This window comes from Protomyctophum parallelum, assembly GCF_964188405.1.
Source record: "Protomyctophum parallelum genome assembly, chromosome: 17".
Lineage (NCBI taxonomy): Eukaryota > Metazoa > Chordata > Actinopteri > Myctophiformes > Myctophidae > Protomyctophum > Protomyctophum parallelum.
The window spans coordinates 42863996-43008174 of NC_139719.1; the positions used below are offsets into that span (position 1 = coordinate 42863996).

General features: G+C 37.1%; 4 protein-coding genes across 5 annotated transcripts; 3 read left to right on the plus strand and 1 right to left on the minus strand.

The window, feature by feature from the left end:
- Positions 1 to 2109: 2109 nt before the first annotated feature.
- LOC310874781 (myosin heavy chain, fast skeletal muscle-like) lies at positions 2110 to 18153 on the plus strand (the record flags this gene model as incomplete). Its single annotated transcript, XM_083787645.1, has 41 exons — positions 2110 to 2153; positions 2534 to 2752; positions 2842 to 2985; positions 3211 to 3367; positions 3462 to 3489; positions 3582 to 3693; positions 3839 to 3931; positions 4023 to 4086; positions 4300 to 4398; positions 4873 to 4976; positions 5251 to 5389; positions 5736 to 5854; positions 7570 to 7719; positions 7839 to 8009; positions 8159 to 8346; positions 8450 to 8565; positions 9113 to 9177; positions 9746 to 9833; positions 10138 to 10255; positions 10341 to 10464; positions 11211 to 11347; positions 11487 to 11742; positions 11933 to 12175; positions 12302 to 12478; positions 12573 to 12718; positions 12823 to 12913; positions 13000 to 13389; positions 13704 to 13830; positions 13930 to 14048; positions 14173 to 14369; positions 14986 to 15169; positions 15268 to 15433; positions 15643 to 15767; positions 15959 to 16267; positions 16390 to 16593; positions 16688 to 16813; positions 16955 to 17125; positions 17215 to 17319; positions 17421 to 17516; positions 17835 to 17963; positions 18136 to 18153. Exons 2-41 carry the CDS (start codon positions 2546 to 2548, stop codon positions 18151 to 18153), a joined length of 5802 nt encoding a protein of 1933 aa, XP_083643771.1. The 5' UTR covers positions 2110 to 2153; positions 2534 to 2545.
- Positions 18154 to 23261: 5108 nt separating this feature from the next.
- On the minus strand, positions 23262 to 39999 carry LOC310875091 (myosin heavy chain, fast skeletal muscle-like; the record flags this gene model as incomplete). Of its 2 annotated transcripts, none has more annotated exons than XM_083788157.1 (40): positions 23262 to 23330; positions 23743 to 23871; positions 24327 to 24422; positions 24524 to 24628; positions 24718 to 24888; positions 25003 to 25128; positions 25299 to 25502; positions 25602 to 25910; positions 26170 to 26294; positions 26506 to 26671; positions 26776 to 26959; positions 27328 to 27524; positions 27604 to 27722; positions 27841 to 27967; positions 28289 to 28678; positions 28765 to 28855; positions 28960 to 29105; positions 29200 to 29376; positions 29794 to 30036; positions 30205 to 30460; positions 30597 to 30733; positions 31487 to 31610; positions 31696 to 31813; positions 31932 to 32019; positions 32355 to 32419; positions 34479 to 34594; positions 34698 to 34885; positions 35111 to 35281; positions 35369 to 35518; positions 36625 to 36743; positions 37216 to 37354; positions 37723 to 37826; positions 38138 to 38236; positions 38454 to 38517; positions 38609 to 38701; positions 38847 to 38958; positions 39051 to 39078; positions 39173 to 39329; positions 39553 to 39696; positions 39796 to 39999. In XM_083788157.1, 40 exons carry the CDS (start codon positions 39997 to 39999, stop codon positions 23310 to 23312), a joined length of 5802 nt encoding a protein of 1933 aa, XP_083644283.1. In that variant the 3' UTR covers positions 23262 to 23309. The 2 variants fall into 2 exon arrangements, with proteins under 2 accessions (XP_083644283.1, XP_083644282.1); XM_083788156.1 differs by having other exon boundaries at positions 39793 to 39999.
- A 7884-nt stretch (positions 40000 to 47883) lies between these two features.
- On the plus strand, positions 47884 to 48876 carry LOC310874782 (vesicle-associated membrane protein-associated protein A-like; the record flags this gene model as incomplete). Its single annotated transcript, XM_083787646.1, has 1 exon — positions 47884 to 48876. The coding sequence occupies one exon, from the start codon at positions 47884 to 47886 to the stop codon at positions 48874 to 48876; it is 993 nt and encodes a 330-aa protein (XP_083643772.1).
- Positions 48877 to 56652: 7776 nt separating this feature from the next.
- Positions 56653 to 71092, plus strand: LOC310874783 (kelch-like protein 24; the record flags this gene model as incomplete). Its single annotated transcript, XM_083787647.1, has 15 exons — positions 56653 to 56777; positions 60975 to 61057; positions 61466 to 61660; positions 63412 to 63546; positions 63635 to 63826; positions 64347 to 64490; positions 64803 to 64965; positions 65382 to 65522; positions 65852 to 65995; positions 67313 to 67534; positions 68061 to 68171; positions 70113 to 70115; positions 70239 to 70413; positions 70512 to 70630; positions 71001 to 71092. The coding sequence occupies exons 2-15, from the start codon at positions 60977 to 60979 to the stop codon at positions 71090 to 71092; spliced, it is 1917 nt and encodes a 638-aa protein (XP_083643773.1). The 5' UTR covers positions 56653 to 56777; positions 60975 to 60976.
- Positions 71093 to 144179: the final 73087 nt, after the last annotated feature.

Consider the following 144179-nt stretch of genomic DNA (forward strand, 5'->3'; position numbering starts at 1 on the left):
CGTGATACTGACCATGGTACTAGCATACTGACCATGATACTGACATGATACTGGCATACTGACATGCTACTGACCATGATACTAACATACTGACCATGATACTAACATACTGACCATGATACTGACATACTGACAATTATACTGACATAATGACCATGATACTAACATACTGACCATGATACTGACCATTATACTGACATACTGACCATGATACTGACATGATACTGGCATACTGACCATGACATGAAACTCTGCAACCTCATTGTGCACGCACGCACGCACACACACATAGAGACAGACAGACAGACAGACTGTGCATGTCGATGTTCTGCATACAGATTATGATCTCCATTTTCACATTTTATTCACGATAATACTTTCCAGTGTATGTCCCTTATGTAATCACCGGAGAGACACCTGTTGTTGAGCACTGACTGACGATGATGATGGTGTCATGATGATGTATGTGTGTAATGTTCATCTTTAAAAGGAGTTACAACTCTTGGTCAAATTTGACCGGGATGAAGTAAGGGGGGGGGGGGGGGGGGAGATCACTGCATGAAGGTTATATAGCCTACTATTTTTATACCGTAGTGAAGTCACCGGCATGGACATAAACCACGTAGCCAAGAAGCACTATCGAGTTCCATGGGGATATTTCCTCTATAAGGATGCTATTGGAATGGCATTTAAAGGGTCTTTAAAGTCCCTTTAAAGGCTTTTACTTTCTGCTTAGCTTGCAATTATCAGCCAATATATAAGCACCCCATCGCAGAGGACCTGGTACCCATCGCAGAGGAGTTCAGAGGTCCATTTGGCGGTGAGTCAGACTTCATCTGTCCTTCATAGTCATAATGTGAATTAATGAATTAATTACTTTATTTAAGTGTTATGCCACCTTGTGGCCCATCATCCCTCATGGGATTATGACACCTTTTCATACAGTTTTAAATTATTCTGACATATAAACAAATATTAGTAGATGTTAAGGTATTCATAGTCATACATGTTTTAGAAGAGATGTTAGCTATTCATAATCAGAATTTATAACTCATTCATACTTCATAATCATGAAGCTATTCATAGTCATAAATGTGTTATAGCGACGTTAGACATCCGTTAGTCAGAGTTCCATTTGGTGCTGAGTGAGACTTCACCTGTACGTCCTTCATATAGCGCCGAGTGGCTATATCAGTAACTTAAAAACTGTCTGGGATGTTCACATAAGAGTATATATGATTTTTGTTTAAAGGACAACTTTAGTTATTTTCAACCAAGGTTCATGTTTTAGGTTGTTATTAGAGAAAATAAAAGATGAGTGTTATTTCTTTTTCATTTGCTGCTTTTTTTGTTTTAGGGATTTTAGCTATTTTTGACAGGGGGGCGAGCATGGGGCTAAATATGTATTTTTTGACAAAATGTTATGGCGATTTATTATTTTATTATTTACTATAGTCCTACTAAACCCCAGGAAATTACATCTGACCACAGAAGATCACATGATCTACTGAATGTGAAGGTAGCCTACTGGAGGAAGGCTTATACTGTGTGTGTACAGGCTCAATATGTCAGTTTGTCACATTCAATAGATCCTGTGATCTTTTGTGGCCAGATGTAATTTCTTGGTGTCTAGTAGGACTATAGTAAATAATAAAAAAATTAATCGCCATACAAAATTGTAAAGAAATACATATTTAGCCCCATGCTCGAATGCCCCCGCCCCCCTGTCAAAAACGGCGAAAATCCCTAAAACAAAATAAAGCAGCAAATGAAAATAAAATAACACTCACCTTTTAGTTTCTCTAATAACAACCTAAAACATGAACCTTGGTTGAAAAAAACTAAAGTTGTCCTTTAAGTTTACTTTAATACAAAAAAAAACATCAAACATGATGATGACAAAAAAATAACTTGAAATTAATGTTGAATTAGTGAATGGGCAAATTTAATTGAATTGCATGTAATACTATTGAAATCTTTTCAGATGTGTAATGCGAATTTATGAAGTGAGAGCGAGAATGTTAATATAATCTCACTTAATTCATGATGATTATAAATCGTATTAATCATTCAACTCATGTTATTAATGTCCTGTTTCTTTCACACTTAGGGGGTTGCACACAAGATTTCACTTCTACTGGTAGAGGGGAAAAGTGAGTGTTCATAATTATTCTATTAAGGGCCTTTCAAACGTGAAGCGATATAATACGCGCCTATACTTCATTTTCAATGAGACCTGCGTTTTTGCGCGGAGCACTGTGGAGCAGTCGCGGGTCAACAACGCAAACATATTTACGTGAGTGTGGTCCCGTGAATTTGACCTGGATTCTGTTGTTGTCGCGCCCCTCTTGAGCAGACCCGGAGGAGACCTGTCGTGGGTCCATGCAGGCGACACCTTGTGTGTTCCTCACTTCCCATTTGAAAGGCCCTTTAAACCTACACAAAGCTATTTTAGAATAGTCTTATACTACTATTATCCGCTCAGATCTCAAGTCAGCAAAGGCATCAACACCATCTATGTGTCCGTCTACAGAAAGCCGCCACCATGAGTACGGACGCAGAGATGGAGCAGTACGGCAAGGCCGCCATTTACCTCCGTAAGCCAGAGAAGGAGAGAATGGAGTCTCAAAGTTCTCCCTTTGACGCCAAAACTGCAGCATATGTGGCGGATAAGGCCGAGCTGTACCTCAAGTGCAAAATCATCAGTAAGGAGGGTGACAAAGTCACCGTGACGACGCTCGACAAGGGAGATGTAGGTGGATCTAAAATAAAATAGTGACATTACAACTGTAATCACACAATTATATTCTGAAGTTGTGCATTTTTATGTTTATTTTTTAGACAAGAACTGTGCCCGAGGCTGACGTCACCCCAATGAACCCTCCCAAGTATGACAAGATTGAGGACATGGCCATGATGACCCACCTCACTGAAGCCACCGTCCTGTATAACCTCAAAGAGCGTTATGCAGCATGGATGATCTACGTAAGCTTTTCTACATGCTGAGAACAGCACAGCGTTGCACCTGTCGATATAGCAAAGAAAGAAACAGACTACAGAGTACAAGTTATATCATCGAGAGAAAATCAATCGAATAACAAATTCAAACTAACTCATGGTTCTGACGTTAACTTGCTCATTAGTTGATGTGACATGCTCAGTGCTCAGTGTTGTATGATATGTTAATGTTCTCTCTCTTCTCCCCTTCAGACCTACTCTGGCCTGTTCTGTGCAACTGTGAACCCCTACAAGTGGCTCCCAGTGTACGACCAGGAAGTTGTGAATGCCTACAGAGGCAAGAAGCGTATTGAGGCTCCACCCCACATCTTCTCTGTCTCTGACAACGCCTATCAGTTCATGCTGATGGGTACGTACTCACAGGACAATGTAAACAAATATAAACCTATAATGCTTTTGTACTGCATGTATCCATGACCAAAAGTTTGCTTTACATTTTACAGATAAAGAGAACCAGTCTGTCTTGATCACGTAAGTTTCCATCATCTACTAGGCATTACAAAAAGAATATTGTACACAAATTCACTAACTGCATTTCTCTGAATGTTTGCATTTATAACCAGTGGAGAATCCGGTGCTGGGAAGACTGTGAACACCAAGCGTGTCATCCAGTACTTTGCAACAGCAGCAAGTGCAGCGGGAGAAAAATCTGCCGCTGATAGTGGTAAAATCAAGGTATACGACATGTTTTTTACTTATATTATGAAAATATATAATGAATTTCAACTTAAAACATGTATATGCAATATAGCAATTCAATTTAAAATAATAGACCATAATAGACCAAATATTAAAGTGGGCGATGTCTGAAACATTCTAGGGGTCACTGGAGGATCAGATTATTGCAGCCAATCCCTTGCTGGAGTCCTATGGTAATGCCAAGACTGTGAGGAATGACAACTCCTCTCGCTTTGTAAGTGTAAATAATTTGACATTTTATGAGAAAACCTGCAATAATTCCACAATGTAGAGGTGATGCAACAAATTGTGCTGTTATCAAACAGGGTAAATTCATCAGAATCCATTTCGGCACAACGGGTAAACTGGCCAGTGCTGATATTGAGACATGTAAGTATGAAGTTCACAGATGATGAATTATTATATATGCCTTCTTTTGAGTATTATATTTTGAGTTATGTACAACCAATTATTAGCCTATAACAAGCAATCAATCAATCAGCATTCACTTTACTTTCTGCTCCTACTGTTGGTGTGAATATTAGTAGTAGTTAGTAGTAGCATCATTATTAATATTATGAGTTAAATGTACAACCCATATAGATCTGCTGGAGAAGTCCAGAGTGACCTACCAGCTTTCTGCAGAGAGAGGTTACCACATCTTTTTCCAGATGATGACCAACCACAAACCTGAGATTATTGGTAAGTGCTGCCAGGATGAATTGATCTATCGCATTGCCAAGGTTTCATCGCGTGCAACCCTCATTTTGAAGAGCCAAATATCTGTAACCGGGCGAGTATAACAGCGAGTATAACAGCGCCTGCTGTCGGCCGTTGAAAAACCTTGTTTTCACCAGAAACAACATCAATTGCGCCGATTTGGAGATACAGGCCATTGAAAGCAGCAGTATACAGTATAAGTGCAAGTGGATGCGCGCACATCTTCAAAATGGCTGTCCCACTTTGACTGTTATGCTAGCGGCAGCTAATGATTCGATCGGATCAAAACATGGATTGAAGAATATAAACGTAGCCTACGGTTCTGGGAGGCTAGACGATTAATTTAATCCTACGGTTACTACGGTTCTGGCGGGCTCCGTGTTAATGATGCTGCAGCCAGAATATAAATTAATGAATAAAAAAAACACAATGTCACTCTTTTTAATCCCTTTTCAGAAATGTGCCTGATCTCCGACAACCCCTACGACTTCCCGTTGATCAGCATGGGTGTGATCGTTGTGGCCAGCATTGACGACAAGGCAGAGCTGGACGCCACTGACGTCAGTGATTATTATTATTATTATTATTATCTTTCCAGTACTCACTGTGCACTGCAGGCAGTTGCTCTACAGAGTGGATTTTCTAATGCAGTGGCTCTCAAAGTTTCCAGACCCACCAAAATAATCCTATTTGAACTGGGGTATTAATAGGTCTCAACAGTCCTTAAATTGTCACTTTAGAAATGACAGTTGAGTTGTGCACAGTTTTACAGGACGTTTGTTAATGTAACGTTAATCTCAATCGTCTGAACACATCTCTGCTTATTGACATCAGGAAGCTATTGACATCCTGGGCTTCAACGGTGAGGAGAAACAATACATCTACAAGTTCACCGGTGCAGTGATGCATCATGGAGTCATGAAGTTCAAGCAGAAGCAGCGTGAGGAGCAGGCTGAACCTGACGGCACAGAGGGTGAGCTGATCTTTATTTATAATAATAGTAGTAGTAGTAGTAGTAGTAGTAGTAGTAGTAGTTTATTATTACTAGTAGTAGTAGTAGTATTTATCATTATCACAGAGGGCGAGCTGCATCTTCAACTAAAGGAATGAAAATGACGCATACATTGTCACAAGTATTGCATTATTTTACTTATAGCCTATTCTAAATGAACTAAGCTAAATATAGTTTAGACTGATGGTAATTGGTTCATCTCTATGCACCCGACATAACCTTGTGTTTACCTTGCTTTCTGCAAATTGCTCTGTTGAATTAGGTTAAATGCCCGCATAGTAAATTGCAAATTGTATGAACATTTCAGAGGCTGACAAGATTGGCTACCTGTTGGGTATCAACTCAGCGGAGATGCTTAAAGCATATTGCTACCCCAGAGTGAAAGTTGGAAATGAGTTTGTCACTAAGGGACAGACTGTGCCACAGGTGAGTAGTACATGATTTCCATGTTCTGATTGCATACACTGATGTACACGCCTTATATGCTCAACACAGCATACACAGTGGCGTGCACAGATAGACACTAGGGGCCCTTTTCCCTCTGGACAGCAATGTGCCCTTTTTTATGCAGCAATGTTCCCTTTTGGAAAATAAAATTGTACAGTGTACATTGTACAGTATGTGGACCATGATGACATTGATCAATTCTTGATAAAAAAGCTTCTAATATATTATTTAGGCCCCAACATCTATAAATATCACACTATTAAGGCAACCGGCCGGTTCCACCCGCTGCACAAGGTGCCCTTTTTCACTTGAGCACCTGCCCCTCTAAATGTCTGTGCACGCCACTGAGCATACACCATTAGAACCATGCCCGGACTGGCCACTTGACGTACAGGGCAGATTGCATTCATATATTTTAGCACATGGAGGGATGTTAAGCGATGGGATTAGGGCTTGTTTGTTTGTGTGTGTCTCGACAGAGTGGGGCGGTAGAGAATCTGCTATCTGCTTAACGGTTGTGGTGGGACGGTCTGGGCCAAATGTGGTATTTTTGACCCAGTCCAGCCCTGATTAGAACTCTAATATCTTTTTTAAGTTATGTCCAGACTGTCTTCTTTAAATAACATGACATTAGTCAAATTGATTAAAATGTATTTATTGAATATTTGATGATAACAAAACAGAATGCAGAGACATGTGAGGTTCCATGAACATCTGATCTGACACGCTATTTTAACAGTATTGTTAAAACCACTGTGTATCCAACCATACAACCCCTCCCGCTCACTCAGAACAACTGTCCTTCCCTAAAACACCCGGGGCAGACTCTTCTCCCTAAAACACCCGGGACAGACTCTTCTCCCTAAAACACCCGGGACAGACTCTTCTCCCTAAAACACCCGGGGCAGACTCTTCTCCCTAATACACCCGGGACAGACTCTTCTCCCTAAAACACCCGGGACAGACTCTTCTCCCTAAAACACCCGGGACAGACTCTTCTCCCTAAAACACCCGGGGCAGACTCTTCTCCCTAAAACACCCGGGACAGACTCTTCTCCCTAAAACACCCGGGACAGACTCTTCTCCCTAAAACACCCGGGACAGACTCTTCTCCCTAAAACACCCGGGGCAGACTCTTCTCCCTAAAACACCCGGGACAGACTCTTCTCCCTAAAACACCCGGGGCAGACTCTTCTCCCTAAAACACCCGGGACAGACTCTTCTCCGTAAAACACCCGGGGCAGACTCTTCTCCCTAAAACACCCAGGACAGACTCTTCTCCCTAAAACACCCGGGGCAGACTCTTCTCCCGCCTTGGCTTCCCACCAGTGGAATGAACTCCATTGCACTTATAATTGCAGAATCGCTCCCAATCGCCGCATTCTGAAGACTTAACTCTTCACACTTGCCCTAGCCTTGACGACCTTGTAGGCTTATGCAGATTTAGATGTTGTCACGTGGACAGATGCCAAGTTCATCTATAGACCTGGCTGGCATTCTATCATGTGTATAGTTGAATGTAGAGGTTTTGATGTTGTTTTAGATTATACTGTTAAGACTGAGGCTATAGGTTGGTGGTTTACCTCATGATTTCCTTGTTTACTGTCAATCCCTCAGTGTCTGCTAAATGCCTAAATTGTTAATAGTGAATTGTGTAATTCACACCATTACTAATAATGTTCCTATTTCATTAGGTCGCTAACTCAGTGGGTGCCTTGGCCAAGTCCATCTATGAGAAGCTGTTCTTGTGGATGGTCATTAGGATCAACGAGATGCTGGACACCAAGCAGCAGAGAAACTTCTACATTGGTGTGCTGGACATCGCTGGTTTTGAAATCTTTGATGTAAGCATATTATGGACTTTTATTTAATTTGTATTTATTTTTTAAGTGTGAGACTAATTCTCTTTGTCACAATTTGACCTATACATACACAATTGGGCTAATGATGTTTCCACTCACAGTTCAACACCCTGGAGCAGCTGTGCATCAACTTCACCAATGAGAAACTGCAACAGTTTTTCAACCACACCATGTTTGTTCTGGAACAAGAAGAGTACATGAAAGAAGGAATTCCCTGGGATCTCGTTGACTTCGGCATGGACTTGGCTGTCTGCATTGAGCTCATTGAGAAGGTATACACTTAATATTACCTTATTATATATGATCATATACTTGGCTGTCTGCATTGAGCTCACTGAGAAGGTATTACACATATTTTGTGCTTTAATTTAATGGACATGATGTTAATATTATTGTTTTTGTCATCGTCTCCTTTACAAAGCCCTTGGGCATCTTCTCCATCCTTGAAGAGGAGTGCATGTTCCCGAAGGCTTCAGACAAAACCTTCTGTGACAAGTTGCACGGCACGCATCTTGGAAAGTGTAAAGCCTTTGAGAAGCCAAAGCCCGCCAAAGGCAAGGGCGAGGCCCACTTCTCCCTGGTCCACTACGCTGGAACTGTGGACTACAGGTTAGCAGAACCTTATACATTATATGTTAGTATGGCATATGTCATGTTACTTTTACTGTAAGTTATAAACCTAACCTAACCTCCTAACCTCTGTGGACTACAGCATCACAGGATGGCTGGAGAAGAACAAGGACCCGCTGAACGACTCTGTGGTGCAGCTCTACCAGAAGTCTTCAATTAAAGTGCTGGCTGTGTTGTATCCTGCTCCTGAGCCTGAAGGTATGTATAGATTAATATGAATAGAATACTATGACATAATGTTTTATATGCTCCTCCTTTGCCTGACGGTGTTGTCATGGTGTGCTGAGCAGCAGCGAGCACACTATAGATTTATCCCCAAAACTTTGGCACCTTACCCCTTCTACATGCTTTTCAAACTGTAAACAATTCAGCTTAATGAGCGTTGCGCCTGTCAGACATGCACAGAGCTTAGAGTATACTGTATATGAATAGAGAGGGCACCCGAGTTCTCCTTCCAGGATTCGGAGTCCCTGTGGTCGGGACTGATGCGCTTCCTCAGTGTACATAGAAAGCAGATCCAATTCACCGCCAAACCATAATAAATATATTGCTCATTTTACATTCAATAAATGTTCTATGCATTCGTGAGTTGTCCCGACAGAACTGAATAAGCGAGCCCACATTAAATCAGAAACAATATTTTCAAGTTAATTTATTCTTGTTCAGACCTTTGGTTCAACCTTGGTTGTTGATGAAGTGCTATAGAAATAAACTTTGATTTGATGATTCTATGGAATATAAACAGATAACACAAAGAAGGGAGGCAAGAAGAAGGGTGGTTCCATGCAGACCGTGTCTAGTGCTTTCAGGGTAAGAACATTTATTCATTATTATCAACATTAGATTGATGTTAGAATGAAGAATTATTATTATTATTATTATTATTAACATGATCTATGTAAGAAATAGGCAATGTTGGAATTAAAAATGTTCTGTATCACCAGTTGTGAGCTTGTAGATCAGATATCTTTGAATGGCTGAAGTTTAAAATTGTGCTTAAGTGTTTAACGTACAGTATATGTTTTAGTACAATCTATATTGAATCTGTAGTGTAACTATTATATAAAGTGTTCAAATATTTATAGTGGAGGAAAAAGTACAACATTGTATCACTTTTTGAGTGGTAAAACCACTCCAAAGAACAGCAATGTCCGTGTTAACCTATGTATGTTACTATGAGTACCAGTAGGGGCAAAAGTGGTGCTGTTGTGCCAAAAACAGAGAGAGAGAGTGCTGCACTGTTGCCTGCTAATGAGAGAGAGAGAGAGAGACAGAGAGAGGGGTAGGGGGAGAGGGAGAGGGGAGAGGGGAGTTGCACCACTCAGTTCACACGGGTGTGGTTTTAAAAAGCCTACATGGTTCTTTTATTTCTCAATAGGCTAACTTGGGGTTGCTGATGACCAACTTGAGGAGCACTCATCCTCACTTTGTGCGTTGCCTGATTCCCAACGAGTCCAAGACTCCAGGTAAACACAGGGGAAAACGAATAAATAAACAAATGTTGACATAAACATTCTGTCTGGAGTCTCTGAACTGTATGGAGCTCACCTGTTATGACAGCCTGTGTTGACCTCATCAAACCCTGTACACTCAAGACATGCTCCTTATATGGGAATTACAGAGTTCATTCCATGTTTATCTGATCCCCCATGCCAAAGCGCCAGCGCTCGCCCATCAGTCTGCCGTCAACGAGGCGGATGTGTGAAAGGGCGAGGTCGCTTCTCGCCCGCAGGCGTCCTACTGGTAATAATAATAATAACATCTTTACAGGCCTGATGGAGAACTTCCTGGTCATCCACCAGCTGAGGTGTAACGGTGTGCTGGAGGGCATCAGGATCTGTAGAAAGGGCTTCCCCAGCAGGATCCCATACGCTGACTTCAAGCAGAGGTATTCATTCCTTCTCCCAGAATCTTTTAGCTCCAAACCTATTAACGGGAGGGACACAAAATGACCATGAACTTCTGCAAAACAGGTACAAAGTACTGAACGCCAGCGCATGTCCCGATGGCGCATTCATGGACAACAAGAAAGCTTCAGAGAAGCTGCTTGGGTCCATCGACGTTCCCGTTGATGAGTACAAGTTTGGGCACACCAAGGTAAATACACTCTGATTTAAGCAATATTACACGAGAGGCTGTGCTTTACTGTGATTATTGGCATGATCAGTGATGAGGCATGGTCGAGTTCAGCAAGCATCTGAAGTAAATTTGACTGAGACATTAAATAGTACCTGTTGATTCAAAGTTGCAGCACTCTTTCACAGAGGCCACACCACAACACAGCTGAGCTGTCAAAGCCGCCCGGGGGAGTGGGAGGAATTCCAATATGTGCTCCGTCGTACGACTGTGTAACTGATCTACAGGCTTCCGACGCGGTGCGGTGGCGACGCGTTGTGAACTTAGCTATTAGCTATTTTCGCTGCACGATAGCGCAATATATAAAATGCAACGGGCTGTTAAGTGTTAACCACTCCAATAGTATAACGAAATTCTCCTTCTTGTCCTCTTCCAACCATTTATCAAAAGTAAGTTGGTTCTCTGGTGGGCTTTTAACTTGCTTGAAGGGACAGTTTGGGACAGCGCAGCTGTGCCATATATGGTCTAATCATGTGCAGAGTGATATATTGATGTGACTATAGGCCTAGTGCCATCATGCTGGTTTGAACCACGGGTTGCTATTTCAACCAATCAGATTGCTTCGTCGGAACTAGCTGTGGTATAATCTGGTTTAACATCATGCACACACCGAGGTAAACACACTGTGAATCTGGTTTTAACATACGTATTTGGACAGAGGACTAAAAGTAGTTGTTTAGTTACAGTCTTTGTAACGTTGTGTTCAGGTGTTCTTTAAAGCTGGTCTGCTGGGGACGCTGGAGGAGATGCGAGATGAAAAGCTGTTTGCTCTGGTCACCATGACTCAGGCTCTCGCACGAGCTTTCCTCATGAGGCGGGAGTTTGTCAAGATGATGGTCAGAAGGTACTATGAAAGCATAATTTATTATATAATTTGTAAGTACACTTAGCCTACTATTCAATTCAATTATGTTATAGTGTCCATACCGTACTTCTTCCAACTCTGTCCACAATCATGACACAGTTCAACCGTTTTTCCACAGAGAGGCCGTTTTCACCATCCAGTTCAACCTCCGCTCGTTCGTCAATGTGAAGAACTGGCCATGGATGAAGGTCTACTACAAGATCAAGCCTCTCCTGCAGAGCGCCGAGACTGAGAAGGAGCTGGCCAACATGAAGGAGAACTTCGAGAAGATGACGGTTGACCTGGCTGCTGCCCTGGCCAAGAAGAAGGACCTAGAGGAGAAGCTCGTGGGTCTGACGCAGGAAAGGAATAACCTCCTGTCGGCATCGACATCAGTAAGTATACTGGATATTTTACAATTCCCTCCCTCAGATCACAAAGCTGTACTTTTTCCACACAAGTCTTTTACAGTAGTAGTCTGTACCCCCCCCCCCCCCCCCCCCCCAACAGTCAACTGCAAAAGAATGTCTTTCCCAGAACAAAATGCTGACATGTTTCCTCCCTTGTGTTTTCATTGACAACCAGGGAGACGAGGCTCTGAACGACGCTGAGGAGAGGTGTGAGGGTCTTATTAAAAGTAAGATCCAGTTGGAGGCAAAGCTCAAAGAGACGACTGAGAGACTGGAGGACGAGGAGGAGATCAATGCAGAGCTGACGGCCAAGAAGAGGAAACTGGAAGATGAATGCTCTGAGCTCAAGAAGGACATTGATGACCTGGAGCTCACCTTGGCCAAAGTGGAGAAAGAGAAGCACGCCACTGAGAACAAGGTTCAACATTATACACTCTAGTCATCTTATCAAGTTATACCACAATAATGATCCATTCACGGTTTTACACTCTGTCTATCTTATCAAGTTATAGACATAATGATCCATTCATTCTGCTTCTATCAGGTGAAGAACCTGACTGAGGAGATGGCCTCTCAAGATGAAGGTCTTGCTAAGCTGACCAAGGAGAAGAAGGCACTCCAAGAGGCCCATCAGCAGACCCTGGATGACCTGCAGGCAGAGGAAGACAAAGTCAACACTCTGACCAAGGCCAAGACCAAGCTGGAGCAGCAAGTTGATGATGTGAGTGTTACCAAAGTGAAGCACATGTTTTGAATACATTATATGTTTATTGTTTCACTGAATGATGACTTACACATAATGTATCATTGTGCAGCTGGAAGGTTCTCTGGAGCAAGAGAAGAAGCTCCGCATGGACCTGGAGAGAACCAAGAGGAAGCTGGAGGGTGATATGAAACTGGCCCAGGAAGCCGTCATGGATCTGGAGAATGACAAGCAACAGTCTGATGAGAAGCTTAAGAAGTAATGTGGACAAACTATATTAATATTTCATATTAATAATAATAACAATATGAAAAGACAAGGACAAAAACTATGGCTAAAATATGATGTACTGTATTCCACAGGAAGGACTTTGAAGTATCCCAGCTTCTGAGTAAGATTGAGGATGAGCAATCTTTGGGGGCCCAGCTGCAGAAGAAGATCAAGGAACTCCAGGTATTTATTTTTCTCCATCTTCTTTAAAATCATTGATAATAAGTAAGTGTGAATTAGGATTTTAACATGTCCATTCATTTGAAAAGGCTCGTATTGAAGAACTGGAGGAGGAGATCGAGGCAGAGCGTGCTGCTCGTGCTAAGGTTGAGAAGCAGAGAGCTGATCTCTCCAGGGAACTTGAGGAGATCAGTGAGAGGCTGGAGGAGGCCGGAGGAGCCACCGCCGCTCAGATCGAGATGAACAAGAAGCGCGAGGCTGAGTTCCAGAAGCTGCGTCGTGACCTCGAAGAGTCCACCCTGCAGCACGAGGCCACCGCTTCTGCTCTCCGTAAGAAACAGGCGGACAGCGTCGCAGAGCTGGGCGAGCAGATCGACAACCTCCAGCGCGTCAAGCAGAAACTGGAGAAGGAGAAGAGTGAATACAAGATGGAGATCGATGACCTGTCCAGCAACATGGAGGCTGTTGCTAAGGCAAAGGTATGATGAAATGCCTTTGTATAATATACATCTAATTACAGTAAACATAGCATAATGTTTGGATAGTTTCAACGAAGCTTTCCCCACATTAACAGAAAAGACACTAGCATGCATCAACCATAAGGGTTTAAGTGATTAATAAGGCTTGTTAGATGAAACAGTGCAGTGCTGTTCTCTCCTCATAGCTAATGATGGCCAACCCAGTGATGCATAAGAAAAAACATCTCCAACAGGACTGGCTTCACTGTTCAAACCGAAGCAATGAACCAATCAGAAAAAGAAGATGATTGAATTTGTCCAATGTTCATTTGCAGGGAAATCTTGAGAAGATGGCACGCACCCTTGAGGACCAACTTAGTGAAATCAAGGCCAAGGCTGATGAGAACTTCCGCCAGCTCAATGATGTTGGGGCTCAGAAAGCGAGACTGTTGACAGAGAACGGTAAGTTTACTTTGTCTACAAGGTTTGTTCATGGTAGCAAATTGACCATAGTTTGAATATTTGTTCATTTCAAACAAATCATCTCCAATTTCTACCTAGGTGAGTTTGGTCGTCTACTGGAGGAGAAGGAAGCTCTCGTCTCTCAGCTCACCAGAGGCAAGCAGGCCTCCACCCAGCAGATTGAGGAGTTGAAGAGACTCGTTGAAGAGGAGGTTAAGGTGAGGAATAGACACCGGAATAGACCTATTTAGGCCTAGTTTATTGTTTTGTATTTTTTTTTTTTTAATTTTCTATTTGTATCCAGCTGACATTATTTTGTCGTTGTCGTTTTTCGTCTGACAGGCAAAGAATGCCCTTGCCCACGCTGTGCAATCAGCTCGCCATGACTGTGACCTTCTGAGGGAACAGTTTGAAGAGGAGCAGGAAGCCAAGGCTGAGCTGCAGCGTGGAATGTCCAAGGCCAACGCTGAGGTGTGTCAGTGGAGGAGCAAGTATGAGACTGACGCTGTCCAACGCACTGAGGAGCTGGAGGAAGCTAAGTAAGTCATCAGGGTTTCTACACCAGGGTTTCTCAAACATCTTTTTTGTGTCGAGGACCCCCAAATTGATACTTGGCCGCGGACCACCCTCTGCAAAGGTTTTCTTCCAGGGATGCCCAGGAGAGAGTATTTACGTTAAATAAAACTAATTCCAATCAGTTTGAAAAACATCCATGTGTTCAGTAGTTAGACCGTTTTGAAGATGAAATGGTGGTCGTGCCAAAAGTGGAACAATACACGGAAGATAAACATGAGGAAGAGCAAAACGTCTCTAGCGTGGAAGAGGGTGGGAGGAGATCTTTGCAACCATGTGTATCCTTGCGTCTCCCTGCACAGGTTGTCATAGGTCATGGGTTAGCCAAAAGTGCCACCTAGTGTAAGAATAAAAAATAAACATCAAACATACAATATGTTCTTGGCAGGGAGGGACATTGAAAAAAAGATGTCCAAAGACTATTGGCAGCAAGTTAACTTCCTCAGCTGGGGACCCCCTGGATCCCACCAAGGACTCCTGGGGGACCCCGCGGACCCCACTTTGAGAACCAATGTTTTACACCGACAGGCATCACAAAGTATTGCCCACAATAATTTGATTCCATTCGACACTGATCAACAGGAAGAAGCTCGCCCAGCGTCTTCAGGAAGCTGAGGAAGCAATCGAGGCTGTGAATTCCAAGTGTGCCTCTCTGGAGAAAACCAAACAGAGACTCCAGGGTGAAGTGGAAGACCTCATGGTTGATGTGGAGAGGGCCAACGGTTTAGCCGCCAACCTCGACAAGAAACAGAGGAACTTCGATAAGGTGCTTTGACATTCATTATTTTAAAATAAGTGTGGTTAATGGTGGTGCAGGTCCTTAAAGTGGGGTAAAATGACACGTTTCATTACATTACTGTGCAGGTCTTGGCAGAATGGAAGCAGAAGTTTGAAGAGGGACAGGCAGAACTGGAAGGAGCTCAGAAAGAGGCTCGTTCTCTCAGCACTGATATGTTTAAGATGAAGAACTCCTACGAGGAATCTCTGGACCAACTGGAGACCATGAAGCGTGAAAACAAGAACCTGCAACGTGAGTCTTTCTTTTGATAGCAGTTCATATTTTAGCTTCAATATTGTTTTACATATTTCTTCTGAGCCAAAGGCTTATGTTGTTTTTTAATTGTTTAAAATGTTCAAGATAAGTGTGGATTAAAGGCTAGACCAACTTTATTCAAATGCAACTACACAGTACTCTGAATACGGAAAAGTTCCTAAGTCATTATTTTCAACCAACTGCAGAGGAGATCTCAGACCTGACTGAACAGATTGGTGAGACTGGAAAGAGCATCCATGAGCTGGAGAAGGGCAAGAAGCAGGTGGAGACAGAGAAGGCAGAGATCCAGACAGCCCTGGAGGAGGCTGAGGTAACGCTGCAGAACAATTCTATAGTGCAGCGACCCCACATAAGTGACTTTAAATGTGTTTGATCCCAGCTCAGGCCTGAAAATTAAGATCTTACCTCCTATGCCAAAGCACCAGCGCTCACCCAGCAGTCTGCTGTCACCCAGGCGGATGCGTGCATGCACTGATATTTTTATCCTGTATTACATTTCAGGGTACTTTGGAGCACGAGGAGTCCAAGATTCTTCGTGTGCAGCTGGAGCTCAACCAGATCAAGGGTGAGGTCGACAGGAAGCTGGCAGAGAAGGATGAAGAGACGGAGCAGATCAAGAGGAACAGCCAGAGGGTCATTGACTCCATGCAGGGCACTCTGGACGGTGAGGTCAGGAGCAGGAACGATGCCCTGAGGGTCAAGAAGAAGATGGAGGGAGACCTGAACGAGATGGAGGTTCAGCTGAGTCACGCCAACCGCCAGGCTGCTGAGGCCCAGAAGCAACTGAGGAACGTCCAGGGACAGCTTAAGGTGCAAACCATAGTAGTTTGTTAGACAGAGACAGAGACATCTTCAAACAGAGGAGCTGCTCTGAAAAAAAATGGTCACATTCTGATGTTTCTCCTCACCACTTAAAATGTGATTTCATTTAGGATGCCCAACTGCACCTTGACGATGCTCTCAGAGGCGGAGAAGACCTGAAGGAGCAAGCTTCCATGGTGGAGCGTAGGAACGGCCTCATGGTGGCAGAGATCGAGGAGCTGAGGGTGGCTCTGGAACAGACAGAGAGAGGCCGCAAAGTGGCTGAGCAAGAACTGGTAGATGCTAGTGAGCGCGCTGGACTGTTGCACTCTCAGGTACGCAAGTTAATTTAAAAAAATTCAATATTCAGAATTAAACAAATATTTACATCATGCTTACTTATATTGTTCAACTGAATCTTTATTTCAGAACACAAGCCTTTTGAACACCAAGAAGAAGCTTGAGGCTGACCTGGGCCAGGTCCAAGGTGAAGTGGACGACTCTGTTCAAGAAGCAAGGAATGCTGAGGACAAGGCCAAGAAGGCCATCACTGATGTAAGTTAGGATGCCCTACCATTATCTATTAGTGTACTGTTAACATACTTATCTATTAGTATACTATTAACATACTTAGATATTAGATATCCTCATGTCATGCTTCATAATAACACAATACAATGCAACATGACTTTCCAGGCTGCTATGATGGCCGAGGAGCTGAAGAAGGAACAGGACACCAGCTCTCACCTTGAGAGGATGAAGAAGAACCTGGAGGTCACAGTGAAGGACCTGCAGCACCGTCTAGATGAGGCTGAGAACCTGGCCATGAAGGGAGGCAAGAAGCAGCTCCAGAAACTGGAGGGCAGAGTAAGGTGTAGTTTACTTCAACACGGCTTATAGTCATAGACAATGACATATGAAGAGATAACCTCATAATGTATCATTCAACTGTGCAGGTGAAGGAGCTGGAGGCAGAGGTCGAAAATGCAGGGAAAGGTGGAGCAGATGCCATTAAAGGTGTCCGCAAGTACGAGAGGAGAGTGAAGGAGCTGACATACCAGGTACTGTATACCATGTTCACTTTAATGACCATCATTCCTCTGACAAAAATAATAGATTGCACGAGCATACAACTAATGTTATTAATTCACTCTGACTTCAGACTGAAGAGGACAAGAAGAATGTTGCCAGGCTTCAGGATCTGGTGGACAAACTGCAGCTGAAGGTGAAGGGCTACAAGAGATCGGCTGAGGAAGCGGTAAGACACATTTACATGGTGATGAATGTTCCCTTGAGGCTGCCATGGCCATAGTACTGTTGGCATAGTTAGTAAGGTTAGTAATGGTCGAGCTAACCGGAGGTCGTACCAATGCCACAGCCATGATCACACCATTCCAATGAGAACCTGTCCATCCTCATTCTCATTTATAATGGTCCCAATGCACTCACACCGGGTGGTCCACTGTTTAAGCCACGACCACACTTTACAATTTTCTGACATTGTTTTGTTTGGATTATAATTGCAAGCTCCTCTTTTCAAAAACTGAGGCTTTGAACCATCTCTATCATATTGTAGGAGGAGGCAGCCAACTCTCACCTGACCAAGTGTAGAAAGGTTCAGCATGAGCTGGAGGAGGCAGAGGAGCGTGCTGACATCGCTGAATCTCAGGTCAACAAGATGAGAGCTAAAGGTCGTGACGCCAAGGTAATACATGTTCAATCATTTTATTAAGATGATTATCCTTAACTAAGATTTAACTATCAGAATAATCTTCATCATCACATCACAAGTAAAAAAGTGGGTGTAATTTGTTTTTGTGCATAGTCCTAAGAACTACTAGTTTTGATGTTTAATAGTATATTCCTCTCTTTTACAGGGAAAAGATGCTGAATAAGTTATCCAATTCAAGTCACCGTGAAAAGTCATAAAATATGACCCATTGTATTCAATAAATGTTGCAACAAAATAATGTTGTTGTTTCTTTCATTCAGTCAGTCAGGTTTGTCAGAGTATTCCAACTCACATGTCTGTCCACTAGTATTTTGTAAACCCATTGCAGTGTATTTTGTTTTCCATTTCCAAAACTAGCAAGGCGTTTGTCAAGTAAGACCAAACTGACCGACTAATTGATATCATGTGAGCGGTCAAACTAGGGGTTTGATTCTGATTCTGACAGAACCTTTTTGGGGGGACATAGAACCTGGGGAACATAGAACCTGGGGGACATAGAACCTGGGGAACATAGAACCTGGGGGACATAGAACCTGGGGAACATAGAACCTGGGGAACATAGAACCTGGGGAACATAGGGAGGACCCCTGCCCGGATACTTCTCAGTTGGCCAATAGAGCGTCGCAGTCCCGGCCCCCTCGAGAGACGTGGAAAATAAATCCCGTTCATTTTCCTCATAGACTTTTCGGAAAGTATTTATTTAAAGACGTTTACGCCGCGGACAAAGCCAACACTTGTCGTGACATGAGAAATCGTAAATGAGAAATGAGAAATCGTAAATGATAAAATGAGAAATCGTAAATGAGAAATCGTAAATGAGAAATGAGAAATCGTAAATGAGAAATCGTAAATGAGAAATGAGAAATCGTAAATGAGAAATCGCATCCATAGACATTTAAATATGTCTATGGATGCAAAGCTGTTCATTTCCAATGGAAGCCAGCAGCATGACCATTGCAGGCACGGAGCCAGGAATCCTTTATGATTAAGGCCTAGCATATAGTACGCCGGGGTAGACAGCCGCCCACTCGGGCTGGTCAAAAGGGTCATATTTGGGGACTATCCAACATAATTATGCAATAATGTAGTTCTCAGTGGACACGATTGCTCTGATAAATTGTCCAATTAACTGCGACATCCAGCATTAATAGAAATATAGAGAGGGCTCGTAGTAGAAATCATGCCATATTGACACGCTGTCGCTGTTTTCAAAGTGCAGAGTGAGACTGAGATCATCAGCCTCTCCTTTTATGAATACATCTTGATTCCTTTTTTTTACGAGAAAAAAACTTCACCATATACTTCACAAGAGATCTGTTATTTTAATGGTATATTCGGTATCAGGGACATGCACAGGGACATGCACAGAGAGGGCACATTTGGACAATAGCGAAAATAGCAGATCTACAAGCTCACAACAAGTCACGCTGCGACACGTTGATAGCTTGTAAATCAGCTATTTTCAGGGCGCAACCCAGCACTCTTTAGCTAGTCGATATGCGATGTAACGACATGGATTTCAGGGGTAAAAGGGCAGGGGCTGAAGCCACCTTTGATGTCTATGTGTGCATGTCCCTGTTCGGTAGCATTCATCTGGACATAGTTAAGGGGAAGGTCATTGCTGCTACTGTCCTGCAGCCTTATCACTGAGGAGACTACAGCCTTTAGTTTAAACCTTCCCTCAGCCCTGCTTTCTTAGAATGGTGGTATAATAGCTCCCCCTGCAGGTTATACTGTACAAAATCCATACATACAGGAGTCCTGGACAGCTTGAGTACTCGACCGCATGCAGTAATTGTCTCCACCAGGCCGAAGGCATGGGGGGAGAGTATGTTTTGCACTCCGTCCGTCCGTCCGTGTGTGTGTGTGTGTGTGTGTGTGTGTCCGTGAGCACCGGCATCGGCCACCGTTAACCCGGTCGATGCCAAATTTTGCACACACATTCCCTGGATGCCAACGATGAACCTCTGCCCCAAACTTTCCAGAACGGCCTGTTATAGCGCCACCAGGAGGCCGCTTTGTGCAAAACAACCCGGTCGATGCCAAATTTTGCACACACACTCCCTGGATGCCAACGATGAACCTCTGCCCCAAAATTTCCAGAACGGCCTGTTATAGCGCCACCAGGAGGCCGCTTTGTGTAAAACAAGTTTTTGCACAGTACACCTACAGATTTTGTCCAAACATTGCGCAAATTGGTACACAGTCTCTCTACAGCCATTCAACGAAACCGGTCTTTCAGATTTCTCAGACTCCATCCTGATTGGTTAAGATTGGCTTCCAAAGTTCACAGGAGTGCTCAGTTTCAAACGAAATGCTGCAAATCATGAACACATCGCGTGATTTCCGTGAAATTGTGCACGCACATTCCCACTAGGCCGAGGAAGAAATGCCACATGAAAATTTTCAACTCAGCCTCAAGGTGGCGCTATAACTGGCCGAAAAGTGTTTTTACCTCTAATTTACTTTTGTTGGCCTTTTATCCAACCACCAGATGAAGGCAAGCTGCAATGTCCTACTTTCCTATCCTGGTGGAGACCTGTGCCCAGAAGGGAACTTTTTCTAGTTCTTTTTCATTTTATCGTCTACTCAGGCTTATGTGAACAGCCCAAAAGTACAAAACCATGGCACCATATCAGTTTTTAAGTTGCTTCATTCAGTAATTAGATATTTGATATTCATATTTGCCTCCACCAATCTGCAGACTTCAGAGGACCCACTGCAGGAGGGAGGATGGCACAGTCAGTAGTGCTGTCGCCTCACAGCTCACAGTCCCCCCCCCCCCCCCCCGCACACACCCGCCCTCGTAACCCTGAAATGTAGTGTACGGAGAATATAATATAATCATCATCATCATCATCACCTTTATTTATACTCGGAAATACAGTTTAGGGCAAGGCCTCATTTTCAATGTAGCCGAGGTTACAATACACAAAATACAGTAAAAAACAATACATCCAACACAATACATTATAAATCAGGATAAATTACAAAGGAACTGTATGCAGAACAACCAATCAATCAAATAAAACAAATCAATTGAAGCAGGAGCAATCACGGTGAAAAATGTTCTGGAGCATTCCTTTGAACTGACCGAAAGATGGCAGGGGGCTCATTCCACGAAGTTGGGCCACTGACAGAGAAAGCTGCGTAATAATATTGCGTTTTGTGTATTTGAACCATGGTCATACATTTTCTCTTAGCAAAATGACAAGGTTTGATCATAGGGGGAGCTGTGGGGCTAAGGTATGTGAGCAATAGTTCCAGATATAGTTCCAATTCCAGGAAGTGAACTGGAAGTGAACAAGGAACAGGAAGTGAGGCGCCGAGCTTGGGTTCCATTTTGAGGCAGTTAGAAGAGGGTTTGGTATGGTTGTTACTGTTTGTCAAACACACTCTTTGTAAGCCAATTACTAAGCAACATTCAGAATTGAACTCGAACCGATACGCAGGTTGACCGAAGAACTTTGGATGGGAAAGTTTGGTTGGACATTTCTGAAGCTCTCTAAGCGAACAATTCAGCGTCTGTGAACAAAGGAACCAGCAGAGGACTCCTGACTTAAAGGTTGGGCGAGAAGCAGATACTTTTCTTTTTTCCAGTGAGCAATGCATTGTCTTTTTTTTATATAACTTTGGGGACTACTTTAGGTAACAAAAGAGAGGATCTACAATGTACTTTTTGGGGATTACTTTTCTCAACACAATACAGTTAGTTTCCAATGTAACTGACTTACTGTCGCAGGTACAGGACCTTTTGTTTCTTTATTTTATTTAATATAAATCAGACATATAACTTTATGGTTCTGATTGTTATACAATGCCAGAGTGCAAAAATAGCCGACCGACTGGTAGATCTGCTATTGTCACTATATTTGTATAGTCTTATTTCCCCAGCTTTTGGTGTTTGTGTAAAGTTTGTAAACACAAACATTGAAGACAAAAGTGAGGACGGAAAAGTGACGACATACATTTTGATTGGCCGGAATAACATTAGTGATGATTTGCTTGGCTGAACACGGGATGTGATGTATGATGATGTAAGATTGCCCCTCACTTCACACAGGTGTGATTTTCTTTTAAAGTTTTATTATAGGTTTATAATCGCTCATTCATCGATTGATTTTGTGGCGGTCCGCCACCTACTTAATTGATTGATTGATTGAAGTATTTGAAGTACATTTCAACCACAACTCAATACAAAAAAACTGTTAACTGTGAGTGGACGACCCAATAAAGCACTTGTTTACAAGAGGGTCCACCTTTTTCAATTCATCATAATAATAATAATCATCATACAGAGAGGATGAGTTGGGGATTTGCGAATGTAAGACTGAACAGTTCCGAGAGAGAACAGTAGGGGATGCAAGACGAGAGGAAGTGAGGGATGAGAGAGAGCGGAAGAGAAGAGAGTTCATTCATGTTTTTGTTCTGTTGCCGTGCCTGTACCACGTTGTTTATGAGTAAAAGTTTGTTCTAAACTGACGTCTCGTTCTTATGATAGCACCCAAGTGTTATACTATGTATCTGGGACGGTCCAGAGTTACAGTCATTGCATATTGTTGGATCCTCCTCAACTCAGCTTCACACAGCCTCTCCATTACTTGACCGAATCTTACTGACTTCAGTGTCTTTTCCGTAGCTTTTCTCACAGTCCCCACATGTGGGGAGTGATCCATCGACATTAAATTAAAGTTTGTCCACCCTTGGTGGGTGGAGGAGGACTGATGATGGATGTCCATGTTTATCTCGAGGAGCAGGTGGACTTCAGTGTGTGAGAGCTGCTATATATCAGAGCTTTGCAATGGGTTTACAAAATGGTATATAATATGTCAAACTCAAGGCCCGGGGGCCAAATCAGGCCCGTGAATGAATTATCTTTGGCCCGCGGGATGATATTTAATTAGTATTAGAACTGGCCCTCTGGTATATTGCACGGACCACCATAATACTACAAGTCCTGCTTTGTGAGGATCATAGAACAGGAAACTGAGCTTAATAATAATGCATTTTCAGTTTTAAATGCATTTCCTTTTTTGCTATTTGCCTGGGACGTCCTCCCGTGTGTTGAAACACAGTCCGGCCCTTGACTTCTACCAATTTCTTTATTTTGGCCCACCGTGTATTTGAGTTTGACATCCTATATAATTATAGTCATAGTGGGCATGTGTGTTGGAACCAGAATAATCGGACAAACCTGACATTAAAAAGTGATTGACGAGACAATGAATACAAGAAACAACAACATAATTTAGTTGCCACCTTTATTGAATACAATGGGTCATATTTTATGACTTTGCACGGTGACTTGAATTGGAGAATTTATTCAGCAGCTTCTTTTCCCTGTAAAAGTAGGAATATACAATTAGATATTCAACATTCATCTTAAATTAAATCTTAGTTAAATATAAGGTGCCATATAGTTTTGTACTTTTCTGTTTTGTATGTGTCTATGGAGTTAACACAATACTCTAATAATATGCAAATAATGTTTTCCCTGTGTATTTTTGGTTTCTTTCTGAAAGCTGAAAGCCTTTGAGTCAAAAGGCCCAATCGAAATACACTTTTCTTTAGTGACCCACTAAAATCAACCCCTCCCCTTATTATCACACAACAGCTGTGAGTTCAGGTGAGTGGTGCTAAGGTGAAAACCAGGTATACATAACTAGTGGCCACTTTTCTGTTTCTGTACACTTTAAAAGAATATAATCCTAATACCCGATGATCATGTTTTAGTATGTTTTATTGAACATACCTTGGCGTCGCGACCTTTAGCTCTCATCTTGTTGACCTGGGATTCAGCGATGTCAGCACGCTCCTCTGCCTCCTCCAGCTCATGCTGAACCTTTCTACACTTGGTCAGGTGAGAGTTGGCTGCCTCCTCCTACAATATGATAGAGATGTTTCAAAGCCTCAGTATGTGAAAAGAGGAGCTTGCAATTATAGTCCAAACAATACAATGTCAGGAAATTGTATAATGTGTTTGTGGCTATAACACAGTGGCCCATCCAGCATGAGTGCCTTAGTTGGGACCACATGAATGAGCTGGGACAGGTTCTCATTGGAACGGCACGATCATGGCTGTGCTGCTTCTTGTTCTTGTTTGGCACCCAGAGATGGTTCAAAGCCTCAATATGCGAAAGAATAATCTTGCAATTATAGTCCAAACAAGACGATGTCGGGAAATTGTATAGTGTGGTCGTGGCCATATGAATGAGCATGGGCAGGTTCTCATTGGAACGGCACAATCTTTTTCTTGTTTGGCACCCCGAGCCAAAAGTCACAGCTTAGAGGAAACAAAGGGAAGGGAACATTCATCACCATGTAAATGTGTCTTACCGCTTCCTCAGCCGATCTCTTGTAGCCCTTCACCTTCATCTGCAGTTTGTCCACCAGATCCTGAAGCCTGGCAACATTCTTCTTGTCCTCTTCAGTCTGAAGTCAGAGTGAATTCATAACATTAGTTGTATGCTCGTGCAATCTATTCCTTTTGTCAGAGGAATGATGGTCATTAAAGTGAACATGGTATACAGTACCTGGTATGTCAGCTCCTTCACTCTCCTCTCGTACTTGCGGACACCTTTAATGGCGTCTGCTCCACCTTTCCCTGCGGATTCAACCTCTCCCTCCAGCTCACGCACCTTGACAGTTGAATGATACATTATGAGGTTATCTCTTCATATGTCATTGTCTATGACTATAAGCCGTGTTGAAGTAAACTACACCTTACCCTGCCCTCCAGTTTCTGGAGCTGCTTCTTGCCTCCCTTCATGGCCAGGTTCTCAGCCTCATCTAGACGGTGCTGCAGGTCCTTCACTGTGACCTCCAGGTTCTTCTTCATCCTCTCAAGGTGAGAGCTGGTGTCCTGTTCCTTCTTCAGTTCCTCGGCCATCATAGCAGCCTGGAAAGTCATGGTGCATTGTATTGTATGTTAATATAAAGCATGACATGAGGATCTCTATAATAGATGTATGTTCAGTACACTAATTGATAATGGTAGGGCATCCTAACTTACATCGGTGATGGCCTTCTTGGCCTTCTCCTCAGCATTCCTTGCTTCTTGAACGCTGTCGTCCACTTCACCTTGGACCTGCATCAGGTCAGCCTCAAGCTTCTTCTTGGTGTTCAAAAGGCTTGTGTTCTGAAATAAAGATTCAGTTGCACAATGTAAGTAAGCATTCAACTAACTCCATATATAGGCATAAAAGAGACACAGACATAACTGGGTGGGCCATGCATTTCCAACTTGCATCGTTCCAAGTAGTTTTTAAAATTCTGAATATTGTATGTTTTTTTAATTGACTTGCGTACCTGAGAGTGCAACAGTGCAGCGCGCTCACTAGCATCTACCAGTTCTTGCTCAGCCACTTTGCGGCCTCTCTCTGTCTGTTCCAGAGCCACTCTCAGCTCCTCGATCTCTGCCACCATGAGGCCGTTCCTACGCTCCACCATGGCAGCTTGCTCCTTCATGTCTTCTCCGCCTCTGAGAGCATCGTCAAGGTGCAGTTGGGCATCCTAAATGAAATCACATTTGAAGTGGTGAGGAGAAACATCAGATTATTTTTCAGAGCAGTTTGAAGATGTGTCTGTCTAACAAACTACTATGGTTTGCACCTTAAGCTGTCCCTGGACGTTCCTCAGTTGCTTCTGAGCCTCAGCAGCCTGGCGGTTGGCGTGACTCAGCTGAACCTCCATCTCGTTCAGGTCTCCCTCCATCTTCTTCTTGACCCTCAGGGCATCGTTCCTGCTCCTGACCTCAGAGTCCAGAGTGCCCTGCATGGAGTCAATGACCCTCTGGCTGTTCCTCTTGATCTGCTCCGTCTCTTCATCCTTCTCTGCCAGCTTCCTGTCGATCTCACCCTTGATCTGGTTGAGCTCCAGCTGCACACGAAGAATCTTGGACTCCTCGTGCTCCAAAGTACCCTGAAATGTAATACAGGATAAAAATATCATCGCGTGCACGCATCCGCCTGGGTGACAACAGACTGCTGGGCGAGCGCTGGTGCTTTGGCATAGGAGGTAAGATCTTAATTTTCAGGCCTGAGCTGGGATCAAACACGGATCGCCAGCTCACCAGTCCGGCACTCAACATCATGGGCAATGCTAAGAGAAGCTAGCTTGCTTAGAGTCACTTGTGTGGGGTCGCTGCACTATAGACAATTGCATTGTTCTGCAGTGTTACCTCGGCTTCCTCCAGGGCTGTCTGGATCTCTGCCTTCTCTGTCTCCACCTGCTTCTTGCCCTTCTCCAGCTCATGGATGCTCTTTCCAGTCTCACCGATCTGTTCAGTCAGGTCTGAGATCTCCTCTGCAGTTGGTTGAAAATAATGACGTAGGAACTTTTCAGTATTTTGTATTTGCTTTTGTATAAAGTTGGTCTAGCCTATAATTCACAACTGATTTAAAGGATTTCAAAAGGCAAAATGATGACATTTTGACCCGCTTTTGGCTCAGAAGAAATATCCAAAACAATATTGAAGCAAAAATTAAAAAAAACTTCTATCAAAAGAAAGACTCACGTTGCAGGTTCTTGTTTTCACGCTTCATGGTCTCCAGTTGGTCCAGAGTCTCCTCGTAGGAGTTCTTCATCTTAAACATCTCAGTGCTGAGAGAACGAGCCTCTTTCTGAGCTCCTTCCAGTTCTGCCTGTCCCTCTTCAAACTTCTGCTTCCATTCTGCCAAGACCTGCACAGTAATGTAATGAAACGTGTCATTTTACCCCAATTTAAGGACCTGCACAGCATGTGTCATTAACCACACTTATTTTAAAATAATGAATGTGAAAGCACCTTATCGAAGTTCCTCTGTTTCTTGTCGAGGTTGGCGGCTAAACCGTTGGCCCTCTCCACATCAACCATGAGGTCTTCCACTTCACCCTGGAGTCTCTGTTTGGTTTTCTCCAGAGAGGCACACTTGGAATTCACAGCCTCGATTGCTTCCTCAGCATCCTGAAGACGCTGGGCGAGCTTCTTCCTGTTGGTCAGTGTCGAATGGAATCAAATTATTGTGGGCAATATTTTGTGGCGCCTGTCAGTGTAAAACATTTAGACGCAAGGATACACGTGGTTGCAAAGATCTCCTCCCACCCTCTCCCACGCTAGAGACGTTTTGCTCTTCCTCATATTTATCTTCCATGTATCGTTCCACTTTCCACCTTTCAATCTTCAAAGGGGTCTAACTAATGAACAAATGGATGGTTTTCTTTTCAAACTGATTTTTGTTATCATTTGGAATTAGTTTTAAATTAAACAATCTCTCCTGGGCGTTCCTGGAAGATAACCTTTGCAGAGGGTGGTCTCCAAAGTTTGAGAAACCCTGGTGTAGAAACACTGATGACTTACTTAGCTTCCTCCAGCTCCTCAGTGCGTTGGACAGCGTCAGTCTCATACTTGCTCCTCCACTGACACACCTCAGCGTTGGCCTTGGACATTCCACGCTGCAGCTCAGCCTTGGCTTCCTGCTCCTCTTCAAACTGTTCCCTCAGAAGGTCACAGTCATGGCGAGCTGATTGCACAGCGTGGGCAAGGGCATTCTTTGCCTGTCAGACGAAAAATGACAAAATTATGTCAGCAAATAAACACTAAACTAGGCCTAAAGGGGGGGGGGGTGATCCTCACCTTAACCTCCTCTTCAATGAGTCTCTTCAACTCCTCAATCTGCTGGGTGGAGGCCTGCTTGCCTCTGGTGAGCTGAGAGACGAGAGCTTCCTTCTCCTCCAGTAGACGACCAAACTCACCTAGGTAGAAATTTGAATATTTGTTCATTTCAAACAAATCATCTCTAACTATGGTCAGATTCCTCAAGTACCATCGACATACCATGTAGACAAAGTAAACTTCAAGATGAACATTTACCGTTCTCTGTCAACAGTCTCGCTTTCTGAGCTCCAACATCATTGAGCTGGCGAATGTTCTCATCAGCCTTGGACTTGATTTCACTAAGTTGGTCCTCAAGGGTGCGTGCCATCTTCTCAAGATTTCCCTGCAAATGAACATTGGACATATTCGATCATCAAATTGACCTCATGCCTCCTTCTATGCATGAGGAGTCCAAGCTGCTTCTTTTAACCTTATGGGGTGAAAAATACTTTGATTCTTGAAATTAAAATAGGTGTTTCGATGCAGTTACTATATTGTTACACCCCTATTTAAAACCCTGGTTGAGCAGAGTCCCTCAGGGCTCTTTGGTATTGTGTTTTCTGTTTCTCTGTTAATGTGGTGAAAGCTTTCGTTGAAACTAGCCAAACATTATGCTATGTTTACTGTAATTAGATTTATATTACACAAAGGCATTCCATCATACCTTTGCCTTAGCAACAGCCTCCATGTTGCTGGACAGGTCATCGATCTCCATCTTGTATTCACTCTTCTCCTTCTCCAGTTTCTGCTTGACGCGCTGGAGGTTGTCGATCTGCTCGCCCAGCTCTGCGACGCTGTCCGCCTGTTTCTTACGGAGAGCAGAAGCGGTGGCCTCGTGCTGCAGGGTGGACTCTTCGAGGTCACGACGCAGCTTCTGGAACTCAGCCTCACGCTTCTTGTTCATCTCGATCTGAGCGGCGGTGGCTCCTCCGGCCTCCTCCAGCCTCTCACTGATCTCCTCAAGTTCCCTGGAGAGATCAGCTCTCTGCTTCTCAACCTTAGCACGAGCAGCACGCTCTGCCTCGATCTCCTCCTCCAGTTCTTCAATACGAGCCTTTTCAAATGAATGTGAATGAATGTGAATGAATTCACACTTACTTTTTATCAATGATTTTAAAGAAGATGGAGAAAAAGAAATACCTGGAGTTCCTTGATCTTCTTCTGCAGCTGGGCCCCCAAAGATTGCTCATCCTCAATCTTACTCAGAAGCTGGGATACTTCAAAGTCCTTCCTGTGGAATACAGTACATCATATTTTAGCCATAGTTTTTGCCCTTGTCATTGCATATTGTTATTATTATTAATATGAAGTATTCATATAGTTTGTCCACATTACTTCTTAAGCTTCTCATCAGACTGTTGCTTGTCGTTCTCCAGATCCATGACGGCTTCCTGGGCCAGTTTCATATCACCCTCCAGCTTCCTCTTGGTTCTCTCGAGGTCCATGCGGAGCTTCTTCTCTTGCTCCAAAGAACCTTCCAGCTGCACAATGATACATTATGTGTAAGTCATCATTCAGTGAAACAATAAACATATAATGTATTCAAAACCTGTGCTTCACTTTGGTAACACTCACATCATCAACTTGCTGCTCCAGCTTGGTCTTGGCCTTGGTCAGAGTGTTGACTTTGTCTTCCTCTGCCTGCAGGTCATCCAGGGTCTGCTGATGGGCCTCTTGGAGCGCCTTCTTCTCCTTGGTCAGCTTAGCAAGACCTTCATCTTGAGAGGCCATCTCCTCAGTCAGGTTCTTCACCTGATAGAAGCAGAACACAATTTGTTGTCATGGAGTAGTTCATTATTTCACTTGGTCACTGTCAGGCGTGGAAACAGTTCTCAATGTCTGACAAGGACTCAATTAACTGCTTTTTTATCAACTCCCACAGCGCCAACAACGTCTTTAACGCCTTTTTAACACGTGTATAACGTTAGGATTTTTATTTTATAGAAACTGGCGCTCAGGGCCTTTTTTGCGCCCCCTAGTTGCGATGGAAGAGTTAATTGTCAGGATTCACTTCCAAAAATAGCCAAAGTAGCAGATTCACAAGCTTGTAGATCTGCAATTTTTATTTTTTTGTGTGTGACGCTGTCGTATGATAAAGTAGGGCTTTAATTTACAAAAAACACAAAAGGTTTCAATATGGAGATAGGAGGTTTGTCTATGATCATGAACCTTGTTTTCAGTGGCGTGCTTCTCCTTCTCCACTTTGGCCAAGGTGAGCTCCAGGTCATCGATGTCCTTCTTGAGCTCAGAGCATTCATCTTCCAGCTTCCTCTTCTTGGCCGTCAGCTCTGCATTCATCTCCTCCTCGTCCTCCAGTCTCTCAGTCGTCTCTTTGAGCTTTGCCTCCAACTGGATTTTACTTTTAATAAGACCCTCACACCTCTCCTCAGCATCATTCAGAGCCTCGTCTCCCTGGTTGTCAATGAAAACACAAGGGAGGAAACATGTCAGCATTTGTTCTGGTAGATATATACTTTTGCAGTTGCCTGTTGGGGGGTACAGACTCTTAGGGAGCATAGTGTGAAAAAGAACAGCTTTGTGATCTGAGGGAGGGACTTGTAAAATGTCCAGTGTACTTACTGATGACGCGGCCATCACGAGGTTATTCCTTTCCTGCGTCAGAGTCACCAGCTTCTCCTCTAGTTCCTTCTTCTTGGCCAGGGCAGTAGCCAGGTCACCCGTCATCTTCTCGTAGTTCTCCTTCATGTTGGCCAGCTCCTTCTCAGTCTCGGCGCTCTGCAGGAGAGGCTTGATCTTGTAGTAGACCTTCATCCATGGCCAGTTCTTCACATTGACGAACGAGCGGAGGTTGAACTGGATGGTGAAAACGGCCTCTCTGTGGAAAAACGGTTGTAGTGTGTCATGATTGTGGACAGAGTTGGAAGAAGTATACACTTTTATTAGAGTGATTTAACCCTATCAAAATTGTATTTAACAGTAAGTAACATGAATATAACAAATGATGCTTGTACCTTCTGATCATCATCTTGACAAACTCCTTCCTCATGAGGAAAGCTCGTGCGAGAGCCTGAGTCATGGTGACCAAAGCAAACAGCTTTTCATCTCTCATCTCCTCCAGGACACCCAGCAGACCAGCTTTAAAGAACACCTGAACACAACGTTATAAAGACTGTAACTAAACAACTGTAAAATATACTTTTAGTCCTCTGTCCATATGTATGTTAGAACCTGTGTGTTTACCTCTGTGTGTCCATAATGTTAAACCAGATTATACAACAGATGGTTCCGACGAAGCAATCTGATTGGTTGAAATAGCTAACTACCCGTGCTTCAAACCTGATGGTACGGGGCCTAATCACATCAATATATCACGCTGCACATGATTAGACAATACATGGTAAGGCTGTGCTGTCCCAAACAAAAACACAACCACAGCCTGCAAGCAAGTTAAACCCACCAGAGAACAGCTAGTACCCTATATTCAAACTGGATTAAGTTGCTAATTTCAATTTATTTAGTGGACTTACTTTTGATAAATGGTTGGAAGAGGACAAGAAGGATATTTCGTTACACTATTGGAGTGGTTAACACTTACAGCCCGGTGCATTGTATACTTTGTCGTATGACGGTATCGTGCAGCGAAAATAGCCGATCTACAAGTTCAAGAAAGCTTGTAGATCAGTTATTTCATATATTGGAATTCCTGCACCGGGCAGCTTTGACAGCTCGGCTGTGTTGATTGGTGAGACTCTCTGTGACAGAGGGGACTATTTAATGTCTCAGTCAAATTTACTTCAGTGATGCTTGCTCGAGCTACGCCTCGACTGCATCACCATCGTGCCAATAATCATTGTAAAGCACACCCTCTCGTGTGATATTGCGTAAATCACAGTGTCTCTACCTTGGTGTGTCCAAACTTGTACTCCTCAACGGGAACGTCGATGGACCCAAGCAGCTTCTCTGAAGCTTTCTTGTTGTCCATGAATGCACCTTCGGGACATGCGCTGGCGTTCAGTACTTTGTACCTGTTTTGCAGAAGTTCATGGTCATTTTGCGTCCCTCCCGTCAATAGGTTTGGAGCTAAAAGCTTCTGGAAGAAGGAATGAATACCTCTGCTTGAAGTCAGCGTATGGGATCCTGCTGGGGAAGCCCTTTCTACAGATCCTGATGCCCTCCAGCACACCGTTACACCTCAGCTGGTGGATGACCAGGAAGTTCTCCATCAGGCCTGTAAAGATGTTTCTTCATTATTAGAATTAGGACAATAGTTAAACACTGGCCAAAGTTGCATTGAAGACCACCTCACATTACAATCATTGTATATAATGTGTATTGTCTGTGTTTACCTGGAGTCTTGGACTCGTTGGGAATCAGGCAACGCACAAAGTGAGGATGAGTGCTCCTCAAGTTGGTCATCAGCACCCCCAAGTTAGCCTATTGAGAAATAAAAGATCCAAGTAGGCTTTTTTTTTAAAGTGATACAATGTTGTACCTTTTCCTCCACTATACATATTTGAACACTTTATATACTAGTTACACTACAGATTTGATATAGATTGTACTAAAACATATACTGTATATTAACCACTCAAGCCCCATTTTAAACTTCAGCCATTCAAAGATAACTGATCTACAAGCTCACAACTGGTGATACAGAACATTTTTAATTCCAACATTGCCTATTTCTTACATAGATCATGCTAATAATAATAATAATGCCTCATTCTAACATCAATCTAATGTTGATAATAATGAATAAATGTTCTTACCCTGAAAGCACTAGACACGGTCTGCATGGAACCACCCTTCTTCTTGCCTCCCTTCTTTGTGTTATCTGTTTATATCCCATAGAATCATCAAATCAAAGTTAATTTTTTCAACGTCTAAGGTTGAACCATAGGTCTGAACAAGAATAAATTAACTTGAAAATATTGTTTCTGATTTAATGTGGGCTCGCTTATCCCCCGTACATAAACAGCAGATACAAAACAACAGGTGGTAGCTGGGGTGGTGGTGGAGGGTGAGCAGCAGTGGTGTGTACAGCAGCAGCAGTGGTGTGTACAGCAGCAGCAGTGGTGTGTACAGCAGCAGCAGTGGTGTGTACAGCAGCAGCAGTGGTGTGTACAGCAGCAGCAGTGGTGTGTACAGCAGCAGCAGTGGTGTGTGCAGCAGCAGCAGTGGTGTGTACAGTAGGGCATTAAACAAACGTGATTTTTGATAGTCGACTCGACTACCATCAAAATCGATTTATAGTCGATTAGTCGGCGGTAAAATATGATATTTATTCCATCCAATCAAGCATTAAAACATCGCGTTCTGAAACAGCCAGCGAGTGAAGCAAAACAGAGCCGGTGAATGCACTCAATGCAGGCCGTGTGGAATAGTACTAAGAGAGTGGCGACACCTATGGGCTATAGTTCCAAACATTGGAACTGTATCCCATTGAGATAGAATGAGCACTTCCACATTCCATTGTTACAGTGGGAGTCAACGCGAGTGTCGCCACTCTTACTAGATTACGCTGAATGCCGCTCTGGTTGGCCGAAATTAGCTCAGCTGTTTCAAGTCAAAGTTGCAAGTCCACAATGACTCACGGATGGACGCGTTGTGAGCTTGTAGATCTGCTATTTTTGATGCGCAAGACCGTTCTACGGCATGTTACGTTGTTCACAATGTTTTGGAGTGGAGACTGAAGCGGGGAGGAGGCGAAGGAATGAACCTTGCGATGTTTTTCATACAACCATAAATGTTCAACAACAAGTTACAACATCAGTTCCTTTGGTTTTTAGAAGGAGCTACAAGCTAGGGGGAGGTTTGCTAGCTAGCAGGCTGCCAGGCTATGAATCAGATGATCAACTACTTAACTCTATCGCAAGTCTTTTGCGACTATTATAACTATGCTCGTGCGGCATAGCTGTTTGTTTTTAATAATGCCACACGCGGCACGCCTGGACTTTTGTTGGATAAGCATGAAGAAACATGAAATCACGGCAAGAGCTACTGTAGTTTGACTGTCACCAAACTGGATAATATTGGGCAGAGCGAGGAGGAACTCCTGCTATACTTTACTGTACCGGATGACGACGACACGTCTCCAATCTAACTTGTTGAACAAACTACAGTAATAAACTCACCAATAGTAAAAGTATTTACACACTGCAGTTGTCCCCATTGATCTTATGAGCCTATGAGGCATATCGCATATGCTTTTCCCAAAGAAAATCTGTCTTGAATGCTGCTAGTGCCACCGCCGCCCACCGCACCTACACGAGTGAGGGTGACGGCAAAACCCACGTACAGTAGGCTTGTATATGATATGAAAACAATCAGCCAGGAATGGATTAGTACTGAAGTTGGCGAACTACCAACAAAACAACCGAGCTCACAGCTGCATGACTGCATGCCTGCTGTAGAAAAGCAAAAAAAAACAAAAAAAAAAAAACATAAAAAATATTAAAAATTAATATTAGCGAATAATCGGATGTCAATTAACAGTGTCGACTAGTGTTTTGCTAGTCGACTAGTCGACTATTCGATTATTATGTTAATGCCCTAGTGTACAGTAGCAGCAGTGGTGTGTACAGTAGCAGCAGTGGTACATGTGTGCAGCAACAAGAAGGATGAAATGAGTGTGTGATTGGATCTGTGGATGTGGACGGAGTTTCCCCGACAGTCGACAGAACTGGCTCTGTGCATGTCTGACAGGCGCAACGCTCATTAAGCTGAATTGTTTACAGTTTGAAAAGCATGTAGTAGGGGTAAGGTGCCAAAGTTTTGGGGATAAATCTATAGTGTGCTCGCTGCTGCTCAGCACACCATGACAACACCATCAGGCAAAGGAGGAGCATATAAAACATTATGTCATAGTATTCTATTCATATTAATCTACATACCTTCAGGCTCAGGAGCAGGATACAACACAGCCAGCACTTTAATTGAAGACTTCTGGTAGAGCTGCACCACAGAGTCGTTCAGCGGGTCCTTGTTCTTCTCCAGCCATCCTGTGATGCTGTAGTCCACAGAGGTTAGGAGGTTAGGTTAGGTTTATAACTTACAGTAAAAGTAACATGACATATGCCATACTAACATATAATGTATAAGGTTCTGCTAACCTGTAGTCCACAGTTCCAGCGTAGTGGACCAGGGAGAAGTGGGCCTCGCCCTTGCCTTTGGCGGGCTTTGGCTTCTCAAAGGCTTTACACTTTCCAAGATGCGTTCCGTGCAACTTGTCACAGAAGGTTTTGTCTGAAGCCTTCGGGAACATGCACTCCTCTTCAAGGATGGAGAAGATGCCCAAGGGCTTTGTAAAGGAGACAAAGGAGACGATGACAAAAACAATAATATTAACATCATGTCCATTAAATTAAAGCACAAAATATGTGTAATACCTTCTCAGTGAGCTCAATGCAGACAGCCAAGTATATGATCATATATAATAAGGTAATATTAAGTGTATACCTTCTCAATGAGCTCAATGCAGACAGCCAAGTATATAATATATAATAAGGTAATATTAAGTGTATACCTTCTCAATGAGCTCAATGCAGACAGCCAAGTCCATGCCGAAGTCAACGAGATCCCAGGGAATTCCTTCTTTCATGTACTCTTCTTGTTCCAGAACAAACATGGTGTGGTTGAAAAACTGTTGCAGTTTCTCATTGGTGAAGTTGATGCACAGCTGCTCCAGGGTGTTGAACTGTGAGTGGAAACATCATTAGCCCAATTGTGTAATCGTGACAAAAATAATAATTGTCTCCCACTTAAAAAAAAAGTCCACACTTACATCAAAGATTTCAAAACCAGCGATGTCCAGCACACCAATGTAGAAGTTTCTAGGCTGCTTGGTGTCCAGCATCTCGTTGATCCTAACGACCATCCACAAGAACAGCTTCTCATAGATGGACTTGGCCAAGGCACCCACTGAGTTACCGACCTAATGAAATAGGAACATTATTAGTAATGGTGTGAATTACACAATTCACTATTAACAATTTAGGCATTTAGCAGACACTGAGGGATTGACAGTAAACAAGGAAAACATGAGGTAATACATCAAATAGCAATAATAATCTAGGAACCGAGGTAAACCACGAACCTAGCATCAGTCTAAAGTAAACAGTATAATCTAAAACATCAAAATCTGTACATGAAACTAGTCTATATACACATGATAGGATGCCAGCCAGGTCTACAGATGAACTTGGCATCTGTCCACATGACAACATCTAAATTACATTTTAGTCTTTGCATAAGCCTTCAAGGTCGTCAAGGCTAGGGCAAAGTGCTATACAGGCTAAGGTGATCAAGTGTGAAGAGGTGAGTCTTCAGAATACTGCGATTGGGAGCGATTCTGCAATTATAACTGCAATGGAGTTCATTCCACTGGTGGGAAGCCAAGACGGGAGAAAGAGTCTGTCCTGGGTGTTTTAGGGAGAAGAGTCTGTCCCGGGTGTTTTAGGGAGAAGAGTCTGTCCCGGGTGTTTTAGGGAGAAGAGTCTGTCCCGGGTGTTTTAGGGAGAAGAGTCTGTCCCGGGTGTTTTAGGGAGAAGAGTCTGTCCCGGGTGTTTTAGGGAGAAGAGTCTGTCCCGGGTATTTTAGGGAGAAGAGTCTGCCCCGGGTCTTACCATAGCTTAACATCCCTCCATGTGCAAAGAAATATTAATGCAATTTGCCCTGTATGTCAAGTGGCCAGTCCGGGCATGGTTCTAATGGTGTATGCTCAGTGGCGTGCACAGACATTTAGAGGGGCAGGTGCTCAAGTGAAAAAGGGCACCTTGTGCAGCGCGTGGAACCGGCCTGTTGCCTTAATAGTGTGATATTTATAGATGTTGGGGCCTAAATAATATAATATTAGAAGCTTTTTTTATCAAGAATTGATCAATTTCACAACATTGCTGCATAAAAAAGGGCACATTGCTGTCCAGAGGGAAAAGGGCCCCTAGTGTCTATCTGTGCACGCCACTGTGTATGCTGTGTTGAGCATATAAGGCGTGTACATCAGTGTATGCAATCAGAACATGGAAATCATGTACTACTCACCTGTGGCACAGTCTGTCCCTTAGTGACAAACTCATTTCCAACTTTCACTCTGGGGTAGCAATATGCTTTAAGCATCTCCGCTGAGTTGATACCCAACAGGTAGCCAATCTTGTCAGCCTCTGAAATGTTCATACAATTTGCAATTTACAATGCGGGCATTTAAACTAATTCCACAGAGCAATTTGCAGAAAGCAAGGTAAACACAAGGTTAGGTCGGGTGCATAGAGATGAACCAATTACCATCAGTCTAAACTATATTTAGCTTAGTTCATTTAGAATAGGCTATAAGTAAAATAATGCAATACTTGTGACAATGTATGCGTCATTTCCATTCCTTTAGTTGAAGATGCAGCTCGCCCTCTGTGATAATGATAAATACTACTACTACTACTACTAATAATAAACTACTACTACTACTACTATTATTATAAATAAAGATCAGCTCGCCCTATGTGATAATGATAAATACTACTACTACTACTACTACTAGTAATACTAGTACTACTACTACCACTACTACTACTAATAATAATAATAATAATAATAATAATAACAAACTACTACTATTATTATAAGTAAAGATCAGCTCACCCTCTGTGCCGTCGGGTTCAGCCTGCTCCTCACGCTGCTTCTGCTTGAACTTCATGACTCCATGATGCATCACTGCACCGGTGAACTTGTAGATGTATTGTTTCTCCTCAGCGTTGAAGCCCAGGATGTCAATAGCTTCCTGATGTCAATAAGCAGAGATGTGTTCAGACGATTGAGATTAACGTTACATTAACAAACGTCCTGTAAAACTGTGCACAACTCCACTGTCAACAAACCAACATACAATACAGTATAAATACAGGGTATCTATCTGCACATTTCTAAAGTGACAATGTAAGGCGGCATGTGGTGTAGGCCTTCTTCAGAAGCAAGATAGAAGGACTGTTGAGACCTATTAATACCCCAGTTCAAATAGGATTATTTTAGGGGGGTCACCGTCTGAAGACTTTGAGAGCCACTGCATTAGAAAATCCATTCTGTAGAGCAACTGCCTGCAACTAGTGCACAGTGAGTATTGGAAATATTCAAATAATAATAATCACTGACGTCAGTGGCGTCCAGCTCTGCCTTGTCGTCAATGCTGGCCACAACGATCACACCCATGCTGATCAACGGGAAGTCGTAGGGGTTGCTGGTGATCAGGCACATGTCTGAAAAGGAATGTGGTGCATTTATATAGCACCTCTATCCAAGGCGCTTTACATATATTCTGCATTACATTCACCCATTCATACACTGATGACGGCGGAAACCATGCAAGGCACCAACCAGTACATCAGGAGCAATTAGGGGTTCAGAGTCTTGCTCAAGGACACTTCGACACTAACTCTGGGGGAGCCCGGGTTCGAACTGCGGTTACCATCCAGCCACTATACCCCTGAGCCACCACTGCAAAACGGTGACGGTGTATTTTGTATTAATTAATTTATATTCTGGCTGCAGCATCATTAATTACACTCACCAACAATCTCAGGTTTGTGGTTGGTCATCATCTGGAAAAAGATGTGGTAACCTCTCTCTGCAGAAAGCTGATAGGTCACCCTTGACTTCTCCAGCAGATCTATATGGGTTGTACATTTAACTCATAATATTAACAATGAAGATACTGCTGCTACTACTACTGCTAATAATAATATTCACACCAACAGTAGGAGTAGAAAGTAAAGTGAATGCTGATTGATTGCTTGTTATAGGCTAATAATTGGTTGTACATAACTCAAAATCTAATACTCAAAAGAAGGCATATATAATTTATAATCTGTGAACTTCATACTTACATGTCTCAATATCAGCACTGGCCAGTTTACCCGCATTGTTGAAATGGATTCTGATGAATTTACCCTGTTTGATAACAGCACAATTTGTTGCATCTCCTCTACATTGTGGAATTATTGCAGGTTTTCTCATAAAATGTCAAATTATTTACACTTACAAAGCGAGAGGAGTTGTCATTCCTCACAGTCTTGGCATTACCATAGGACTCCAGCAAGGGATTGGCTGCAATAATCTGATCCTCCAGTGACCCCTAGAATGTTTCAGACATCGCCCACTTTAATATTTGGTCTATTATGGTCTATTATTTTAAATTGAATTGCTATATTGCATATACATGTTTTAAGTTGAAATTCATTATATATTTTCACAATATAAGTAAAAAACATGTCGTATACCTTGATTTTACCACTATCAGCGGCAGATTTTTCTCCCGTTGCACTTGCTGCTGTTGCAAAGTACTGGATGACACGCTTGGTGTTCACAGTCTTCCCAGCACCGGATTCTCCACTGGTTATAAATGCAAACATTCAGAGAAATGCAGTTAGTGAATTTGTGTACAATATTATTTGTATAATGCCTAGTAGATGATGGAAACTTACGTGATCAAGACAGACTGGTTCTCTTTATCTGTAAAATGTAAAGCAAACTTTTGGTCATGGATACATGCAGTACAAAAGCATTATAGGTTTATATTTGTTTACATTGTCTTGTCAGTACGTACCCATCAGCATGAACTGATAGGCGTTGTCAGAGACAGAGAAGATGTGGGGTGGAGCCTCAATACGCTTCTTGCCTCTGTAGGCATTCACAACTTCCTGGTCGTACACTGGGAGCCACTTGTAGGGGTTCACAGTTGCACAGAACAGGCCAGAGTAGGTCTGAAGGGGAGAAGAGAGAGAACATTAACATATCATACAACACTGAGCACTGAGCATGCCACATCAACTAATGTGCAAGTTAACGTCAGAACCATGAGTTAGTTTGAATTTGTTATTCGATTGGTTTTCACTCGATGATATAACTTGTACTCTGTAGTCTGTTTCTTTCTTTGCTATATCGACAGGTGCAACACTACTGTTCTCAGCATGTAGAAAAGCTTACGTAGATCATCCATGCTGCATAACGCTCTTTGAGGTTATACAGGACGGTGGCTTCAGTGAGGTGGGTCATCATGGCCATGTCCTCAATCTTGTCATACTTGGGAGGGTTCATTGGGGTGACGTCAGCCTCGGGCACAGTTCTTGTCTAAAAGATAAACATAAAAATGCACAACTTCAGAATATAATTGTGTGATTACAGTTGTACTGTAACTATTTTAATTGTTGATCCACCTCTACCTACTTCTTTCTTTTCGAGCGTCTCCACGGTGATTTTGTTACCCTCCTTACTGATGATTTTACACTTGATGTACAGCTCGGCCTTATCCGCCACATATGCTGCAGATTTGGCATCAAAGGGAGCACTTTGAGACTCCATTCTCTCCCTCTCTGGCTTACGGAGGTAAATGGCGGCCTTGCCGTACTGCTCCATCTCTGCGTCCGTACTCATGGTGGCGGCTTTCTGTAGACGGACACATAGATGGTGTTGATGCCTTTGCCGACTTGAGATCTGAGCGGATTATTGTAGGACTTTTCTAATATAGCTTATTGTAGGTTTATGAGGGGGAATAAATACAAATACTCACTTTTCCCCTCTACCAGTAGCAGGAACCTTGTGTGCAACCCCTAAGTGGGAAAGAAACACATAATTGTGAGGACATTTGTTATTTACCCATTTAGCCCTATATGTTTGGCCTTGATCGCTAAACCTTTTTTTGCCATATTTCACTATCTTTAAACACTTTCAAATAGTTCAACTAGATGATCTACAAGGACACGTTGTGAGCTTGTAGATCGGCTATTTGAACTATTTTAAAATGTGTGCCATTAGGGATAAGGGCTAAGGGGTACCATGTGTTTAAGTTGTTATACCTTTCATGCCGGGAGTTATACCTCTGTGTCTCAAACACCGTTGTCCTATAGCAACATCTCTGTCTTATATTAACATTTCTGTCTTAGAGCAACATCTCTGTCTTAGAGCAACACCTCTGTCTTATAGCAACATCTCTGTCTTAGAGCAACACCTCTGTCTTATAGCAACACCTCTGTCTTATATTAACATCTCTGTCTTAGAGCAACATCTCTGTCTTATAGCAACACCTCTGTCTTATATTAACATCTCTGTCTTAGAGCAACATCTCTGTCTTATAGCAACACCTCTGTCTTATATTAACATCTCTGTCTTAGAGCAACATCTGTCTTATAGCAACACCTCTGTCTTATATTAACATCTCTGTCTTAGAGCAACATCTCTGTCTTATAGCAACACCTCTGTCTTATATTAACATCTCTGTCTTAGAGCAACATCTCTGTCTTATAGCAACACCTCTGTCTTATATTAACATCTCTGTCTTAGAGCAACATCTCTGTCTTATAGCAACACCTCTGTCTTATATTAACATCTCTGTCTTATAGCAACATCTCTGTCTTAGAGCAACACCTCTGTCCTATAGCAACATCTTAGGTTGCGTTTTAGAAGGCGTTCTTTGAATCGGCCTCAGGTCTCAATGGATTAAAGGAGAATATCGGACTAGAAGGCTTTCTTACCTTTATTTGTATAATGCAAAAGTGCATTATTGGCTATTTCCCCCTACCATAAGCCCTCAATGGGGGTTGGGTTTTTGTGCTAATTCGCTTATTTCCATCGAAATAAGTAGTAAAGTGTTGCCGCTTGGGATACTATTTGCATTATGAAGAGACAAAAATGATTTTTGAGCGATGGAAATAAGCGAATTCGCACAAAAACCCAATGCAATTAAATTCATTGAGGGCTTATGGTAGGGGAAATAGCCAATAATGCACTTTTGCACAAAATAACACCTGGACCTCTTTGGTGGGGACGTAACAACTACAAATAAAGGTAAAGCCTTCTGAAATTCTCCTTTAACATGAGTTGAATGATTCAATACAATTTATAAGCGTGAATTAAATTAGATTAGGCTATATAAATCTAATCTAAATGTTCATTCTTGCCACACTATATAATTACATGCAATGCAATTAAATGATGCTTGCCCATTCAGTTATTTCCGTGCGTGTGGTGTTGTTATTTGCTTATTCCTAATTGCACATTAATTTCAAGTTATTTTTCTTGTCATTATAACAGTGGCCTTGTGGTTAGAGTGTCCGCCCTGAACCTGGGAGGTCAGAGTTTGGATCCCCGACCGGATCATACCAAGACTGCAACCCGAAGGCAACAGAGTCAAGGTCAGGGCCAAATACAAAGGCTTTCTTCAAGTTTTCAATCAATCAATCAAAGCCAATGCCTCCCAGCTTGGCACTCAGTATCAATGGGTTGGATCGGGGGGGTCAAATCAACTAATCAAATGAAACCCGAGCGCGGCACGGCTGCAGCTCACCGCTCCAAGAGATGGGTCAAATGCCGAGAACAAACTTCACTGCGGTAACGTGTGTGACAAATCGTATGACTTTTGACATTTAATAACAACTCTAGTCGATGGAAAAGTAGATGCAATACAAAATTAGTATTTAAATAATCACAACATAATTGAGATGTCTAAAAAGAAATGAATGAACAAAAGGCAAATTCCAATCTGGTCCAAACCATAATCATCATGAGTAAATAACACAATCATTTCAATCTGTACATGACATTGTTATGACTATATGGGTTAACATCTATAAAACGTACAAATTGCTAACGTCTCTAATACATGTATGACTATGAATAGCTGACATATCTAACGCATGAAGGACAGATGAAGCCTCACTCACCTCACCGCCAAATGGAACTCTGAAGTCCTCTGCGATGGGTTCCGTGTCGAACCGCCTCAGCGCGCTTATATCGGTTTTTTTTTGTCCTTTAAAGGTGGCCATTCCAATAGCATCCTTATGGCCAAAATATTCCAATGAAACCCGATAGTGGTGTTGCTTCCTGGCTATGTGGTTTATGTCCATGCCATGACTATTGTTTAAAAATAGCGTTAATAGGCAGGGTGTTGTGTTGGGGTGCATTGTTACAATGTTCAAGGTTCAAGGTTCCTTTATTTTGTCTCCTGAGAAAGAAATTTGTCTTGGACCCCAAGGACCCGCTCTGCAGCATACAATACAATACAATACAATACAATACAATACAAGACAATACAATACAATACAATACAATACAATACAATACAATACAATACAATACAATACAATACAATACAATACAATACAAGACAGGCACACAGTGACCTGTACAACATTAAAAAACCACACACCAACATACCTAGTGCAAAACCTCATAACCTTCGACCCCTACCCTGTCTGCCCTCTGCAAGGACACTGTTAATTAGTACATGTATATATATATATATTTTTCTTTTATGAAGTTGTAATTTGACTTGAATAGTTCCCAGTGCAAGAAGTATTCATATATCATTTTACTTAAGGCGAGACATGGCAGGTGAAATCATGATTTTTCAAATTTTCGATTTTGTGCTATTTTGCTTCCTCCTAAAAATGTTTTCTTTCAAACTAAAGCAAAATAAATGTTGTAATCTACTGGACCCTCGTCTGGTTCTGACAGACCGGTCTAGGCTGAGGTGGCGTGTGGCGACCCGGTTGAAGCATTCCTTGGTCCGGCGGTCGGACGGACAGACAGACAGACAGACAGACGGGCCCGGGAGAACAATTAACATGACACCAGACAGTATCACGCTAAGACGTTCACAAGATTTATTACGTATACATACAGAACATATATAGCTTTTGGATCCTCGTGTCCTAATGACGTCACTAACTATAGACATAACAATCTAGCTCCCCCTCCCCCCATAGCTGACATATACACAGACCGTTGTGTCAGGAAGGCCATGAGTATATTATGACCGACCCCTCCTTGAACTCCTGCCATCTGGTAGGCGGTTCAAGAGCCTAGGAGGAGGAAGCACCAGCAGGCTGACCAACAGTTTCTTTCCCCCAAACCATCAGGACACTGAACACTCGCCACATATTGCCCCCAAGGAGAGATGAATAGCACTTTACAATAAATAAAAAAAAGCATGGGAATACATCACAAAAAGGATTTATCATAAAACATGCGTAAGCTAAGAAGGTAACAGTGGAATATCTATATTATGAGACTATACATATAAACTATATATATATATATATATATAAATATATATATATACTACTATGCTATACATGTACTATGGCGTGCTATGACTATATACAATGCAATTATAGTGCTGTCTACATAACATGCACTTTACACACTTTCTCCTGCCAATGTCGTCTGCTCAATTTACCCTTTTAATGTTTTTTAAAGCAATGTCTATTTTTAAATGCAAAGCACCATGAGCCGTGGAGAACGGCATTTTTCTCCCCTGTATGCCCAGTGTATATTGTGGAAGTGACAATAAATCTGATTGATTGATATGATTGATCTAGCTGCCTGCAGCACGCTGACCTTGCTGTCTACATGTCTCCACTCCAGGAGCTAACTATAAAGTATGTTACAGTTCAGGCAGTACACAATACATATCTAGTACATTTGTATTCACGTACAAGTACATTGTACAAGTACACAGCATACTGTAGGCACTCGGATCATATCATACTACAACAATAAACATTTAGATACATACAATACAGATTTAGATGTTTATTTGAGTAGTTTATTTTAGCCAATGACAGCTCGTTTTGCTGGGTGAAAATCCACCATCTCTATTGTTGGTACAAAGGAAGTGACCATATTTGGATCAAACCACAGCTCGAGGTCCAGACCTTTCCAATGATATATGGCATGCTACAGTATGTTGTTGCCAAGGTTTGGATGAGATATTTTGTCTCAAAATAGTGGCTTCAAATACAAGGTTTGGAATACAAATCTTTAAAGGCAGTATTCTCAAAATGAGTTTTCCTCATACCTGGGACAAAGAATCTCCACTTCAGTTGCACTCATAGACCAAACTTTCCAGTCTTATTCATAACTATATTCTGCAGGAATTTACAGAAGGGTTTGTTGATATCATTCATAGCCTGATTTACATCACATTTTATTCCTAAAAACATGGCGAAAATTAGGTTTTTATGTCTGTTGACACTATTTTTGTATTTGTGATAATTAGTGATATCTAAAATCCCCTTTGTCTCTAATATGTCAACAAAATGAAACAATAATTTTGAACCTGCAGGCTTTATCCGATCTTCAGATTTATCGTCCTGAAATGTATGCAAATTAGCGCATATAAGGCCTACTTTTCATATTTAAACATATCATTTCAGAAAACTTGTGATAGCTATTAGTTAACTTTTTTCCACTATTCACCTGTAGTGTCTCACCTTAAGTAAAAGTATCAATACCACAATGTAGGAATACTCTGTTACAAGTAAGAGTCCGGGAATCAAAATGTACTGGAGTAAAAGTACAAAAGCATTGGCTTCAAAATATACCTTAAGTACCAAATGTAAAAGTACTCATTACACAGAATGTGAATGAAAGCATTGGGAAAAACAGTGTATGCCCTGCAAGTGTATACAGGGTATCTGCAATTTAAGGTATTTTAAGACATTGTTAATGCCTCTAAAATGCAACAACGATAACAAAAAAGGCCAAAAAGGCAAACATTTTGTAGATTGGCCAATCAATCAATCTTTATTTGTCACATACATATTTAAAAAAGTAGTATCTTTTAAAATGCAGTGAAATGTACGTATATGTCAGTTATATTTCACAATATATCATGTGGAATTGAATCAAACTAAAGGTGTTTGTCAGTTCAAAATGATTAGTTTGGGATGTCCCTCTGGCTTTGCCAAAAGATGAAAAGTGAATCAAATCAAATCAAATACATTTTATTTCTATACACAGAGAAAAAATACAAAGATAGAAGAGCTCAAGTGCAATTAAAAGCAAAGGGAGATTAGATGGGTTTCAAGTAATGATTTAAAAACCCCAATCGGACTGGGCAGATCTAATGGGGAAGGGCAACGTGCAGTGGCGTGCACAGATATACACTAGGGGGTGCTAGAGCACCCGGCCCTGCCCTTTTCCCTCTGGACAAAGGTGCCCTTTTGGAAAAAATAAAAAGTTTTTTTTATTTTACAGTGTACACTGTACAGTATGTGGACCATGGTGACATTGTCCAATTATTGATAAAAAAGCTTCTAATATATTATATAGGCCCCAAAATCTATAAATCTCACACTATTAAGGCAACTGGCCGGTTCCACGCGCTGCACAAGGTGCCCTTTTTTCACTTGAGCACCTGCCCCTGTGTGTGTCACAGGTCTCCTCATATAAATACTTGGGGATCTGTATTGACAACTCAATAACTTGGAATACACATGTTGACAGTCTCTGTAGTAAACTACAGCAAAGACTGCACTTTCTCCGACGTCTCAGGGTTCATGGTGTTGACCAAAGATTTATGTTAGTGTTCTATCGAGCCGTCTTGGAAAGCCTGGTCAGGTTTGGCATCATAGTTTGGTTCGGTAATCTCTCAGTGCAACTGAGGTCCAAATTGTTCAGATTGGTGCAGACTGCAGAGAAGATCATAGGGGTAAGACAACTCCCCTCTCTGCTGTCTATTTATGAGCAGGCTACATTAAAACAGGCTCAAAATATTGTCAGTGATGTTACCCATGTTTTAAATGGCGAGTTTGTACTTCTGCCCTCTGGGAGAAGAGTATACAAAGAACCAAAGTGGAAGTACATTAGATTAAAAAATTCAACTAAGATGCTGAACGAGGCTCTGAAACAGCGGTAACTACGTGAGGCCAGATTATCCACATCATGTGTGCAATTGTGTAATGTTGTGTCTCCCTCTGTAATGTATTTTTGTTTGTCATTGATGTTTTATGTGTGGCTGTAGCTGGGGTGAAAGCCCAAGACAAATTTCCCTTGTGGACAATAAAGTTTACCTTGACCTTGCACGCCACTGGGGAAGGGCAACGTGTTACAGAGCCTGTGGCCGCCAACAAAGCACAGTCAGTCCCCATGCTCCTCTTGCTGGTAGTATAAGGTGAGAGTCCATGACCTGGTTTAAAAACAAACCCTAACCCTTAAAGAACCTTGCAATCCATTCTAAACTTAACTGGGAGCCAGTGGAGAAGGTTCAAGGTTCAAGTTTATTTAGTGTCCCCGAAGGGCAAATTGGGTTGCAGCATAGACAGTACAATAAACAATGAATGAAACAGTACAAACAGCCCTGTCAGGTGTAAAGGAGCAACTTGGACACTCAGGCATGAGTTCAAGTTCGTTGCTCTCCCCTTGTCCCCCATATATGGGGACTAGGTCGGTGGAGGGTGTGTAGAGCCCAGGATCACATTAGATGATTGACACAGGGGTGAAAAATGGGTTACAAAATCGTGGGATGAAAAATAAATTATATAAAATAAAAAAACAGTACAAACAAACAAACAGTTCACATAGCAGATACCAGAGTACAAAGGTGCACACAACCATTAAAGTGCAGGCGTTAAAGTGCTATGCCATAGGTCATAAAAGTGCATGTGCATAGACATTAGGCACGAGATAATACAGTAAAAGTGAAAAGTGCTCATCATAAGGTTATATCCTAGATCTATACCCACAGCAGCATTCAGTGTGCGAATAGAGACCGGGACAAAGGAATGTTTGTGCCGTTTGTGAGAGAGGCCCAGAACTATAATGTTGTCATGTTTTTAGTGCCGAAGAAGGCGGGCAGCTGCGTTCTGCACGAGTTGTAAACGGTGACCTGAGTGACAACTGCAGTCGATGCCAAATATACAAAGAGTCGCGGTATTCTATTCTTGAGGAAATAAAAGCATCTCCAACTGTTTTTTTGGGGGGGGGGGGGGGGGGGGGGGGTTTGACCTGGGCGATGATTTGTGATTGGAAGAAGCTATAGTTTTAACGACGGAGCTGATTTGTTTATTACGTTATCAAACATAAAACCAATATTTCTAGAAAAGGGGTGGATGGGCTGGAACTTAAGGTTAACGTGTGTGTGTGTGTGTGTGTGTGTGTGTGTGTGTGTGTGTGTGTGTGTGTGTGTGTGTGTGTGTGTGTGTGTGTGTGTGTGTGTGTGTGTGTGTGTGTGTGTGTGTGTGTGTGCATTTCAATGCTATATTTCTCTATATATAACGGTGTCAGTAGCTGTCAAACTGTATACTCAAAGTGCTCTAAGTAATAGTCAACAAGCATTGATGTGTGATGGTATCGTAGCTTATACATTACACAACAGATCAACGTGACCATGTAAACATTATGTCTATTAATGACCATGCTTCAAGCTAAGGCCAATGCACCATATTTGGGCATGGCTGGTGATGGCCATGGCATGCACATCATATTTGTTTATAATATACTGCTATCACATGGAAGCCCCCTTCCAACAGAGCTACAATGTCCAAGTTGGAACAGATCCTAATTATCGAGCCCGCCTCCGTCCTCAGATTCAAAGGTCCCTTTACAAGCATAGTCGCCACCGATGTTACCCTGAAGAACCCGTCTGAACGCAGAGTGTGTTTCAAAGTCCAGACGACGGCGCCGCGCCGGTACAGCGTGCGACCGAAGAGCGGCGTGGTGGAGGCCGGAGCCCTCGTCAGACTCTCTATAATGCTACAGCCCTTAGACCGCGTCGACCAGAGAAGCAGCAGAGATAAGTTTGTGGTGCAGAGCATCGTTGTCCCGCCAGACGTCTCCGAGGCGGATTCGTCGCTGTGGAGAGACGCAAACCCCGGCGATGTCATGGAGACCAAGCTGAGATGCGTCTTTGAGCCGCCTTCCGACAACGACGCGGTGAAGCAGGAGAAGGACGCGACCAAAGCGGTTGCCGCGATGAGCTCCGGTAACGTCGACGTGCCCTGCAGTGTCTTTGAGCTTCCTTCCGAAAGTTACAGAGTGAAGCGCGAGAATCACGTCGTGCATGTGACCCAACGAGGAGTGATGAACTGCACTACCGGTGAAAGGCCCTCTGCGGCCATGGCGCCAGCCAAACCTTACAGCACCTCCTTGTATGACACGGAGGAGAAGAAACTAGCCAAACCTGTCGGCGCCTCACTGGATGCAACAGACGTGAAGAAACCGGCCAAGCCCGCCAGTGCCTACCTGGATGACACGGAGCAGGTGAAGAAATTGCGGGAGGACTGCAAGAGGCTGCAGGCTGAGATTAGCAACCTGGCTGAGGAGAATCGGCGACTGAAGGACGAGGGTCTCGGAACGAGAGATGTGGCCCTCTCGGACCACGTGTCCTCGAACCCCACATGGGGGTTTGAGGTGAGATCATGCTGCCTCACCCGTCTCGACCGAGAAGCCTGCACGTTAGCGCTGGCCTCATGCCTCCTCGTCGTATCGGCACTCTACATCGGATTATTCCTAGGGAAGTTCATGTTGTGAACTTGGAAGACGGTTCACCGCCAACACCGGCGTCAGAATATGAAAACAACTAAAGAAGAATAAAAGCACCCGCCGGGCCTCGATTGACTTTGCCATGAATGTTAAAGGTGGCTTAAAGTAATAAACTGCCCAAAGACGCCTCATTTGTGCGACGGATACGGCATGAGACCAAGCTTCCAGTGAGGCTATCCACTACCTACTGGCGGAAAGTGGAACTGCAGCTCATTCATGGATGTGGACGGACGTTCAGTGACATCATGTGTGTAACGTGCGTCATCCATAGGACCTCAAATGTGAGGTCCGGACTTAACTTCCGCTCACCCGAGCCATTGAGTTATAATTGTACTTCCGGCAGTCTTCCGGGTGCTTCAAAACGCCACCTCCATACAAATGAATAGCAGGGTTGTGGGGCTAACTCTCCGGTTCGGTTTCTATCCTTTTATTACTTCCCGCTATACATGCGAGAAGAGATAATCTATCCGAGACAGCAATTACATTACACAAGATCAAAGTGTCCATGTAAACATTACGTCAACATCTAATAATGACCATGGCAACTCACTGCAAGCCAAGGCACCATATTTGGGCATGGTGATGTCATGCTACATCAATATATGTTTATTGCCACTGCAGATCGAATTTACTATGAAATTGTACGTTTTTTGTCTGTCAGTCAGTCAGTCAGTCAGTCACTCAAAATCCCCATACATGGGGAAAGCCCCCATATATGGTGCCCAGGTCTTGTGACATCACATGACATCATCGGTGATTTAGATCCCTGAACCTAGTAAATGCGACCCGCTGTCACAAATACGTTCCCGGATGTCATCAATATTGACCAGCAACTCTACATCTGACCTCCATATATGGATATATAGAACCTGTTCTGACATTCCATATTCCGTTGATCCATCCCCAACCATCCTTCCTCTTCGATGTCTCCCTTTTTGACTGATACCTGCCCATTCAAACTCTAGACGGGCCTGCCCCAAAGTTGTTAGTGCAGCCGGGCCCGGCAGTCGGTGAAAACTATAGAGTTCTCAACAAGCCCGAGACTTAAGGCCCGGCCGGCCCTACTCCTCATCGAACCCTGTAAGACACCGTCCCTGCTGCCACCCTTAGATCTCCATATATGGAACTGACCTGTTCTGACATTCCATAATGATTCATCAAACCCTGTACACTCAAGACACGCTCCATATAGGCCTATGGCCAGTACAGAATTCATTCCATATGTTGATCTGACCCCCCCCCCCATGCAAAAGCGCCAGTGCTCACCCAGCAGTCTGCTGTCACCCAGGCGGATATGTTGGTCTGACGCCACATCTCGCCCCCCAGGCGTCTTACCGGTAATATGGCTCACCGCGCCAGTATTTAACCCATTTTGGTGTTTTAAGCATTATGTTACACTTTAGCTATTAAAAAATAGCTAAAGCTAACCTATCTTTATTATAATAGGTCCTCACTAATAATCATGAATTATTAATTAAAGTCAAATTCCACATCATCGATGGGGAATACAAGCTAATAAAAACTGCAGGCTTCCTATTCCTGAAAATTTGCAATGCGAAAAATGGAAGCCATCGTTCTCACGATAATGAAAATGAAAACATTTTTGTAAAAAAATATTGTTTAAAACATAATCTGCCTAATGATGATGTCACTGGAAGACGGTTTCTAAACTGCCCACAGCCCTCCTATGAGACACAGACTGAGTAGAAAAACATCGTGCCATTTTCTACTAGCTCGTAGCGGTCGGTGTCGCGCTATGAGCTTGTAGATCTGCTATTTTCCAATTGCTAAAGTATAACATGATGCTTAAAACACCAAAAGGGCTTCCCGTCCATTCTAGATTATTGGAACATTCACTTTCACGGGTTCATTTGGGGTGAATTTTGGGGGGTTTCAAAAATAAAAGACGTTCAAACTAATGTCCCTCATTACGTCATATTGTCTCTTTATTGTTAATGGCATTTGGTTTGTTTTACATCACCATTACGTCACCTAATCAACATGAGTTAGACTTTAATATATTAGTGCCCCTCACTTCACACAGGGTGTGATTTTTGAAAAAAGGAAAAAGGACTATATATTGCTATTTATTTATTTGTATCGTGAAAATGTGCCTCAAATCTTTGAATATATATTATTACAGAGTGAACATTTTAACTCAAATCTCTTTGCTTCTGGGGGGGTCCCTGGAACAAAACGATTCAGATGGGGGGCGGAGGCATATTAAACGTGCTTGTAGATCAGCTATTCTTTATACTTTTGTCCAAAAGTGCCCTCTTATGGGATTTCAGCCCCCCCCTCCCTCCTCTCTCTCTCTCCCCTACTGGTACTAATAGTCCTATACTGGTGCTCATTAACCCATTCTGACCTGAGATCAGATTCATACGAGGTTTCCACTGGGACACACACTGGTCTGATTAAACCCATTCTGACCTGAGATCAGATTCATACGAGGTTTCCACTGGACACACACTGGTCTGATTAAACCCATTCTGACCTGAGATCAGATTCATACGAGGTTTCCACTGGGACACACACTGGTCTGATTAACCCATTCTGACCTGAGATCAGATTCTAAGAAATGTCAGTCGTTCTTCGATTTTTCAAAAAATAGCAGACCTACAAGCTCGTATCGCGCCACTCGGTGGCGCGATATGAGCTTGTAGATCTGCTATTTTTCAATAGCTAAAGCATGACATGATGCCAACACCAAAATGGGTGCCCGTTCAGAATGGGCTAACACATACATAGGGGGACACATATGGTGAACCAACACATTGCTGTTCCTTGGAGTGGAGTTGCACCACTCAATAAATAATGTCTGAATGCTGAAATGAAATAAGTACAAGTTATGATTTTGGTGAGACACTTTGTTGTTGGATGACATTAGGCGTGCCGTGGGGCCAAACCTTGATCCCAGCCAGACATGTCAGACATGCATAATAACAATGTAGGGGTCAAGTGTCACACAAAGAATTCCTCAGCTGTTTCAGGAGTTGGAGCAGAGAGGACTATTTATATTATAGTACAGGTAGTACAGTCAGAGGCTATATTATATGCCCGACTATAGTCTATTTATTAAAGCCTCTATATTTGAGTTTAGGCAATTTTTAGTGTCCACTTGATTTGATAGGCAAGCTGTGACAATCTTGGGCTGTATCCGTTGTGTGAGAGAGCAGTGGCGTGCACATGTAGACATTTAGAGGGGCAGGTGCTCAAGTGAAAAAAGGGCACCTTGTGCAGCGCGTGGAACCGGCCGCTTGCCTTAATAGTGTGAGATTTATAGATTTTGGGGTAATTTGTACGGTGCACGCACATACATACACACACATTTACACACACACACACACACACACACACACACACACACACACACACACACACACACACACACACACACACACACACACACACACACACACACACACACACACACACACACACACACACACACACACACACACACACACAAACACACACACACACACACACAAACACACACACACACACACACACTTATATATATATATATTTACACACCCACACACACACACACACACACACACACACACACACAGATACTTACATTCACACACACACATCACACAAGTTCTTAGACTTACACATATTTTACAAAGTGTTGGTAATTGTTTGACTGCTTATAAATGTAAGATCTGAAGATGCAGTACTTCACTGGTGGAATGTTGAAGCTAAAACACTTTAAGAACGCGATGTACTGAAACATGAAACAGGACAGCTGGAATGAGTCAAAATCTTGCCCTTACAGACAGAACCAGCAATCCATAGTGTCTATAGAATGCGCACTTACACACATAGCTAAGCACATACACGGACTCGTGGAGGAATGTAATTGGCCAAGGAAACTTTTGGAGAGTTAGAAATGACATCATTGCATTAGGATCACCCTCATGATTTGGCTGGAGACCAGAAAAATGGCCTGAGTCCGTGCGTGCCAATATACTTCACTGTATTATGGTCATATATAAGGCTTTGAAACAAAGGGATAAAACCAGTACTTTTATTTCTTCTGTCTGGTACTCACTGTGTTACCCTTCCCCATTTTTTACCCTCCCCCTCCTCCTATTTTTGAAAAGCATGTGAATCTTTTTATACTCAAGCAATACATATATTCAATGTTAGACTTTACAACCCCTGCTCCGATCGACTCATTTGACTGACAGCCTGTGACCTCTCGCAACGACTTTACTACAGGGGCATAAATAATTTCAATCATCAATGACACCGTGGTCCACATACTGCGCACTGTAAAAAAGGGCACATTGCTGTCCAAGGCTAGCCTGGGTAAACCCACTCCCCCTGCTGGACAACATTTCATTCTGCCAGGAGGGGTGAGTCTGGCATAATCGCCTGTGTGGCTGTTTAGCCGTGGGGCCGGAGAGTAGCGTTGACGGACAACCCCTTCAGCCAATCAGCGTATATCAAAACAAGAGGCGTCATCTAAACGCGTTCCGTTCCTACTTCCTCATTCCCATGTTTGTTGTTGTGAATGAGTCGAGGAGTTCACACGTCATCAACTGCTCAAATCGTTCCTGATTGGCCAACGTGCGCTGTCAATCACAGAGCCCTGAGCTCGGTCGCGGATTGGCTCGTACCAAAGCTGATACAATCTTAAGGACTTTGTATTACCATTTAGCCAGACTCACCCCTCCTGGCAGAATGAAATGTTGTCCAGCAGGGGGAGTGGGTTTACCCAGGCTAGTCCAAGGCAGGCAAGGGCAGGGGGTGCTCTAGCACCCCCTAGTGTCTATCTGTGCACGCCACTGTGAGAGAGGCTGTGTGTGCGCAATACATCAGGGACGTGCACAGTGCACACACAGACATCAATTAAAGGGGGCCTGCCCTTTTACCCGTCTGTAAAACAACTGCCCTCTCCAGACCACGGATGCAGCATTTACTGTGAAAGAAATGCAAATGCCACTCCTTTCCTTTCCATGCCATGCTGGAAGGCAGCATTCAGGAGAAACTGAACTTTGTTTAGAAATCCATGTCGTTACGCCGCATCTCCACTAGCTAAAGGGTGCTGGGTTGCGCCCTGAAAATAGCTGATCTACAAAGCTCACAACGCGTCGCAGCGCGGCGCGTTGTGAGCTTGTAGATCAGCTATTTTTGATATTTTTGTCCAAAAGTGCCCTCTTATGGGATTTCAGCCCCTGCCCCCTCTAACACTCTCTGCACGTCCCTGCATTTCATGGTCTATTACTGAACGAGGACCACCTTGAAAACCAGTAGCTGCACTTAAGGGGCTCTAGTGATATTTCAAATAAAAAATAATGTCATGCTGAAATGAAATGTGACGAGTACAAGGAATGATGAACATTATGGTGAGCCACTTTGTTTTGTTGGATGACATTAGGAGTGCCATGGGGCCAAACCTTGATCCCAGCCAGACATGCATAACAATGTAAGTAGCCTTGCCGAGCCATGAGGCCCATAGGACAGGAGCCTATCTCCTGTTTCTTTACATAAAATAGTTGAATCAGTATTTGAATGTATTGGAATACACATATATTTATAGGCTTCATGGCTTGAGGTCCACTCTCAAACCAAACAATAGCTTGTAGATCAGCTATTTCTGCTGAATGTTTGCATATTCTCAATTGAATACTATAATAAATCATCCACCACTGGTGAACTGTGCAGGGGCGCAATAGGGTAGGGGACGGAGGGGTTTCGTCCCCTGCCAGCCTCACATTGGTCCCCCCCAGATGAGTTAGGGGGTCCCCCCTGGCTGGGGGGGTCCCCCCCTGGCTCCAAAGTTATCTTAGGAGTAATACTTTTGAAATCCTGCGTTCATAAACGCGATATATTTTGAAGCATATATTTGATCCACCCCTGTTTAAATCCCAAAATGGTTTGGGGGGACGGATTTTTGGCTGAGTAAACAGAAGAGAAAAAAGTGCCCTTCTGGGCACAGGTCTCCACCAGGATAGGAATGTAGGACATTGCAGCTTGCCCAGGGCCGTAGGAACCACGGGGGTCCCCGGGGACACGTCCCCGGTGGGCCGCGGAGCGGCCCACGGGGGGCCGCGAACCGTTTTGGGCCGCCGGCCACGGGGAATAAAAAAGCCTCAAATTGGGCAGGCACTTGGACCATGCGGCCGCCGCTGACTCGCTGTCAGTGTTGTGCGAGTGCGTGTGATTCTGCTATAGTGGAGATTTCAATGTATTTCTATGGGGGAACTTGGATAGGATTCAGGAAGTTGTTTATATGTTATACCCAGTGCTGGTTAAAGCCGTGTATGTCTCGGGCAGGCTCATCAAAAAGGTAAGATTTGCACTAGGCTATTTCTGCTGTGCAGACCCGTTTTTACCCGAAAATAACGACTTTATAACCGCAAATACCCGATTTTTTTCACATGCACAATCCCGTGCTTCGCGCCCGTGCATGTGGGCCGGTTCGGATTCGTCCCCCCCATCTGTGAAGTGCCGGATACGGCGCTGAGCTTGCCTTCATCTGGTGGTTGGATAAAAGGGCAACAAAAGTAAACTATTTAGGCCTGCTCCCTGGCGTGCGTGCGTGAGTGCGTGCGTGTGTGTGTGTGTGTGTGTGTGTGTGTGTGTGTGCGCGAGTGCATGACGCGACTTGGCTTGTTGTAGCGCCACCATCAGGCTGTTGAAAACTGTCAAGTGGCATTTCTTCCTCAGCCTAGTGGGAATATGCGTGCACAGTTTCATCGCAATCGGACGCTGCGTTGAGGAGTTGTGGCGATTTGTACAAAGCGGGCTACTCCTGAAAACTGTAGGAGCCAATCGTGGCCAATCAGGATGGAATATGAGAAATCAAACAAACCTGTCTTGATCACATGACTATGGAGATGATGTGTACCGATTTGCGTGAAATTTGGATAAAATCTGAAGGAGTAATAATAGAAAATGTGTTTTACATATGTCGGCCTCCTGGTGGCGCTATAAAGAGCAGATGTGAAAGATTCCAGGCAAAGGTTTTTCCTTGGCCTCTAGGGAGTTGGCATACAAAGTTATCCACAGATCCGTGCAGTTAGAGGTAAAAACCCTTTTCGGCCAGTTATAGCGCCACCTTGAGGCTGAGTTGAAATTGTTCATGTGGCATTTCGTCCTCGGCCTAGTGGGAATGTGGGTGCACAATTTCAGGGAAATCACGCGATGTGTTCATGATTTGCAGCATTTTGTTTGAAACTGAGCACTCCTGTGAAATTTGGAAGCCAATCTTAACCAATCAGGATGGAGTCTGAGAAATCTGAAAAACCGGTTTCGTTGAATGGCTCTAGAGAGACTGTGTACCAATTTGCGTGATGTTTGGACAAAATCTGTAGGTGTACTGTGCAAAAACTTGTTTTGCACAAAGCGGCCTCCTGGTAGCGCTATAACAGGCCGTTCTGGAAAGTTTGGGGCAGAGGTTCATCGTTGGCATCCAGAGAGTGTGTGTGCAAAATTTGGCATCGACCGGGTTAACGGTGGCCGAGATTAGCTGCTCACGGACACACACACACACGGACGGACGGACACACGGACGGACGGACGGACGGACGGAGTGCAAAACATACTCTCCCCCCATGCCTTCGGCCTGGTGGAGACAATGACGGTAAAGGGATAATGTGGGTGGGCACTGTAAATATTCCTCACTGAGAACACCAAAGGGGATCATATAATCCCAACCTGTGGAGGGCAGCAATGTGCCGGAAGGCATCCAGTCTGCCGGAAATCACAAGAAGAAGAAGAAGAAGAAGTTATCTTATTGTTAACGTTTAAAACGTCTAAAAGTGAAACTTACATTGTTTGACGGACTAATTCCATTGCTGTTTGTGTGCGGCTGTCCGTCTGTTGTGGAACACTTGGTTGGACTTTGGATTTGTAGGCAGAACAACGAGGTTTGTTTATTTTAGTTTTGTTTACGTTATGTTTGTGTCATATCATTACATGCGTGTTGTCGTGAGAGCTTGTTTATAGACGTTGGATTTAGGCAGATATTAGAATGGTGCACTTCTGCGTGTTGCCAGGTGTTTGCACATGGACTGTTGTCTCTATGAGGTTGGTGGATTGAAAGTGGGTAGTAGTAGATTGATTTAAATATTTATTAACAGTTTGCAGAATTACAGAAGTACATTTCAAGCACAAACTCAATACAACAGACTGTTAACTGTGAGCGGACGACCCAATTAAGCATTACACTTGTTTACAAGAGGGTCCACCATATGTTCAATTCATCAAAACATTTATAGACGTACAAATAGACACTTCTATATAGTTAAAGAATAGCTTATAGTATACCAAACGATAGCCCAAACATTTAGATTCTCGTAGAGGTTTTTTTCGATTCTGACGAATCTCTCTACGAGAGTCTAAAAGATAACCCCGCCCCTAACGTCGAAAAGGAACGTTTGTGCCTTACCTTGTACAAATGCAAAATCTAAGCTGCTTTAAATGTTGCCCCACTTGTTTGTGATCTGTGCGCACCATATTAACCACCGCACATGCTTATTTTTCAATAAAAAAGGTATTTTAATCCACTCTGTTTCGGAATCCTCCATTGTAAATGCGCAACAGAACATTGCCCGCGGCCAGGGTTCTCTTGCGCATCTACAATTGAGAGAAAACAAAGATGGCTGCCAGATTCCGAGACAGAGTGGATTAAATTAACTTTTTTATTGAAAAATAAGCATGTGCGGTGTTTAATATGGGTGCGCACAGATCACAAACAGGTGGGGCAACATTTAAAGCAGCTTAGATTTTGCATTTGTACAAGTTAAGAGTGATTTTGAGGCACAAACGTTCCTTTTCGACGTTAGGGGCGGGGATATCTTTTAGACTCTCGTAGAGAGATTCGTCAGAATCGAAAAAAAGTAAAACCTCTACGAGAATCTAAATGTTTGGGCTAGGTCCCTGACAGCTTATTCCGCCCTCCATGGGATGCAGATTTACATACCCTCTGTTCACGGAGTGTTGGTGAGATGTTTCAAAGATGCATAACACAGCTATAGGAGACAAGGTAAACGTGTACGTGTTTAATTTCAAGGTTCCCCGGTTCGACATGCATCCACGAACCCCATTTGAATGGCATTTCTATCTCTGGGACCCCCAATTTATATTGTAAAATCAAAGTTAATTTAACTCTGAGAGTGTACAATGTTTGGTTCCCAAACTATAATTCAGCTGGGGACCCCCTGGAACTCCCCCAAGGACCCCACTTTGGGAACCACTGCCTTATATCATCATTATGGGAGTGAGAAGAGTCTAGGATGTTTAGCTGACATGATGTTTAATGCCACAATGCATAGGAAGCATAATGATGCTTACTAGTTCTTCTCACTCTCTGAGAAACATGTACGTGTTCATTTGTCAAAGAAGTAATGCTGATACACTAATCAATTAACGGTTATTTGATAAATTGTTTCTTTAATCTTAATTTCCCTCAATGTCTAACATAAAAAAATAAAAATATACATTTTTCTGATATACATAAAGAATACAAAAGGCATATTATATTCCTTAATCAAAAATATATTTGACCATTTGAGATGCAGGGCCAGGTATCTTTAATAAAATGTAATGAAAAGTGCACTGTCTTGTCTGTCACATCATGACATGCAAAAGAAGAGATGTTTCTGTGACTACCAAGGTGGGGGTGGGGGGCCTTTTTTTTCAACCGGCGCACACATGCGTGCTCCTCTGCTGCGCTCAGACAGCATTACATTCAGTTTATTGAAGAATTTATTTACAGCGATTAATCAATTTTCCATCCCTAGCCAGGAGGACATTACAAAAGAGTACTTGATATGCTCAACAAATCTCCCCGATTTAAAGAAAGCTTCAGTATATCAAATGACAATAACAATAAGCTGTTTCTTTGCATTTTAAATGTGGCGTCAGAGTAACTCCAGTACTCATATTTCGTTCACATCGTTTTTTTACAACATAATTTGACTCACTGTGTTCAGCCTGAGTTGAATTAAATCACTGTAATCAACAAGCAATACAAAGATGAAGACAGGTGAATCGTGTTCATTCCATCAAGGTTTCATAACTTCCATTTGTCCACCTCAGAGTTAAATGGTCACTGAGGATTTCGGTGTAACGGCCAGGGGTGCCCAAAAGGTAGATCACATGACATGCCCCTAAAGAATATTTAATCTAAAAACTATTTTTGGCATCTGCCACTTGAATTAAGTTGACTTGATTGATTGACTGACATAAAAAAGGGCCTGTCAGCTCATTGCAATACTTTGTTTTCAAGCATGTTGCTGCGCACAAATGTCAGTAGATTACAAATGAACCTCTACCTATTTAATTTCTCCCCTTTCCCATTCCAAGTGCATTTGTCTTAAATATAAATATAATGCCAGCGCCGCTATTCCAAAGCCATTTTCAGCAATGGTATTATTACCCCACCCCCTTAGATAGCATTTCTGTAGACTTAGATAGCATTTGATACAGACTTATAGCATGTTATGTAGACAGCACTATAATTGCATTGTATGTATAGTCATAGCACGTCATAGTACATATGTACATATGTATAGCATAGTAGTATATATGTATAGTTTATATGTATAGTTTCATTATATAGATATTCCACTTTTACTTTCTTAGCTTACGCATGTTTCATGATAAATGTTTTTATGTGATGTATTCCCATGCTTTTTTGTTCTTGCTTAATGTAAATTGCTCTGGATTAAGAGCGTCTGCTAAATGCCTAAATTGTAAATTGTATTATGTTTTTGGTGGGTAGATCATGTTGAGCTGGTCATTTTGAAAGTAGCTCTCAAGTCAAAAAAGTGTGGGCACCGCTGTAACTCATAGTTATAAACTAGAGAGCAGACAACCCCGACCCCACTTTACTGTAACTCATAGTTATAAACTAGAGAGCAGACAACCCCGACCCCACTTTACTGTAACTCATAGTTATAAACTAGAGAGCAGACAACCCCGACCCCACTTTACTGTAACTCATAGTTATAAACTAGAGAGCAGACAACCCCGACCCCACTTTACTGTAACTCATAGTTATAAACTAGAGAGCAGACAACCCCGACCCCACTTTACTGTAACTCATAGTTATAAACTAGAGAGCAGACAACCCCGACCCCACTTTACTGTAACCCATAGTTATAAACTAGAGAGCAGACAACCCCGACCCCACTTTACTGTAACCCATAGTTATAAACTAGAGAGCAGACAACCCCGACCCCACTTTACTGTAACCCATAGTTATAAACTAGAGAGCAGACAACCCCGACCCCACTTTACTGTAACTCATAGTTATAAACTAGAGAGCAGACAACCCCGACCCCACTTTACTGTAACCCATAGTTATAAACTAGAGAGCAGACAACCCCGACCCCACTTTACTGTAACTCATAGTTATAAACTAGAGAGCAGACAACCCCGACCCCACTTTACTGTAACCCATAGTTATAAACTAGAGAGCAGACAACCCCGACCCCACTTTACTGTAACTCATAGTTATAAACTAGAGAGCAGACAACCCCGACCCCACTTTACTGTAACTCATAGTTATAAACTAGAGAGCAGACAACCCCGACCCCACTTTTCATTCAATGGAAGTTGCTCAGTGGCGTATGAAGGACCCGGAAGAACGCTCTACTTCCACATTTTCTGGTTAAATGCTGAAGTGCTCCACCTCACCTCAGCCATGAGTTAAACCACATGTAACAGTAATGTAGTGAGTTCTCTCCACCACCTCACCTCAGCCATGAGTTAAACCACATGTAACAGTAATGTAGTGAGTTCTCTCTCCACCTCACCTCAGCCATGAGTTAAACCACATGTAACAGTAATGTAGTGAGTTCTCTCTCCACCTCACCTCAGCCATGAGTTAAGCCACATGTAACAGTAATGTAGTGAGTTCTCTCTCCACCACCTCACCTCAGCCATGAGTTAAACCACATGTAACAGTAATGTAGTGAGTTCTCTCTCCACCTCACCTCAGCCATGAGTTAAACCACATGTAACAGTAATGTAGTGAGTTCTCTCTCCACCTCACCTCAGCCATGAGTTAAACCACATGTAACAGTAATGTAGTGTGTTCTCTCTCCACCTCACCTCAGCCATGGCTGACAACATCCTGGATGCTGCCAGCCAGAGAGAATCACAACAGGCTGCCAAGAGGATGAGACTGGACACTGACCATGTGAGTGACCGTTTTCAAGCATCATTACCAGATCAGCAACTCACAGATGACTCACAGATTGACAGTAGGTTATTTGTCTTTTTTTTTTTTAAACATCTGTTTATTATGATTTTTGGCATAAAAGCATTTCAGTAGTGATTTACCAGAAAATGACAGATCGGACAAAAAATAGCAAAAAACATACAAACAAGAGACTTACAATAAAAAGAGACAAAACATAACTCAAAGAAAAAGACAAAAACAATAAAATAATAACTGACAAGGCTGATGACTACACGGCACTCCGAGGACAGAAACAACATCACAATCAAGTCTAAAAAACATTTCTGATATGGAAAATAGACAGTAGGTTATTTGTCTGATTATGAATGTCCCTCTGGATGTTGTTGTTGTTGTCGTTGCATTCAGGAGGACGGCACCAGTGTACCTCCATCCTCCCTGAAGGCGTTGGTGTTTGTGGACCCCCACCATCCCAACAAGCTGTTAGAGGGTCTCAACAGGCTGCGTCTCAACAGGTTATTGTGTGATGTGATTCTGGTCTGTGAGGGACAGGAGGTCCCCTGCCATCGTCATGTCCTGGCCTCCTTCAGCCCTTACTTTGAGGTAAATGCACACGTGAGCGTCGCAGTCCCACCCCCGACGACAGGCCCGGATGTTGTCTGCTCCTTTTACCTTCTTAATGCTTTTTTAATAAGGCTTTGCCTCTTTTTAATGTGTCTATTGTTTTTAAATGTGAAGCAAAATGAGACATGGAGAACGGTATTTTGCTCCCCTGTATGCCCAGTGTATTTTTGTGGAAGTAACAATAAATCTGATTGATTGATTGAAGAGAATTCCCGTTCATTTTCCCCATAGAGTTTTCAATAAGTATTTATTTAAAGACGTTTTCGCCGTGGACAAAGCCAACTGTTGTTGTGACAAATCATGACAATAAACCATAGACTGTAAAAAATATGGACAAAGCGTTCTCCGGGTCTAACATGAACGTAAAATGAAGCCTGTCAGTCCTTGTATTGTAAGTCGCCATCTTTCTAGATCCGTTTTAGCCCAGCTGGCCATTGGCTGGCCCAGACAACGAGGCGGGACTTCCCCCCTTCTTCTCCGTTGGTTTTTATTTTGACTCGAGTGGGCGGGGAATCCCGATCATAGACTGTAACGGTAGCCACGCCCCTCAGAACATGCGTGACTTTATGGTAATTTTTTTAATAAATGGGACCATCATTTTCCAAAAAGAATATTATGACATTAGAAATGAGACTTTAAACTAGTGACTGGAAGCAGAAAGTATTCATGACCATGTTTATTAAGGTAATACTGTCTAGGTGGAGTTGGGCCCAAATACATGGACTTCTATGGGGCTATGGGTTTTTCTGGGTCCAATGACAGCGCTACAACAGGCCATTATATGAACTTTCAGGAAATCCCGATTTCCTCAGTGGCTTCACAAAATATCTGTCTGACTGCCCCCCTGCAATAAACACAATGTTTTGGTCCGATAAAATAATGAGAGAGAAGAAAAAAGGCAGGGTACAACACTTCTTCTTCTTACTAATTATTTGATCAGCCCAATACATTGTGTTTATTGTCATGATTTGTCACAACAAGAGTTAGCTTTGTCCGCGGCGTAAACGTCTTTAAATAAATATATTTTAAAAACTTTATGGGGACAATAAACAGGGAATCCTCTTCCGGGGCTCTCGTCGTCATGAAAGGGAGGCGGGACTGCAACGCTCTATTGAGCTGCTGCTGTTAAGGCAATGACATTTAAAGGACCACTTCACCACTTTTCAACCTATCTTCATATAATTGGTCCTCGCTAATAATCATGAAAAAATGGCGCGATTTGTTTCTACTCGGTCTGTGTCTCATATAGGAGGGCCGTGGGCAGTTCATGAACCGTCTTCCAGTGACATCATCGATGGGGAACACAAGCTAATAGAAACTGCAGGCTTTCTAGTCCTGAAAAGTTGCAATGCGAAAATGGAAGCCGTCGTTCTCACGATGATGAAAATCTAAACATTTTTGTAAAAAGAAAACTTGTTTAAAAAATAATCTGCCTAATGATGATGTCACTGGAAGACGGTTTCTAAACTGCCCACAGCCCTCCTATGAGACATGGACTGAGTAGGAAAAAAATCGTGCCATTTTATCATGATTATTAGTGAGGACCTAGTATATGAAGATAGGTTGAAAAGTGGTGAAGTGGTCCTTTAACGTTTGCCTTGGCTTTCACATGAACCGTTACCAAATATCACTCTACTTCTACACCAAATTAATTAATCAATTAACAATGTAAATAAGAAAGAAACTATGGACAGTCCCCAAGCCAACGTTCTCCTTTCCAACGTGCACAGGCCATGTTTACGTCTGGTATGAGGGAGTCCACACAGGACAGAGTGACCATCAGTGGAGTGGAACCTCAGATGATTGGTTTGCTGGTGAACTACGCCTACACGTCTAAGGTGTCCATCTCTACTGATAATGTGCAGGTAATGTATTTTATTATTATCATAAACATCAGACATTGTCTCCATATAGTCCTACATAACATCAAGCTAATGTGTTCATTTTTTCCAGGCTCTGCTAGCGGCATCAGACCTGTTGCAAGTCACGTCTGTGCGAGAGGCCTGCTGTGAATACATGAACCGTCACTTGGACACCACCAACTGTGTGGAGTTTTACTGCAGTGCTGACGACCACTCCTGTGAAATGTTGAAGAAACGCAGCCTGGATCACGTTCTGGAACACTTCGCTGTCCTCTACCAGCAGGTCAGTGGTTGAGGATCATACATTTACCTCAGTGTTTGTTTTTTTACCATTACTCAACTTCCCACCATCACAACTGACCCAGAACACCTGGGTAGAAACATTCAATCAGTCACGTCACATTGATTACATATACGCATTCACCACTTTTCAACCTTTTTCTTCCTTCTACTCGGTCTGTGTCTCATAGGAGGGCTGTGGGCAGTTCAGAAACCGTCCTCCAGTGACATCATCGAAGCCATCCTTCTCACGATAATGAAAATCTAAACATTTTTGTAAAAAAATATTGTTTAAATAAAAATCTGCCTACTGATGATGTCACTGGAAGACGGTTTCTAAACTGCCCACAGCCCTCGTGCCATAAATCGTGCCATTTTATCATGATTATTAGTGAAAAGTCAAACCATCTATCACCAGTGAACATTTGTTACATTTCAGACGAGAAAATGTGACTTCAGTGTGAAGTATGGGAACAGTCTTCATCTATCAGCTAATTGTGTTTTTTTCCCCCCTCTACCAATAGGAGGAGTTTCTCTCTCTCTCTGTGGAAAGGCTGACAGAGGTTCTCTCCAGTGACCATCTGAATGTTCCTGAGGAGGACATGGTGTTTGAGGCTGCCATGCTGTGGTTAGACAAGAGTCCTACCCACAAGCAGAGCTTTGGACAGGTCAGTCATTTAAACAAGAGTCCTACCCACAAGCAGAGCTTTGGACAGGTCAGTCATTTAAACAAGAGTCCTACCCACAAGCAGAGCTTTGGACAGGTCAGTCATTTATTTCTGCCTGTCGATACGTCAGGGGTCTTCTATAAATACAAGGTAGTTTCTAGAACAGAGCCCTCAGCCCACTGCTTGCTTGACATCTATAATGTGTTATAACTTGCTGGTATTATGCATGTTTTTTTATTATTTACTAGTCCAACTGGATATTGGGTGAAACACATTATACTGTATATAATATTGTTCTGTGTGTTCTTGAAGGTGTTGGAGCACATCCGTCTGCCTCTCATCAGTCCCTCCTACCTCCACACTGTGGTTGAGAGTCTGGAGGTGGTGAAAGAACAGCAGGGCTGTCAGAGGTTCATCTCTGAGGCCAAGGGGGAGCAGCCATACTCTGACACAGCACGCCCACGCAGGATCACAGGTACCCTGCTGGACACATGCATGCATGTTGCACCTGATGATGCTGGAAAAAGCTTATCTGCCAATAAAGAATATGACTGGTTTTCTATTCAGGCTTCATAATAGTTATTACATCATGATTCCATTATTTCTTCTCATTTTGTTTTGTGTTTTTGATGTCAAAATGCACACCAATTGTCTCCTGGATTCATCCAGTGACTACTAATGTAGTGCTGCCTCTCTGGGGAGAGAGTTCCAGAGGGTTGGGGCTGCCACACTGCAGCCTCTATCCCAGAAGGTTCTACTCTCCATGGGGAGAGAGTTCCAGAGGGTTGGGGCTGCCACACTGAAAGCTCAACCAAATATGTATATTTGGGCTCTCCTTCATCTCTTGAATCTTCTCTGTCTCACCTGCTCCTCCTTCTCTGCTTGTTGAAGTGATTGTGATGCTGGGAAAGACTAAAACAGACTGGGGCGTTGACAAAGTTGAGAGCTTTGATCCACTGACCAATCAACTGAGGACTCTTGGACGAATTCCCAGGAAATTAGATGAATATGCTGTGGTTGCAACATCATCAGGTGAGGATTACCATCAGAGTCAATCAACTTAGGACCTGTAATGGATCCTAGTTTTTCACCTCTGAATAGACAGACCGTTAACGCTAAGCCACACGCTTATCTAGTATCGCAAGTATCTATTGTTTATCTATTGAGGTTTTTTTGTTTGTGTATTTTATTTGTGATGGATTCACAAGTTCAACTATAGTACCTCACCATACATTAAGTTACAGTAAGATGCAGTGTTACATCATACAGTAAGATGTAGTGTTACACCATACAGTAAACACAGTAAGACTTTGTGTTGTACAGAAGGTATAACTTGTTTTAATTCTGCTCTTCTTCCATAGGTTCCAGTCTGTATTTGGCTGGAGGTGACAATCCTGAATTTGAGGATGAGGATCAAGATGTCTGTAGAAAGATGTGGCGCTATGATGTTCACCATAACTCATGGTTGACGATGGCTTCCATGAATGAGCAATGCACTTCTTTCAGTAAGATTGTCAAACTATAACATTCAAATTAACCCCTTTAATAATAATACTAATGGCTAAAATTTATATAGGGCTTTTCTAAATACCCAAAGCCCTTGACACAAGGGACTAAGGAACAAACTTTATTTATTTGTTACAGTGGTTCTGGGTGGGGCTGGTGAAGGAGTTATGAGTAGGAGTTCTGAGTTGTTGCAGTTTAATTTTAAATGACAACTTTAGTTCTTTTCAACCAAGGTTCATGTTTTAGTTTGTTATTAGATAAAGTAAAAGTTGAGTGTTAATCTTTTTTCATTTGCCGCTTTCTTTCGTTTTAGGGATTTTAGCTGTTTTTGACAGGGGGGCGGGGGCATTCGAGCACGTGGCTAAATATGTATTTCTTTTACACAATCTTATGGTGATTTCTTTTTTTATGGTTTACTATAGTCCTAATAAACGCCAGGAAATTACATCTGGCCACAGAAGATCTATAGTAAACCATAAAAAAAATTTATAGCCATAACATTTTGTAAAAAAATACATATTTAGCCCCATGCTCGAATGCCCCCACCCCCTGTCAAAAACTGCTAAAATCCCTAAAACGAAAGAAAGCAGCAAATGAAAGAAAATTAACACTCACCTTTTAGTTTCTCTAATAAGAACCTAAAACATGAACCTTGGTTGAAAAAAACTAAAGTTGTCCTTTAAGTTATTTAGCATCCATATTTTAATATCAGTGAGGCAGGTGGAGTGGGTGGAGAGGTACAGTTGTGTGTAGCAGTGGAACTGGAGGTTGTGGTGACAGAGGATCTATGTAAAGAATGAGGAGACCAAGTACAGAGCCCTGGGGGACACCGTGGTTAACTGGGGCAGTGGAGGAGTCAAGCGTTATTCATAGTCTGATTTATCGGTGGTGAGGTGACCACCGGACTACAACATGACGTCACGAGCCGCGGTGAAGAGCAAACCACCCCCACCGCCACTCTGTTTTTACTCGCCACCGCTCAACGTTATTTCAGCTCCGGTGGTCACCTCACCACCGAAAATCCAGACTATGAATGAGCCTTGACAGTTGTTGATGGAGATGAACTGGTGGTAGTCGGAGAGGTTGATTTCAGCCTGGAGAGGGCAGTGTTTGATATCCCTAGGGAGGACTGAAGGTGTGAGATGAGGGTGGAGTGATTGATGGTGTCAAAAGTGGCAGAGAGGTCAAGGAGGATGAGTATGGGGTGATGAGGGAACCAGAGTCAGCAGATAGTAGAATGTCATTGGTGACTTTGAGGAGTCCTGTTTAAAAAATAAAATGTATTTTTACCCTGTTCAACCCCACGTGTTCCACAGGCCTGGTGATGCTGGATGGATGTTTGTTTGCAGTGGGAGGCCAGGGCAGTGAGAGTCGACACTCAAATTACTCAATTGATCAATATGACCAGCACACAGACACGTGGCAACTCATGGAGTCTGTCGGTGTGCCAGCGGGTTACGATTCTGACTGCTCTAACGTGGTTGCACTGGATGGACATCTCTATCTTATTGGTATGGAACAGATTTATGGACCTGCAGGTTCAGCCTTCTGGGTTTCATGAGGTTGTGTTTTTCATGCAGTGTTAAAGATTAACGGAGTGCCGTTTTCCCTCCCCGTTCTTTCATGTGTTTATGAGTTGACAGCACTTCATTAGAGCCCTTGTGGTTGTTATGTGCAATGATGTCTTCCCTTTGTATTTAGGGTTTCTACCTGGAGGCTGAAACCTTGACAGTCAAACGTGCCAATGAAAAAAACTGTGATGTAGTGACATCACAATATCATCCCTCCCCTAACCCCTCCCCCTTATCATACATACAACAACAGCTGTGGGCGCGGCTTCAATTCAGGTGGATCACCAACCATCACCACCCACCAGGCAAACCAGCTATACTTATGAACTTATGAACCTTCATATTTAATAATAATACCTTTTTAGGGTGGAAAAAAGCATATGGTTCACTGAAAATGTACAAATACTTTGCTATTCTTATTATGTATCCAAGCTTCTCCTGTTGACGGTGAATTATGTTTTGACGTGTTTGTCCTACTCCTCCTGGACTCTAGGTGGTATTCAATGGACGGTGTCAACGGACGTTATCGAGCCAGTTGGCCCGGTGGCCAAGTACAACCCTAAAACATCTGTGTGGACACAACTCGCTCCTATACAGATTCCACGTACTAGATCAGCTGCTTGTGTTCTGAATGGAAAGATCTATGTTATAGGTATCGTACCTCTTCTTACTTAAAAGACCACTTCATTTCAAGATGTTCATTGCGAATGCAATGATTGCGAATGCAGTGAACGATGTAACCCAGGCAGAAATGTCTTGTCTGTGTGTCACGCTGTGACACCACCCGCCCGCCACCAGAGGGCGCAGCTGTATCTCACACACACACACACACACACACACACAGTAGAAAACTTTTAAAGAATATATATATACTAGAAAAAAAGACTTAATTCATTCTAATTGTTGTTATTGCAATTTACGAGCTGCGTTCGTGCATCTTACTTGTATAATTAGTCCTCACTAATGTTCATGATAAAATGCCATAATGTTTTTCCTACTCAGTCTCATAGGAGGGCTGTGGCCAGTTCAGAAAGTGACATCATCGATGGGGAATCCAAGCCGATAGAACCCACAGGCTTTCTATCCCTGACAAGTTGCAATGTGATAATGGAATGGTATTTTTTTAAAACATCTGCCTAACGATGATGCCACTGGTGGACGGTTTTCTGAACTGCCCAGAGCCCTCCTATGAGACACAGACTGAGTAGAAAACAAGAAATGATCACACAGTGATATTTGTCAGGTGAAAGAAGCGCTGGTTTCTTTATTTAGTAACGAACGCTCCTCTCAACCGGCCGGTCTTAATCATAACATTACGTTACATAACATTGGTTGTCTCTAAATATTTCTATTGCCTGCTTCCTGTTACCTGTTCACATGGTCATGTGACCCTGAGTAACCAATACATGACAGAAGCGTGTGTGGCAGCCAATCGGGGACTAGGTCCTCAGTATGACTCATGCACCATATGTAGGTCTTCTACATATCAGGAGTTGTTGAAAAGTGGTGAAGTGGTCCTTTAAAGGCTCTTAGTCAGTGGTGGAAGAAGTACTTAGAGAATATAGAAATACTTTTCTACTTGAGATAAATTAAATATGTTCTTGCAGTACCAAACATAAGGCCCCTTTCCCTGTTGTATCATTGAATCCCTGTTGAATTATAGAATTGTAATAAGTAATGGGTGGTTCTTTGTTGGTTGTAAAGTGTCTTGAGACAACTTGTTGTGATTTGACACTATAATAAAATTGAATTGAATTGAATGTATAATGTATTCATAAATGTAATGTTTGATCTGGAACCGTTTCACGAAACTTGGATTAGAGATTAAACCTGGATTTAACACATATCCTGGCTTAATATATCCTGGATCAGTGATTAACCGGTTTCATGAAAGCTGGTTTATCTTGCCAGATTCATTTTGCCAGTTAACCTGGATATGTTGAGGCTTGATTCGGTTTCATGAAAGCAATGCCACACTAGTTACCATGGAAACTAATGCCACACTAGTTACCATGGAAACTAATGCCACACTAGTTACCATGGAAACTAATGCCACACTAGTTACCATGGAAACTAATGCCACACTAGTTACCATGGAAACTAATGCCACACTAGTTACCATGGAAACTAATGCCACACTAGTTACCATGGAAGCTAATGCCACACTAGTTACCATGGAAACTAATGCCACACTAGTTACCATGGAAACTAATGCCACACTAGTTACCATGGAAACTAATGCCACACTAGTTACCATGGAAACTAATGCCACACTAGTTACCATGGAAACTAATGCTGTGGACTAAGCCTCCTCCGGACCAGGCTAACAGCCAGGTTTAACCTGATCCTGATGTCTTTACTGTTCATTAAGCAGTCAAGTTGATTACTGTGTAATAAAGTAAATTAAAAGTACAGTACTTAAGTAAATGTATTCAGTTACTTTCCACCACTGATCTTGGTTCCATAATAGTCTCACTTAAAGTTCTCTATAGTTTGGGCACATAATATCACTCACTATCCTGTTCATTGTTGTTTGTCTATATAGGTGGTGAGAGTTATGTTAATAATAATATCACTCACTATCCTGTTCATTGTTGTTTGTCTATATAGGTGGTGAGAGTTATGTTAATAATATTCATACCATCCTGTTCATTGTTGTTTGTCTATATAGGTGGTATGAGTAATGATATTAATCATATTCAGACATGTGAAAATACCATGGAGTGCTTCAACCCCCAGACGTTGCAGTGGTCCATGTGTGCCTCCATGCAATTCAAACGCGTCTCGCATGGCGTGGCTGTGGTGGATGGAAAGATCTACGTTCTAGGAGGGCGAGACTTTTCTGGGTATGACACTGTTACTCCATGAATGTCTGGGAAAATGTGTCTTCTTGTCCACACCAGACATTTCTCTCATGGCTGTTTGTTTGCGTCTTTTCATGTAGGCATGTCCGCAACATCGAGTGCTACTGTGAAGAGACGGACACGTGGACACATGTGGGAGAGATTGCTAATGCTCGCCCCGATCTCAAATGTGTGTCTCTCAAGCTGAGGAGGGATCACGGTCAACCCATAGATGATGATGATGATGAAGATGAAGATGATGAATCATCTTCATCATCATCATCATCATCATGAAGATGATGATGATGATGATGATGATGATGATGAAGAAGATGATTCTGATGGTGACTAGGGTTCGGGACTGGAACCAGAACCAGCATTGAGGAGCTGTTCCATCACACTTGGAACCAGTTTGCCACACTGTCAGAGCTGGTATGTGGACTTCATGTCTGCTAGACAATTACAATAGCAGTGGTTCTCAAACTTTTTTTATTTTTATATCAAGGACTGACATAACTCTGAGTTACAGACACTGTGCTTAAACAAATCTATATAACTTTGGCATTCATTAAAATCTTTGATAAATATAGGGTTCGTCAAAGGGGAACCGTTAAGGAATATGACCGTTAAGAGGGAATCGAAACAAACCAGAATCCTTAAGATCCTAAAGGTGACAGAATAGAGATGTGTATATAATATGATTAGATTAGATTGATATAATGTAAACAATGAAGAAGATGATCGAGAAGACTTCCTGCTGGGACATCACAGAGAAGAATAGACTCACTGTGTTGTGATGGTGGTGTGAGTTGAGGTGACTTCAGAAGCTCTGCTCAGACCAGCTCACTGTGTTGTGATGGTGGTGTGAGTTGAGGTGACTTCAGAAGCTCTGCTCAGACCAGCTCACTGTGTTGTGATGGTGGTGTGAGTTGAGTTGACTTCAGAAGCTCTGCTCAGACCAGCTCACTGTGTTGTGATGGTGGTGTGAGTCGAGTTGACTTCAGAAGCTCTGCTCAGATGAAAGAGATCGGGAGGAGAGAAGGTGCGAGCGCCAGGCGTCTCTTCCGGGTTTTTAGACAGCTGGTGATTGGAAATGAAGCAGCTCCACCAACGCTCCTTGTTGCCGCGCGGGTGGAGCTTCATTTCCGTCCACCAGCTGTCTAAAAACCCGGAAGAGACGCCTGCCGCTCGTGGCTTTGGTTTTGGCATCTTCGTGACTCCACTGTCTGGAAGCAGTGAGTGAGATGGACACAGCGTCCCATGCTGCTGCTGCTCCTGACCAGCCTATCAGAGCTGAGGGGCGGGGCCTTCCCATCCAGTCCCTAAAAAAAAAGAGAGAGAGAAAATACTTGTTCTTTTCATTGTGTTTATTAGAGTTGCCAGTTATTGTCACCTCTTTTTTTTCTTTGTCATTGTGCCAATGCCTTCCCCGCAAATGTTGCCACTGCTGTTGTACCGTATTTACCCAGCGAGGAGCCCCCACCAGGACGACATAGTATTAGTGCCTCCCCAGTCCATTGGAGTCGCTAGCACAGCTTCCCTCTCCCGGACACGGACAGTGTGTTGGTATACTGTATACTGTAGATGCCCCGTGGTGGACTGGAACCCCCTAGACTTTACCCTGTAATGCCACAACCAGGTGCCACTGAAGTTGACCTTGTTTTGGTGGTGGGACTCAGTGATGTAAGTGACAGATTAGGTTTATAAATAAAAAATATTGTTCAATGTTTTCTGTCATACATCGATCTAATTAATGTTACAGGCAGAATGGCGACCAGGCATAACTATAATATCCAAGTAACTCATTTAGTAACTATTAAGAACTGAAGTTGAATAAACTACCTCAATGTGTTGTTAAAGTATTGTAGTTGAGATACTTTGCACCACTGATAACAATTCAGGAATTCATAAATAGTCCAGATTAGATAAGATCTAATCTTCATCCTCCTTTTGTTTCAATTCATATATTCATTCAGTGTACAGTATATACATACAAGATTGTAGTCTAGATACAAATACTTTGTTAAATCTTTGTATTTATACTTGATTTAGTATTTATGTCTGTAAAGAAACACTAATGTGACTACACTACCAATCTGGTGGATATGTAACATGTAAATATATATACAGGTACACGGTAAAGAGTGTTAATGTAACCTTGAACCCGAGAGGAGGTTAAAACACTCCAGATTATACAGTGTCTGGTATTGAGATGGGAGGGGAGAGACATGACGAAAACATGAGTGTAGAAAGTTTCACATTTATAAAACAATTACATTTTATGTGATGGTATTTATTAAACCATCTGTGGTTCTAATACCATACTTTGTAGTATGATGGAGGTCAGAACCTGTTGTCTATAGCAGACCTATGCTGCCATCTAGTGGTGCTGTGGTGGTAAGGACTCATTGCTTACACATTCATACATCTAAAATAAAGGTTTATATTCTTATCTTGTGTCAATTAATGACCATTTATTTCTACATAATGGGAAAATGCCAACATATGTCGAATCAGCATTCCATGACAAATGCAGTTTGTTATGAAGGTAAATTATGGACTATAAGAATAAGTTCAGAGAAACGTAGTTTATGAAGACAAGAGGTCATATAAGTTTAAGATGACCCTGAAATCTGTCTGCTTTTGGATGAATGAATATATATATTTTCATACAATAGTTGAATGAATCAGTATTTGAATGTATTGGAAAGCCTACACAGATGTTTAGGCTTCATATGGCTTGAGGTCCACTCTCAAACCTTTGTGTTCATTAGGCCTATATCATTTTTTGACAACCATATATATAATTATATATAGCCTACTTCACAAGAGCTTGTACATCTGCTACTTCTGCCGAACGTTTGCATATTTTTAATTGAATAGTATAATAAATCATTCACCACTGAGATTGCTTAATTGTCCTGCAGCTTTATCAATGAGGGTTTAGCTTTTATTTATAAAACTGTTTTACAAAAGCCCCTGGGGGGATCAAATAAATAAATGAATAAATAAGTCCAATTTGTACCAAACTAAACATTTTAGGTGAACTGTGTTCTGACCGCATGATGACGTCAAATTATTTCCGCTCCGTCCGGAATCACCGGATCAGAAACCCGGAAATGGTATTTACTTTAGTGTCCGGAACCTTTCTACTGTAGTGTGTTGTCAGGCAGACACAGTTAGTGGTAACACGTCGTTCCCTGTGAAGAAGGAGTAAAGTTATCTTATTTGTTTGAGCCAAAATGCCTTTTGTTTATTTTGTTTTGTTTATTTCAACCTAATTAATGATGTCCTTCTTCACGATGACGTCATGGTAATCAGTCTGTCAGAATGGTGGGTGGTTGCCATAGAAACCCTCATTACCTGTCAGTGTGATGGCACTCAGGTGCGACAGGGGAAGACGACACAGTTTTCGACCGTGCGTGGTCGACAGGTTCAGTTGTTTGTTTGAAAGTTTACACAGTTTATTTAAGTTTTGAATTCTACTGATGAAAGAAAGTGGATCAATAAATGGATTGACATATCCGAAAGTAACACAACTCTCTGGACATTTGATTAATCACTGCACGCGTCAAACTCAGTACAACCCAGTTGCCCTGCTGTTTAGCCTAGTTGTACAGGCTTCACATTATTGTTAAAGTTTAAAACGTCTAAAAGTGAAACTTACATTGTTTGACGGACTAATTCCATTGCTGTTTGTGTGCGGCTGTCCGTCTGTTGTGGAACACTTGGTTGGACTTTGGATTTGTAGGCAGAACAACGAGGTTTGTTTATTTTAGTTTTGTTTACTTTATGTTTGTGTCATAATCATTATATGCGTGTTGTCGTGAGAGCTCACAATAATCGATCACATAATCACCACCTGTCTCCTTTTACTGTCGATCACATAATCACCACCTGTCTCCTTTTACTGTTAATCACATGATCACCACCTGTCTCCTTTTACTGTTACTGTCTATCACATAATCACCACCTGTCTCCTTTTACTGTTAATCACATAATCACCACCTGTCTCCTTTTACTGTTAATCACATAATCACCACCTGTCTCCTTTTACTGTTAATCACATAATCACCACCTGTCTCCTTTTACTGTTAATCACATAATCACCACCTGTCTCCTTTTACTGTTAATCACATAATCACCACCTGTCTCCTTTTACTGTTAATCACATAATCACCACCTGTCTCCTTTTACTGTTAATCACATAATCACCACCTGTCTCCTTTTACTGTCCACATAATCACCACCTGTCTCCTTTTACTGTATCACATAATCACCACCTGTCTCCTTTTACTGTCGATCACATAATCACCACCTGTCTCCTTTTACTGTTACTGTCAATCACATAATCACCACCTGTCTCCTTTTACTGTTCCTGTCGATCAGTGCTGTTCTGTGCTGTGTTCTGCTACCCCCCCAATCCCCCCCAACCCCTTCCCTCCCCCTGTTTGGGGGGGGGGGAAGGGCGTCCCCACTCTCGGCCTGCACCTTGTCGTGGTGAGTGGGCTTTAAACCAAGACAGGCCATTTTTACACATTAACTAATTTACTGAATGAATAAATATGGCCAAATTTTACTGAGGGATTGGATTTTTATGAATTTTGTGTGGCGCAAATCTTTGAATACCGTATATTTCCAAATAACAGCCCAGGTTCTGACACCATTTTGCATAATAACCGCCTCGTCCAAATAACTGCCCTTGTCCATATAACCGCCCATGGGCCCTTATTTGCAAACTCTTTGTCAGCCTCTCATATATATATATGTAAATGTAAATGTATGTGTATACAGCGTGCTGAGTTTGCAGATCTCCTCGTGGCCTCATACGTTTTTAACTCATATCTTTGCTTCTGGGCGGGTCCCATGGAACAACATATTTTCAGATGAGGGTCGGCGGCCAAATACATATAATTCTGGAGGTCCTTGACATAAAATAGTTTGAGAACCACTGACATAGAAACAGAGTTTTTTTTGTTTGTTAGAACCGGTCGGGTCTAATTAGGCTAGTTGGGGTCCGTTGAAAAGAGCATGCTGGCCAAAAATAGAGGAACATAACTGAAGACAAGCATTTATAGAAAAGCTTCTCTCTTCACCACTGGGAGTATTAAACATAAAATAGTTTTTTAACCCATTTAGACCTGAGGATGATTCTATAAATGTCTTCTAAATCCTGACAGTTTGTCTGAAAAACCCCATGTTTCTGTCAGTCATTCTCAAACATTTTCATGTCAAGGACCCCCAAAAATATATGTAATTGCCCGCCGACCCCCATCTAAAAACATGTTGTTTCAGGGAAGATTTGAGTTAAAAACGTTCATCCTGGAATATTAAATTCAAAGATTTGCGCCACATTTTCACGATTTTTCAAAAATAGCAGACCCACAAGCTACCCACCCACAATAGCAGATCTACAAGCTCATAGCGCGGCACCGAGTGCCGTGCTACGAGCTTGTAGATCTGCTATTTTTCATAACATACACACCAAAGGGGTTCCCGCCCAAAATGGGTTCATGGACAATAGAATATTTTGGCTCAAGTATTTTCAATCTGGAAATTGTAGGCAAGACACACTGTGATTTGGATAAATTATAAAACAAAAACTAAGGCACTGGTTGTGGTACTTCTGGTTTACCAGAACGGGGTTCAACTCCCTGCGGTGCCCTGCTCAATTATAGTGGCCCTCTGGAGTGAGTGTGGAAATATAATATAGTGGCCCTCTGGAGTGAGTGTGGAACTATAGTGGCCCTCTGGAGTGAGTGTGGAAATATAATATAGTGGCCCTCTGGAGTGAGTGTGGAAATATAATATAGTGGCCCTCTGGAGTGAGTGTGGAAATATAGTGGCCCTCTAGAGTGAGTGTGGAAATATAATATAGTGGCCCTCTGGAGTGAGTGTGGAAATATAGTGGCCCTCTGGAGTGAGTGTGTAACTATAGTGGCCCTCTGGAGTGAGTGTGGAACTATAGTGGCCCTCTGGAGTGAGTGTGGAACTATAGTGGCCCTCTGGAGTGAGTGTGGAATGATAGTGGCCCTCTGGACTCTGGAGTGAGTGTGGAACTATAGTGGCCCTCTGGAGTGAGTGTGGAACTATAGTGGCCCTCTGGAGTGAGTGTGGAAATATAATATAGTGGCCCTCTGGAGTGAGTGTGGAAATATAGTGGCCCTCTGGAGTGAGTGTGGAACTATAGTGGCCCTCTGGAGTGAGTGTGGAAATATAATATAGTGGCCCTCTGGAGTGAGTGTGGAAATATAATATAGTGGCCCTCTGGAGTGAGTGTGGAAATATAATATAGTGGCCCTCTGGAGTGAGTGTGGAAATATAGTGGCCCTCTGGAGTGAGTGTGTAACTATAGTGGCCCTCTGGAGTGAGTGTGGAACTATAGTGGCCCTCTGGAGTGAGTGTGGAACTATAGTGGCCCTCTGGAGTGAGTGTGGAATGATAGTGGCCCTCTGGACTCTGGAGTGAGTGTGGAACTATAGTGGCCCTCTGGAGTGAGTGTGGAACTATAGTGGCCCTCTGGAGTGAGTGTGGAAATATAATATAGTGGCCCTCTGGAGTGAGTGTGGAAATATAGTGGCCCTCTGGAGTGAGTGTGGAACTATAGTGGCCCTCTGGAGTGAGTGTGGAAATATAATATAGTGGCCCTCTGGAGTGAGTGTGGAAATATAATATAGTGGCCCTCTGGAGTGAGTGTGGAAATATAATATAGTGGCCCTCTGGAGTGAGTGTGGAAATATAGTGGCCCTCTGGAGTGAGTGTGTAACTATAGTGGCCCTCTGGAGTGAGTGTGGAACTATAGTGGCCCTCTGGAGTGAGTGTGGAACTATAGTGGCCCTCTGGAGTGAGTGTGGAATGATAGTGGCCCTCTGGACTCTGGAGTGAGTGTGGAACTATAGTGGCCCTCTGGAGTGAGTGTGGAATGATAGTGGCCCTCTGGACTCTGGAGTGAGTGTGGAACTATAGTGGCCCTCTGGAGTGAGTGTGGAAATATAGTGGCCCTCTGGAGTGACTGTGGAAATATAGTGGCCCTCTGGAGTGAGTGTGGAACTACAGTGGCCCTCTGGAGTGAGTGTGGAACTATAGTGGCCCTCTCCATCGTCAACGTTTCCCACCCCTGTCTCACAGCGTGGAACATCTCCCACCACTGTATCGCTCCCAGTTCATGTCTCACAGCATCGAACAGGAGGAGGAGGATAGCATTGAAGGAAGGACCTTTTCCGAGGTCCACACCAAATGTTCTCTTATAGTGAGAATCACACCGCATACCTCAAAAGAAGGCTTATCTTATCCTACTCCAATTTTAAAAAGGTATTTTGATTTTACCATCTTCCATTCTGGAGCTATTGACCTTTTTGTAACACCTGCTTTTGTCTGAAAGTGATGTTCTTGAACAGAAAGCTAGCTATGGACCGTTTAAGGTCACAGACATTGACAGGCAGATATAAAAATGAACACAAAAAATATCCTATACATACTATTATAGTATGTATAAGAAATTGTTTGTGTTAATTTTTTATACACCGAAAGAAAGGAACATCTCCCACAACTCTATCGCTTCCCAGTTCACTTTATGAGCATGAAAAAAATAAAAGCAAATTTCTTAGTTTATGTCTGAGGAGTTTTCCTTAAGGTATTTGTGGAGTGAATCTTCCGGTTTTCAATTGTATAAAGACATAATCATGGCTATCATTTATAGTCATGATTCAAATTGAGTGTGTAGGCTATTAAGGACGTTTCTTTTTTTTTAATTTATCATCAAATGATCTTGCCGTGGGACGTCGGCAAGACACACAGGCAACTGTGATTTGGACCTGTAAATTATAAAACAAACACTAAGGCACTGGTTGTGGTACTTCTGGTTTACCAGAACGGGGTTCAACTCTCTGCGGTGCCCTGCTCAATTTGTTGTTACTACATGGTTCATTTTCTGCTCATTGTGTTTTGCTTTTTCATAGATGATAACCCCCAGGTTCTTTACTGATTGTACCGTATTCCTTGCTTGCCTCTTGAAGAGGGCGGTCGCTCTGATGCAAGAAAGCTGAGGGCAGCGCCGAAATATGGCTGCAGCTGTGTAGCTCTGATTGTTCTGCAATGAGTGCCTGCACAACCAGAATTTCACCCATGTTACTTGTAATGTGTTGTGACAATAAAGTCTGATTGATTGATTGATTGGGTATAGTATATATTAATAGAGACGGCAACCGGAGGAAACCCTGAGGCGAAATGGACATGGTGGCCGAATTTGTTATTGCAGCTTTGGGGCCAAAGCTGGTCCGTTGACTATCATTGCTCACGCGCATGAAGACACGTGAACGCTGTTTCATACGTGAACGCAGTTTCATACGTGAACGCTGTTTCATACGTGAACGCTGTTTCATACGTGAACGCTGTTTCATACGTGAACACTGTTTCATACGTGAACGCTGTTTCATACGTGAACGCTGTTTCATACGTGAACGCTGTTTCATACGTGAACGCTGTTTCATACGTGAACACTGTTTCATAGTGAACACTGTTTCATAGTGAACACTGTTTCATACGTGAACACTGTTTCATAGTGAACACTGTTTCATAGTGAACACTGTTTCATAGTGAACACTGTTTCATAGTGAACACTGTTTCATAGTGAACACTGTTTCATACGTGAACGCTGTTTCATAGTGAACACTGTTTCATAGTGAACACTGTTTCATACGTGAACGCTGTTTCATACGTGAACGCTGTTTCATACGTGAACGCTGTTTCATACGTGAACGCTGTTTCATACGTGAACACTGTTTCATACGTGAACGCTGTTTCATACGTGAACGCTGTTTCAGTGCAACGATAGTCAGCGGCCCAATCCATCCCAGAATGCACTCTGTTCCAACCCGGAAGGAGTGAAATCGCCTCATGTGCTTTTGAGCAACTTAATGCAAGTGGATGGGAGGAGAAACCCGGTGCCATCTCTATTAATATATACTCTAAGGTTTGTACTCCCTACAGTTGGGTTACAAGTATATTTAGGGACGAAGCCCGAAGGGACCCTTGGTCGCTTTTTCGCTTCTCCTTCGCGAAAATTGGCTTTTTTTTTGGCTCCCGATTCCAATAATTTGAAGATGACTATTGGCCCTGATTTGACCCCATCTGATCGGACAACCTCTAGAGGGCAATGTCAAACGGTGAGGACACGGAGCCCACAACCATTGACCAATGGGTGGCGCTATAGCACTCAACTGAGCTTGTAGAAACTCAAAGGATCACTTCACCACTTTTCAACCTTCATATGAAAAGTGTACGGCATACTATAGCACGCCGTTTATAGCGGGTTATAGCCCATCGTTTTTAGATGTTTTTAGTTCTTTTTTTAAAGGTATATTCAGTGATTTCACTTAATTCAAATATCACTTATTTTTTTGTTTTGTTGTGATAATCCTCCCTACTATAGAGTGTGCTGACCATATAAGGAGTTCCTCCCTGTCCCCAGTTAACCCCAGGGGGTCAAAAAACCTTAGGTTTCGTTTTTGACTCTCTATCCTGATTGGACGAAAGGCTGGGTCCCAGGCCAAAAACGAAACCTAAGGTTTTTTGAGTGAAATCACTGAATATACCTTTAACCTAGTTTTTCATCATTTTTGATCATGGGCTATGGCCCATACCGTACGGCATACTATAGCACGCCGTTTTTCATCATTTTTGAGGATTTGAAAAAAATGATCAAATTAAAAAAACATGGGTTATAGCCCATCGTTTTTTGAATTTTTGAAAAAAGAATTTAACCTCGTATTTCATCATTTTTGAACATCCCACTGAGCAATAGCCGGCTATTAGATGTGCGTCTAAAAATGGGATAAAAAACGTCTAAAAATAGACGTCTAAAAAAGTCTAAAAATAGACGTCTAGAACACGTCTATTTTTAGACGTGTTTTAGACGTCTATTTTTAGACGTTTTTTATCACATTTTTAGACGCTCGTCTAATAGCCCATATCGTACGGCATACTATAACACGCCGTTTTTCATCATTTTTGAGGATTTGAAAAAATTTCAAAATTTCAAAAAACATTATAGCCCATCGTTTTTTTTTAATTTTGAAAAAAAATTAAACCTCGTTTTTCATCATTTTTAAACATGGGCTATAGCCCCTACCGTACGGCATACTATAACACGCCGTTTTTAATCATTTTTGAGGATTTGAAAAAAAAAATCAAAATTAAAAAAAACATGGGTTATAGCCCATCGTTTTCTTTGAAATTTTGAAAAAATTTTAAACCTTGTTTTTCATCATTTTTAAACATGGGCTATAGCCCTTACCGTACAGCATACTATAACACGCCGTTTTTCATCATTTTTGAGGATTTTTTAAAAATTCAAAATTTCTAAAAACATGGGTTATAGCCCATCATTTTTGAAATTTTGAATTTTTTTTAACCCTCGTTTTTCATCATTTTTAAACATGGGCTATAGCCCCTACCGTACGGCATACTATAACACGCCGTTTTTCATCATTTTTGAGGATTTAAAAAAAATTCAAAATTTCAAAAAACATGGGTTATAGCCCATCGTTTTTTTGAAAATTTTGAAAAAAAATTAAACCTCGTTTTTCATCATGTTTAAACATGGGCTATAGCCCCTACCGTACGGCATACTATAACACGCCGTTTTTCATCATTTTTGAGGATTTTTAAAAAATTCTAAATTTCAAAAAACATGGGTTATAGCCCATCGTTTTTTTGAAATTTTGATTTTTTTTAAAACCTCGTTTTTCATCATGTTTAAACATGGGCTATAGCCCCTACCGTAGGGCATACTATAACACGCCGTTTTTCATAATTTTTGAGGATTTGAAAAAATTTCAAAATTTCAAAAAACATGGGTTATAGCCCATCGTTTTTTTGAAATTTTGAAAAAAATTTAAACCTCGTTTTTCATCATTTTTAAACATGGGCTATAGCCCTTACCGTACGGCATACTATAACACCCCGTTTTTCATCATTTTTGAGGATTTAAAAAAAAATCTAAATTTCTAAAAACATGGGTTATAGCCCATCATTTTTGAAATTTTGAAAAGAATTTAAACCTCGTTTTTCATCATTTTTAAACATGGGCTATAGCCCCTACCGTACGGCATACTATAACACGCAGTTTTTCATCATTTTTGAGGATTTGAAAAAAATTCAAAAAACATGGGTTATAGCCCATCGTTTTTTTGAAAATTTGAAATGTTTTTAAACCTTGTTTTTCATCATTTTTAAACATGGGCTATAGCCCCTACCGTACGGCATACTATAACACGCCGTTTTTCATCATTTTTGAGGATTTGAAAAAAAATTCAACATTTCTAAAAACATGGGTTATAGCCCATCGTTTTTTTGAAATTTTGAATTTTTTTTAAACCTCGTTTTTCATCATTTTTAAACATGGGCTATAGCCCCTACCGTACGGCATACTATAACACGCCGTTTTTCATCATTTTTGAGGATTTGAAAAAAATTCAAAATTTCAAAAAACATGGGTTATAGCCCATCGTTTTTTTTTGAAATTTTGAAATTTTTTTAAACCTTGTTTTTCATCCTTTTTAAACATGGGCTATAGCCCCTACCGTACGGCATACTATAACACGCAGCTTTTCATCATTTTTGAGGATTTGAAAAAAATTCAAAATTTCAAAAAACATGGGTTATAGCCCATCGTTTTTTGAAATTTTGAATTGTTTTTAAACCTCGTTTTTCATCCTTTTTAAACATGGGCTATAGCCCCTACCGTACGGCATACTATAACACGCCGTTTTTCATCATTTTTGAGGATTTGAAAAAAAATCAAAATTTCAAAAAACATGGGTTATAGCCCATCGTTTTTTTAAATTTTGAAAAAAATTTAAACCTAGTTTTTCATCATTTTTAAACATGGGCTATAGCCCCTACCGTACGGCATACTATAACACGCCGTTTTTCATCATTTTTGAGGATTTGAAAAAAATTCAAAATTTCAAAAAACATGGGTTATAGCCCATCGTTTTTTTGAAATTTAGATTTTTTTTTAAACCTCGTTTTTCATCATTTTTAAACATGGGCTATAGCCCCTACCGTACGGCATACTATAACACGCAGTTTTTCATCATTTTTGAGGATTTGAAAAAATTTCAAAATTTCAAAAAACATGGGTTATAGCCCATCATTTTTGAAAATTTGAATTTTTTTTAAACCTTGTTTTTCATCATGTTTAAACATGGGCTATAGCCCCTACCGTACGGCATACTATAACACGCCGTTTTTCATCATTTTTGAGGATTTTAAAAAAAATCAAAAATTCAAAAAACATGGGTTATAACCCATCGTTTTTTTTAATTTTTAAAAAATTTTAAACCTCGTTTTTCATCATTTTTAAACATGGGCTATAGCCCCTACCGTACGGCATACTATAACACGCCGTTTTTCATCATTTTTGAGGATTTGAAAAAAATTCAAAATTTCAAAAAACATGGAAAAACTGCGTGTTATAGTATGCCGTACGGTAGGGGCTATAGCCCATGTTTAAAAATGATGAAAAACGAGGTTTAAAGTTTTTTCAAAATTTCAAAAAAACGATGGGCTATAACCCATGTTTTTTGAAATTTGAATTTTTTTTCAAATCCTCAAAAATGATGAAAAACGGCGTGTTATAGTATGCCGTACGGTAGGGGCTATAGCCCATGTTTAAAAATGATGAAAAACGAGGTTTAAATTTTTTTCAAAATTTCAAAAAAACGATGGGCTATAACCCATGTTTTTAGAAATTTTGAATTTTTTTAAAATCCTCAAAAATGATGAAAAACGGCGTGTTATAGTATGCCGTACGGTAGGGGCTATAGCCCATGTTTAAAAATGATGAAAAACGAGGTTTAAATTTTTTTCAAAATTTCAAAAAAACGATGGGCTATAACCCATGTTTTTAGAAATTTTGAATTTTTTTAAAATCCTCAAAAATGATGAAAAACGGCGTGTTATAGTATGCCGTACGGTAGGGGCTATAGCCCATGTTTAAAAATGATGAAAAACGAGGTTTAAAGTTTTTTCAAAATTTCAAAAAAACGATGGGCTATAACCCATGTTTTTTGAAATTTGAATTTTTTTTCAAATCCTCAAAAATGATGAAAAACTGCGTGTTATAGTATGCCGTACGGTAGGGGCTATAGCCCATGTTTAAAAATGATGAAAAACGAGGTTTAAATTTTTTTCAAAATTTCAAAAAAACGATGGGCTATAACCCATGTTTTTAGAAATTTTGAATTTTTTTAAAATCCTCAAAAATGATGAAAAACGGCGTGTTATAGTATGCCGTACGGAAGGGGCTATAGCCCATGTTTAAAAATGATGAAAAACAAGGTTTAAAATTTTTTCAAAATTTCAAAAAAACGATGGGCTATAACCCATGTTTTTTTTAATTTTGAATTTTTTTTAAATCCTCAAAAACGATGAAAAACTGCGTGTTATAGTATGCCGTACGGTAGGGGCTATAGCCCATGTTTAAAAATGATGAAAAACGAGGTTTCAAAAAAATTCAAAATTTCAAAAATGATGGGCTATAACCCATGTTTTTAGAAATTTTGAATTTTTTTCAAATCCTCAAAAATGATGAAAAACTGCGTGTTATAGTATGCCGTACGGTAGGGGCTATATCCCATGTTTAAAAATGATGAAAAACGAGGTTTAAAGTTTTTTCAAAATTTCAAAAATGATGGGCTATAACCCATGTTTTTTGAAATTTTGAATTTTTTTCAAATCCTCAGAAATGATGAAAAACTGCGTGTTATAGTATGCCGTATGGTAGGGGCTATAGCCCATGTTTAAAAATGATGAAAAACGAGGTTTAAATCTTTTTTCAAAATTTCAAAAAAACGATGGGCTATAACCCATGTTTTTAGAAATTTTGAATTTTTTTAAAATCCTCAAAAATGATGAAAAACGGCGTGTTATAGTATGGCGTACGGTAGGGGCTATAGCCCATGTTTAAACATGATGAAAAACAAGGTTTAAACAAATTTCAAAATTTCAAAAATGATGGGGTATAACCCATGTTTTTTGAAATTTTGAATTTTTTTCAAATCCTCAAAAATGATGAAAAACTGCGTGTTATAGTATGCCGTACGGTAGGGGCTATAGCCCATGTTTAAAAATGATGAAAAACGAGGTTTAAAGTTTTTTCAAAATTTCAAAAGAACGATGGGCTACAACCCATGTTTTTTGAAATTTTGAATTTTTTTCAAATCCTCAAAAATGATGAAAAACTGCGTGTTATAGTATGCCGTACGGTAGGGGCTATAGCCCATGTTTAAAAATGATGAAAAACGAGGTTTAAAATTTTTTCAAAATTTCAAAAATGATGGGCTATAACCCATGTTTTTAGAAATTTTGAATTTTTTTCAAATCCTCAAAAATGATGAAAAACTGCGTGTTATAGTATGCCGTACGGTAGGGGCTATAGCCCATGTTTAAAAATGATGAAAAACGAGGTTTAATTTTTTTTCAAAATTTCTAAAAAACGATGGGCTATAACCCATGTTTTTTGAAATTTGGAATTTTTTTCAAATCCTCAAAAATGATGAAAAACGGCGTGTTATAGTATGCCGTACGGTAGGGGCTATAGCCCATGTTTAAAAATGATGAAAAACGAGGTTTAATTTTTTTTCAAAATTTCTAAAAAACGATGGGCTATAACCCATGTTTTTAGAAATTTTGAATTTTTTTAAAATCCTCAAAAATGATGAAAAACGGCGTGTTATAGTATGCCGTACGGTAGGGGCTATAGCCCATGTTTAAAAATGATGAAAAACAAGGTTTAAAAAAAATTCAAAATTTCAAAAAAACGATGGGCTATAACCCATGTTTTTTTAAAATTTGAATTTTTTTCAAATCCTCAAAAACGATGAAAAACTGCGTGTTATAGTATGCCGTACGGTAGGGGCTATAGCCCATGTTTAAAAATGATGAAAAATGAGGTTTAAATTTTTTTCAAAATTTCAAAAGAACGATGGGCTACAACCCATGTTTTTTGAAATTTTGAATTTTTTTCAAATCCTCAAAAATGATGAAAAACTGCGTGTTATAGTATGCCGTACGGTAGGGGCTATAGCCCATGTTTAAAAATGATGAAAAACGAGGTTTAAAAAAAATTCAAAATTTCAAAAATGATGGGCTATAACCCATGTTTTTAGAAATTTTGAATTTTTTTCAAATCCTCAAAAATGATGAAAAACTGTGTGTTATAGTATGCCGTACGGTAGGGGCTATAGCCCATGTTTAAAAATGATGAAAAACGAGGTTTAAAGTTTTTTCAAAATTTCAAAAAAACGATGGGCTATAACCCATGTTTTTGAAATTTTGAATTTTTTTCAAATCCTCAAAAATGATGAAAAACGGCGTGTTATAGTATGCCGTACGGTAGGGGCTATAGCCCATGTTTAAAAATGATGAAAAACGAGGTTTAAATTTTTTTCAAAATTTAAAAAAACGATGGGCTATAACCCATGTTTTTAGAAAATTTGAATTTTTTTTAAATCCTCAAAAATGATGAAAAAAGGCGTGTTATAGTATGCCGTACGGTAAGGGCTATAGCCCATGTTTAAAAATGATGAAAAATGAGGTTTAAAGTTTTTTCAAAATTTCAAAAAAACGATGGGCTATAACCCATGTTTTTTGAAATTTTGAATTTTTTTCAAATCCTCAAAAATGATGAAAAACGGCGTGTTATAGTATGCCGTACGGTAGGGGCTATAGCCCATGTTTAAAAATGATGAAAAACAAGGTTTAAAAAAAATTCAAAATTTCAAAAAAACGATGGGCTATAACCCATGTTTTTTTTAATTTTTAATTTTTTTCAAATCCTCAAAAACGATGAAAAACTGCGTGTTATAGTATGCCGTACGGTAGGGGCTATAGCCCATGTTTAAAAATGATGAAAAACGAGGTTTAAAAAAAATTCAAAATTTCAAAAATGATGGGCTATAACCCATGTTTTTAGAAATTTTGAATTTTTTTCAAATCCTCAAAAATGATGAAAAACTGCGTGTTATAGTATGCCGTACGGTAGGGGCTTTAGCCCATGTTTAAAAATGATGAACAACGAGGTTTAAAGTTTTTTCAAAATTTAAAAAATGATGGGCTATAACCCATGTTTTTTGAAATTTTGAATTTTTTTCAAATCCTCAGAAATGATGAAAAACTGCGTGTTATAGTATGCCGTACGGTAGGGGCTATAGCCCATGTTTAAAAATGATGAAAAACGAGGTTTAAAAAAAAATCAAAATTTCAAAAAAACGATGGGCTATAACCCATGTTTTTTTAAATTTTTAATTTTTTTCAAATCCTCAAAAATGATGAAAAACGGCGTGTTATAGTATGCCGTACGGTAGGGGCTATAGCCCATGTTTAAACATGATGAAAAACAAGGTTTAAAAAAAATTCAAAATTTCAAAAATGATGGGCTATAACCCATGTTTTTTTTTATTTTGAATTTTTTTCAAATCCTCAAAAATGATGAAAAACTGCGTGTTATAGTATGCCGTACGGTAGGGGCTATAGCCCATGTTTAAACATGATGAAAAACAAGGTTTAAATTTTTTTCAAAATTTCAAAAATGATGGGCTATAACCCATGTTTTTTGAAATTTTGAACTTTTTTCAAATCCTCAAAAATGATGAAAAACTGCGTGTTATAGTATGCCGTACGGTAAGGGCTATAGCCCATGTTTAAAAATGATGAAAAATGAGGTTTAATTTTTTTTTCAAAATTTCAAAAGAACGATGGGCTACAACCCATGTTTTTTGAAATTTTGAATTTTTTTCAAATCCTCAAAAATGATGAAAAACTGCGTGTTATAGTATGCCGTACGGTAGGGGCTTTAGCCCATGTTTAAAAATGATGAACAACGAGGTTTAAAGTTTTTTCAAAATTTAAAAAATGATGGGCTATAACCCATGTTTTTTGAAATTTTGAATTTTTTTCAAATCCTCAGAAATGATGAAAAACTGCGTGTTATAGTATGCCGTACGGTAGGGGCTATAGCCCATGTTTAAAAATGATGAAAAACGAGGTTTAAAAAAAAATCAAAATTTCAAAAAAACGATGGGCTATAACCCATGTTTTTTTAAATTTTTAATTTTTTTCAAATCCTCAAAAATGATGAAAAACGGCGTGTTATAGTATGCCGTACGGTAGGGGCTATAGCCCATGTTTAAACATGATGAAAAACAAGGTTTAAAAAAAATTCAAAATTTCAAAAATGATGGGCTATAACCCATGTTTTTTTTTATTTTGAATTTTTTTCAAATCCTCAAAAATGATGAAAAACTGCGTGTTATAGTATGCCGTACGGTAGGGGCTATAGCCCATGTTTAAACATGATGAAAAACAAGGTTTAAATTTTTTTCAAAATTTCAAAAATGATGGGCTATAACCCATGTTTTTTGAAATTTTGAACTTTTTTCAAATCCTCAAAAATGATGAAAAACTGCGTGTTATAGTATGCCGTACGGTAAGGGCTATAGCCCATGTTTAAAAATGATGAAAAATGAGGTTTAATTTTTTTTTCAAAATTTCAAAAGAACGATGGGCTACAACCCATGTTTTTTGAAATTTTGAAATTTTTTCAAATCCTCAAAAATGATGAAAAACTGCGTGTTATAGTATGCCGTACGGTAGGGGCTATAGCCCATGTTTAAAAATGATGAAAAACGAGGTTAAAAAAAAAATCAAATTTTCAAAAATGATGGGCTATAACCCATGTTTTTAGAAATTTTGAATTTTTTTCAAATCCTCAAAAATGATGAAAAACTGCGTGTTATAGTATGCCGTACGGTAGGGGCTATAGCCCATGTTTAAAAATGATGAAAAACGAGGTTTAAAGTTTTTTCAAAATTTAAAAAAAACGATGGGCTATAACCCATGTTTTTTGAAATTTTGAATTTTTTTCAAATCCTCAAAAATGATGAAAAACGGCGTGTTATAGTATGCCGTACGGTAGGGGCTATAGCCCATGTTTAAAAATGATGAAAAACGAGGTTTAAATTTTTTTCAAAATTAAAAAAAAACGATGGGCTATAACCCATGTTTTTAGAAATTTTGAATTTTTTTAAAATCCTCAAAAATGATGAAAAACGGCGTGTTATAGTATGCCGTACGGTAGGGGCTATAGCCCATGTTTAAAAATGATGAAAAACAAGGTTAAAAAAAAATTCAAAATTTCAAAAAAACGATGGGCTATAACCCATGTTTTTTTAAATTTTGAATTTTTTTCAAATCCTCAAAAACGATGAAAAACTGCGTGTTATAGTATGCCGTACGGTAGGGGCTTTAGCCCATGTTTAAAAATGATGAACAACGAGGTTTAAAGTTTTTTCAAAATTTAAAAAATGATGGGCTATAACCCATGTTTTTTGAAATTTTGAATTTTTTTCAAATCCTCAGAAATGATGAAAAACTGCGTGTTATAGTATGCCGTACGGTAGGGGCTATAGCCCATGTTTAAAAATGATGAAAAACGAGGTTTAAAAAAAAATCAAAATTTCAAAAAAACGATGGGCTATAACCCATGTTTTTTGAAATTTTTAATTTTTTTCAAATCCTCAAAAATGATGAAAAACGGCGTGTTATAGTATGCCGTACGGTAGGGGCTATAGCCCATGTTTAAACATGATGAAAAACAAGGTTTAAAAAAAATTCAAAATTTCAAAAATGATGGGCTATAACCCATGTTTTTTTTTATTTTGAATTTTTTTCAAATCCTCAAAAATGATGAAAAACTGCGTGTTATAGTATGCCGTACGGTAGGGGCTATAGCCCATGTTTAAACATGATGAAAAACAAGGTTTAAATTTTTTTCAAATTTTCAAAAATGATGGGCTATAACCCATGTTTTTTGAAATTTTGAACTTTTTTCAAATCCTCAAAAATGATGAAAAACTGCGTGTTATAGTATGCCGTACGGTAAGGGCTATAGCCCATGTTTAAAAATGATGAAAAATGAGGTTTAATTTTTTTTTCAAAATTTCAAAAGAACGATGGGCTACAACCCATGTTTTTTGAAATTTTGAATTTTTTTCAAATCCTCAAAAATGATGAAAAACTGCGTGTTATAGTATGCCGTACGGTAGGGGCTATAGCCCATGTTTAAAAATGATGAAAAACGAGGTTAAAAAAAAAATCAAATTTTCAAAAATGATGGGCTATAACCCATGTTTTTAGAAATTTTGAATTTTTTTCAAATCCTCAAAAATGATGAAAAACTGCGTGTTATAGTATGCCGTACGGTAGGGGCTATAGCCCATGTTTAAAAATGATGAAAAACGAGGTTTAAAGTTTTTTCAAAATTTAAAAAAAACGATGGGCTATAACCCATGTTTTTTGAAATTTTGAATTTTTTTCAAATCCTCAAAAATGATGAAAAACGGCGTGTTATAGTATGCCGTACGGTAGGGGCTATAGCCCATGTTTAAAAATGATGAAAAACGAGGTTTAAATTTTTTTCAAAATTAAAAAAAAACGATGGGCTATAACCCATGTTTTTAGAAATTTTGAATTTTTTTAAAATCCTCAAAAATGATGAAAAACGGCGTGTTATAGTATGCCGTACGGTAGGGGCTATAGCCCATGTTTAAAAATGATGAAAAACAAGGTTTAAAAAAAATTCAAAATTTCAAAAAAACGATGGGCTATAACCCATGTTTTTTAAAATTTTGAATTTTTTTCAAATCCTCAAAAACGATGAAAAACTGCGTGTTATAGTATGCCGTACGGTAGGGGCTATAGCCCATGTTTAAAAATGATGAAAAACGAGGTTTAAAAAAAATTCAAAATTTCAAAAATGATGGGCTATAACCCATGTTTTTAGAAATTTTGAATTTTTTTCAAATCCTCAAAAATGATGAAAAACTGCGTGTTATAGTATGCCGTACGGTAGGGGCTTTAGCCCATGTTTAAAAATGATGAAAAACGAGGTTTAAAGTTTTTTCAAAATTTCAAAAATGATGGGCTATAACCCATGTTTTTTGAAATTTTGAATTTTTTTCAAATCCTCAGAAATGATGAAAAACTGCGTGTTATAGTATGCCGTACGGTAGGGGCTATAGCCCATGTTTAAAAATGATGAAAAACGAGGTTTAAAAAAAAATCAAAATTTCAAAAAAACGATGGGCTATAACCCATGTTTTTTTAAATTTTTAATTTTTTTCAAATCCTCAAAAATGATGAAAAACGGCGTGTTATAGTATGCCGTACGGTAGGGGCTATAGCCCATGTTTAAACATGATGAAAAACAAGGTTTAAAAAAAATTCAAAATTTCAAAAATGATGGGCTATAACCCATGTTTTTTTTTATTTTGAATTTTTTTCAAATCCTCAAAAATGATGAAAAACTGCGTGTTATAGTATGCCGTACGGTAGGGGCTATAGCCCATGTTTAAACATGATGAAAAACAAGGTTTAATTTTTTTTCAAAATTTCAAAAATGATGGGCTATAACCCATGTTTTTTGAAATTTTGAATTTTTTTCAAATCCTCAAAAATGATGAAAAACTGCGTGTTATAGTATGCCGTACGGTAAGGGCTATAGCCCATGTTTAAAAATGATGAAAAATGAGGTTTAATTTTTTTTTCAAAATTTCAAAAGAACGATGGGCTACAACCCATGTTTTTAGAAATTTTGAATTTTTTTCAAATCCTCAAAAATGATGAAAAACTGCGTGTTATAGTATGCCGTACGGTAGGGGCTATAGCCCATGTTTAAAAATGATGAAAAACGAGGTTTAAAAAAAATTCAAATTTTCAAAAATGATGGGCTATAACCCATGTTTTTAGAAATTTTGAATTTTTTTCAAATCCTCAAAAATGATGAAAAACTGTGTGTTATAGTATGCCGTACGGTAGGGGCTATAGCCCATGTTTAAAAATGATGAAAAACGAGGTTTAAAGTTTTTTCAAAATTTCAAAAAAACGATGGGCTATAACCCATGTTTTTTGAAATTTTGAATTTTTTTAAAATCCTCAAAAATGATGAAAAACGGCGTGTTATAGTATGCCGTACGGTAAGGGCTATAGCCCATGTTTAAAAATGATGAAAAATGAGGTTTAAAGTTTTTTCAAAATTTCAAAAAAACGATGGGCTATAACCCATGTTTTTTGAAATTTTGAATTTTTTTCAAATCCTCAAAAATGATGAAAAACGGCGTGTTATAGTATGCCGTACGGTAGGGGCTATAGCCCATGTTTAAAAATGATGAAAAACAAGGTTTAAAAAAAATTCAAATTTTCAAAAAAACGATGGGCTATAACCCATGTTTTTTGAAATTTTGAATTTTTTGAAAATCCTCAAAAATGATGAAAAACGGCGTGTTATAGTATGCCGTACGGTAAGGGCTATAGCCCATGTTTAAAAATGATGAAAAACGAGGTTTAAAGTTTTTTCAAAATTTCAAAAAAACGATGGGCTATAACCCATGTTTTTTGAAATTTTGAATTTTTTTCAAATCCTCAAAAATGATGAAAAACGGCGTGTTATAGTATGCCGTACGGTAGGGGCTATAGCCCATGTTTAAACATGATGAAAAACAAGGTTTAAAAAAAAATCAAAATTTCAAAAATGATGGGCTATAACCCATGTTTTTTGAAAATTTGAATTTTTTTCAAATCCTCAAAAATGATGAAAAACGGCGTGTTATAGTATGCCGTACGGTAGGGGCTATAGCCCATGTTTAAACATGATGAAAAACAAGGTTTAAATTTTTTTCAAAATTTCAAAAATGATGGGCTATAACCCATGTTTTTTGAAATTTTGCATTTTTTTCAAATCCTCAAAAATGATTAAAAACTGCGTGTTATAGTATGCCGTACGGTAAGGGCTATAGCCCATGTTTAAAAATGATGAAAAACGAGGTTTAATTTTTTTTCAAAATTTCAAAAAAACGATGGGCTATAACCCATGTTTTTTGAAAATTTGAATTTTTTTCAAATCCTCAAAAATGATGAAAAACGGCGTGTTATAGTATGCCGTACGGTAGGGGCTATAGCCCATGTTTAAAAATGATGAAAAACAAGGTTTAAAAAAAATTCAAAATTTCAAAAAAACGATGGGCTATAACCCATGTTTTTTGAAATTTTGAAATTTTTTCAAATCCTCAAAAATGATGAAAAACTGCGTGTTATAGTATGCCGTACGGTAGGGGCTATAGCCCATGTTTAAAAATGATGAAAAACAAGGTTTAAAAAAATTCAAAATTTCAAAAATGATGGGCTATAACCCATGTTTTTAGAAATTTTGAATTTTTTTAAAATCCTCAAAAATGATGAAAAACGGCGTGTTATAGTATGCCGTACGGTAGGGGCTATAGCCCATGTTTAAACATGATGAAAAACAAGGTTTAAAAAAATTTCAAAATTTCAAAAATGATGGGCTATAACCCATGTTTTTTTAAATTTAGATTTTTTTTTAAATCCTCAAAAATGATGAAAAACGGCGTGTTATAGTATGCCGTACGGTAGGGGCTATAGCCCATGTTTAAAAATGATGAAAAACAAGGTTTAAAAAAAATTCAAAATTTCAAAAAAACGATGGGCTATAACCCATGTTTATTGAAATTTTGAATTTTTTTCAAATCCTCAAAAATGATGAAAAACTGCGTGTTATAGTATGCCGTACGGTAGGGGCTATAGCCCATGTTTAAAAATGATGAAAAACAAGGTTTAAAAAAAATTCAAAATTTCAAAAATGATGGGCTATAACCCATGTTTTTAGAAATTTTGAATTTTTTTAAAATCCTCAAAAATGATGAAAAACGGCGTGTTATAGTATGCCGTACGGTAGGGGCTATAGCCCATGTTTAAACATGATGAAAAACAAGGTTTAAAAAAAATTCAAAATTTCAAAAATGATGGGCTATAACCCATGTTTTTTTAAATTTAGATTTTTTTTTAAATCCTCAAAAATGATGAAAAACGGCGTGTTATAGTATGCCGTACGGTAAGGGCTATAGCCCATGTTTAAAAATGATGAAAAACGAGGTTTAAAGTTTTTTCAAAATTTCAAAAAAACGATGGGCTATAACCCATGTTTTTTGAAATTTTGAATTTTTTTCAAATCCTCAAAAATGATGAAAAACGGCGTGTTATAGTATGCCGTACGGTAGGGGCTATAGCCCATGTTTAAACATGATGAAAAACAAGGTTTAATTTTTTTTCAAAATTTCAAAAATGATGGGCTATAACCCATGTTTTTTGAAATTTTGAATTTTTTTCAAATCCTCAAAAATGATGAAAAACTGCGTGTTATAGTATGCCGTACGGTAGGGGCTATAGCCCATGTTTAAACATGATGAAAAACAAGGTTTAAAAAAAATTCAAAATTTCAAAAATGATGGGCTATAACCCATGTTTTTTGAAATTTTGAATTTTTTTAAAATCCTCAAAAATGATGAAAAACGGCGTGTTATAGTATGCCGTACGGTAGGGACTATAGCCCATGTTTAAACATGATGAAAAACAAGGTTTAAATTTTTTTCAAATTTTCAAAAATGATGGGCTATAACCCATGTTTTTTGAAATTTTGAATTTTTTTCAAATCCTCAAAAATGATGAAAAACTGCGTGTTATAGTATGCCGTACGGTAGGGGCTATAGCCCATGTTTAAACATGATGAAAAACAAGGTTTAAAATTTTTTCAAAATTTCAAAAAAACGATGGGCTATAACCCATGTTTTTTGAAATTTTGAATTTTTTTCAAATCCTCAAAAATTATGAAAAACGGCGTGTTATAGTATGCCGTACGGTAGGGGCTATAGCCCATGTTTAAAAATGATGAAAAACAAGGTTTAAAAAAAATTCAAAATTTAAAAAATGATGGGCTATAACCCATGTTTTTAGAAAATTTGAATTTTTTTCAAATCCTCAAAAATGATGAGAAACGGCGTGTTATAGTATGCCGTACGGTAGGGGCTATAGCCCATGTTTAAAAATGATGAAAAACAAGGTTTAAAAAAAATTCAAAATTTCAAAAAAACGATGGGCTATAACCCATGTTTTTTGAAATTTTGAATTTTTTTCAAATCCTCAAAAATGATGAAAAACGGCGTGTTATAGTATGCCGTACGGTAGGGGCTATAGCCCATGTTTAAACATGATGAAAAACAAGGTTTAAAAAAAATTCAAAATTTCAAAAATGATGGGCTATAACCCATGTTTTTTGAAATTTTGCATTTTTTTCAAATCCTCAAAAATGATGAAAAACTGCGTGTTATAGTATGCCGTACGGTAAGGGCTATAGCCCATGTTTAAAAATGATGAAAAACGAGGTTTAATTTTTTTTCAAAATTTCAAAAAAACGATGGGCTATAACCCATGTTTTTTGAAAATTTGAATTTTTTTCAAATCCTCAAAAATGATGAAAAACGGCGTGTTATAGTATGCCGTACGGTAGGGGCTATAGCCCATGTTTAAAAATGATGAAAAACAAGGTTTAAAAAAAATTCAAAATTTCAAAAAAACGATGGGCTATAACCCATGTTTTTTGAAATTTTGAATTTTTTTCAAATCCTCAAAAATGATGAAAAACTGCGTGTTATAGTATGCCGTACGGTAGGGGCTATAGCCCATGTTTAAAAATGATGAAAAACAAGGTTTAAAAAAATTTCAAAATTTCAAAAATGATGGGCTATAACCCATGTTTTTAGAAAATTTGAATTTTTTTCTAATCCTCAAAAATGATGAAAAACGGCGTGTTATAGTATGCCGTACGGTAGGGGCTATAGCCCATGTTTAAAAATGATGAAAAACAAGGTTTAAAAAAAATTCAAAATTTCAAAAAAACGATGGGCTATAACCCATGTTTTTTGAAATTTTGATTTTTTTTCAAATCCTCAAAAATGATGAAAAACGGCGTGTTATAGTATGCCGTACGGTAGGGGCTATAGCCCATGTTTAAACATGATGAAAAACAAGGTTTAAAAAAAATTCAAAATTTCAAAAATGATGGGCTATAACCCATGTTTTTTGAAATTTTGAATTTTTTTCAAATCCTCAAAAATGATGAAAAACTGCGTGTTATAGTATGCCGTACGGTAGGGGCTATAGCCCATGTTTAAAAATGATGAAAAACGAGGTTTAAAAAAAAATCAAAATTTCAAAAAAACGATGGGCTATAACCCATGTTTTATGAAATTTTGAATTTTTTTCAAATCCTCAAAAATGATGAAAAACGGCGTGTTATAGTATGCCGTACGGTAGGGGCTATAGCCCATGTTTAAAAATGATGAAAAACGAGGTTTAAATTTTTTTCAAAATTTCAAAAAAACGATGGGCTATAACCCATGATTTTAGAAATTTTGAATTTTTTTTAAATCCTCAAAAATGATGAAAAACGGCGTGTTATAGTATGCCGTACGGTAAGGGCTATAGCCCATGTTTAAAAATGATGAAAAACGAGGTTTAAAGTTTTTTCAAAATTTCAAAAAAACGATGGGCTATAACCCATGTTTTTTGAAATTTTGAAATTTTTTCAAATCCTCAAAAATTATGAAAAACGGCGTGTTATAGTATGCCGTACGGTAGGGGCTATAGCCCATGTTTAAACATGATGAAAAACAAGGTTTTAAAAAAAAATCAAAATTTCAAAAATGATGGGCTATAACCCATGTTTTTTGAAATTTTGAATTTTTTTCAAATCCTCAAAAATGATGAAAAACTGCGTGTTATAGTATGCCGTACGGTAGGGGCTATAGCCCATGTTTAAAAATGATGAAAAACGAGGTTTAAAGTTTTTTCAAAATTTCAAAAAAACGATGGGCTATAACCCATGTTTTTTGAAATTTTGAATTTTTTTCAAATCCTCAAAAATGATGAAAAACGGCGTGTTATAGTATGCCGTACGGTAGGGGCTATAGCCCATGTTTAAAAATGATGAAAAACGAGGTTTAAAAAAAATTCAAAATTTAAAAAAAACGATGGGCTATAACCCATGTTTTTTGAAATTTTGAAATTTTTTCAAATCCTCAAAAATGATGAAAAACTGCGTGTTATAGTATGCCGTACGGTAGGGGCTATAGCCCATGTTTAAAAATGATGAAAAACAAGGTTTAAAAAAAATTCAAAATTTCAAAAATGATGGGCTATAACCCATGTTTTTAGAAAATTTGAATTTTTTTCAAATCCTCAAAAATGATGAAAAACGGCGTGTTATAGTATGCCGTACGGTAGGGGCTATAGCCCATGTTTAAAAATGATGAAAAACAAGGTTTAAAAAAAATTCAAAATTTCAAAAAAAACGATGGGCTATAACCCATGTTTTTTGAAATTTTGATTTTTTTTCAAATCCTCAAAAATGATGAAAAACGGCGTGTTATAGTATGCCGTACGGTAGGGGCTATAGCCCATGTTTAAACATGATGAAAAACAAGGTTTAAAAAAAATTCAAAATTTCAAAAATGATGGGCTATAACCCATGTTTTTTGAAATTTTGAATTTTTTTCAAATCCTCAAAAATGATGAAAAACTGCGTGTTATAGTATGCCGTACGGTAGGGGCTATAGCCCATGTTTAAAAATGATGAAAAACGAGGTTTAAAAAAAAATCAAAATTTCAAAAAAACGATGGGCTATAACCCATGTTTTATGAAATTTTGAAATTTTTTCAAATCCTCAAAAATGATGAAAAACGGCGTGTTATAGTATGCCGTACGGTAGGGGCTATAGCCCATGTTTAAAAATGATGAAAAACAAGGTTTAAAAAAAATTCAAAATTTCAAAAAAACGATGGGCTATAACCCATGTTTTTTGAAATTTTGAAATTTTTTCAAATCCTCAAAAATGATGAAAAACTGCGTGTTATAGTATGCCGTACGGTAGGGGCTATAGCCCATGTTTAAAAATGATGAAAAACAAGGTTTAAAAAAAATTCTAAATTTCAAAAATGATGGGCTATAACCCATGTTTTTAGAAAATTTGAATTTTTTTCAAATCCTCAAAAATGATGAAAAACGGCGTGTTATAGTATGCCGTACGGTAGGGGCTATAGCCCATGTTTAAAAATGATGAAAAACAAGGTTTAAAAAAAATTCAAAATTTCAAAAAAAACGATGGGCTATAACCCATGTTTTTTGAAATTTTGATTTTTTTTCAAATCCTCAAAAATGATGAAAAACGGCGTGTTATAGTATGCCGTACGGTAGGGGCTATAGCCCATGTTTAAACATGATGAAAAACAAGGTTTAAAAAAAATTCAAAATTTCAAAAATGATGGGCTATAACCCATGTTTTTTGAAATTTTGAATTTTTTTCAAATCCTCAAAAATGATGAAAAACTGCGTGTTATAGTATGCCGTACGGTAGGGGCTATAGCCCATGTTTAAAAATGATGAAAAACGAGGTTTAAAAAAAAATCAAAATTTAAAAAAAACGATGGGCTATAACCCATGTTTTATGAAATTTTGAATTTTTTTCAAATCCTCAAAAATGATCAAAAACGGCGTGTTATAGTATGCCGTACGGTAGGGGCTATAGCCCATGTTTAAAAATGATGAAAAACGAGGTTTAAATTTTTTTCAAAATTTCAAAAAAACGATGGGCTATAACCCATGATTTTAGAAATTTTGAATTTTTTTTAAATCCTCAAAAATGATGAAAAACGGCGTGTTATAGTATGCCGTACGGTAAGGGCTATAGCCCATGTTTAAAAATGATGAAAAACGAGGTTTAAAGTTTTTTCAAAATTTCAAAAAAACGATGGGCTATAACCCATGTTTTTTGAAATTTTGAAATTTTTTCAAATCCTCAAAAAGTATGAAAAACGGCGTGTTATAGTATGCCGTACGGTAGGGGCTATAGCCCATGTTTAAACATGATGAAAAACAAGGTTTTAAAAAAAAATCAAAATTTCAAAAATGATGGGCTATAACCCATGTTTTTTGAAATTTTGAATTTTTTTCAAATCCTCAAAAATGATGAAAAACTGCGTGTTATAGTATGCCGTACGGTAGGGGCTATAGCCCATGTTTAAAAATGATGAAAAACGAGGTTTAAAAAAAATTCAAAATTTAAAAAAAACGATGGGCTATAACCCATGTTTTTTGAAATTTTGAAATTTTTTCAAATCCTCAAAAATGATGAAAAACTGCGTGTTATAGTATGCCGTACGGTAGGGGCTATAGCCCATGTTTAAAAATGATGAAAAACAAGGTTTAAAAAAAATTCAAAATTTCAAAAATGATGGGCTATAACCCATGTTTTTAGAAATTTTGAATTTTTTTAAAATCCTCAAAAATGATGAAAAACGGCGTGTTATAGTATGCCGTACGGTAGGGGCTATAGCCCATGTTTAAACATGATGAAAAACAAGGTTTAAAAAAAATTCAAAATTTCAAAAATGATGGGCTATAACCCATGTTTTTTGAAATTTTGATTTTTTTTAAATCCTCAAAAATGATGAAAAACGGCGTGTTATAGTATGCCGTACGGTAAGGGCTATAGCCCATGTTTAAAAATGATGAAAAACGAGGTTTAAAGTTTTTTCAAAATTTCAAAAAAATGATGGGCTATAACCCATGTTTTTTGAAATTTTGAATTTTTTTCAAATCCTCAAAAATGATGAAAAACGGCGTGTTATAGTATGCCGTACGGTAGGGGCTATAGCCCATGTTTAAACATGATGAAAAACAAGGTTTAAATTTTTTTCAAAATTTCAAAAATGATGGGCTATAACCCATGTTTTTTGAAATTTTGAAATTTTTTCAAATCCTCAAAAATGATGAAAAACTGCGTGTTATAGTATGCCGTACGGTAGGGGCTATAGCCCATGTTTAAACATGATGAAAAACAAGGTTTAAAAAAAATTCAAAATTTCAAAAATGATGGGCTATAACCCATGTTTTTTGAAATTTTGCATTTTTTTCAAATCCTCAAAAATGATGAAAAACTGCGTGTTATAGTATGCCGTACGGTAAGGGCTATAGCCCATGTTTAAAAATGATGAAAAACGAGGTTTAATTTTTTTTCAAAATTTCAAAAAAACGATGGGTTATAACCCATGTTTTTTGAAAATTTGAATTTTTTTCAAATCCTCAAAAATGATGAAAAACGGCGTGTTATAGTATGCCGTACGGTAGGGGCTATAGCCCATGTTTAAAAATGATGAAAAACAAGGTTTAAAAAATTTCAAAATTTAAAAAAAACGATGGGCTATAACCCATGTTTTTTGAAATTTTGATTTTTTTTCAAATCCTCAAAAATGATGAAAAACTGCGTGTTATAGTATGCCGTACGGTAGGGGCTATAGCCCATGTTTAAAAATGATGAAAAACAAGGTTTAAAAAAAATTCAAAATTTCAAAAATGATGGGCTATAACCCATGTTTTTAGAAAATTTGAATTTTTTTCAAATCCTCAAAAATGATGAAAAACGGCCTGTTATAGTATGCCGTACGGTAGGGGCTATAGCCCATGTTTAAAAATGATGAAAAACAAGGTGGCTATAACCCATGTTTTTTGAAATTTTGAATTTTTTTCAAATCCTCAAAAATGATGAAAAACGGCGTGTTATAGTATGCCGTACGGTAGGGGCTATAGCCCATGTTTAAAAATGATGAAAAACGAGGTTTAAAAAAAATTCAAAATTAAAAAAAAACGATGGGCTATAACCCATGTTTTTTGAAATTTTGAAATTTTTTCAAATCCTCAAAAATGATGAAAAACTGCGTGTTATAGTATGCCGTACGGTAGGGGCTATAGCCCATGTTTAAAAATGATGAAAAACAAGGTTTAAAAAAAATTCAAAATTTCAAAAATGATGGGCTATAACCCATGTTTTTAGAAATTTTGAATTTTTTTAAAATCCTCAAAAATGATGAAAAACGGCGTGTTATAGTATGCCGTACGGTAGGGGCTATAGCCCATGTTTAAACATGATGAAAAACAAGGTTTAAAAAAAAATCAAAATTTCAAAAATGATGGGCTATAACCCATGTTTTTTGAATTTTTTTTTTTTTTTTTAATCCTCAAAAATGATGAAAAACGGCGTGTTATAGTATGCCGTACGGTAAGGGCTATAGCCCATGTTTAAAAATGATGAAAAACGAGGTTTAAAGTTTTTTCAAAATTTCAAAAAAACGATGGGCTATAACCCATGTTTTTTGAAATTTTGAATTTTTTTCAAATCCTCAAAAATGATGAAAAACGGCGTGTTATAGTATGCCGTACGGTAGGGGCTATAGCCCATGTTTAAACATGATGAAAAACAAGGTTTAAATTTTTTTCAAAATTTCAAAAATGATGGGCTATAACCCATGTTTTTTGAAATTTTGAAATTTTTTCAAATCCTCAAAAATGATGAAAAACTGCGTGTTATAGTATGCCGTACGGTAGGGGCTATAGCCCATGTTTAAACATGATGAAAAACAAGGTTTAAAAAAAATTCAAAATTTCAAAAATGATGGGCTATAACCCATGTTTTTTGAAATTTTGCATTTTTTTCAAATCCTCAAAAATGATGAAAAACTGCGTGTTATAGTATGCCGTACGGTAAGGGCTATAGCCCATGTTTAAAAATGATGAAAAACGAGGTTTAATTTTTTTTCAAAATTTCAAAAAAACGATGGGTTATAACCCATGTTTTTTGAAAATTTGAATTTTTTTCAAATCCTCAAAAATGATGAAAAACGGCGTGTTATAGTATGCCGTACGGTAGGGGCTATAGCCCATGTTTAAACATGATGAAAAACAAGGTTTAAATTTTTTTCAAAATTTCAAAAATGATGGGCTATAACCCATGTTTTTTGAAATTTTGAATTTTTTTCAAATCCTCAAAAATGATGAAAAACTGCGTGTTATAGTATGCCGTACGGTAGGGGCTATAGCCCATGTTTAAAAATGATGAAAAACGAGGTTTAAAAAAAAATCAAAATTTCAAAAAAACGATGGGCTATAACCCATGTTTTATGAAATTTTGATTTTTTTTCAAATCCTCAAAAATGATGAAAAACTGCGTGTTATAGTATGCCGTACGGTAAGGGCTATAGCCCATGTTTAAAAATGATGAAAAACGAGATTTAATTTTTTTTCAAAATTTCAAAAAAACGATGGGTTATAACCCATGTTTTTTGAAAATTTGAATTTTTTTCAAATCCTCAAAAATGATGAAAAACGGCGTGTTATAGTATGCCGTACGGTAGGGGCTATAGCCCATGTTTAAAAATGATGAAAAACAAGGTTTAAAAAAAATTCAAAATTTCAAAAAAACGATGGGCTATAACCCATGTTTTTTGAAATTTTGATTTTTTTTCAAATCCTCAAAAATGATGAAAAACTGCGTGTTATAGTATGCCGTACGGTAGGGGCTATAGCCCATGTTTAAAAATGATGAAAAACAAGCTTTAAAAAAAATTCAAAATTTCAAAAATGATGGGCTATAACCCATGTTTTTAGAAAATTTGAATTTTTTTCAAATCCTCAAAAATGATGAAAAACGGCCTGTTATAGTATGCCGTACGGTAGGGGCTATAGCCCATGTTTAAAAATGATGAAAAAAAAGGTGGCTATAACCCATGTTTTTTGAAATTTTGAATTTTTTTCAAATCCTCAAAAATGATGAAAAACGGCGTGTTATAGTATGCCGTACGGTAGGGGCTATAGCCCATGTTTAAAAATGATGAAAAACGAGGTTTAAAAAAAATTCAAAATTTAAAAAAAACGATGGGCTATAACCCATGTTTTTTGAAATTTTGAAATTTTTTCAAATCCTCAAAAATGATGAAAAACTGCGTGTTATAGTATGCCGTACGGTAGGGGCTATAGCCCATGTTTAAAAATGATGAAAAACAAGGTTTAAAAAAAATTCAAAATTTCAAAAATGATGGGCTATAACCCATGTTTTTAGAAATTTTGAATTTTTTTAAAATCCTCAAAAATGATGAAAAACGGCGTGTTATAGTATGCCGTACGGTAGGGGCTATAGCCCATGTTTAAACATGATGAAAAACAAGGTTTAAAAAAAAATCAAAATTTCAAAAAAACGATGGGCTATAACCCATGTTTTTTGAAATTTTGAATTTTTTTCAAATCCTCAAAAATGATGAAAAACGGCGTGTTATAGTATGCCGTACGGTAGGGGCTATAGCCCATGTTTAAACATGATGAAAAACAAGGTTTAAATTTTTTTCAAAATTTCAAAAATGATGGGCTATAACCCATGTTTTTTGAAATTTTGAAATTTTTTCAAATCCTCAAAAATGATGAAAAACTGCGTGTTATAGTATGCCGTACGGTAGGGGCTATAGCCCATGTTTAAACATGATGAAAAACAAGGTTTAAAAAAAATTCAAAATTTCAAAAATGATGGGCTATAACCCATGTTTTTTGAAATTTTGCATTTTTTTCAAATCCTCAAAAATGATGAAAAACTGCGTGTTATAGTATGCCGTACGGTAAGGGCTATAGCCCATGTTTAAAAATGATGAAAAACGAGGTTTAATTTTTTTTCAAAATTTCAAAAAAACGATGGGTTATAACCCATGTTTTTTGAAAATTTGAATTTTTTTCAAATCCTCAAAAATGATGAAAAACGGCGTGTTATAGTATGCCGTACGGTAGGGGCTATAGCCCATGTTTAAACATGATGAAAAACAAGGTTTAAATTTTTTTCAAAATTTCAAAAATGATGGGCTATAACCCATGTTTTTTGAAATTTTGAATTTTTTTCAAATCCTCAAAAATGATGAAAAACTGCGTGTTATAGTATGCCGTACGGTAGGGGCTATAGCCCATGTTTAAAAATGATGAAAAACGAGGTTTAAAAAAAAATCAAAATTTCAAAAAAACGATGGGCTATAACCCATGTTTTATGAAATTTTGATTTTTTTTCAAATCCTCAAAAATGATGAAAAACTGCGTGTTATAGTATGCCGTACGGTAGGGGCTATAGCCCATGTTTAAAAATGATGAAAAACAAGGTTTAAAAAAAATTCAAAATTTCAAAAATGATGGGCTATAACCCATGTTTTTAGAAAATTTGAATTTTTTTCAAATCCTCAAAAATGATGAAAAACGGCCTGTTATAGTATGCCGTACGGTAGGGGCTATAGCCCATGTTTAAAAATGATGAAAAACAAGGTTTAAAAAAATTTCAAAATTTCAAAAAAACGATGGGCTATAACCCATGTTTTTTGAAATTTTGAATTTTTTCAAATCCTCAAAAATGATGAAAAACGGCGTGTTATAGTATGCCGTACGGTAGGGGCTATAGCCCTTGTTTAAACATGATGAAAAACAAGGTTTAAAAAAAATTCAAAATTTCAAAAATGATGGGCTATAACCCATGTTTTTTGAAATTTTGAATTTTTTTCAAATCCTCAAAAATGATGAAAAACTGCGTGTTATAGTATGCCGTACGGTAGGGGCTATAGCCCATGTTTAAACATGATGAAAAACAAGGTTTAAAAAAAATTCAAAATTTCAAAAATGATGGGCTATAACCCATGTTTTTTTAAATTTTGCATTTTTTTCAAATCCTCAAAAATGATGAAAAACGGCGTGTTATAGTATGCCGTACGGTAGGGGCTATAGCCCATGTTTAAAAATGATGAAAAACAAGGTTTAAAAAAATTTCAAAATTTCAAAAAAACGATGGGCTATAACCCATGTTTTTTGAAATTTTGATTTTTTTTCAAATCCTCAAAAATGATGAAAAACTGCGTGTTATAGTATGCCGTACGGTAGGGGCTATAGCCCATGTTTAAAAATGATGAAAAACAAGGTTTAAAAAAAATTCAAAATTTCAAAAATGATGGGCTATAACCCATGTTTTTAGAAAATTTGAATTTTTTTCAAATCCTCAAAAATGATGAAAAACGGCCTGTTATAGTATGCCGTACGGTAGGGGCTATAGCCCATGTTTAAAAATGATGAAAAACAAGGTTTAAAAAAAATTCAAAATTTCAAAAAAACGATGGGCTATAACCCATGTTTTTTGAAATTTTGAATTTTTTTCAAATCCTCAAAAATGATGAAAAACGGCGTGTTATAGTATGCCGTACGGTAGGGGCTATAGCCCATGTTTAAACATGATGAAAAACAAGGTTTAAAAAAAATTCAAAATTTCAAAAATGATGGGCTATAACCCATGTTTTTTGAAATTTTGCATTTTTTTCAAATCCTCAAAAATGATGAAAAACTGCGTGTTATAGTATGCCGTACGGTAAGGGCTATAGCCCATGTTTAAAAATGATGAAAAACGAGGTTTAATTTTTTTTCAAATTTAAAAAAAACGATGGGCTATAACCCATGTTTTTTGAAAATTTGATTTTTTTTCAAATCCTCAAAAATGATGAAAAACGGCGTGTTATAGTATGCCGTACGGTAGGGGCTATAGCCCATGTTTAAAAATGATGAAAAACAAGGTTTAAAAAAATTTCAAAATTTCAAAAATGATGGGCTATAACCCATGTTTTTAGAAAATTTGAATTTTTTCAAATCCTCAAAAATGATGAAAAACGGCGTGTTATAGTATGCCGTACGGTAGGGGCTATAGCCCATGTTTAAAAATGATGAAAAACAAGGTTTAAATTTTTTTCAAAATTTCAAAAAAACGATGGGCTATAACCCATGTTTTTTGAAATTTTGAATTTTTTTCAAATCCTCAAAAATGATGAAAAACGGCGTGTTATAGTATGCCGTACGGTAGGGGCTATAGCCCATGTTTAAATATGATGAAAAACGAGGTTTAAAAAAATTTCAAAATTTCAAAAAAACGATGGGCTATAACCCATGTTTTTAGAAAATTTGAATTTTTTTAAAATCCTCAAAAATGATGAAAAACGGCGTGTTATAGTATGCCGTACGGTAGGGGCTATAGCCCATGTTTAAAAATGATGAAAAACAAGGTTTAAAAAAATTTAAAAATTTAAAAAAAACGATGGGCTATAACCCATGTTTTTTGAAATTTTTAATTTTTTTCAAATCCTCAAAAATGATGAAAAACTGCGTGTTATAGTATGCCGTACGGTAGGGGCTATAGCCCATGTTTAAAAATGATGAAAAACAAGGTTTAAAAAAAATTCAAAATTTCAAAAATGATGGGCTATAACCCATGTTTTTAGAAAATTTGAATTTTTTTTAAATCCTCAAAAATGATGAAAAACGGCGTGTTATAGTATGCCGTACGGTAGGGGCTATAGCCCATGTTTAAACATGATGAAAAACAAGGTTTAAAAAAAATTCAAATTTTCAAAAATGATGGGCTATAACCCATGTTTTTTGAAATTTTGATTTTTTTTTAAATCCTCAAAAATGATGAAAAACGGCGTGTTATAGTATGCCGTACGGTAAGGGCTGTAGCCCATGTTTAAAAATGATGAAAAACGAGGTTTAAAGTTTTTTCAAAATTTCAAAAAAACGATGGGCTATAACCCATGTTTTTTGAAATTTTGAATTTTTTTCAAATCCTCAAAAATGATGAAAAACGGCGTGTTATAGTATGCCGTACGGTAGGGGCTATAGCCCATGTTTAAACATGATGAAAAACAAGGTTTAATTTTTTTTCAAAATTTCAAAAATGATGGGCTATAACCCATGTTTTTTGAAATTTTGAAATTTTTTCAAATCCTCAAAAATGATGAAAAACTGCGTGTTATAGTATGCCGTACGGTAGGGGCTATAGCCCATGTTTAAACATGATGAAAAACAAGGTTTAAAAAAAATTCAAAATTTCAAAAAAACGATGGGCTATAACCCATGTTTTTTGAAATTTTGAATTTTTTTCAAATCCTCAAAAATGATGAAAAACGGCGTGTTATAGTATGCCGTACGGTAGGGGCTATAGCCCATGTTTAAACATGATGAAAAACAAGGTTTAAATTTTTTTCAAAATTTCAAAAATGATGGGCTATAACCCATGTTTTTTGAATTTTTGAAATTTTTTCAAATCCTCAAAAATGATGAAAAACTGCGTGTTATAGTATGCCGTACGGTAAGGGCTATAGCCCATGTTTAAAAATGATGAAAAACGAGGTTTAATTTTTTTTCAAAATTTCAAAAAAACGATGGGTTATAACCCATGTTTTTTGAAAATTTGAATTTTTTTCAAATCCTCAAAAATGATGAAAAACGGCGTGTTATAGTATGCCGTACGGTAGGGGCTATAGCCCATGTTTAAAAATGATGAAAAACAAGGTTTAAAAAAATTTAAAAATTTCAAAAGAACGATGGGCTATAACCCATGTTTTTTGAAATTTTGATTTTTTTTCAAATCCTCAAAAATGATGAAAAACTGCGTGTTATAGTATGCCGTACGGTAGGGGCTATAGCCCATGTTTAAAAATGATGAAAAACAAGGTTTAAAAAAAATTCAAAATTTAAAAAATGATGGGCTATAACCCATGTTTTTAGAAAATTTGAATTTTTTTCAAATCCTCAAAAATGATGAAAAACGGCCTGTTATAGTATGCCGTACGGTAGGGGCTATAGCCCATGTTTAAAAATGATGAAAAACAAGGTTTAAAAAAAAATCAAAATTTCAAAAATGATGGGCTATAACCCATGTTTTTTGAAATTTTGCATTTTTTTCAAATCCTCAAAAATGATGAAAAACTGCGTGTTATAGTATGCCGTACGGTAGGGGCTATAGCCCATGTTTAAATATGATGAAAAACGAGGTTTAAAAAAATTTCAAAATTAAAAAAAAAACGATGGGCTATAACCCATGTTTTTAGAAAATTTGAATTTTTTTAAAATCCTCAAAAATGATGAAAAACGGCGTGTTATAGTATGCCGTACGGTAGGGGCTATAGCCCATGTTTAAAAATGATGAAAAACAAGGTTTAAAAAAAATTCAAAATTTCAAAAATGATGGGCTATAACCCATGTTTTTAGAAATTTTGAATTTTTTTTAAATCCTCAAAAATGATGAAAAACGGCGTGTTATAGTATGCCGTACGGTAGGGGCTATAGCCCATGTTTAAACATGATGAAAAACAAGGTTTAAAAAAAATTCAAATTTTAAAAAATGATGGGCTATAACCCATGTTTTTTGAAATTTTGATTTTTTTTTAAATCCTCAAAAATGATGAAAAACGGCGTGTTATAGTATGCCGTACGGTAAGGGCTGTAGCCCATGTTTAAAAATGATGAAAAACGAGGTTTAAAGTTTTTTCAAAATTTCAAAAAAACGATGGGCTATAACCCATGTTTTTTGAAATTTTGAATTTTTTTCAAATCCTCAAAAATGATGAAAAACGGCGTGTTATAGTATGCCGTACGGTAGGGGCTATAGCCCATGTTTAAACATGATGAAAAACAAGGTTTAAATTTTTTTCAAAATTTCAAAAATGATGGGCTATAACCCATGTTTTTTGAAATTTTGAAATTTTTTCAAATCCTCAAAAATGATGAAAAACTGCGTGTTATAGTATGCCGTACGGTAGGGGCTATAGCCCATGTTTAAACATGATGAAAAACAAGGTTTAAAAAAAATTCAAAATTTCAAAAAAACGATGGGCTATAACCCATGTTTTTTGAAATTTTGAATTTTTTTCAAATCCTCAAAAATGATGAAAAACGGCGTGTTATAGTATGCCGTACGGTAGGGGCTATAGCCCATGTTTAAACATGATGAAAAACAAGGTTTAAATTTTTTTCAAAATTTCAAAAATGATGGGCTATAACCCATGTTTTTTGAAATTTTGAAATTTTTTCAAATCCTCAAAAATGATGAAAAACTGCGTGTTATAGTATGCCGTACGGTAAGGGCTATAGCCCATGTTTAAAAATGATGAAAAACGAGGTTAATTTTTTTTTCAAAATTTCAAAAAAACGATGGGTTATAACCCATGTTTTTTGAAAATTTGAATTTTTTTCAAATCCTCAAAAATGATGAAAAACGGCGTGTTATAGTATGCCGTACGGTAGGGGCTATAGCCCATGTTTAAAAATGATGAAAAACAAGGTTTAAAAAAATTTCAAAATTTCAAAAAAACGATGGGCTATAACCCATGTTTTTTGAAATTTTGATTTTTTTTCAAATCCTCAAAAATGATGAAAAACTGCGTGTTATAGTATGCCGTACGGTAGGGGCTATAGCCCATGTTTAAAAATGATGAAAAACAAGGTTTAAAAAAAATTCAAAATTTCAAAAATGATGGGCTATAACCCATGTTTTTAGAAAATTTGAATTTTTTTCAAATCCTCAAAAATGATGAAAAACGGCCTGTTATAGTATGCCGTACGGTAGGGGCTATAGCCCATGTTTAAAAATGATGAAAAACAAGGTTTAAAAAAAATTCAAAATTTCAAAAAAACGATGGGCTATAACCCATGTTTTTTGAAATTTTGAATTTTTTTCAAATCCTCAAAAATGATGAAAAACGGCGTGTTATAGTATGCCGTACGGTAGGGGCTATAGCCCTTGTTTAAACATGATGAAAAACAAGGTTTAAAAAAAATTCAAAATTTCAAAAATTATGGGCTATAACCCATGTTTTTTGAAATTTTGCATTTTTTTCAAATCCTCAAAAATGATGAAAAACTGCGTGTTATAGTATGCCGTACGGTAAGGGCTATAGCCCATGTTTAAAAATGATGAAAAACGAGGTTAAATTTTTTTTCAAAATTTCAAAAAAACGATGGGCTATAACCCATGTTTTTTGAAAATTTGATTTTTTTTCAAATCCTCAAAAATGATGAAAAACGGCGTGTTATAGTATGCCGTACGGTAGGGGCTATAGCCCATGTTTAAAAATGATGAAAAACAAGGTTTAAAAAAAATTCAAAATTTCAAAAATGATGGGCTATAACCCATGTTTTTAGAAAATTAGAATTTTTTCAAATCCTCAAAAATGATGAAAAACGGCGTGTTATAGTATGCCGTACGGTAGGGGCTATAGCCCATGTTTAAACATGATGAAAAACAAGGTTTAAATTTTTTTCAAAATTTCAAAAACGATGGGTTATAACCCATGTTTTTTGAAAATTTGAATTTTTTTCAAATCCTCAAAAATGATGAAAAACTGCGTGTTATAGTATGCCGTACGGTAGGGGCTATAGCCCATGTTTAAAAATGATGAAAAACAAGGTTTAAAAAATTTAAAAAATTTAAAAAAAACGATGGGCTATAACCCATGTTTTTTGAAATTTTTAATTTTTTTCAAATCCTCAAAAATGATGAAAAACTGCGTGTTATAGTATGCCGTACGGTAGGGGCTATAGCCCATGTTTAAAAATGATGAAAAACAAGGTTTAAAAAAAATTCAAAATTTCAAAAATGATGGGCTATAACCCATGTTTTTAGAAATTTTGATTTTTTTTTAAATCCTCAAAAATGATGAAAAACGGCCTGTTATAGTATGCCGTACGGTAGGGGCTATAGCCCATGTTTAAAAATGATGAAAAACAAGGTTTAAAAAAAATTCAAAATTTCAAAAAAACGATGGGCTATAACCCATGTTTTTTGAAATTTTGAATTTTTTTCAAATCCTCAAAAATGATGAAAAACGGCGTGTTATAGTATGCCGTACGGTAGGGGCTATAGCCCTTGTTTAAACATGATGAAAAACAAGGTTTAAAAAAAATTCAAAATTTCAAAAATTATGGGCTATAACCCATGTTTTTTGAAATTTTGCATTTTTTTCAAATCCTCAAAAATGATGAAAAACTGCGTGTTATAGTATGCCGTACGGTAAGGGCTATAGCCCATGTTTAAAAATGATGAAAAACGAGGTTAATTTTTTTTTCAAAATTTCAAAAAAACGATGGGCTATAACCCATGTTTTTTGAAAATTTGATTTTTTTTCAAATCCTCAAAAATGATGAAAAACGGCGTGTTATAGTATGCCGTACGGTAGGGGCTATAGCCCATGTTTAAAAATGATGAAAAACAAGGTTTAAAAAAAATTCAAAATTTCAAAAATGATGGGCTATAACCCATGTTTTTAGAAAATTAGAATTTTTTCAAATCCTCAAAAATGATGAAAAACGGCGTGTTATAGTATGCCGTACGGTAGGGGCTATAGCCCATGTTTAAACATGATGAAAAACAAGGTTTAATTTTTTTTCAAAATTTCAAAAACGATGGGTTATAACCCATGTTTTTTGAAAATTTGAATTTTTTTCAAATCCTCAAAAATGATGAAAAACTGCGTGTTATAGTATGCCGTACGGTAGGGGCTATAGCCCATGTTTAAAAATGATGAAAAACAAGGTTTAAAAAATTTAAAAAATTTAAAAAAAACGATGGGCTATAACCCATGTTTTTTGAAATTTTTAATTTTTTTCAAATCCTCAAAAATGATGAAAAACTGCGTGTTATAGTATGCCGTACGGTAGGGGCTATAGCCCATGTTTAAAAATGATGAAAAACAAGGTTTAAAAAAAATTCAAAATTTCAAAAATGATGGGCTATAACCCATGTTTTTAGAAATTTTGAATTTTTTTTAAATCCTCAAAAATGATGAAAAACGGCGTGTTATAGTATGCCGTACGGTAGGGGCTATAGCCCATGTTTAAACATGATGAAAAACAAGGTTTAAAAAAAATTCAAATTTTCAAAAATGATGGGCTATAACCCATGTTTTTTGAAATTTTGATTTTTTTTTTAAATCCTCAAAAATGATGAAAAACGGCGTGTTATAGTATGCCGTACGGTAAGGGCTATAGCCCATGTTTAAAAATGATGAAAAACGAGGTTTAAAGTTTTTTCAAAATTTCAAAAAAACGATGGGCTATAACCCATGTTTTTTGAAATTTTGAATTTTTTTCAAATCCTCAAAAATGATGAAAAACGGCGTGTTATAGTATGCCGTACGGTAGGGGCTATAGCCCATGTTTAAAAATGATGAAAAACAAGGTTTAAAAAAAATTCAAAATTTCAAAAATGATGGGCTATAACCCATGTTTTTAGAAAATTAGAATTTTTTCAAATCCTCAAAAATGATGAAAAACGGCGTGTTATAGTATGCCGTACGGTAGGGGCTATAGCCCATGTTTAAACATGATGAAAAACAAGGTTTAAATTTTTTTCAAAATTTCAAAAACGATGGGTTATAACCCATGTTTTTTGAAAATTTGAATTTTTTTCAAATCCTCAAAAATGATGAAAAACTGCGTGTTATAGTATGCCGTACGGTAGGGGCTATAGCCCATGTTTAAAAATGATGAAAAACAAGGTTTAAAAAATTTAAAAAATTTAAAAAAAACGATGGGCTATAACCCATGTTTTTTGAAATTTTTAATTTTTTTCAAATCCTCAAAAATGATGAAAAACTGCGTGTTATAGTATGCCGTACGGTAGGGGCTATAGCCCATGTTTAAAAATGATGAAAAACAAGGTTTAAAAAAAATTCAAAATTTCAAAAATGATGGGCTATAACCCATGTTTTTAGAAATTTTGATTTTTTTTTAAATCCTCAAAAATGATGAAAAACGGCGTGTTATAGTATGCCGTACGGTAGGGGCTATAGCCCATGTTTAAACATGATGAAAAACAAGGTTTAAAAAAAATTCAAATTTTCAAAAATGATGGGCTATAACCCATTTTTTTTGAAATTTTGATTTTTTTTTTAAATCCTCAAAAATGATGAAAAACGGCGTGTTATAGTATGCCGTACGGTAAGGGCTATAGCCCATGTTTAAAAATGATGAAAAACGAGGTTTAAAGTTTTTTCAAAATTTCAAAAAAACGATGGGCTATAACCCATGTTTTTTGAAATTTTGAATTTTTTTCAAATCCTCAAAAATGATGAAAAACGGCGTGTTATAGTATGCCGTACGGTAGGGGATATAGCCCATGTTTAAACATGATGAAAAACAAGGTTTAAATTTTTTTCAAAATTTCAAAAATGATGGGCTATAACCCATGTTTTTTGAAATTTTGAAATTTTTTCAAATCCTCAAAAATGATGAAAAACTGCGTGTTATAGTATGCCGTACGGTAGGGGCTATAGCCCATGTTTAAACATGATGAAAAACAAGGTTTAAAAAAAATTCAAAATTTCAAAAATTATGGGCTATAACCCATGTTTTTTGAAATTTTGCATTTTTTTCAAATCCTCAAAAATGATGAAAAACTGCGTGTTATAGTATGCCGTACGGTAAGGGCTATAGCCCATGTTTAAAAATGATGAAAAACGAGGTTTAATTTTTTTTCAAAATTTCAAAAAAACGATGGGCTATAACCCATGTTTTTTGAAAATTTGATTTTTTTTCAAATCCTCAAAAATGATGAAAAACGGCGTGTTATAGTATGCCGTACGGTAGGGGCTATAGCCCATGTTTAAAAATGATGAAAAACAAGGTTTAAAAAAAATTCAAAATTTCAAAAATGATGGGCTATAACCCATGTTTTTAGAAAATTTGAATTTTTTCAAATCCTCAAAAATGATGAAAAACGGCGTGTTATAGTATGCCGTACGGTAGGGGCTATAGCCCATGTTTAAACATGATGAAAAACAAGGTTTAAATTTTTTTCAAAATTTCAAAAATGATGGGCTATAACCCATGTTTTTTGAAATTTTGAATTTTTTTCAAATCCTCAAAAATAGTGAAAAACTGCGTGTTATAGTATGCCGTACGGTAGGGGCTATAGCCCATGTTTAAACATGATGAAAAACAAGGTTTAAAAAAAATTCAAAATTTCAAAAATGATGGGCTATAACCCATGTTTTTTGAAATTTTGCATTTTTTTCAAATCCTCAAAAATGATGAAAAACTGCGTGTTATAGTATGCCGTACGGTAAGGGCTATAGCCCATGTTTAAAAATGATGAAAAACGAGGTTTAATTTTTTTTCAAAATTTCAAAAAAACGATGGGTTATAACCCATGTTTTTTGAAAATTTGAATTTTTTTCAAATCCTCAAAAATGATGAAAAACGGCGTGTTATAGTATGCCGTACGGTAGGGGCTATAGCCCATGTTTAAAAATGATGAAAAACAAGGTTTAAAAAATTTAAAAAATTTAAAAAAAACGATGGGCTATAACCCATGTTTTTTGAAATTTTTAATTTTTTTCAAATCCTCAAAAATGATGAAAAACTGCGTGTTATAGTATGCCGTACGGTAGGGGCTATAGCCCATGTTTAAAAATGATGAAAAACAAGGTTTAAAAAAAATTCAAAATTTCAAAAATGATGGGCTATAACCCATGTTTTTAGAAATTTTGAATTTTTTTTAAATCCTCAAAAATGATGAAAAACGGCGTGTTATAGTATGCCGTACGGTAGGGGCTATAGCCCATGTTTAAACATGATGAAAAACAAGGTTTAAAAAAAATTCAAATTTTCAAAAATGATGGGCTATAACCCATGTTTTTTGAAATTTTGATTTTTTTTTTAAATCCTCAAAAATGATGAAAAACGGCGTGTTATAGTATGCCGTACGGTAAGGGCTATAGCCCATGTTTAAAAATGATGAAAAACGAGGTTTAAAGTTTTTTCAAAATTTCAAAAAAACGATGGGCTATAACCCATGTTTTTTGAAATTTTGAATTTTTTTCAAATCCTCAAAAATGATGAAAAACGGCGTGTTATAGTATGCCGTACGGTAGGGGCTATAGCCCATGTTTAAACATGATGAAAAACAAGGTTTAAATTTTTTTCAAAATTTCAAAAATGATGGGCTATAACCCATGTTTTTTTAAATTTTGAATTTTTTTCAAATCCTCAAAAATGATGAAAAACTGCGTGTTATAGTATGCCGTACGGTAGGGGCTATAGCCCATGTTTAAACATGATGAAAAACAAGGTTTAAAAAAAATTCAAAATTTCAAAAATGATGGGCTATAACCCATGTTTTTTGAAATTTTGCATTTTTTTCAAATCCTCAAAAATGATGAAAAACTGCGTGTTATAGTATGCCGTACGGTAAGGGCTATAGCCCATGTTTAAAAATGATGAAAAACGAGGTTTAATTTTTTTTCAAAATTTCAAAAAAACGATGGGCTATAACCCATGTTTTTTGAAATTTTGATTTTTTTTCAAATCCTCAAAAATGATGAAAAACTGCGTGTTATAGTATGCCGTACGGTAGGGGCTATAGCCCATGTTTAAAAATGATGAAAAACAAGGTTTAAAAAAAATTCAAAATTTCAAAAATGATGGGCTATAACCCATGTTTTTAGAAAATTTGAATTTTTTTCAAATCCTCAAAAATGATGAAAAACGGCCTGTTATAGTATGCCGTACGGTAGGGGCTATAGCCCATGTTTAAAAATGATGAAAAACAAGGTTTAAAAAAAAATCAAAATTTCAAAAATGATGGGCTATAACCCATGTTTTTTGAAATTTTGCATTTTTTTCAAATCCTCAAAAATGATGAAAAACTGCGTGTTATAGTATGCCGTACGGTAAGGGCTATAGCCCATGTTTAAAAATGATGAAAAACGAGGTTTAATTTTTTTTCAAAATTTCAAAAAAACGATGGGTTATAACCCATGTTTTTTGAAAATTTGAATTTTTTTCAAATCCTCAAAAATGATGAAAAACGGCGTGTTATAGTATGCCGTACGGTAGGGGCTATAGCCCATGTTTAAAAATGATGAAAAACGAGGTTTAATTTTTTTTCAAAATTTCAAAAAAACGATGGGTTATAACCCATGTTTTTTGAAAATTTGAATTTTTTTCAAATCCTCAAAAATGATGAAAAACGGCGTGTTATAGTATGCCGTACGGTAGGGGCTATAGCCCATGTTTAAAAATGATGAAAAACAAGGTTTAAAAAAAATTCAAAATTTCAAAAAAACGATGGGCTATAACCCATGTTTTTTGAAATTTTGATTTTTTTTCAAATCCTCAAAAATGATGAAAAACTGCGTGTTATAGTATGCCGTACGGTAGGGGCTATAGCCCATGTTTAAAAATGATGAAAAACAAGGTTTAAAAAAAATTCAAATTTCAAAAATGATGGGCTATAACCCATGTTTTTAGAAAATTTGAATTTTTTTCAAATCCTCAAAAATGATGAAAAACGGCCTGTTATAGTATGCCGTACGGTAGGGGATATAGCCCATGTTTAAAAATGATGAAAAACAAGGTTTAAAAAATTTTCAAAATTAAAAAAAAACGATGGGCTATAACCCATGTTTTTTGAAATTTTGAATTTTTTTCAAATCCTCAAAAATGATGAAAAACGGCGTGTTATAGTATGCCGTACGGTAGGGGCTATAGCCCTTGTTTAAACATGATGAAAAACAAGGTTTAAAAAAAAATCAAAATTTCAAAAATTATGGGCTATAACCCATGTTTTTTGAAATTTTGCATTTTTTTCAAATCCTCAAAAATGATGAAAAACTGCGTGTTATAGTATGCCGTACGGTAAGGGCTATAGCCCATGTTTAAAAATGATGAAAAACGAGGTTTAATTTTTTTTCAAAATTTCAAAAAAACGATGGGCTATAACCCATGTTTTTTGAAAATTTGATTTTTTTTCAAATCCTCAAAAATGATGAAAAACGGCGTGTTATAGTATGCCGTACGGTAGGGGCTATAGCCCATGTTTAAAAATGATGAAAAACAAGGTTTAAAATTTTTTCAAAATTTCAAAAATGATGGGCTATAACCCATGTTTTTAGAAAATTTGAATTTTTTCTAATCCTCAAAAATGATGAAAAACGGCGTGTTATAGTATGCCGTACGGTAGGGGCTATAGCCCATGTTTAAACATGATGAAAAACAAGGTTTAAATTTTTTTCAAAATTTCAAAAATGATGGGCTATAACCCATGTTTTTTGAAATTTTGAATTTTTTTCAAATCCTCAAAAATGATGAAAAACTGCGTGTTATAGTATGCCGTACGGTAGGGGCTATAGCCCATGTTTAAACATGATGAAAAACAAGGTTTAAAAAAAATTCAAAATTTCAAAAATGATGGGCTATAACCCATGTTTTTTGAAATTTTGCATTTTTTTCAAATCCTCAAAAATGATGAAAAACTGCGTGTTATAGTATGCCGTACGGTAAGGGCTATAGCCCATGTTTAAAAATGATGAAAAACGAGGTTTAATTTTTTTTCAAAATTTCAAAAAAACGATGGGTTATAACCCATGTTTTTTGAAAATTTGAATTTTTTTCAAATCCTCAAAAATGATGAAAAACGGCGTGTTATAGTATGCCGTACGGTAGGGGCTATAGCCCATGTTTAAAAATGATGAAAAACAAGGTTTAAAAAAAATTCAAAATTTCAAAAAAACGATGGGCTATAACCCATGTTTTTTGAAATTTTGATTTTTTTTTCAAATCCTCAAAAATGATGAAAAACTGCGTGTTATAGTATGCCGTACGGTAGGGGCTATAGCCCATGTTTAAAAATGATGAAAAACAAGGTTTAAAAAAAATTCAAAATTTCAAAAATGATGGGCTATAACCCATGTTTTTAGAAAATTTGAATTTTTTTCAAATCCTCAAAAATGATGAAAAACGGCCTGTTATAGTATGCCGTACGGTAGGGGCTATAGCCCATGTTTAAAAATGATGAAAAACAAGGTTTAAAAAAAATTCAAAATTTCAAAAAAACGATGGGCTATAACCCATGTTTTTTTAAATTTTGAATTTTTTTCAAATCCTCAAAAATGTAGAAAAACGGCGTGTTATAGTATGCCGTACGGTAGGGGCTATAGCCCATGTTTAAAAATGATGAAAAACGAGGTTTAAATTTTTTTCAAAATTTCAAAAAAACGATGGGCTATAACCCATGATTTTAGAAATTTTGAATTTTTTTTAAATCCTCAAAAATGATGAAAAACGGCGTGTTATAGTATGCCGTACGGTAAGGGCTATAGCCCATGTTTAAAAATGATGAAAAACGAGGTTTAAAGTTTTTTCAAAATTTCAAAAAAACGATGGGCTATAACCCATGTTTTTTGAAATTTTGAAATTTTTTCAAATCCTCAAAAATTATGAAAAACGGCGTGTTATAGTATGCCGTACGGTAGGGGCTATAGCCCATGTTTAAACATGATGAAAAACAAGGTTTTAAAAAAAATTCAAAATTTCAAAAATGATGGGCTATAACCCATGTTTTTTGAAATTTTGAATTTTTTTCAAATCCTCAAAAATGATGAAAAACTGCGTGTTATAGTATGCCGTACGGTAGGGGCTATAGCCCATGTTTAAAAATGATGAAAAACGAGGTTTAAATTTTTTTCAAAATTTCAAAAAAACGATGGGCTATAACCCATGTTTTTAGAAATTTTGAATTTTTTTCAAATCCTCAAAAATGATGAAAAACGGCGTGTTATAGTATGCCGTACGGTAGGGGCTATAGCCCATGTTTAAAAATGATGAAAAACGAGGTTTAAAAAAAATTCAAATTTTCAAAAAAACGATGGGCTATAACCCATGTTTTTTGAAATTTTGAATTTTTTTCAAATCCTCAAAAATGATGAAAAACTGCGTGTTATAGTATGCCGTACGGTAGGGGCTATAGCCCATGTTTAAACATGATGAAAAACAAGGTTTAAAAAAAATTCAAAATTTCAAAAATGATGGGCTATAACCCATGTTTTTTGAAATTTTGCATTTTTTTCAAATCCTCAAAAATGATGAAAAACTGCGTCTTATAGTATGCCGTACGGTAAGGGCTATAGCCCATGTTTAAAAATGATGAAAAACGAGGTTTAATTTTTTTTCAAAATTTCAAAAAAACGATGGGCTATAACCCATGTTTTTTGAAAATTTGAATTTTTTTCAAATCCTCAAAAATGATGAAAAACGGCGTGTTATAGTATGCCGTACGGTAGGGGCTATAGCCCATGTTTAAAAATGATGAAAAACAAGGTTTAAAATTTTTTCAAAATTTAAAAAAAACGATGGGCTATAACCCATGTTTTTTGAAATTTTTAATTTTTTTCAAATCCTCAAAAATGATGAAAAACTGCGTGTTATAGTATGCCGTACGGTAGGGGCTATAGCCCATGTTTAAAAATGATGAAAAACAAGGTCTAAAAAAATTCAAAATTTCAAAAATGATGGGCTATAACCCATGTTTTTAGAAATTTTGAATTTTTTTAAAATCCTCAAAAATGATGAAAAACGGCGTGTTATAGTATGCCGTACGGTAGGGGCTATAGCCCATGTTTAAACATGATGAAAAACAAGGTTTAAAAAAAATTCAAAATTTCAAAAATGATGGGCTATAACCCATGTTTTTTGAAATTTTGATTTTTTTTTAAATCCTCAAAAATGATGAAAAACGGCGTGTTATAGTATGCCGTACGGTAAGGGCTATAGCCCATGTTTAAAAATGATGAAAAACGAGGTTTAAAGTTTTTTCAAAATTTCAAAAAAACGATGGGCTATAACCCATGTTTTTTGAAATTTTGAATTTTTTTCAAATCCTCAAAAATGATGAAAAACGGCGTGTTATAGTATGCCGTACGGTAGGGGCTATAGCCCATGTTTAAACATGATGAAAAACAAGGTTTAAAAAAAATTCAAAATTTCAAAAATGATGGGCTATAACCCATGTTTTTTGAAATTTTGCATTTTTTTCAAATCCTCAAAAATGATGAAAAACTGCGTGTTATAGTATGCCGTACGGTAAGGGCTATAGCCCATGTTTAAAAATGATGAAAAACGAGGTTTAATTTTTTTTCAAAATTTCAAAAAAACGATGGGTTATAACCCATGTTTTTGAAAATTTGAATTTTTTTCAAATCCTCAAAAATGATGAAAAACGGCGTGTTATAGTATGCCGTACGGTAGGGGCTATAGCCCATGTTTAAAAATGATGAAAAACAAGGTTTAAAAAAATTTCAAAATTTCAAAAAAACGATGGGCTATAACCCATGTTTTTAGAAAATTTGAATTTTTTTCAAATCCTCAAAAATGATGAAAAACGGCCTGTTATAGTATGCCGTACGGTAGGGGCTATAGCCCATGTTTAAAAATGATGAAAAACAAGGTTTAAAAAAAATTCAAAATTTCAAAAAAACGATGGGCTATAACCCATGTTTTTTGAAATTTTGAATTTTTTTCAAATCCTCAAAAATGATGAAAAACGGCGTGTTATAGTATGCCGTACGGTAGGGGCTATAGCCCTTGTTTAAACATGATGAAAAACAAGGTTTAAAAAAAATTCAAAATTTCAAAAATTATGGGCTATAACCCATGTTTTTTGAAATTTAGCATTTTTTTCAAATCCTCAAAAATGATGAAAAACTGCGTGTTATAGTATGCCGTACGGTAAGGGCTATAGCCCATGTTTAAAAATGATGAAAAACGAGGTTTAATTTTTTTTCAAAATTTCAAAAAAACGATGGGCTATAACCCATGTTTTTTGAAAATTTGATTTTTTTTCAAATCCTCAAAAATGATGAAAAACGGCGTGTTATAGTATGCCGTACGGTAGGGGCTATAGCCCATGTTTAAAAATGATGAAAAACAAGGTTTAAACATTTTTCAAAATTTCAAAAATGATGGGCTATAACCCATGTTTTTAGAGAAATTTGAATTTTTTCAAATCCTCAAAAATGATGAAAAACGGCGTGTTATAGTATGCCGTACGGTAGGGGCTATAGCCCATGTTTAAACATGATGAAAAACAAGGTTTAAATTTTTTTCAAAATTTCAAAAATGATGGGCTATAACCCATGTTTTTTGAAATTTTGAAATTTTTTCAAATCCTCAAAAATGATGAAAAACTGCGTGTTATAGTATGCCGTACGGTAGGGGCTATAGCCCATGTTTAAACATGATGAAAAACAAGGTTTAAAAAAAATTCAAAATTTCAAAAATGATGGGCTATAACCCATGTTTTTTGAAATTTTGCATTTTTTTCAAATCCTCAAAAATGATGAAAAACTGCGTGTTATAGTATGCCGTACGGTAAGGGCTATAGCCCATGTTTAAAAATGATGAAAAACGAGGTTTAATTTTTTTTCAAAATTTCAAAAAAACGATGGGTTATAACCCATGTTTTTTGAAAATTTGAATTTTTTTCAAATCCTCAAAAATGATGAAAAACGGCGTGTTATAGTATGCCGTACGGTAGGGGCTATAGCCCATGTTTAAAAATGATGAAAAACAAGGTTTAAAAAAATTTCAAAATTTCAAAAAAACGATGGGCTATAACCCATGTTTTTTGAAATTTTGATTTTTTTTCAAATCCTCAAAAATGATGAAAAACTGCGTGTTATAGTATGCCGTACGGTAGGGGCTATAGCCCATGTTTAAAAATGATGAAAAACAAGGTTTAAAAAAAATTCAAAATTTCAAAAATGATGGGCTATAACCCATGTTTTTAGAAAATTTGAATTTTTTCAAATCCTCAAAAATGATGAAAAACGGCCTGTTATAGTATGCCGTACGGTAGGGGCTATAGCCCATGTTTAAAAATGATGAAAAACAAGGTTTAATTTTTTTTCAAAATTTAAAAAAAACGATGGGCTATAACCCATGTTTTTTGAAATTTTGAATTTTTTTCAAATCCTCAAAAATGATGAAAAACGGCGTGTTATAGTATGCCGTACGGTAGGGGCTATAGCCCATGTTTAAATATGATGAAAAACGAGGTTTAAAAAAATTTAAAAATTTAAAAAAAAACGATGGGCTATAACCCATGTTTTTAGAAAATTTGAATTTTTTTAAAATCCTCAAAAATGATGAAAAACGGCGTGTTATAGTATGCCGTACGGTAGGGGCTATAGCCCATGTTTAAAAATGATGAAAAACAAGGTTTAAAAAATTTAAAAAATTAAAAAAAAACGATGGGCTATAACCCATGTTTTTTGAAATTTTTAATTTTTTTCAAATCCTCAAAAATGATGAAAAACTGCGTGTTATAGTATGCCGTACGGTAGGGGCTATAGCCCATGTTTAAAAATGATGAAAAACAAGGTTTAAAAAAATTTCAAAATTTCAAAAATGATGGGCTATAACCCATGTTTTTAGAAATTTTGAATTTTTTTTAAATCCTCAAAAATGATGAAAAACGGCGTGTTATAGTATGCCGTACGGTAGGGGCTATAGCCCATGTTTAAACATGATGAAAAACAAGGTTTAAAAAAAATTCAAATTTTCAAAAATGATGGGCTATAACCCATGTTTTTTTAAATTTTGATTTTTTTTTAAATCCTCAAAAATGATGAAAAACGGCGTGTTATAGTATGCCGTACGGTAAGGGCTATAGCCCATGTTTAAAAATGATGAAAAACGAGGTTTAATTTTTTTTCAAAATTTCAAAAAAACGATGGGTTATAACCCATGTTTTTTGAAAATTTGAATTTTTTTCAAATCCTCAAAAATGATGAAAAACGGCGTGTTATAGTATGCCTTACGGTAGGGGCTATAGCCCATGTTTAAAAATGATGAAAAACAAGGTTTAAAAAAATTTCAAAATTTCAAAAAAACGATGGGCTATAACCCATGTTTTTTGAAATTTTGATTTTTTTTCAAATCCTCAAAAATGATGAAAAACTGCGTGTTATAGTATGCCGTACGGTAGGGGCTATAGTCCATGTTTAAAAATTATGAAAAACAAGGTTTAAAAAAAATTCAAAATTTCAAAAATGATGGGCTATAGCCCATGTTTTTAGAAAATTTGAATTTTTTTCAAATCCTCAAAAATGATGAAAAACGGCCTGTTATAGTATGCCGTACGGTAGGGGCTATAGCCCATGTTTAAAAATGATGAAAAACAAGGTTTAAAAAAAATTCAAAATTTCAAAAAAACGATGGGCTATAACCCATGTTTTTTGAAATTTTGAATTTTTTTCAAATCCTCAAAAATGATGAAAAACGGCGTGTTATAGTATGCCGTACGGTAGGGGCTATAGCCCTTGTTTAAACATGATGAAAAACAAGGTTTAAAAAAAATTCAAAATTTCAAAAATTATGGGCTATAACCCATGTTTTTTGAAATTTTGCATTTTTTTCAAATCCTCAAAAATGATGAAAAACTGCGTGTTATAGTATGCCGTACGGTAAGGGCTATAGCCCATGTTTAAAAATGATGAAAAACGAGGTTTAATTTTTTTTCAAAATTTCAAAAAAACGATGGGCTATAACCCATGTTTTTTGAAAATTTGATTTTTTTTCAAATCCTCAAAAATGATGAAAAACGGCGTGTTATAGTATGCCGTACGGTAGGGGCTATAGCCCATGTTTAAAAATGATGAAAAACAAGGTTTAAAATTTTTTCAAAATTTCAAAAATGATGGGCTATAACCCATGTTTTTAGAGAAATTTGAATTTTTTCAAATCCTCAAAAATGATGAAAAACGGCGTGTTATAGTATGCCGTACGGTAGGGGCTATAGCCCATGTTTAAACATGATGAAAAACAAGGTTTAATTTGTTTTCAAAATTTCAAAAATGATGGGCTATAACCCATGTTTTTTGAAATTTTGAAATTTTTTCAAATCCTCAAAAATGATGAAAAACTGCGTGTTATAGTATGCCGTACGGTAGGGGCTATAGCCCATGTTTAAACATGATGAAAAACAAGGTTTAAAAAAAATTCAAAATTTCAAAAATGATGGGCTATAACCCATGTTTTTTGAAATTTTGCATTTTTTTCAAATCCTCAAAAATGATGAAAAACTGCGTGTTATAGTATGCCGTACGGTAAGGGCTATAGCCCATGTTTAAAAATGATGAAAAACGAGGTTTAATTTTTTTTCAAAATTTCAAAAAAACGATGGGTTATAACCCATGTTTTTTGAAATTTTGATTTTTTTTCAAATCCTCAAAAATGATGAAAAACTGCGTGTTATAGTATGCCGTACGGTAGGGGCTATAGCCCATGTTTAAAAATGATGAAAAACAAGGTTTAAAAAAAATTCAAAATTTCAAAAATGATGGGCTATAACCCATGTTTTTAGAAAATTTGAATTTTTTTCAAATCCTCAAAAATGATGAAAAACGGCCTGTTATAGTATGCCGTACGGTAGGGGCTATAGCCCATGTTTAAAAATGATGAAAAACAAGGTTTAAAAAAATTTCAAAATTTCAAAAAAACGATGGGCTATAACCCATGTTTTTTGAAATTTTGAATTTTTTTCAAATCCTCAAAAATGATGAAAAACGGCGTGTTATAGTATGCCGTACGGTAGGGGCTATAGCCCATGTTTAAACATGATGAAAAACAAGGTTTAAAAAAAATTCAAAATTTCAAAAATGATGGGCTATAACCCATGTTTTTTGAAATTTTGCATTTTTTTCAAATCCTCAAAAATGATGAAAAACTGCGTGTTATAGTATGCCGTACGGTAAGGGCTATAGCCCATGTTTAAAAATGATGAAAAACGAGGTTTAATTTTTTTTCAAAATTTCAAAAAAACGATGGGCTATAACCCATGTTTTTTGAAAATTTGATTTTTTTTTCAAATCCTCAAAAATGATGAAAAACGGCGTGTTATAGTATGCCGTACGGTAGGGGCTATAGCCCATGTTTAAAAATGATGAAAAACAAGGTTTAAAAAAATTTCAAAATTTCAAAAATGATGGGCTATAACCCATGTTTTTAGAAAATTTGAATTTTTTCAAATCCTCAAAAATGATGAAAAACGGCGTGTTATAGTATGCCGTACGGTAGGGGCTATAGCCCATGTTTAAAAATGATGAAAAACAAGGTTTAAATTTTTTTCAAAATTTCAAAAAAACGATGGGCTATAACCCATGTTTTTTGAAATTTTGAATTTTTTTCAAATCCTCAAAAATGATGAAAAACGGCGTGTTATAGTATGCCGTACGGTAGGGGCTATAGCCCATGTTTAAATATGATGAAAAACGAGGTTTAAAAAAATTTCAAAATTTCAAAAAAACGATGGGCTATAACCCATGTTTTTAGAAAATTTGAATTTTTTTCAAATCCTCAAAAATGATGAAAAACGGCGTGTTATAGTATGCCGTACGGTAGGGGCTATAGCCCATGTTTAAAAATGATGAAAAACAAGGTTTAAAATTTTTTCAAAATTTCAAAAATGATGGGCTATAACCCATGTTTTTAGAGAAATTTGAATTTTTTCAAATCCTCAAAAATGATGAAAAACGGCGTGTTATAGTATGCCGTACGGTAGGGGCTATAGCCCATGTTTAAACATGATGAAAAACAAGGTTTAATTTGTTTTCAAAATTTCAAAAATGATGGGCTATAACCCATGTTTTTTGAAATTTTGAAATTTTTTCAAATCCTCAAAAATGATGAAAAACTGCGTGTTATAGTATGCCGTACGGTAGGGGCTATAGCCCATGTTTAAACATGATGAAAAACAAGGTTTAAAAAAAATTCAAAATTTCAAAAATGATGGGCTATAACCCATGTTTTTTGAAATTTTGCATTTTTTTCAAATCCTCAAAAATGATGAAAAACTGCGTGTTATAGTATGCCGTACGGTAAGGGCTATAGCCCATGTTTAAAAATGATGAAAAACGAGGTTTAATTTTTTTTCAAAATTTCAAAAAAACGATGGGTTATAACCCATGTTTTTTGAAATTTTGATTTTTTTTCAAATCCTCAAAAATGATGAAAAACTGCGTGTTATAGTATGCCGTACGGTAGGGGCTATAGCCCATGTTTAAAAATGATGAAAAACAAGGTTTAAAAAAAATTCAAAATTTCAAAAATGATGGGCTATAACCCATGTTTTTAGAAAATTTGAATTTTTTTCAAATCCTCAAAAATGATGAAAAACGGCCTGTTATAGTATGCCGTACGGTAGGGGCTATAGCCCATGTTTAAAAATGATGAAAAACAAGGTTTAAAAAAATTTCAAAATTTCAAAAAAACGATGGGCTATAACCCATGTTTTTTGAAATTTTGAATTTTTTTCAAATCCTCAAAAATGATGAAAAACGGCGTGTTATAGTATGCCGTACGGTAGGGGCTATAGCCCATGTTTAAACATGATGAAAAACAAGGTTTAAAAAAAATTCAAAATTTCAAAAATGATGGGCTATAACCCATGTTTTTTGAAATTTTGCATTTTTTTCAAATCCTCAAAAATGATGAAAAACTGCGTGTTATAGTATGCCGTACGGTAAGGGCTATAGCCCATGTTTAAAAATGATGAAAAACGAGGTTTAATTTTTTTTCAAAATTTCAAAAAAACGATGGGCTATAACCCATGTTTTTTGAAAATTTGATTTTTTTTCAAATCCTCAAAAATGATGAAAAACGGCGTGTTATAGTATGCCGTACGGTAGGGGCTATAGCCCATGTTTAAAAATGATGAAAAACAAGGTTTAAAAAAATTTCAAAATTTCAAAAATGATGGGCTATAACCCATGTTTTTAGAAAATTTGAATTTTTTCAAATCCTCAAAAATGATGAAAAACGGCGTGTTATAGTATGCCGTACGGTAGGGGCTATAGCCCATGTTTAAAAATGATGAAAAACAAGGTTTAAATTTTTTTCAAAATTTCAAAAAAACGATGGGCTATAACCCATGTTTTTTGAAATTTTGAATTTTTTTCAAATCCTCAAAAATGATGAAAAACGGCGTGTTATAGTATGCCGTACGGTAGGGGCTATAGCCCATGTTTAAATATGATGAAAAACGAGGTTTAAAAAAATTTCAAAATTTCAAAAAAACGATGGGCTATAACCCATGTTTTTAGAAAATTTGAATTTTTTTAAAATCCTCAAAAATGATGAAAAACGGCGTGTTATAGTATGCCGTACGGTAGGGGCTATAGCCCATGTTTAAAAATGATGAAAAACAAGGTTTAAAAAATTTAAAAAATTTAAAAAAACGATGGGCTATAACCCATGTTTTTTGAAATTTTTAATTTTTTTCAAATCCTCAAAAATGATGAAAAACTGCGTGTTATAGTATGCCGTACGGTAGGGGCTATAGCCCATGTTTAAAAATGATGAAAAACAAGGTTTAAAAAAAATTCAAAATTTCAAAATGATGGGCTATAACCCATGTTTTTAGAAATTTTGAATTTTTTTTAAATCCTCAAAAATGATGAAAAACGGCGTGTTATAGTATGCCGTACGGTAGGGGCTATAGCCCATGTTTAAACATGATGAAAAACAAGGTTTAAAAAAAATTCAAATTTTCAAAAATGATGGGCTATAACCCATGTTTTTTTAAATTTTGATTTTTTTTTAAATCCTCAAAAATGATGAAAAACGGCGTGTTATAGTATGCCGTACGGTAAGGGCTATAGCCCATGTTTAAAAATGATGAAAACGAGGTTTAAAGTTTTTTCAAAATTTCAAAAAAACGATGGGCTATAACCCATGTTTTTTGAAATTTTGAATTTTTTTCAAATCCTCAAAAATGATGAAAAACGGCGTGTTATAGTATGCCGTACGGTAGGGGCTATAGCCCATGTTTAAACATGATGAAAAACAAGGTTTAAATTTTTTTTCAAATTTTCAAAAATGATGGGCTATAACCCATGTTTTTTGAAATTTTGAATTTTTTTCAAATCCTCAAAAATGATGAAAAACTGCGTGTTATAGTATGCCGTACGGTAGGGGCTATAGCCATGTTTAAACATGATGAAAAACAAGGTTTAAATTTTTTTCAAAATTTCAAAAATGATGGGCTATAACCCATGTTTTTTGAAATTTTGAATTTTTTTCAAATCCTCAAAAATGATGAAAAACTGCGTGTTATAGTATGCCGTACGGTAGGGGCTATAGCCCATGTTTAAACATGATGAAAAACAAGGTTTAAAAAAATTCAAAATTTCAAAAATGATGGGCTATAACCCATGTTTTTTGAAATTTTGCATTTTTTTCAAATCCTCAAAAATGATGAAAAACTGCGTGTTATAGTATGCCGTACGGTAAGGGCTATAGCCCATGTTTAAAAATGATGAAAAACGAGGTTTAATTTTTTTTCAAAATTTCAAAAAAACGATGGGTTATAACCCATGTTTTTTGAAAATTTGAATTTTTTCAAATCCTCAAAAATGATGAAAAACGGCGTGTTATAGTATGCCGTACGGTAGGGGCTATAGCCCATGTTTAAAAATGATGAAAAACAAGGTTTAAAAAATTTCAAAATTTCAAAAAAACGATGGGCTATAACCCATGTTTTTTGAAATTTTGATTTTTTTTCAAATCCTCAAAAATGATGAAAAACTGCGTGTTATAGTATGCCGTACGGTAGGGGGCTATAGTCCATGTTTAAAAATGATGAAAAACAAGGTTTAAAAAAATTCAAAATTTCAAAAATGATGGGCTATAACCCATGTTTTTAGAAAATTTGAATTTTTTTCAAATCCTCAAAATGATGAAAAACGGCCTGTTATAGTATGCCGTACGGTAGGGGCTATAGCCCATGTTTAAAAATGATGAAAAACAAGGTTTAAAAAAATTTCAAAATTTCAAAAAAACGATGGGCTATAACCCATGTTTTTTGAAATTTTGAATTTTTTCAATCCTCAAAAATGATGAAAAACGGCGTGTTATAGTATGCCGTACGGTAGGGGCTATAGCCCTTGTTTAAACATGATGAAAAACAAGGTTTAAAAAAAATTCAAAATTCAAAAATTATGGGCTATAACCCATGTTTTTTGAAATTTTGCATTTTTTTCAAATCCTCAAAAATGATGAAAAACTGCGTGTTATAGTATGCCGTACGGTAAGGGCTATAGCCCATGTTTAAAAATGATGAAAAACGAGGTTTAACTTTTTTTCAAAATTTCAAAAAAACGATGGGCTATAACCCATGTTTTTTGAAAATTTGATTTTTTTTCAAATCCTCAAAAATGATGAAAAACGGCGTGTTATAGTATGCCGTACGGTAGGGGCTATAGCCCATGTTTAAAAATGATGAAAAACAAGGTTTAAAATTTTTTCAAAATTTCAAAAATGATGGGCTATAACCCATGTTTTTAGAGAAATTTGAATTTTTTCAAATCCTCAAAAATGATGAAAAACGGCGTGTTATAGTATGCCGTACGGTAGGGGCTATAGCCCATGTTTAAACATGATGAAAAACAAGGTTTACATTTTTTTCAAAATTTCAAAAATGATGGGCTATAACCCATGTTTTTTGAAATTTTGAATTTTTTTCAAATCCTCAAAAATGATGAAAAACTGCGTGTTATAGTATGCCGTACGGTAGGGGCTATAGCCCATGTTTAAACATGATGAAAAACAAGGTTTAAAAAAAATTCAAAATTTCAAAAATGATGGGCTATAACCCATGTTTTTTGAAATTTTGCATTTTTTTCAAATCCTCAAAAATGATGAAAAACTGCGTGTTATAGTATGCCGTACGGTAAGGGCTATAGCCCATGTTTAAAAATGATGAAAAACGAGGTTTAATTTTTTTTCAAAATTTCAAAAAAACGATGGGTTATAACCCATGTTTTTTGAAAATTTGAATTTTTTTCAAATCCTCAAAAATGATGAAAAACGGCGTGTTATAGTATGCCGTACGGTAGGGGCTATAGCCCATGTTTAAAAATGATGAAAAACAAGGTTTAAAAAAAATTCAAAATTTCAAAAAAACGATGGGCTATAACCCATGTTTTTTGAAATTTTGATTTTTTTTCAAATCCTCAAAAATGATGAAAAACTGCGTGTTATAGTATGCCGTACGGTAGGGGCTATAGCCCATGTTTAAAAATGATGAAAAACAAGGTTTAAAAAAAATTCAAAATTTCAAAAATGATGGGCTATAACCCATGTTTTTAGAAAATTTGAATTTTTTTCAAATCCTCAAAAATGATGAAAAACGGCCTGTTATAGTATGCCGTACGGTAGGGGCTATAGCCCATGTTTAAAAATGATGAAAAACAAGGTTTAAAAAAATTTCAAAATTTCAAAAAAACGATGGGCTATAACCCATGTTTTTTGAAATTTTGCATTTTTTTCAAATCCTCAAAAATGATGAAAAACTGCGTGTTATAGTATGCCGTACGGTAAGGGCTATAGCCCATGTTTAAAAATGATGAAAAACGAGGTTTAATTTTTTTTCAAAATTTCAAAAAAACGATGGGCTATAACCCATGTTTTTTGAAAATTAGATTTTTTTTCAAATCCTCAAAGATTATGAAAAACGGCGTGTTATAGTATGCCGTACGGTAGGGGCTATAGCCCATGTTTAAAAATGATGAAAAACAAGGTTTAAAAAAAATTCAAAATTTCAAAAATGATGGGCTATAACCCATGTTTTTAGAAAATTTGAATTTTTTCAAATCCTCAAAAATGATGAAAAACGGCGTGTTATAGTATGCCGTACGGTAGGGGCTATAGCCCATGTTTAAAAATGATGAAAAACAAGGTTTAAAAAATTTAAAAAATTAAAAAAAAACGATGGGCTATAACCCATGTTTTTTGAAATTTTGAATTTTTTTCAAATCCTCAAAAATGATGAAAAACAAGGTTTAAAAAAATTTCAAAATTTCAAAAAAACGATGGGCTATAACCCATGTTTTTTGAAATTTTGAATTTTTTTCAAATCCTCAAAAATGATGAAAAACGGCGTGTTATAGTATGCCGTACGGTAGGGGCTATAGCCCTTGTTTAAACATGATGAAAAACAAGGTTTAAAAAAAATTCAAAATTTCAAAAATTATGGGCTATAACCCATGTTTTTTGAAATTTTGCATTTTTTTCAAATCCTCAAAAATGATGAAAAACTGCGTGTTATAGTATGCCGTACGGTAAGGGCTATAGCCCATGTTTAAAAATGATGAAAAACGAGGTTTAATTTTTTTTCAAAATTTCAAAAAAACGATGGGCTATAACCCATGTTTTTTGAAAATTTGATTTTTTTTCAAATCCTCAAAAATGATGAAAAACGGCGTGTTATAGTATGCCGTACGGTAGGGGCTATAGCCCATGTTTAAAAATGATGAAAAACAAGGTTTAAATTTTTTTCAAAATTTCAAAAATGATGGGCTATAACCCATGTTTTTAGAGAAATTTGAATTTTTTCAAATCCTCAAAAATGATGAAAAACGGCGTGTTATAGTATGCCGTACGGTAGGGGCTATAGCCCATGTTTAAACATGATGAAAAACAAGGTTTAAATTTTTTTCAAAATTTCAAAAATGATGGGCTATAACCCATGTTTTTTGAAATTTTGAATTTTTTTCAAATCCTCAAAAATGATGAAAAACTGCGTGTTATAGTATGCCGTACGGTAGGGGCTATAGCCCATGTTTAAACATGATGAAAAACAAGGTTTAAAAAAAATTCAAAATTTCAAAAATGATGGGCTATAACCCATGTTTTTTGAAATTTTGCATTTTTTTCAAATCCTCAAAAATGATGAAAAACTGCGTGTTATAGTATGCCGTACGGTAAGGGCTATAGCCCATGTTTAAAAATGATGAAAAACGAGGTTTAATTTTTTTTCAAAATTTCAAAAAAACGATGGGTTATAACCCATGTTTTTTGAAAATTTGAATTTTTTTCAAATCCTCAAAAATGATGAAAAACGGCGTGTTATAGTATGCCGTACGGTAGGGGCTATAGCCCATGTTTAAAAATGATGAAAAACAAGGTTTAAAAAAATTTCAAAATTTCAAAAAAACGATGGGCTATAACCCATGTTTTTTGAAATTTTGATTTTTTTTCAAATCCTCAAAAATGATGAAAAACTGCGTGTTATAGTATGCCGTACGGTAGGGGCTATAGCCCATGTTTAAAAATGATGAAAAACAAGGTTTAAAAAAAAATCAAAATTTCAAAAATGATGGGCTATAACCCATGTTTTTAGAAAATTTGAATTTTTTTCAAATCCTCAAAAATGATGAAAAACGGCCTGTTATAGTATGCCGTACGGTAGGGGCTATAGCCCATGTTTAAAAATGATGAAAAACAAGGTTTAAAAAAATTTAAAAATTAAAAAAAAACGATGGGCTATAACCCATGTTTTTTGAAATTTTGAATTTTTTTCAAATCCTCAAAAATGATGAAAAACGGCGTGTTATAGTATGCCGTACGGTAGGGGCTATAGCCCATGTTTAAACATGATGAAAAACAAGGTTTAAAAAAAATTCAAAATTTCAAAAATGATGGGCTATAACCCATGTTTTTTGAAATTTTGCATTTTTTTCAAATCCTCAAAAATGATGAAAAACTGCGTGTTATAGTATGCCGTACGGTAAGGGCTATAGCCCATGTTTAAAAATGATGAAAAACGAGGTTTAATTTTTTTTCAAAATTTCAAAAAAACGATGGGCTATAACCCATGTTTTTTGAAAATTTGATTTTTTTTCAAATCCTCAAAAATGATGAAAAACGGCGTGTTATAGTATGCCGTACGGTAGGGGCTATAGCCCATGTTTAAAAATGATGAAAAACAAGGTTTAAAAAAAATTCAAAATTTCAAAAATGATGGGCTATAACCCATGTTTTTAGAAAATTTGAATTTTTTCAAATCCTCAAAAATGATGAAAAACGGCGTGTTATAGTATGCCGTACGGTAGGGGCTATAGCCCATGTTTAAAAATGATGAAAAACAAGGTTTAAATTTTTTTCAAAATTTCAAAAAAACGATGGGCTATAACCCATGTTTTTTGAAATTTTGAATTTTTTTCAAATCCTCAAAAATGATGAAAAACGGCGTGTTATAGTATGCCGTACGGTAGGGGCTATAGCCCATGTTTAAATATGATGAAAAACGAGGTTTAAAAAAATTTCAAAATTTCAAAAAAACGATGGGCTATAACCCATGTTTTTAGAAAATTTGAATTTTTTTTAAATCCTCAAAAATGATGAAAAATGGCGTGTTATAGTATGCCGTACGGTAGGGGCTATAGCCCATGTTTAAAAATGATGAAAAACAAGGTTTAAAAAATTTAAAAAATTAAAAAAAAACGATGGGCTATAACCCATGTTTTTTGAAATTTTTAATTTTTTTCAAATCCTCAAAAATGATGAAAAACTGCGTGTTATAGTATGCCGTACGGTAGGGGCTATAGCCCATGTTTAAAAATGATGAAAAACAAGGTTTAAAAAAAATTCAAAATTTCAAAAATGATGGGCTATAACCCATGTTTTTAGAAATTTTGAATTTTTTTTAAATCCTCAAAAATGATGAAAAACGGCGTGTTATAGTATGCCGTACGGTAGGGGCTATAGCCCATGTTTAAACATGATGAAAAACAAGGTTTAAAAAAAATTCAAATTTTCAAAAATGATGGGCTATAACCCATGTTTTTTTAAATTTTGATTTTTTTTTAAATCCTCAAAAATGATGAAAAACGGCGTGTTATAGTATGCCGTACGGTAAGGGCTATATCCCATGTTTAAAAATGATGAAAAACGAGGTTTAAAGTTTTTTCAAAATTTAAAAAAAACGATGGGCTATAACCCATGTTTTTTGAAATTTTGAATTTTTTTCAAATCCTCAAAAATGATGAAAAACTGCGTGTTATAGTATGCCGTACGGTAAGGGCTATAGCCCATGTTTAAAAATGATGAAAAACGAGGTTTAATTTTTTTTCAAAATTTCAAAAAAACGATGGGCTATAACCCATGTTTTTTGAAAATTTGATTTTTTTTCAAATCCTCAAAAATGATGAAAAACGGCGTGTTATAGTATGCCGTACGGTAGGGGCTATAGCCCATGTTTAAAAATGATGAAAAACAAGGTTTAAATTTTTTTCTAAATTTCAAAAAAACGATGGGCTATAACCCATGTTTTTTGAAATTTTAAATTTTTTTCAAATCCTCAAAAATGATGAAAAACGGCGTGTTATAGTATGCCGTACGGTAGGGGCTATAGCCCATGTTTAAATATGATGAAAAACGAGGTTTAAAAAAATTTCAAAATTTCAAAAAAACGATGGGCTATAACCCATGTTTTTAGAAATTTTGAATTTTTTTCAAATCCTCAAAAATGATAAAAAACGGCGTGTTATAGTATGCCGTACGGTAGGGGCTATAGCCCATGTTTAAAAATGATGAAAAACAAGGTTTAAAAAAAATTCAAAATTAAAAAAAAACGATGGGCTATAACCCATGTTTTTGGAAATTTTTAATTTTTTTCAAATCCTCAAAAATGATGAAAAACTGCGTGTTATAGTATGCCGTACGGTAAGGGCTATAGCCCATGTTTAAAAATGATGAAAAACGAGGTTTAAAAAAAATTCAAAATTTCAAAAATGATGGGCTATAACCCATGTTTTTAGAAAATTTGAATTTTTTCAAATCCTCAAAAATGATGAAAAACGGCGTGTTATAGTATGCCGTACGGTAGGGGCTATAGCCCATGTTTAAACATGATGAAAAACAAGGTTTAAATTTTTTTCAAAATTTCAAAAATGATGGGCTATAACCCATGTTTTTTGAAAATTTGAATTTTTTTCAAATCCTCAAAAATGATGAAAAACTGCGTGTTATAGTATGCCGTACGGTAGGGGCTATAGCCCATGTTTAAAAATGATGAAAAACAAGGTTTAAAAAAAATTCAAAATTTCAAAAATGATGGGCTATAACCCATGTTTTTAGAAAATTTGAATTTTTTTCAAATCCTCAAAAATGATGAAAAACGGCCTGTTATAGTATGCCGTACGGTAGGGGCTATAGCCCATGTTTAAAAATGATGAAAAACAAGGTTTAAATTTTTTTCAAAATTTCAAAAAAACGATGGGCTATAACCCATGTTTTTTGAAATTTTGAATTTTTTTCAAATCCTCAAAAATGATGAAAAACGGCGTGTTATAGTATGCCGTACGGTAGGGGCTATAGCCCATGTTTAAACATGATGAAAAACAAGGTTTAAAAAAAATTCAAATTTTTAAAAATGATGGGCTATAACCCATGTTTTTTGAAATTTTGCATTTTTTTCAAATCCTCAAAAATGATGAAAAACTGCGTGTTATAGTATGCCGTACGGTAAGGGCTATAGCCCATGTTTAAAAATGATGAAAAACGAGGTTTAATTTTTTTTTCAAAATTTCAAAAAAACGATGGGCTATAAGTTATAACCCATGTTTTTTGAAAATTTGATTTTTTTTCAAATCCTCAAAAATGATGAAAAACGGCGTGTTATAGTATGCCGTACGGTAGGGGCTATAGCCCATGTTTAAAAATGATGAAAAACAAGGTTTAAAAAAATTTCAAAATTTCAAAAATGATGGGCTATAACCCATGTTTCTAGAAAATTTGAATTTTTTCAAATCCTCAAAAATGATGAAAAACGGCGTGTTATAGTATGCCGTACGGTAGGGGCTATAGCCCATGTTTAAAAATGATGAAAAACAAGGTTTAAAAAAATTTCAAAATTTCAAAAAAACGATGGGCTATAACCCATGTTTTTTGAAATTTTGAATTTTTTTCAAATCCTCAAAAATGATGAAAAACGGCGTGTTATAGTATGCCGTACGGTAGGGGCTATAGCCCATGTTTAAATATGATGAAAAACGAGGTTTAAATTTTTTTCAAAATTTCAAAAAAACGATGGGCTATAACCCATGTTTTTAGAAATTTTGAATTTTTTTTAAATCCTCAAAAATGATGAAAAACGGCGTGTTATAGTATGCCGTACGGTAAGGGCTATAGCCCATGTTTAAAAATGATGAAAAACGAGGTTTAAAGTTTTTTCAAAATTTCAAAAAAACGATGGGCTATAACCCATGTTTTTTTAAATTTTGATTTTTTTTCAAATCCTCAAAAATTATGAAAAACTGCGTGTTATAGTATGCCGTACGGTAGGGGCTATAGCCCATGTTTAAACATGATGAAAAACAAGGTTTAAAAAAATTACAAAATTTCAAAAATGATGGGCTATAACCCATGTTTTTTGAAATTTTGAATTTTTTTCAAATCCTCAAAAATGATGAAAAACTGCGTGTTATAGTATGCCGTACGGTAGGGGCTATAGCCCATGTTTAAAAATGATGAAAAACGAGGTTTAAAAAAAAATCAAAATTTCAAAAAAACGATGGGCTATAACCCATGTTTTTTTAAATTTTGAATTTTTTTCAAATCCTCAAAAATGATGAAAAACGGCGTGTTATAGTATGCCGTACGGTAGGGGCTATAGCCCATGTTTAAAAATGATGAAAAACAAGGTTTAAAAAAAATTCAAAATTTCAAAAAAACGATGGGCTATAACCCATGTTTTTTGAAATTTTGATTTTTTTTCAAATCCTCAAAAATGATGAAAAACTGCGTGTTATAGTATGCCGTACGGTAGGGGCTATAGCCCATGTTTAAAAATGATGAAAAACAAGGTTTAAAAAAAATTCAAAATTTCAAAAATGATGGGCTATAACCCATGTTTTTAGAAAATTTGAATTTTTTTCAAATCCTCAAAAATGATGAAAAACGGCCTGTTATAGTATGCCGTACGGTAGGGGCTATAGCCCATGTTTAAAAATGATGAAAAACAAGGTTTAAAAAAAATTCAAAATTTCAAAAAAACGATGGGCTATAACCCATGTTTTTTGAAATTTTGAATTTTTTTCAAATCCTCAAAAATGATGAAAAACGGCGTGTTATAGTATGCCGTACGGTAGGGGCTATAGCCCATGTTTAAACATGATGAAAAACAAGGTTTAAAAAAAATTCAAAATTTAAAAAATGATGGGCTATAACCCATGTTTTTTGAAATTTTGTATTTTTTTCAAATCCTCAAAAATGATGAAAAACTGCGTGTTATAGTATGCCGTACGGTAAGGGCTATATCCCATGTTTAAAAATGATGAAAAACGAGGTTTAATTTTTTTTCAAAATTTCAAAAAAACGATGGGCTATAACCCATGTTTTTTGAAAATTTGATTTTTTTTCAAATCCTCAAAAATGATGAAAAACGGCGTGTTATAGTATGCCGTACGGTAGGGGCTATAGCCCATGTTTAAAAATGATGAAAAACAAGGTTTAAAAAAAATTCAAATTTTCAAAAATGATGGGCTATAACCCATGTTTTTAGAAAATTTGAATTTTTTCAAATCCTCAAAAATGATGAAAAACGGCGTGTTATAGTATGCCGTACGGTAGGGGCTATAGCCCATGTTTAAAAATGATGAAGAACAAGGTTTAAAAAAAATTCTAAATTTCAAAAAAACGATGGGCTATAACCCATGTTTTTTGAAATTTTGAATTTTTTTCAAATCCTCAAAAATGATGAAAAACGGCGTGTTATAGTATGCCGTACGGTAGGGGCTATAGCCCATGTTTAAATATGATGAAAAACGAGGTTTAAAAAAATTTCAAAATTTCAAAAAAACGATGGGCTATATCCCATGTTTTTAGAAATTTTGAATTTTTTTCAAATCCTCAAAAATGATGAAAAACGGCATGTTATAGTATGCCGTACGGTAGGGGCTATAGCCCATGTTTAAAAATGATGAAAAACAAGGTTTAAAAAAATTTCAAAATTAAAAAAAAACGATGGGCTATAACCCATGTTTTTGGAAATTTTTAATTTTTTTCAAATCCTCAAAAATGATGAAAAACGGCGTGTTATAGTATGCCGTACGGTAGGGGCTATAGCCCATGTTTAAACATGATGAAAAACAAGGTTTAAAAAAAATTCAAAATTTCAAAAATGATGGGCTATAACCCATGTTTTTTGAAATTTTGATTTTTTTTTAAATCCTCAAAAATGATGAAAAATGGCGTGTTATAGTATGCCGTACGGTAAGGGCTATAGCCCATGTTTAAAAATGATGAAAAACAAGGTTTAAAAAAAATTCAAAATTTCAAAAATGATGGGCTATAACCCATGTTTTTAGAAAATTTGAATTTTTTCAAATCCTCAAAAATGATGAAAAACGGCGTGTTATAGTATGCCGTACGGTAGGGGCTATAGCCCATGTTTAAACATGATGAAAAACAAGGTTTAATTTTTTTTCAAAATTTCAAAAATGATGGGCTATAACCCATGTTTTTTGAAATTTTGAATTTTTTTCAAATCCTCAAAAATGATGAAAAACTGCGTGTTATAGTATGCCGTACGGTAGGGGCTATAGCCCATGTTTAAACATGATGAAAAACAAGGTTTAAAAAAAATTCAAAATTTCAAAAATGATGGGCTATAACCCATGTTTTTTGAAATTTTGAATTTTTTTCAAATCCTCAAAAATGATGAAAAACTGCGTGTTATAGTATGCCGTACGGTAAGGGCTATAGCCCATGTTTAAAAATGATGAAAAACGAGGTTTAATTTTTTTTCAAAATTTCAAAAAAACGATGGGTTATTACCCATGTTTTTTGAAAATTTGAATTTTTTTCAAATCCTCAAAAATGATGAAAAACGGCGTGTTATAGTATGCCGTACGGTAGGGGCTATAGCCCATGTTTAAAAATGATGAAAAACAAGGTTTAAAAAAATTTCAAAATTTCAAAAAAACGATGGGCTATAACCCATGTTTTTTGAAATTTTGATTTTTTTTCAAATCCTCAAAAATGATGAAAAACTGCGTGTTATAGTATGCCGTACGGTAGGGGCTATAGCCCATGTTTAAAAATGATGAAAAACAAGGTTTAAAAAAAATTCAAAATTTCAAAAATGATGGGCTATAACCCATGTTTTTAGAAAATTTGAATTTTTTTCAAATCCTCAAAAATGATGAAAAACTGCCTGTTATAGTATGCCGTACGGTAGGGGCTATAGCCCATGTTTAAAAATGATGAAAAACAAGGTTTAAAAAAAATTCAAAATTTCAAAAAAAACGATGGGCTATAACCCATGTTTTTTGAAATTTTGAATTTTTTTCAAATCCTCAAAAATGATGAAAAACGGCGTGTTATAGTATGCCGTACGGTAGGGGCTATAGCCCATGTTTAAACATGATGAAAAACAAGGTTTAAAAAAAATTCAAAATTTCAAAAATGATGGGCTATAACCCATGTTTTTTGAAATTTTGCATTTTTTTCAAATCCTCAAAAATGATGAAAAACTGCGTGTTATAGTATGCCGTACGGTAAGGGCTATAGCCCATGTTTAAAAATGATGAAAAACGAGGTTTAATTTTTTTTCAAAATTTCAAAAAAACGATGGGCTATAACCCATGTTTTTTGAAAATTTGATTTTTTTTCAAATCCTCAAAAATGATGAAAAACGGCGTGTTATAGTATGCCGTACGGTAGGGGCTATAGCCCATGTTTAAAAATGATGAAAAACAAGGTTTAAAAAAAATTCAAAATTTCAAAAATGATGGGCTATAACCCATGTTTTTAGAAATTTTGAATTTTTTCAAATCCTCAAAAATGATGAAAAACGGCGTGTTATAGTATGCCGTACGGTAGGGGCTATAGCCCATGTTTAAAAATGATGAAAAACAAGGTTTAAAATTTTTTCAAAATTTCAAAAAAACGATGGGCTATAACCCATGTTTTTTGAAATTTTGAATTTTTTTCAAATCCTCAAAAATGATGAAAAACGGCGTGTTATAGTATGCCGTACGGTAGGGGCTATAGCCCATGTTTAAATATGATGAAAAACGAGGTTTAAAAAAATTTCAAAATTTCAAAAAAACGATGGGCTATAACCCATGTTTTTTGAAATTTTGAATTTTTTTCAAATCCTCAAAAATGATGAAAAACTGCGTGTTATAGTATGCCGTACGGTAGGGGCTATAGCCCATGTTTAAAAATGATGAAAAACGAGGTTTAAAGTATTTTCAAAATTTCAAAAAAACGATGGGCTATAACCCATGTTTTTTGAAATTTTGAATTTTTTTCAAATCCTCAAAAATGATGAAAAATGGCGTGTTATAGTATGCCGTACGGTAAGGGCTATAGCCCATGTTTAAAAATGATGAAAAACGAGGTTTAAAGTTTTTTCAAAATTTCAAAAAAACGATGGGCTATAACCCATGTTTTTTGAAATTTTGAATTTTTTTCAAATCCTCAAAAATGATGAAAAACTGCGTGTTATAGTATGCCGTACGGTAGGGGCTATATCCCATGTTTAAAAATGATGAAAAACGAGGTTTAAAAAAAAATCAAAATTTCAAAAAAACGATGGGCTATAACCCATGTTTTTTGAAATTTTGAATTTTTTTCAAATCCTCAAAAATGATGAAAAACGGCGTGTTATAGTATGCCGTACGGTAGGGGCTATAGCCCATGTTTAAAAATGATGAAAAACGAGGTTTAAAAAATATTCAAAATTTCAAAAAAACGATGGGCTATAACCCATGTTTTTAGAAATTTTGATTTTTTTTTAAATCCTCAAAAATGATGAAAAACGGCGTGTTATAGTATGCCGTACGGTAGGGGCTATAGCCCATGTTTAAACATGATGAAAAACGAGGTTTAAATTTTTTTCAAAATTTCAAAAATGATGGGCTATAACCCATGTTTTTTTTTATTTTGAATTTTTTTCAAATCCTCAAAAATGATGAAAAACTGCGTGTTATAGTATGCCGTACGGTAGGGGCTATAGCCCATGTTTAAAAATGATGAAAAACGAGGTTTAAAAAAAATCAAAATTTCAAAAAAACGATGGGCTATAACCCATGTTTTTTGAAATTTTGAATTTTTTTCAAATCCTCAAAAATGATGAAAAACGGCGTGTTATAGTATGCCGTACGGTAAGGGCTATAGCCCATGTTTAAAAATGATGAAAAACGAGGTTTAAAGTTTTTTCAAAATTTAAAAAAAACGATGGGCTATAACTCATGTTTTTTGAAATTTTGAAATTTTTTCAAATCCTCAAAAATGATGAAAAACGGCGTGTTATAGTATGCCGTACGGTAGGGGCTATAGCCCATGTTTAAACATGATGAAAAACAAGGTTTAAAATTTTTTCAAAATTTCAAAAAAACGATGGGCTATAACCCATGTTTTTTGAAATTTTGAATTTTTTTCAAATCCTCAAAAATGATGAAAAACGGCGTGTTATAGTATGCCGTATGGTAAGGGCTATAGCCCATGTTTAAAAATGATGAAAAACGAGGTTTAAATTTTTTTCAAATTTTCAAAAAAACGATGGGCTATAACCCATGTTTTTTGAAAATTTGATTTTTTTTCAAATCCTCAAAAATGATGAAAAACGGCGTGTTATAGTATGCCGTACGGTAGGGGCTATAGCCCATGTTTAAAAATGATGAAAAACAAGGTTTAAAATTTTTTCAAATTTTCAAAAAAACGATGGGCTATAAACCATGTTTTTTGAAATTTTGAATTTTTTTCAAATCCTCAAAAATGATGAAAAACTGCGTGTTATAGTATGCCGTACGGTAAGGGCTATAGCCCATGTTTAAAAATGATGAAAAACGAGGTTTAAAGTTTTTTCAAAATTTCAAAAAAACGATGGGCTATAACCCATGTTTTTTGAAATTTTGAAATTTTTTCAAATCCTCAAAAATTATGAAAAACGGCGTGTTATAGTATGCCGTACGGTAGGGGCTATAGGCCATGTTTAAACATGATGAAAAACAAGGTTTAAAAAAAATTCAAAATTTCAAAAATGATGGGCTATAACCCATGTTTTTTGAAATTTTGATTTTTTTTCAAATCCTCAAAAGTGATGAAAAACGGCGTGTTATAGTATGCCGTACGGTAAGGGCTATAGCCCATGTTTAAAAATGATGAAAAACGAGGTTTAAAGTTTTTTCAAAATTTAAAAAAAACGATGGGCTATAACCCATGTTTTTTGAAATTTTGAATTTTTTTCAAATCCTCAAAAATGATGAAAAACGGCGTGTTATAGTATGCCGTACGGTAGGGGCTATAGCCCATGTTTAAACATGATGAAAAACAAGGTTTAAAAAAAATTCAAAATTTCAAAAAAACGATGGGCTATAACCCATGTTTTTTGAAATTTTGAATTTTTTTCAAATCCTCAAAAATGATGAAAAACGGCGTGTTATAGTATGCCGTACGGTAAGGGCTATAGCCCATGTTTAAAAATGATGAAAAACGAGGTTTAAATTTTTTTCAAATTTTCAAAAAAACGATGGGCTATAACCCATGTTTTTTGAAAATTTGATTTTTTTTCAAATCCTCAAAAATGATGAAAAACGGCGTGTTATAGTATGCCGTACGGTAGGGGCTATAGCCCATGTTTAAAAATGATGAAAAACAAGGTTTAAATTTTTTTCAAATTTTCAAAAAAACGATGGGCTATAAACTATGTTTTTTGAAATTTTGAATTTTTTTCAAATCCTCAAAAATGATGAAAAACTGCGTGTTATAGTATGCCGTACGGTAGGGGCTATAGCCCATGTTTAAAAATGATGAAAAACGAGGTTTAAAGTATTTTCAAAATTTCAAAAAAACGATGGGCTATAACCCATGTTTTTTGAAATTTTGAATTTTTTTCAAATCCTCAAAAATGATGAAAAACTGCGTGTTATAGTATGCCGTACGGTAGGGGCTATAGCCCATGTTTAAAAATGATGAAAAACGAGGTTTAAAGTTTTTTCAAAATTTCAAAAAAACGATGGGCTATAACCCATGTTTTTTGAAATTTTGATTTTTTTTCAAATCCTCAAAAATGTAGAAAAACGGCGTGTTATAGTATGCCGTACGGTAGGGGCTATAGCCCATGTTTAAACATGATGAAAAACAAGGTTTAAAAAAATTTCAAAATTTCAAAAATGATGGGCTATAACCCATGTTTTTTGAAATTTTGAATTTTTTTCAAATCCTCAAAAATGATGAAAAACTGCGTGTTATAGTATGCCGTACGGTAGGGGCTATAGCCCATGTTTAAAAATGATGAAAAACGAGGTTTAAAAAAAATCAAAATTTCAAAAAAACGATGGGCTATAACCCATGTTTTTAGAAATTTTGATTTTTTTTAAAATCCTCAAAAATGATGAAAAACGGCGTGTTATAGTATGCCGTACGGTAAGGGCTATAGCCCATGTTTAAAAATGATGAAAAACGAGGTTTAAAGTTTTTTCAAAATTTAAAAAAAACGATGGGCTATAACCCATGTTTTTTGAAATTTTGAAATTTTTTCAAATCCTCAAAAATGATGAAAAACGGCGTGTTATAGTATGCCGTACGGTAGGGGCTATAGCCCATGTTTAAACATGATGAAAAACAAGGTTTAAAAAATTTTCAAAATTTCAAAAATGATGGGCTATAACCCATGTTTTTTTAAATTTTGAATTTTTTTCAAATCCTCAAAAATGATGAAAAACTGCGTGTTATAGTATGCCGTACGGTAGGGGCTATAGCCCATGTTTAAACATGATGAAAAACGAGGTTTAAAAAAATTTCAAAATTTCAAAAATGATGGGCTATAACCCATGTTTTTTGAAATTTTGAATTTTTTTCAAATCCTCAAAAATGATGAAAAACTGCGTGTTATAGTATGCCGTACGGTAAGGGCTATAGCCCATGTTTAAAAATGATGAAAAATGAGGTTTAAATTTTTTTCAAAATTTCAAAAAAACGATGGGCTATAACCCATGTTTTTTGAAATTTTTAATTTTTTTCAAATCCTCAAAAATGATGAAAAACGGCGTGTTATAGTATGCCGTACGGTAGGGGCTATAGCCCATGTTTAAAAATGATGAAAAACAAGGTTTAAAGTTTTTTCAAAATTTCAAAAAAATGATGGGCTATAACCCATGTTTTTTGAAATTTTGAATTTTTTTCAATTCCTCAAAAATGATGAAAAACGGCGTGTTATAGTATGCCGTACGGTAGGGGCTATAGCCCATGTTTAAACATGATGAAAAACGAGGTTTAAAATTTTTTCAAAATTTCAAAAATGATGGGCTATAACCCATGTTTTTTGAAATTTTGAATTTTTTTCAAATCCTCAAAAATGATGAAAAACTGCGTGTTATAGTATGCCGTACGGTAAGGGCTATAACCCATGTTTAAAAATGATGAAAAATGAGGTTTAAATTTTTTTCAAAATTTCAAAAAAACGATGGGCTATAACCCATGTTTTTTGAAATTTTTAATTTTTTTCAAATCCTCAAAAATGATGAAAAACGGCGTGTTATAGTATGCCGTACGGTAGGGGCTATAGCCCATGTTTAAAAATGATGAAAAACAAGGTTTAAAGTTTTTTCAAAATTTCAAAAAAATGATGGGCTATAACCCATGTTTTTTGAAAATTTGAATTTTTTTCAAATCCTCAAAAATGATGAAAAACGGCGTGTTATAGTATGCTGTACGGTAGGGGCTATAGCCCATGTTTAAACATGATGAAAAACAAGGTTTAAAAAAATTTCAAAATTTCAAAAATGATGGGCTATAACCCATGTTTTTTGAAATTTTGATTTTTTTTCAAATCCTCAAAAATGATGAAAAACTGCGTGTTATAGTATGCCGTACGGTAGGGGCTATAGCCCATGTTTAAAAATGATGAAAAAAGAGGTTTAAAAAAAAAATCTAAATTTCAAAAAAACGATGGGCTATAACCCATGTTTTTTGAAATTTTGATTTTTTTTCAAATCCTCAAAAATGATGAAAAACTGCGTGTTATAGTATGCCGTACGGTAAGGGCTATAGCCCATGTTTAAAAATGATGAAAAACGAGGTTTAAAGTTTTTTCAAAATTTAAAAATAACGATGGGCTATAACCCATGTTTTTTGAAATTTTGAATTTTTTTCAAATCCTCAAAAATGATGAAAAACGGCGTGTTATAGTATGCCTTACGGTAGGGGCTATAGCCCATGTTTAAAAATGATGAAAAACAAGGTTTAAAAAAATTCAAAATTTCAAAAAAACGATGGGCTATAACCCATGTTTTTTGAAATTTTGAATTTTTTTCAAATCCTCAAAAACGATGAAAAACTGCGTGTTATAGTATGCCGTACGGTAGGGGCTATAGCCCATGTTTAAAAATGATGAAAAACGAGGTTTAAAAAAAATTCAAAATTTCAAAAATGATGGGCTATAACCCATGTTTTTAGAAATGTTTAATTTTTTTCAAATCCTCAAAAATGATGAAAAACGGCGTGTTGCCGTACGGTAGGGGCTATAGCCCATGTTTAAAAAAGATGAAAAACAAGGTTTAAA